At 37.8% G+C, this 144,179-nt stretch overlaps 6 protein-coding genes across 9 annotated transcripts; 4 read left to right on the top strand and 2 right to left on the bottom strand.

The window, feature by feature from the left end:
* Positions 1 to 80,455: 80,455 nt before the first annotated feature.
* On the top strand, positions 80,456 to 81,468 carry Rps17 (ribosomal protein S17). Its single transcript, XM_076326268.1, has 3 exons — positions 80,456 to 80,585; positions 80,870 to 81,021; positions 81,155 to 81,468. Exons 1-3 carry the CDS (start codon positions 80,583 to 80,585, stop codon positions 81,393 to 81,395), a joined length of 396 nt encoding a protein of 131 aa, XP_076182383.1. The 5' UTR covers positions 80,456 to 80,582; the 3' UTR covers positions 81,396 to 81,468.
* Positions 81,469 to 82,382: 914 nt separating this feature from the next.
* On the top strand, positions 82,383 to 94,182 carry LOC143154290 (ubiquitin carboxyl-terminal hydrolase 3). 2 transcript variants are annotated; one of them, XM_076326263.1, is made up of 6 exons: positions 82,383 to 82,984; positions 87,437 to 87,584; positions 89,534 to 90,326; positions 90,528 to 90,770; positions 90,885 to 91,078; positions 91,969 to 94,182. In XM_076326263.1, exons 1-6 carry the CDS (start codon positions 82,894 to 82,896, stop codon positions 92,129 to 92,131), a joined length of 1,632 nt encoding a protein of 543 aa, XP_076182378.1. In that variant the 5' UTR covers positions 82,383 to 82,893; the 3' UTR covers positions 92,132 to 94,182. The 2 variants fall into 2 exon arrangements, with proteins under 2 accessions (XP_076182378.1, XP_076182377.1); XM_076326262.1 differs by lacking the exon at positions 82,383 to 82,984 and adding an exon at positions 84,545 to 84,827.
* Positions 94,183 to 102,302: 8,120 nt separating this feature from the next.
* LOC143154297 (uncharacterized) lies at positions 102,303 to 108,937 on the top strand. Its single transcript, XM_076326278.1, has 13 exons — positions 102,303 to 102,348; positions 105,307 to 105,476; positions 105,587 to 105,865; positions 105,943 to 106,167; positions 106,251 to 106,442; positions 106,666 to 106,860; positions 106,960 to 107,093; positions 107,173 to 107,545; positions 107,639 to 107,860; positions 107,943 to 108,011; positions 108,128 to 108,180; positions 108,268 to 108,421; positions 108,752 to 108,937. Exons 1-13 carry the CDS (start codon positions 102,303 to 102,305, stop codon positions 108,935 to 108,937), a joined length of 2,298 nt encoding a protein of 765 aa, XP_076182393.1.
* An 835-nt stretch (positions 108,938 to 109,772) lies between these two features.
* On the bottom strand, positions 109,773 to 111,775 carry LOC143154293 (uncharacterized). 2 transcript variants are annotated; one of them, XM_076326267.1, is made up of 5 exons: positions 111,380 to 111,775; positions 111,176 to 111,275; positions 110,979 to 111,080; positions 110,359 to 110,514; positions 109,773 to 110,284 (listed from the first exon to the last, which is right to left on the bottom strand). In XM_076326267.1, exons 1-5 carry the CDS (start codon positions 111,769 to 111,771, stop codon positions 110,216 to 110,218), a joined length of 819 nt encoding a protein of 272 aa, XP_076182382.1. In that variant the 5' UTR covers positions 111,772 to 111,775; the 3' UTR covers positions 109,773 to 110,215. The 2 variants fall into 2 exon arrangements, with proteins under 2 accessions (XP_076182382.1, XP_076182381.1); XM_076326266.1 differs by having other exon boundaries at positions 109,773 to 110,514.
* A 2,883-nt stretch (positions 111,776 to 114,658) lies between these two features.
* Ostgamma (oligosaccharide transferase gamma subunit) lies at positions 114,659 to 116,849 on the bottom strand. 2 transcript variants are annotated; one of them, XM_076326193.1, is made up of 8 exons: positions 116,690 to 116,849; positions 116,273 to 116,451; positions 116,080 to 116,197; positions 115,867 to 116,007; positions 115,653 to 115,793; positions 115,435 to 115,585; positions 115,159 to 115,324; positions 114,659 to 114,969 (listed from the first exon to the last, which is right to left on the bottom strand). In XM_076326193.1, the coding sequence occupies exons 1-8, from the start codon at positions 116,768 to 116,770 to the stop codon at positions 114,960 to 114,962; spliced, it is 987 nt and encodes a 328-aa protein (XP_076182308.1). In that variant the 5' UTR covers positions 116,771 to 116,849; the 3' UTR covers positions 114,659 to 114,959. The 2 variants fall into 2 exon arrangements, with proteins under 2 accessions (XP_076182308.1, XP_076182307.1); XM_076326192.1 differs by having other exon boundaries at positions 114,659 to 114,945.
* Positions 116,850 to 120,928: 4,079 nt separating this feature from the next.
* LOC143154256 (uncharacterized) lies at positions 120,929 to 140,374 on the top strand. Its single transcript, XM_076326207.1, has 13 exons — positions 120,929 to 122,705; positions 123,213 to 123,401; positions 126,471 to 126,706; positions 129,494 to 129,705; positions 130,178 to 130,254; positions 131,490 to 131,686; positions 132,401 to 132,561; positions 133,249 to 133,417; positions 134,041 to 134,234; positions 134,324 to 134,453; positions 135,659 to 135,848; positions 136,254 to 136,396; positions 138,110 to 140,374. Exons 1-13 carry the CDS (start codon positions 121,223 to 121,225, stop codon positions 140,162 to 140,164), a joined length of 5,436 nt encoding a protein of 1,811 aa, XP_076182322.1. The 5' UTR covers positions 120,929 to 121,222; the 3' UTR covers positions 140,165 to 140,374.
* The last annotated feature ends 3,805 nt before the right edge of the window (positions 140,375 to 144,179 follow it).

The raw sequence follows: 144,179 nt of genomic DNA, 5'->3' as shown, positions 1-144,179 counted from the left end.
TAGGTAAGTGGCAAACTTTTCCGACACTTTAGACCCGGAGAGATCATATACATTATACGAGGACTGTTTTAAAAGTTTCCAATCTCCCGCGTGAAAAAAAAAAAAAAAAAAAAAAATGATTCTTTGCGTCTCGTTTTTCTCCTATTTTCCAATATACCCCGCTTCGAGATTAATGCATTTCGCCCAACGGTTGCCACTGCAACGTCATTGTGCCCACTTTATAATCCTATTCGTCGAGATCTGGAAAATAACCTTCCGATGAAGATTTATACCCGGTTGAGAATTTTTTCAATTTAAAGAACGGTTAAAGTACGACGCAACGAATGGTACAATTTCTCGAAGGGGTGATGTCAATTGGCCATCAATATCGTGCGATTTGACACGATCGTTTCACGTGTTTGGAAGATACATTATTCCGTTGTTAACTCCTAAGTTTGTACTTTTAAATAAAAAAAAAGTATCAAGATTACTCGAACCGTTTGAGTTTTATTCCGAAAGGAAATCGACCGGTGACGATTGGAACACTGGAATACATATTGGAGGAATAATTTCATAAATTTTGTCAAATGTATTGTTTAATTTTTATTGAATAAAATGTATTATGAATTGTTTCTGTTACAATTACCGATGTGTGCTCCAAAGAAACCACACTTTCTTCCTTGCCAGTGTTTGTATTTCTCAAACCAGTTATGAAACAAACAGATACTGGATCGTTTGAAAAAGAATGAATTTATTTTCACGAAACGGTTGAATATTTACACCGATCGTTGAATTTTCGATGATTCAAACGTTATTTCTGTGTGTGGACAGAAACTTTTCAAATACCTCGCAAGTGAGTTCACTTCTATGCTTTGTATATTGTGCGCAAATTGAAAAATGGTCGTTCAAGGTCACTGGTCCGATTCCGAACCTCGCGAAACATTGTTTCCTTTTATCGCCACGTGTCTCGATATTCGAGGAACAGAGGGCGCGAGCTCACAAGACGCGATAAACAAAGTTGTGGAGGCAGTGAAAGGCTATGAAAGGGTTAACCTTTCGGCGAGTTTTTTTTTTTCAAGCAACATAATTCTTACTTCGAAAGGAACTGACACACCGACCCATTATATATCGTTTGAAAGTTACCAGTCTCTCGAGATCGACTCGGTTAATAATGACCATCGATGACAGGATTCGTGTGGAAATTAAAAAGAGTAAAACAACATAGTTACGGTAACGTTGACTGTGTTAACGACAAGCCGTTTATTGCTTCTATCGAACGTTTGTTTCTATCGAAAATTAATTTCCAGAACTTAAACAGGTATACAATCCTGTAACAGGATTTTACACTGTAATACGTTTCAAGTATTATTTTACATCTACACTTTACATGTACACATTTTCCTTCACTTTCAATGACTATTGGTAATCTTGCTATACCATTTAATTTTCTTATGATTTCTAATGTATTATATAATACGTATTTCGTTTTTATCCATCGTACACTCGTGCATTCATTTAAAAGTTTTTACACAGGTATACACAATTGTCTTTATATTCGCAGGATTCTCGTTGGGCACTTTATATACTTTTCTTCTATCAATTTTAATATAACCGTAATTGGTAATTTTTGAAAGTGAAAAGTCGGTCGAAAATATTCGACGAAAATAATAAATAATTTACGATAACCGACATCGTCGTTAACGTATAGTGTTCTCAATTTTCACGAATAATAGAGACACAGAAATTGCTCCATTGTTCTCAATGGTATGCAAACGTCTTCGATGTTCTTTGACACTGTCTGCTTTGATCTGCAAACATAATACGGTTCCAAAGATTGTCGCAACAGCGGATGCATCCTAGACCTCGAAACCAAACAAAAAGAAAACACTGATGGTCGAAGCATTCGGGTTCTTGGGACACAACTATTTCAAATCGTTGAAATAAAAATGAATTTTATCACAAACGTTCGCTAGTGGGACCCATTAAATGCTACAAGCACGTCGATATCATTGCCCTCGAAACGCATTCGAACACTTACGGCTGATTTCTAATTCTATTACATGCACTGCCAAAGCGTTCCTGCAATTCCTGGAGAGTATGCACTAATTAGAAACGATCGGATAAGCTTATTGATACAATTACTTGGCGTTCTTCCTAACAGTTTCTGGTTTACTTGAAAACGGTTATAGCGTACTTGCGGTCGAGTAACTTTAATCGTATCCGTATTTGATAAACAAAAGTTACACGATCCCACGTTTTCGAAAACATAAAAGATATCTTGATAAACAGTGCTCCGTTTTCTCGTTTTCCTCTTCAAACTCCCTCTTCGAAGACTCGAGTTCTTCTTTTGTTCCATTTATAGAAAAAGTATTATTTTTTTTTAACAGACTTCAAACTATAGACACGAAAAGTAACCAATGAAAGGTAAGACTTGACGTTCTTCCTAATAGTTTCTGGTTTACTTGAAAACGGTTATAGCGTACTTGCGGTCGAGTAACTTTAATCGTATCCGTATTTGATAAACAAAAGTTTCACGATCCCACGTTTTCGAAAACATAAAAGATATCTTGATAAACAGTGCTCCGTTTTCTCGTTTTCCTCTTCAAACTCCCTCTTCGAAGACTCGAATTCTTCTTTTGTTCCATTTATAGAAAAAGTATTATTTTTTTTTAACAGACTTCAAACTATAGACACGAAAAGTAACCAATGAAAGGTAAGACTTGACGTTCTTCCTAATAGTTTCTGGTTTACTTGAAAACGGTTATAGCGTACTTGCGGTCGAGTAACTTTAATCGTATCCGTATTTGATAAACAAAAGTTTCACGATCCCACGTTTTCGAAAACATAAAAGACATCTTGATAAACAGTGCTCCGTTTTCTCGTTTTCCTCTTCAAACTCCCTCTTCGAAGACTCGAGCTCTTCTTTTGTTCCATTTATAGAAAAAGTATTATTTTTTTTCAACAAACTTTAGACTGTAATCATAGAAAATAACCAATGAAAGTTAAGACACAGAGTGCTGCGTTCGAATTGCAACGATGAGAATTTAACGCGAGAATCGTTGACTCGAAGTTGAATTTTTCGAAATTGAAATAACTCTGACACAATGTTACTTCCGCTTAGGCGAAAACCGTCGAGACCGTTTCGAAGCTTTCGATCGTACAACGGAAATGCAATATCGAACCGAGGGTTGCACTTTGATCCAACAGAATTTTCTAGACGGCTCAACGACCGAAAATATCGGAGCAAGCGATAAATATATTCGCGTGAAACGCTTCCAGTTAAATTTACGAACCAATTCGATGTGTATTTATTATTCTATTGAATTTTTGGAAAAGTAACATCGGTTTTAAACGGTAACGGGACAGATTTCGAATAGCCCGCTCGTAACTGTTTCTCGATGAATTCTATGTTTGTAGAAGACTGAACTTTCGGGAGGTTTAAAAAATTTAAGCACTGCAAAGAGCGTTTTCAGCGCACAGAGATCTCTCTCGATACGGATTTACAAAAGGAGCAACCCCGACTATTTGTGCGAAAAATATTTACGATGCATTTCGAACGAACGTTGCTACTGAACTTGGTGACAATTTTTACCGTAAAGGTAAATCTCGGTGCGGATAGACGTCAACAGTTTTGGATCGTTTACTCGAGCTTAAAATAGTTTCGAAGCTGTATATATAGCGCACCACCTGTCTCAAAAGAATTTCACGGATAGAATTACTGCGAACATTTCTTTGCTTTCTCGTCGTTTCAAATCGAATCGCGATCGAGGATGAAAAGTGGGTTTTATACGGTAATACAGCGCGGAAAAGATACCGGTTTGTCAAAGGTATAGTATCGATGACCATCGCGAAACCAATAACGTGCCAAAAGAAGATACGTTGTTGGTTATTATTTGTAGAATAATAATCGATGGTAAACTACACCAATATGAAACAATTACATGTTATTGATATTGCCAACGGTTGAAAAAAGTGAATACTTTGTGTCTTGAGAAACCATTGTGGACGATAGAAACAGTGACAGATATCGTATTAAATATGTAAAGAAAAATTGAAAGAATAGAAGATTGAAAGAATAAAAGATTGAAAGAATAGAAAATTCTTTCTTGGACCTTTGTGTTTTCTGTATACAGCACACGCTGTAAAATATTTTAAATAGAAATTTCTAGAGACACTCAACGAAGTGGAAAACATATCGAAGACCTTTTCAAACTTGCTATCTTTTTACATAAATATAATAGATGTATTACCAATAAGTTACCATTGTTTGACATATTAATACAGTTCTCTAACGTTAAAAGTAGATAAAATACGTTCTTTAGTACAAAAAAATGATTACCTATAAAAAGAGCACGAGATGCAATTTCAATTCTACATAATGCAGCTTATATGCAGCTAATACTGCACTATCGTAATACCCTTATGTACAACAGGGGAAGTGTGTTCTATCGTTAAAAAATGTTCAGAAGAACGATTCGATAGCGTTGAAATAACCATAGACATGGAAAGTAACGAAAAGTACCAAGGATTTATGTTACTTAGTATTCAAGAATAAATACTAAGTAAAAAAAAAGAATGCAGCATTGGAATTGCAACGATGAGAATTCAACGCGAGAATCGTTGACTCGAACTTGAATTTTTTCGAAATTGAAACAACTCTGATACGATGTTTGTTTCGTTTAAAACTAGGACTAGATTAATATGTCAAACAATGGTAACTTATTGATAATATATCTATTATATTTGTGTAAAAAGGTACCAAGTTTGAAAAGGTCTTCGATATGTTTTCCACTTGGTCGAATGTGTCTGGGAATTTCTATTTAAAATACTTTACAACGGTTATGGTTGCGCTGTAAGTTCTCAACGATGTTTTCTCGTAACTGGAATTTAATTTCTAGTGCACTACTCGCGTATAACGGCTCAATTAGTCATTACTCGAAAATCCTGGAACAAATTTCGGAGTACGCCACGAGTACCGCGTAACTCGATCTTTCGCGAACATAATAGTGGCGATGTTCGTGAAGTTTATAACAGCGGTGGCAGCGATTTACCAAATTCCATATTCGCATTTGTCCAACGTCGCAAGATCGCTCCGTTTCGGCTAAACTCCGTTACAAATTGTAATGCAGAACATCTCGAGAGTCGGATGTATGCCGCTCATTTAGCAGCGAGGTTTTAAGCACGAAGTAAATTTGACGCACCTGTCGTAATAACGACACTTGTTCCTACGATCTCGGAGATTTACGATCGTGTTGCAGGTAAACTACAAAGTCAAGGGCTCGCCGTTGTGCTTTATTACGAGACTTATTTAACGTCCGCCACCGCCGGAGCTACACGCCGGAATAAATCCTGGCAACAATTTAACTGCTGCTCTTGATTAATCGATCCGGATAAAAGAACCGCGTCGTCGGTGATGCGAAGTTTAGAGACTGCACGACGAGGCTATACCTTCGTATAATGGAACTCCATTCTCTCTCTCTCTCTCTCTCTCTCTCTCTCTCTCTCTCTCTCTCTTACTCGCCCTACTCCAACGACTTCTACAGGGTGTCCCAATCGTCGTCGGTCGATTTGAATCTCGCGTTATTTTTAAACCGTTCAAGCGATTTACCTGAAACTTGACAAGTGTCATCTGGACAGACGGGATTATTCATCGTGGAAAAATAGGTTCATCAGCGCCGAAGATTTCCCTTCTTTTCGTTCTTTCTTTCCTTCCATCGACGATGAAATATTTTTTTACATTTCGAAAAGGATTCACCTCGCTTTGTTCAATGGACTCGTAAATAGTCCTTTTTTGAAAGCACAGAATCATCGACCCTTGCTGCTACTTTTCAATTTTAAAACAGAAAACACCCCTCTGTATCGGAGCCAGTTTATTCACGGTGTCCCAATCGTCGTCGGTCGATTTGAATCTCGCGTTATTTTTAAACCGTTCAAGCGATTTACCTGAAACTTGACAAGTGTCATCTGGACAGACGGGATTATTCATCGTGGAAAAATAGGTTCATCAGCGCCGAAGATTTCCCTTCTTTTCGTTCTTTCTTTCCTTCCATCGACGATGAAATATTTTTTTACATTTCGAAAAGGATTCACCTCGCTTTGTTCAATGGACTCGTAAATAGTCCTTTTTTGAAAGCACAGAATCATCGACCCTTGCTGCTACTTTTCAATTTTAAAACAGAAAACACCCCTCTGTATCGGAGCCAGTTTATTCACGGTGTCTCAATCGTCACCGGTGGATTTGAATTTCGCGCTGTTTTTAAACCGTTCAAGCAATTTACCTGAAACTTGACACATGTCATCTAGACAGATGGGAAATTAATCATGGAAAAGTATAGGATGAAAGAACGCGTGTAAATTATTCAGGCGTATTACGAAAAATCGCCATCTTTAACGCTAACTTTTACAGACCATGCATTTTTAGAAAAGTTCGGGGGTCTGTAAAAAAGTCGAAGTAATCTTCATTTGGAAGATTTCTTATTCCGTTATTAACTCCCAAGTTTTTACTTTTAAATAAGAGAAAAAATACCAAGATTACTCACACCGATTGAGTTTTATTCAAAAAGTAAATCGACCGGTGACGAACGGGACACCCTATATCTAGAAGGTATTCGATACGATCGATTGACGCACGAGAATCGATCTACACGTGTTTCGATTGTCCTAAGTATTATATAATATATAGGGTGTCCCGATCATCACCGGTCGATTTGAATTTCGCGCTCTTTTTAAACCGTTCAACCAAATAACTTGAAACTTGACACATGTCATCTAGATATATGGGAAATTAATCGTGGAAAAGTACACGGTGAAAGAACGCGTGTAAATTATTCAGGCGTATTGCGAAAAATCGCCATCTTTAACGCTAACTTTTACAGACCATAAATTTTTAGAAAAGTTCGGTGGTCTGTAAAAAAGTCGAAATAATCTTCATTTGGAAGATTTATTATTTCACTATTAACTTCCAAGTTTGTACTTTTAAATAAAAGAAAAGATACCAAGATTACTTACACGGTTTAAATTTTATTCAAAAAGTAAATCGACCGGTGACGATTGGGACACCCTGTAAAGACTCGATGTTTTAAACTTGGGACTGTCTCGATAAACGTAAATCGTAAGGCTGGTTATTTACGATGCTGGTTATTGTGCGAAGGTGTACCTTGTGGTTTCGCTTGTACCTACTTTTAACGGTGTCAGTCGATCAAGACGTTTCCTTGAACTTTCACTGATAAATACGTACTGTGCACGGCAACGGATACACTGGTTATGATAATCGTGACATTCGAATATTAACTTTCGAAAGATTTCATTGATACGGACGTTTGGAACAAACGACATTGTCGCGGAATGTCGAGGTGGGTACGGTGTTTCGCGCAAACTCGAATTTACAACTTTGAAAATGAAAACAGTAAGTAACCGGGCTTTACAATTTACCCCGCGTTGTAAAAGTTTAGACGCAACTGCTCGTTTCATCGAATGAAAAGTGAAGACGTACACGCGTACAATTTGATAATATTGCGCAAACTTTCGTAACGCGTACGATCGATTTATATGCATATTTGTATTGCAGGATAATAATTATAGTATATTATAAATACAATTATAGTATATTATAAATATAATTATATTATATTATAAATATAATTATAGTGTATTATAAATATAATTATAGTATATTATAGCAATATTAATTATACGTTCGAAGATGTGGTGTATATTATTACGATCGAAGTGTTCAAAGAAAAATTCGAATATTAATTTCGATTATGTTTTTCATATCTGGATCGTAGGAAGAAAGTATAGAAGAAACTTCTTAAGAAAAGACACAATTGAAAATTATCCAGGTATTGGCGAGATTCGATGAAACAATCAAATTTCTGAAACGTCGTTTTTAATCAAATTTAAAAAAGGAACTCAAAAAATATGCGATATAACGTACGTGATACTATGGTAAAACACGTGAGGATAAAAATAACGAGTACAATTGTGTTATAATACCCATTACGATTCGATGAAGGAAAAATTGCAAAATTTTACCAAGGTTCACCAACACCGCAAAAGTAACCGCTTCCATTCGAACAGTTTCCAAACTTACGAAGATTTTGTCTATGGGTTCAGAGCTTAAACTAACAAAATTATACGTGAAATTATACCAGATGTTGATGTTTCCAGAGAGCTTTATTTCGAAAGCTGTTACAACAGCACGGAACGACGTACAGAATCGCTTAACAAGATTATCTTGGTTGTCCACCCATCGCTGATTTCATCATAAGAAAGCGCCGTCTGTTTCCAGGTCGCCAATCACAGATTTATGGAGCGGAGATGCAAAAAACTAACCAGAAGCAATGGTTTTCGCGTGGTTTTTTCGTGAAACTTGGCGCATTCCTTCAGCCCGTACACTCGAAGCAATCTCGAAGTTTGAATTGAAAAAAAATTCAAAAGATTCAAAAATTCAAACCTTTATCAGGTTTAAAATTCACTGACCGGAATCGCGTATCCAGAAATCATGAATCGTGTCCAAAAGTTAATTATTTCAGAGATACGCGTGATATGTTATAACATGTGCGACAGAACAAGTTGTAGAGAACAGTTTTAGAAATTAATTCTCCAATTCTGAGATTTTTAGAAGCACAACTTGATAATTATTTAAATTATAACATGTTCGACAGAACAAATTGTACAGAATACTTTTAGGATCAATTTTGCAATTCTGAGATTCGTAGAAGCATAACTTGATAATTATTTACATTACAACATGTGCGACAGAACAAGTTGTAGAGAACACTTTTAGAAATTAATTCTCCAATTCTGAGATTTGTAGGTTCACAACTTGATAATTATTTACATTATAACATGTGCGACAGAACAAGTTGTACAGAATACTTTTAGGATCAATTTTTCAATTCTGAGATTCGTAGAAGCATAACTTGATAATTATTTACATTACAACATGTGCGACAGAACAAGTTGTAGAGAACACTTTTAGAAATTAATTCTCCAATTCTGAGATTCCTAGAAGCATAACTTGATAATTATTTACATTACAACATGTGTGATAGATCAAGTTGTAGAGAACACATTTAGAAATTAATTCCCCAATTTTGAGATTCGTAGAAGCACAACTTGATAATTGTTTACATTACAACATGTGCAACAGAACAAGTTGTAGAGAACACTTTTAGAAATTAATTCTCCAATTCTGAGATTCCTAGAAGCATAACTTGATAATTATTTACATTACAACATGTGAACACTTTTAGAAATTAATTCTCCAATTCTGAGATTCCTAGAAGCATAACTTGATAATTATTTACATTACAACATGTGAACAGTTTTAGAAATTAATTCTCAAATTCTGAGATTTTTACAAGCATAACTTGATAATTATTTACATTACAGCATGTGCGACAGAACAAGTTGTAGAGAACACATTTAGAAATTAATTCTCCAATTCTGAAATTCGTAGAAGCACAACTTGATAATTATTTACATTACATGTGAACACTTTTAGAAATTAATTCTCCAATTCTGAGATTCCTAGAAGCACAACTTGATAATTATTTACATTACAACATGTGAACACTTTTAGAAATTAATTCTCCAATTCTGAGATTCGTAGAAGCACAACTCGATAATTATTTGGAAATTTCCTCAGTCTCGGTTAACTTGGAAGGATACGTGGAATTTTTGGTACGAGGAGGGGTATCGGGGAAAGTAATTTGAATTTTCTAGTCGATTGCGTAGACCGCGTTGATGACGATGCTGGAAAGTCGGGTCGACAGGTTGAAAAATATTTTTACTCCTACGTTATAAAAAAAGGTGACGGTTGGCGAGGAATCGTGCACCCTCGACTCGTGATACACCGTATAGGAGGGACCGTTGAATTTATGCCTTCTTCACAATTTCCGTGAGTCGTTTCACCAGACAGACCGAGAGAAATCAGTTTCCTTCCGCACCGTTCGCTCCTGTCTCAATGCTTTCGCGCGAAAATGGCTCCTTTCTTTCTTTCTTTCTGTCTTCTGTACTCTCGTTTCTGTATTCCTCGAATTAAACGCGTAACCTCTGAACATATCGTTAACCCTGTACCGATAAAACGAGATCCGATATAACGAAACGAATTTTGAATTGTCGCCGATCGAACCTGTTTGGTTTTCTTTATAAATTAATACAGAGCATTTGCAGTATAGGATTTCTTCTCTTAAAAATGGCTAGAGAGTATCTGAACAATTGTATGGGGGTTTCGAACACCTCACGATACCGTATACGTCACAAAAAATAATTCAAGTAGTATACTATATAGTATTGTTCGATAAGTTTCAAGTTTTTAAGTTCGATAAGTTTCTATTGAATAGTACAGACAATTTTTGTGTCGAAATAAATTATCTTCAATTATCTTAGATTCTTCGATTTCGTTCCGATCAACCTTGTATACTTCGATGTTCACGATTTGTTCATCTGTGACGAAGAATTGGCCAAAATTCCAATCGGAATTTCGGTAATGGAGTATTCTGTTCCATTCTCGATGGAGAATGCTCTTTATAAATTTACAAGGACTTGAAATTTCGGTCAAAGCCGAGCTACGTCATCGCGACACGATTTTCCCAAAATTTAGGACACGTGTACCTTGCTCCAGGTATAGGGTTCAACCAGGACCCGGAAAACTGAAAATTGGAGTAAAAAAATCCCGATTATCAAAATAGGGAGATTGAGACCTGTTTCGATGCCAAAATTTTATCAAGCTTGGAATAAAAAAAATAAACAATTCGATTAGTTTTCTCCTTTTACGTTTGATACCTTCACGGTTGAAACGTTTCGATATCAGAAAATTTTATCGAGCTTGGAATAGAAAAAAAAACAAGTTTAGTTTTTTCTTTTTATATTTGATGTAAATTTTCCCACAAGTGTCCCACAAATTTTCCACGTATTTCGATGAAATAGAATGAATTCTGAAGAAATTTGTTTAATAATACGTTTATATGTAGATTTTTGTACAAAATACAAGTATGGATGAAAATTGTCGTTACGGTGTTTGAATTTGATTGCTTTTCGGAGCAACGATTCACGTTGTATTCGCGAGAATTTATTTTTATAATAATGTGTCGGGGAAAGTATGAAATTGAGTAAGATTATAAAAGAATTTTGAAGAAAGTTTCATAAACCCGTGCCACGAAGAATGCAACGCGCGGACCGGTGAATAAATTTAATAAAACCTACTCCGTAACTGATGGAGCACATGTAAAAAAGTAATAATTAAAGTTTCCCGCCGCGTGCGTTATTTTCTCTCCGTTCGATATTTCTATTTTGTATAAAAATACAAGTATAATGTATAAACGTGACGTTAAGAAATTCGTTCGAAATTCGTCGTTCCTCGTCAAAATATTTTTAAATATTTACCGGATGTCCAACTTCGAAAACGAGTTGAAACATTTAACGACGTTGCGCCAGAAAAATTCACAAATATTTGTCGTGGTAGTCTGTGTTATATTTTGCTTTAAATTCATCGTGCATACTATCATGAATATGCATCTTACCTTCTCCGTTATTCTGACCGCCATCAGCGGGAAAACACTTCTTGCTTAATTATAAACACTGATATGTACAGCATGACGTTTGCACGTACAACAAGGTAAATTGATTCCTTCGAACGTATCTTAAAGGCTGATTCGTTAACTGACAACTCAAAATAACACACGATACGTGATGCACAAGTAATAACGAAGTATCAAATTACACGACGTTCGTCAGCTTTTTTGTTCACTTTATAAAAGAAAACTTTTGAAAATAATTAAAATCGAGAAATACGATACACGATTCGTTCCTTGGTTAGTTTACACGTGCATCGATTATTTCGATGAAACAACGTTGATCTGTAACATTTATAAACTAGTTGATTATCTAAAGTAAAAATGTAAAATGTTGTACCCTTCGACTACGTAAGTCGAACATGTAGAAATATTTATTTCATCGGAATAATGAAACGTATTTGTTCATATTTGAACAATAATAGGCAAAAAAATAAAATTTCCATACAGTTTAATTCCGTCTTCGAGTTTGCAAATTTTAAGAAAGCAGGGAGACCCGATAACAAGTTCATTTACCTCGATAAATTATTCGTAGTGTAACACTGCCTTACACGATAAGTTAATTCGTACGACACACTTTGTACGAACGTAATAAAAATAATAAATAATACAGACGAGTGTAAAATTTAATCGTTAGATACAGTTTCGTGAAAACCAAGATCTTTCGTGCGTGATATAAGCTTGAAAAGTGTTAATAATTTTAACCGTGGAACTGGTTCGATACGAATTACCAAATAGACACTTCTGCGAGTGAACAAATAATTTACGAACAACGAGACAACTTTCGTACGTAACACAAGCTTGAAAAGTGTTAATAATTTTAACCGTGGAACTGGTTCGATACGAATTATCAAATGGACACTTCTGCGAGTGAACAAATAATTTACAAACAACGACAAAACTTTCCTAGGTAACACAAGGTTAAAAAATGTTAATAATTTTAACCGTGGAACTGGTTCGATACGAATTACCAAGTGGACACTTCTGCGAGTGAACAAATAATTTACAAACAACGAGAAAACTTTCCTAGGTAACACAAGGTTAAAAAACGTTAATAATTTTAACCGTGGAACTGGTTCGAGACGAATTACCAAATAGACACTTCTGCGAGTGAACAAATAATTTACGAACAACGACAAAACTTTCCTAGGTAACACAAGGTTAAAAAATGTTAATAATTTTAACCGTGGAACTGGTTCGATACGGATTACCAAATGGACACTTCTGCGAGTGAACAAATAATTTACGAACAACGATAAAACGACGTTAACTGCGTAATTATATTATTCGTTGTTGCATAATTGATTTCCCACAAATAAGATTAAATTACGAGTCAACAAGACGACTCGACTGAAATAAGTTCAATTGAATATAAAAAACGATACTCGAACGTATCTCCATCGTACGTGGCGTTATCTTGGATCTTAATTTCCCGGGGAAGACCAAGAGGAAACGATTAACTATAATAATAACGTAAAACGTGGGAAATTACCGTGACTGTTTACAAAGTATTCCATTTGTCGCGAGAACCTTAAACATCTCCACTGTTGTCGAAGATACGAGAAAAGAATTAAGAGATTATTTCAAGATCGAGATGTCGTAGGTCGGTTGACGATGCGAAAAATGTTGATAACCTTTAACGTAAAATTTCAGAGCAATGTTACTCACGACCGTCGCTTTCCATCGTTCGAATCACGCGACTTTCCCTTTTATTAAGACGACCTAGAAAATATTGTGCACTTCAAACGCTTTGCTTCCTGGTTATTTTCAATCCGCGCACCGTAACATATATCGTGTACTAATAAATCGTCGAGAAGTTTCTTGTGCTCCGATTTCGAAAATATACGAATACCTTGCATTCGTTTGCTTTACTTTTCGATAAGTAACATTTGTATCATCTACGTTCACGATTTGCACAATCTACGATAAACATTTCGTGCTCCGTTCACACGACGAAAGAAGATTACATCGAGTAAACGTTTGTTATTTGTAAAACTTCCCCGAAATTGAAAACCAGATCCAGCGTTCCGAACATCTTTCACCGATATCGATACTTCCAGTCGAATTCAATCGTCTCTGACTCAAAACGAGACAAGCAAAATTCGTATCTCTACGAAAGTATCTCGCAACGAACAAAGAAGAAACAATTTTTGTCCGTTGTTCCACGTTGAACAAAAATTATAATCCGTAATCAAGAACGAAATATCCCGAAACGAGTGAACGTTTAACCGATCGAGTAATCACGTGGCGAATAAATCGGTAGACACCGGTATTGTTCCGAATCTTTTCTCCGAACGAGTTTCCCATTTGTGTTGAAAACTATCGCGGAGCAAAGGTACTTTTAACGAAAAATATGAAAGGCCTCGTTCGGTAAATGCCACAAACGTCGAACCAAAAATCCGTGGTGAACTCCAGGTCGGTGAAAATGGTTAATTTATTAATTCTCGTTAAAGAAAGTTAGATTGGTTCCTTTTCTTCCGGCGTTGAAAAAGATTGTCCACGTAAAATCGAGGCGAACGCTCGCGGAAATTGCGAAATTGGGTGAGAAACTAATTTAGCGTGGCATCCCCGGGAGCAGAGCGGGAAATTCAACAGCCGGCCGACACGGGATCGAGTTTTTCGTAGAGTTTCGGCACCGATATAGACATAAATATCGGTAAAAGGCCGTACTAACCTCGGAACGTCGTAACATCACGGTTAACGAGTGCCAGAACTTAATTGAGAATTTGCGGTCGATCACGCAACTCCACTTACAACCACCGAGGAATAAAAACGAACGTACGTGATGGGAGCGCCGAGCGAATTGCAAGAAAAGGCACTCGAGGTTTCAAACGTTTCGTCGGCGGATGGATATCCCGGCTCTCCTTTATTCCGGGTATTCGCGACTTGAATTATTTACCCAGCAGCTTCCTCGAGAGTACGCGCAAACAGCGGGAAGACGTGTTTCCACGATCGACTCACGATCCGACGTTTGGGAGAAAACAAAACGGATGTCCGTGAGAGACGTCCGCGTTCACCAGCGCGGAGGATTTCCCTTCTTTTCGTTCGTTCGTTCCTGCTTTCTTCCTTTCTTTACTTCCATCGGCGATGAAATATTTTTTTACATTTCGAAAAGGATTCACCACGCTTCGTTCAATGGACTCGTAAATGGTCCCCTTTTCGAGAGCTGAGAATCATCGTAATTGGTCCGAATTTTTCAAGAACACCTCTCTGTATCGGAGCCATTTTAACAGGGTGTCCCAATAGTAATCGGTGGATTTGAATTTCGCGGTATTTTTAAACCGTTCGACCGATTGACTTGAAACTTGACACGTGTCATCTAGATAGATGGGAAATTAATCATGACAAAGTAGGTTCATCAGCGCGAGGGATTTCCCTTCTTTTCGTTCCTGCTTTCTTCCTTTCTTTACTTCCATCGGCGATGAAATATTTTTTTACATTTCGAAAAGGATTCACCACGCTTCGTTCAATGGACTCGTAAATGGTCCCCTTTTCGAAAGCAGAGAATCATCGTAATTGGTCCGAATTTTTCAAGAAGCAGAAACATCGACCCTTGCTGCTACTTTTCAATTTTAAAGCAGAGAACACCTGTCTGTATCGGAGCCATTTTAACAGGGTGTCCCAATCGTCACCGGTGGATTTGAATTTCACGTTATTTTGAAACCATTCGACCGATCGACTTGAAACTTAACAAGTGTCATCTGGACAGATGGGAAATCAATCATGGAAAAGTATAGGGTGAAAGAACGGGTGTAAATTATTCAGGCGTATTGCGAAAAATCGCAATCTTTAACGCTAACTTTTACAGACCATACATTTTTAGAAAAGTTTGGTGGTCTGTAAAAAAACCAAAGTAATCTTCATTTGGAAGATTTCTTATTTCGCGATTAACTCCCAAGTTTGTACTTTTAAATAAAAGGAAAAATACCAAGATTACTTACACGGTTTAAATTTTATTCAAAAAGTAAATCGACCGGTGACCATTGGGACACTCTTTATAACTCTTCTTATAAGTATTCTTAAAAATCGATTGTATACTTTAATCGTTCGCAATTTTTAACGAACAAAATCGACACGTGGATGATTTATAATCGACCCAGACGAGAATACAACAAAATGACGATAAACACCGTTAACGGTGACTTTGAACCCTTACGAAAAATACATAAACGAGCAACGAAACTCCTGCTCCAGTTTCGCGGGCGAATAGTTAACCGAGTATTGAAAATCCGTGAATAGTTCACGAACGACCATTGCAATCGCGTATAGTGACAGTCTGTCGCAGAATTTCGGTAGGAAGTATCACTGGTGCGGATTTTATCGAAGACGATAATGGAAATTTGTTAACGGTCACTGGTGTACGTTATCGCGATACGTTGCGAAATTTCTTATCACGCGAAATAGTTGAATCGGGCTTGGAAAACATGTGGTTTCAACAGGACGGTGTCACGACTCGCGATACGATACGAGTTCCAAAAGACAAGTTTCCAGCCCGTTTCGTATCCAAAACCTGTGACATCGAAATACCCTTGCGTCGATTTCTTTTTTTTCTCTCCTTCGAGATATCTGAAAGAACCAAGGTCCACGCTAATTAACACCGAAGCGATTAAAGTCCAATACACGTCGTGTAATTAGAAACATTTTCCCGGAAATACACTCCAGAGATCTCGAATATCCACGGAGAACATTTAACAATACATATCGATATCGTTTTCCCCAAGTTTCGATAATCAAATCTACGTACACCGATCGAAACTCTCACGTATCTTCGAGAAATTATTCGCAAAGAAAATACGAGACTCTGGAGCATCCTGTACACAAACATACCGAAAGATACCTCGTGTAAAAGTTGCATCCTTTTGCAGTGTCTCGCGAACTACTGGGACAGAAACTGTTCGAAAGAAGAAACATCGACTGCTCGCGAACGCAACTCTCGTTCGTCTCTGATAACGACCAGGAGGAAAATTTTAGTTGCATAATCGTAAACCGTGTAAAGAAGAACAACGAAACTGTCGACGAACGAAAGGAAATATTACGAGAATAAATATCCGATGTAGGTCGTAAAACAAAAATAAAAAAACAAAGAAAAAACGAAATAAAAAGGGTTCTTCGTTCGATGAAAACAAAGCTGGCCGAGATTCGCTCGACGACGGGGATCTTTGTTCCGTTTTACTCCAATCTGCAGTTCCTGAGCCGTAAGACGCCGCGTCGCGACGCCCGTAGTCGGATGAAGGAAGTGAAAGTCATTTTCAGAAACTCGAGACCCACGTACGTTGTTACTATCGCGATCGAAACGGGGATACACATGGTAATAGAAACTACGTAGCGGGTACAGAAAACGCGCGGCACGGTGTTCAACAATTATTCAACTATGCGGCTCAAAGTCGATAATGGTGACCAAACTTTGGTTCGAGTAACGCCTGAATTATCGTCTAAAGTAATTTTCTCGGATAATTGATTTAAACTCGTGGTTCGGTCTACGTGTTAGCTACAAGTAAGCGTGTAGTTAAATTGCTCGAAATAATTATAGTTTACAGAACGTTACCGAAATGTTTCACCATATTTTGATAACGCGCTCCACCGATTACAAAGACGGAGAGTGTCGCGAGAACGTTGCACCGCGTTTCATTTTACAAGCGTCCGGTTCGTTGAAATTTCTGCAACGAGAGAAACGTTCGAGATGGTCAAGGATCATCGAATACTTCTTCAAGGATTCTGAACGGAGTAAATTGTTCAGAAGGCGGTTAAATAAATTTCGTATAATAGCAACCGATCTCCAAAGCGTCCAAGATGCGTTAATTATTGATAATTTAACAAGTAAATCGACCGGTGACGATTGGGACACCGTGTAATGTGCCCGGATCAAACGCGTAATTTCTCGAAGATGTCAATTTTCTACAAAAATCGTGCGATTTGACACTTTTGAATCTTTTTCTCTGTTCCGTTATTAACTCCCTTTATACTTTCGAAGAAAAACAAAAATACCAAGATTACTTACACCGTTTGAATTTTATTCAAAAAGTAAATCGACCGGTGACGATTGGGACACCGTGTAATGTGCCCGGATCAAACGCGTAATTTCTCGAAGATGTCAATTTTCTACAAAAATCGTGCGATTTGACACTTTTGAATCTTTTTCTCTGTTCCGTTATTAACTCCCTTTATACTTTCGAAGAAAAACAAAAATACCAAGATTACTTACACCGTTTGAATTTTATTCAAAAAGTAAATCGACCGGTGACGATTGGGACACCGTGTAATGTGCCCGGATCAAACGCGTAATTTCTCGAAGATGTCAATTTTCTACAAAAATCGTGCGATTTGACACTTTTGAATCTTTTTCTCTGTTCCGTTATTAACTCCCTTTATACTTTCGAAGAAAAACAAAAATACCAAGATTACTTACACCGTTTGAATTTTATTCAAAAAGTAAATCGACCGGTGACGATTGGGACACCGTGTAATGTGCCCGGATCAAACGCGTAATTTCTCGAAGATGTCAATTTTCTACAAAAATCGTGCGATTTGACACTTTTGAATCTTTTTCTCTGTTCCGTTATTAACTCCCTTTATACTTTCGAAGAAAAACAAAAATACCAAGATTACTTACACCGTTTGAATTTTATTCAAAAAGTAAATCGACCGGTGACGATTGGGACACCGTGTAATTTGCCCGGATCAAATGAGTAATTTCTCGAAGATGTCAATTTTCTACAAAAATCGTGCGATTTGACACTTTTGAATCTTTTTCTCTGTTCCGTTATTAACTCCCTTTATACTTTCGAAGAAAAACAAAAATACCAAGATTACTTACACCGTTTGAATTTTATTCAAAAAGTAAATCGACCGGTGACGATTGGGACACCGTGTAATTTGCCCGGATCAAATGAGTAATTTCTCGAAGATGTCAATTTTCTACAAAAATCGTGCGATTTGACACTTTTTAATCTTTTTCTCTGTTTCGTTATTAACTCCCTTTATACTTTCGAAGAAAAAAAAAATACCAAGATTAGGTACACCGTTTGAATTTTATTCAAAAAGTAAATCGACCGGTGACGATTGGGACACTCTGTATAACTCATCTTACAAGTATTCTTAAAAATCAATTGCATACTTTAATCGTTCGTCATCGTTTGCGTTTGCATTGACATACATTGATATACAATTTACGAATCCAATAGCCAGGATGAGGCCTCTATCGCGAGACTCGAAGCACAATTACACGTGTACCTAGTTTTCTTTTTTTTTTACACGTTTTCTTTATTATTCGTGTCTGCTCGAAGAAACAATATTTACAAATATCTATACGTCGATCGAGAGAATGTCTAATAAACTGCGCGTGTAATTGTAACTTTGATATTGATTTTGAAAAATCAATAAATGAATATAATTGTAATTTAATATTGATTTTGAAATTTGATATCGATAAGAACATCGAACCGAGTAAATAACAGTCACGATAAATTATAGACTATTTAAACGGACAAATATTCCCACCGATATGGAAATTCCACTATTCGCGAATCGAGTTGTACGAGTTAAAAATTGTAATCGCGATCTCTGTACCGTATATAATAATATACGGTTTACGTATATTATTTATAGAATAAAACAACCAAAGTTCGCGGAATGAACAAATTTTCATGGAATTAACTCCGAAAAAGCAAAAACGAAAGTACATCGAACGTACGCGTTACGTACGTTTTGTCCTGCGATAAATTTGAGAACGTCGATAACAATTCGTACGAGCATAAATTGTAAATAACGAAAGAGAATCACCGTTTGAAAGTAAACCGAACGCTTCCCGTGACAGGCGTTTTAATTTTAATAGGATACTATATACACTTAGCCGGCCGGTTGTATGCGTATAATTAAAAATGACCCCGATGAGAATAATTAATATTTTCAAGGCGCAACTCGATGTATTACGATTACAATATAAAATCCAGTGCACGTAATTTATCTGCCGGTAACTCGTTAAAAAGCGTTACGGAAGCAAATCTAAATGAGAAACTACTGAAATATAAAACTTCTCAAACGTTACGCTTGGGAACGGGAAGAAAACTCAAATACGAAACGAAAAAGAATTAATGCCGCGGTAGCGTTAATCCGGCCCATAAATTCTTTCCCTACGCACTTTATGTTAAAATTAATAGCGGTTGCATAATACCATCGAACGAACAAGTCGTTTTCTAGTATACGAACGAAATTCACAACCAAATACGGTGTGTTGCAACAGAGACAATTTACCCGGGATTTTGCAACAGATCTCGGAATCCTTCGAACGGTTACTCCAATTTTGCAATACGAACTTAATAACGTAGTCCAATTCGCGTTTGCATTGACATTCGTTCACGAACCATCGCCTGTTGCTCAACGCGAACGATTATTTACATTCACTTGGTATTCAAACGTTTCTTTTTGTTTCTATTTCGTGTCATCGCTAAAAACAACCATACTCGTTCCATCGAATAAAGAATAGTTTTTCCACGACTTACCTTCGAAGACACAACGTGTGTTCAACTATGCGAACGTAACTTCGAGGTTGAATTTAGCACGAAATAAATGTACGAAAATTAATTTATACGAACACGTGTCCTATAGGATTTCGAGTTGAATGTATTGTTGCATTTCGACAATTCGCGCAAAAATAATTTCAGTTGGCGAAGGAATTCTAACAGAGGCTTTTTTTGAAAACGAATGATCAAAATCACGTTGCAATGTAAAACGTAGAGACTTTAAACAAACTTGTGTGAAAATGCATTGAATTTAATAGGTACTGTTTGATAAATTTTCTTGGAACGACGAAACTTATCGAACAACCTAGTGTATACGATCTCGAGTACGAATTATGTATTAAATAATTTATTTGAATAATTTACAAATTTAGCATATACAAATATAATCGAATCAAGTTTTCTAAATGTATATCGTCTCGAGAAGTATTTATCTCCATAAATTAAACTTCTCCAGTTCTTATCTACAAAGAAGACCGAATTGATTCATTGAATGTTATGAAAGTGTTTACAAACAGTTACCAAGGTCATAGATTAGGCACAAAGAGTTGATAATAAACAGCTAAGTGAAATCAGTTACGACAGTAAACGGCCGAGTGGAATTAGTTACGCCAGCTTATTTTGTAACGAGAATAATTGAAACATAAAAATGTCTGTAACCGACTCTACAACCATAATAGCCTATAAACAAAGTTAAATGAAATTAGTGTTCGCCTTTTAATTCGCGCCTAAGAGTTACGCTAACGTATTTTGATACAATCTGTGTACATGTGTTCCAACTCGAAGCAAGTTTGAAGAGAACCGTTAAAAGTTTACTGTTCGATAATAACACCGTGCAATTTCTAGCTCGTGTTAACAAACGCGTGAGAGGAAAATTAGTAACTGTCATATTTTCCTATCACCGAGCGTTGTACGTTATCGATGCATAGCAGTGATTTCCAAAGTATACTATTTCGCCCCCTGGGAAGCGCTACGGTTATCGGTGGGTACGTTGTGATAACACTTTAATTTAAAAAAAAAAGAAAAAAAAAAGAAAGAAAGAAAGAAAAAATGGAAAACTGTACGCTATCGTATTCAGGAACAGGTTTCCAATATTATCTTTTTAACGAGTCGTAATATTATTTTTACTGATTCGGTTCTACTGGGAATCGGTTTATGAATCCGAGAAGATAGTGGATCAAAAAAGTATGGGAACCAGCGATGTCGAGGACCGAGATCGTTATCGGAGTTAGTCGGATTATTGGTGAAATGGCAATATCCCTGTGAAGTAATGTCCTCAGTACCGTTTCGATTATTGGTAAATATGATTCCTCGCTTCTTTCCAATATTATCTTTGTTCTACACGGAACGTTCGTTTCTAAAACGTTCGGCAGTATAGACCGGCATACTCTAGGAAGTTGAAAGAAACTTAATTGGCCGTTCAAGATCACTTCCGCCACTCTGATTCACGACAGTTACGACCTCCATTCTTGCGCCACGTTCGGCTGCCACGTTGTTCGAGGAACAAAGATTATACGCCTACAGATTTCCACGAAAAGATATACTGGCTTGTTCGATAAGTTTTCTCGTTTTTCCATTGTAAAAAAAATACTACGACACTTCGACGTTTGAAGAATTGAATATATACGAACGAGTTTTGATCTACATGAAACTTCGCAGATTGGAAGTTGAACAACGCGAACAATTATTCGGCAAAGAATACGTTACAACGCGTTACAACTGTAAATATACGAACGAGTTTTAATTTACATGAAACTTCGTGCATGTTCAACGAACAGTAGTACAATCTTTAGAAAAATAAAACGACGAATCTAATAGTGTGGTAATGCGTGAGAATGAAAGGGATTGCGTGTGGTCCGGAGCGAATCTGAAGTGTTTGGAATAGAGGAGCGAGTGAAGTGTGAAAGAAGAGCGATTGAGATAGCGCCATAATGGGAAATTTTCAACATAGATAACCAGACACATGAAGTGAGAGAGATTAAGAATTAGAATGAAAGGGAATGATTGCGTGTGAGGATATAAGGTGCGAGAGAAGAGTGTTTAGAAGAGGAGTCATTGTTGGAAAATTATCGAAGTGTATTGTGTCGTGTAAAATAAGAATGAGAAGAGAAGAGTGTTTAGGAGAGCAGTTATTGTTGGAAAATTTTCGTGGCGTGTTGTATCGCGTAAAATAAGAATAGTCAACGTAGTTAGCGTGGTCAGGCGTGGTCAGCGCGTGGTCAGCGCGGTCAGTGCGAAGTCAGGCGTGGTCAGCGTGCGGTCAGCGTGGTCACCGCGTAGTCAGGCGTAGTCAGGCGCGGTCAGCGTGATCAACGTAGTCACCGTAGTTAGCGTACTTATTAATTGTGCGCTTCGTTAATATTTTGTCCCTACTACTATCTCATTCGATACACGTATATCGTAGAACATTATTCACCCGTATTTTACAACCACCGGCACTAATAATTCCTACAACAGCTCCATTTCTTATCGAAGACAGATGTTTGTGAAAAATGTTTCCTTTCCAACGAGTGCCAAAAAATGTCCGTTTACAAACGTTATTCCCCAGCGATCGGACACGACCATCCCCATGGACTGTTTTCTACCCATGCGTTAACACGTCCGGTTGTTCCTCCGTTGTCGTAAACTTTCCGGTGACCACCGTAGACGTAAATTCAAGGACAGTGGTAGCACGTCAAGCCGGAATATACATCGACCGTTGGAGAAATTCGTATAGGTGTGTCGGCCGCCGTGTATTTCGATGGCCAATAAAATGTCAACCCGCTGGAAAATCCAGGGAACCGCGTACCAAGATGTACGTTACGGGAAGGAAATTTGCCATCTAACGGGACGATTGTGATACGGAATATCATGAATATAACTCGAACCTCGACTCGATTCCCAGAAATGGAGATCGTGGCTGTTTCTTGGTCGATTCGCGTCTCACGAACGGAACAACACTTTTCCGCGAACGACATAATGCCCGCGGAAATTTCGAGAGTTATTCTTTATCGGTGGAAAGCAATTTTAGCGAGAGAGAGAGAAAGAGAGAAAGAAAGAAAAAGAGAAAGAGAGAAAGAGAGAAAGAGAGAAAGAGAGAAAGAGAGAAAGATGTACGGTTGTAGAAAGAGGTCAAATTAAACTTTCTTTCTTAATGGTTGACTCGTAACACGAACACGACCCACGTTCCTTCGCGGTGACTTATCCGATTGGTTACTTCGATATACCATTTATTTTGATATTTCCTTAGCACGAGTGTGGTCGTTCATTTAGCGATATATGTAAACATAAATTGTACATTTCACGTTTGCCTTTTCCCATGGTCGAAGGAATCTTGCCAGCGTGGAAATGTATACAGGGTGTTCTCCGTGTAAGGTGTTCTTTCGGGTAACGTTCGAACTACCGATTTTACGAGACGACGAGTACGGTTGTTTAGTATGCGGTAAAGTCGTTTTATGGTCACGGTTGTAACGAGGTTATGCGTTTTTCATTCGGGACAAGCCTATCGGTGTATTGCTCATTGTATTTAAAGATAGAATCGTTGCTCTTAAATCGGGTAACGTTATAATAACTGAACGACGACGGTTGTTATTTTTAGCGCGCGTCATTACGCGTTGTTCGTGATGTCACGGTTCAATGTGTTGTTCCAGATGTCTAAACGGGATCTAACGCGTGGTTCGTGATGTGTAAACGTGAACCGATCTGTTCTGTGTAAACTTGTAACGTATTGCTTACAACTGTGCCAGTTATCGAGCACTGTGTCGATTATCGACAATTCGGTTCAGTGTTTTCGGAGGGTGTGTTCGATAATCTCGAGATTCCGAGACGACTCTTCGTTGCAACGATAAACTAATCGCCCAGGAATCTCGAGTGTTTCTATTTTTCAAGTACAGTGTTCGAACTGTTGGAAATAAAGTGCTTCGAGCATAATCTCGAGAAATAAATTATCCTTGTAACTATCGTTCGCTTAATGTATTTTCACGGATTTTCCGACTCGACGATTGGCGCGTCAACGATGATAGAAGGATTTGTTCCATTTCTCACGTAGATTTCAACGGAACGAAACTGGTATTTTTATTTTTGTTCGTTAAAGATCGTTTCAATATCAACTCGATTATACGTTTTCCTCGTTTCTGTTACGTAAAAGAGGAATTCAACGATACTTTATACCACAACGTACAAGGTTAGATAAGATCGAAGGAAAAATACATAATTCGCATCTTCTTTGTTCTGGAAAGGATAATTAACATTCTAGAATACTCTTGGAATCAAATACGAGGAAGATGCTCATTATATATTCCACTTCTGATCCCGTGCGACCTTGTCAGGCGCGTGGAATCATTCTCGTCACTGTTCTCGTTTCAAAAATTACAATTCATTCTCGAGACGTTACCAATGAACGTTTAAATTTGTACAGTTCCTGGTACGTATTCGTAAGAGTATTATGGATGAGGTTTCTATCGATGAAAATAAGACCTAGAATATTTCAAAGATGGCGTTTTTGATCAGGATACCTGGCAAGTGGTATTTTTTAGGTACACCTGTTGGAAATACTCGTTCATCTGTTGAACGATTAAACGAAGGATCAAGGCTCGAAAAATGTTCACCTTGTCACCAAATGTCCTCGGTTCTGAGGATCGTATGCACTTTTGAAGTTTTGCAACCTTGACCTCGATATTCTCAATAGTAATTGACGCATCGTAAACACACGGTACGGCTCTCTCGATCAATGTCACCATTGAATGCGCAAACCGTACAAGACTCCAATTTTCACGCGTAAAAAGACCGTTCTACGATGAACTTCTCCATCGCAGATTCGTTACTCGTATTAGCTGTTACCTGAAGAGACTTTGTACGTAATCTTATAGCGCATAATATGATCGAGAACATAATACAAGAAATACCAATTAGGATGATTAAAACACAATTCCTGTAGGTTGTCGACAAAATTTGACAAAATTCGACAAAATCGGACAAAATTTGAGAAAAATTGAGAAAAATTGAGAAAATTTAATAAAATTTGAGAAAATTCGATAAAATTTGACGAAATATTGACAAAATTTGACAAAATTCGATAAAATTTGCCGAAATATTGACAAAATTTGACTAAGTTTAACAGAATTCGACAAAATTTAATAAAATTCCATAAAATTTGACGAAATATTGACAAAATTTGACAAAATTCGTTCAAATTCAACGAAATATTGACAGAATTTGACAAAATTCGACAAAATTTGACTAAGTTTAACAGAATTCGACCAAATTCGACAAAATTTGACAAAATTTGATAAAATTTGATAAAATTTGATAAAATTTGATAAAATTTGACAAAATCTGACAAAATTTGACATAAGTCGACAAAATTCGACAAAATTTGACAATATCGGACAAAATTTGTCAAAATTCGACAAAATTCGACAAAATCGGACAAGATTTGAGAAAATTCGACAAAATTTGATAAAGTTTGACAAAACTTGATAAAATTCGACAAAATTTGACAAAATGCTACAAAATTTGCACACCATATTTTCGCTGAAGAGGATTACTTAACCGAACCGATACCGAGGGTATTTAAGTCGCCTGAGAAACCAATCGTCTATCGTTGGCGATACGAGACGTAATATAAAACGTATCGGAGTGAAAATAAATTCACGCTACGTGAAAAATTTACTTTCCGGTGGAACGTTACTGTCCATATCGTCCGCGTTTACAGTCGCGTTGAAAATTGCCCGGAGTCCCGGCAGGTTCGCAACTCCGTGTAAAGTTCCATCGGTAATCCGGTAATCGCGGAATCCATTCGTAATCGTGATTCCTCGGTTGGAACGAGGAATTCCCTCGAATACAATCCGCGCGATACTTCTCGAAATTACCACGCCTAACCTGAATAAGCGGGGACCTGAACTTCTTTCGTGGACTATACGCGAATGTTCCCAGTGGGACGAGCTCGTCTTGTTACGACACCGGTGCTGCGCGGCTCGCGCCAGAAAGACGACCAGTGGTTGTGGCCACCGATTAACGAGAGGGAAAGAGAACCGTCGAGATTGAAAACGCGACAGACGGAGAAACGAGAACCGAGAGAAACAAGAACCGAGAGTAACAAGAACCGTGAGTAACATAGGAAGAGAAGAGGGGGGTGGTTGGACGATGCTCGAGCGTTGCGAACGAAAGGAAAAAAAAACGAAAGAAAAAAGGTAAAAGAAGAATGGCAGAAAGCGAAGCGTGGAACAAGAACGAGGAAAGAGTAAAGGGAAATGGAACACGGTCGAACGGAGAGGGAAAAGTGGAACGAGAACACCGATGGGGACGGGAATAGGCGGGGGGAAAGAAACAGAAATCGAGAGTTGCGGTGAACGGGAGAGAAATAGAACGAAAGGAGAGAAAGTAGGGAAGAAGAATGGAAGGAGAAGTAGTGGACGGTAGTAGACGGTAGTAGAGACGGGTAAGTCCCCGGTGGCTTTTGTTTTTCATTCCGTGCGAGCAACGGAGCTCGAGCTGGATAGCGAGCGAGCACGGGCTGCATCTGTAGAGCACCGCAACGGTATATCGACGGTAAACGGGTTCTGTCGGTTCCGAAGTTACCGGTTTCCAGCACCAACGTATACGGGCCCCGTTCACGCAACCGAACGGGCCTCGTCGGTGTGCCACGTGACACGGTACGCTCTCGACGACTGTTCGTTACCGCGCGAGAGCGAACCGCGCGTATAGCCGATGTGCCTCGACGTAGAAATTTTTCCTCGAGAACTCCGAAGGTGATCTCGGACCGGGTAACGGGATTCGCTACTAGTCTCGTTTAGTCAACGACCGTACCGCGCAGGTAGGAACCCGCTGCTTCGAGAATCTCTGCTTTATATCAGTCTTGTTTACTTTCGTTTTATTGCTTCTCGATATACGTTACTATTACGAACGATCGTTGTAACGGGGGAGACACCGAACTGACCAATTGCAGATATTCAATTTTTATTTTTTTATTTTCTGGTAATTATTTACTTCTTTTAAGTATTGTTCTTCTAACGGGGGATTGTAGCGATATCTGACGAGAGGGAACGAAGAAAGAAGACACTTTCGGGAGTATCTACTGGTTAGGGGGGACACTGAATTGACCAATTGAAGAAATTGAATTTTTATTTTCTTATTTTCTGGTAATTATTTATTTCATTTTAAGTATTGTTCTTCTAACGGGGGATTGTAGCGATATCTGACGAGAGAGAACGAAGAAACAAGACACTTTCGGGAGTATCTACTGGTTAGGGGGGACACTGAATTGACCAATTGAAGAAATTGAATTTTTATTTTCTTATTTTATGATAATTATTTACTTCATTTTAAGTATAGTTCTTCTAACGGGGGATTGTAGCGATATCTGACGAGAGAGAACGAAGAAAGAAGAAACTTTCCAAAGTATTTACTGGTTAGGGGGGACACTGAATTGACCAATTGAAGAAATTGAATTTTTATTTTTTTATTTGCTGATCATTTTAAGTATAGTTCTTCTAACGGGGGATTGTAACGATATCTGACGAGAGGGAACGAAGAAAGAAGACACTTTGGAGAGTATCTACTGGTTAAGGGGGACACCGAACTGACAAATTGAAGAAATTGAATTCTTATTTTCTTATTTTCTGATAATTTTATGTATAGTTCTTCTAACCGGGGATTGTAGCGATATCTGACGAGAAACAACGAAGAAAGAAGACACTTTCGAAAGTATCTACGTTGCAATCATTGGTTAGGGGGGACACCGAACTGACAAATTGAAGAAATTGAATTCTTATTTTCTTATTTTCTGATAATTTTATGTATAGTTCTTCTAACCGGGGATTGTAGCGATATCTGACGAGAGAGAACGAAGAAAGAAGACACTTTTGGGAGTATCTACGTTGCAATCATTGGTTAGGGGGGACACCGAACTGACTAGTCGAAGATATTGAATTTTTATTTTCTTATTTTCTGATAATTATTTACTTCGTTTTAAGTATTGTTCTTCTAACGGGGACTGTAGCGATATCTGAAGAGAGAGAACGAAGAAAGAAGACACTTTCCAAAGTATCTACTGGTTAAGGGGGGACACCACCCTGACGAGTCGAAAAAATCCAATTTTTATTTTTTTCCTAAAAGTTTCAAGTGTGCAGAATATTACATCGAAAGGATTTTTCGACATTTAGCGAATTTGCAGCGATGAATAAACGGTTCGTTCAGTTTTCAACCGAAATCTCCCGAAGTACACATCCGATATTTAAAATTTTTTAAATTTTACATTTACATTTCGATTCTTTAAATTTTACGGAGATATTCCGCATAGAGTATTCTACAATGCAGCGTAGGATTTTTTTCATACGTCAATTATTTAATTCTTTATAAACGTTCAAAGTCGTTTTCGTTGGATAAAAGTGATTTTTTCTTCGAAATTCGACCATTTCTACGATTATTAAAATTTTTTAAAAATCCTACGCTACGTAAATTCGTAAAATTTACCAATTTTTTCACGTCTCGGAGTGGTGTCCCCCCGGGATATTTATGTTTTTATTCACAGTGTATCGTTCCGCTCTCTACGCGCGTGTACACCGCTATTGTGTATACAATAACGATTACGTCGGATCGTTCGATACATTGCAATTATTTCGTATAATACGATACATCGTTTCTTGTTTATTTTATTCTCCGTATTTGAAATATTCTTCCCCTCTTTCTCTTTATTGTTAATATCGCTTCGTATTATGTTACTTTACGCGGCTTGGTTATTTTCTAAACCCATGGTCATATTCTAACCGGTAATTATTTTAGTCGTTTGCATCCCATTTCCATCGCCCCATTTACGATACTTATAAGAAATTACACTCTCTAATTTAGTTTTTAACCAGTTTAACGTATTTACTATGTTTCTTCTTTAGCTGTTCCACATATTTCACCGGTAACTGCATACTGGTCTCGATCTAGATCTTAATAATTATATCTTATTTTTTTCTATCAGATTTCTTCCTTTCGTATTGAACATATTAACATTCTACGTTTAATTGTACGGTTAGTTGCGTTGAAACGATCTATAATAAAAAAAAAACGTATTTGGAGTGTCTTGCATTAGAATGTGGCAAACACTGACAAGATTTACCAAAATAATCATCGCAAATAGGTTTTATGGTACACTTTTTGCAACTCGAGTGTCGAACTTTAAAAAAATTTTTTTTTTACCACATTTGATATCTTCTCCGTACGATCAACAATTTACTTTATTTTATTCGTAGTTTACCACGCGTGCTTCTCGTATTGCAATCGAAGAAGATATTATTTCCACGCAAAGTACGAGCTATAGTTCGCAGATTATAGTATATAAATCAGTTCGATAGCTGTACGCCGCTAATGGATATTACTGCCCCGAATGGAAAAAAAAATCGCTCCATGGATCATAGCTAGATGCACGGTACGGCAATTGCACCAGATGCATTAATTATGTATCAGTAATTAAGTCCATTAACTATTCGATGATAATAGTGAAAACTGCATACAAATTAAACGCATAATTCATCATGAATTAAACATGACTCTTCGTTGAACGTACTCAATGAAGACTATGGCGAACAGTTCTTTATCTATCGTAAATTCGTAAACAAACTTGTAGAGAAACATTCGTGAGTAACGATTAACGATTTTTATACAGGTTTCGTGTAAAGTAGTTCCTTGAAAGATAACAAACGAGTGAAAACAGCTTTGAAAATTGGTGTTGCTGAATCTATTTTGTTCGACACTTGAAAAAGTGTTAATTGTACGAAGAAAGTTCGAATACGAGAATTGTATATTTTGTAAAACAAAGCTTCGAGTTACATAAGCTACCAATTTTACGTTAAGACAATATATCACGGATTAATACATGGAAATAAATTACAATATATTCTTAATAAATCGTGTTGAACGTCACGATACGTTGTTTGAAAATCTTATATATTCCTATCGAAATATTTACACAACGGAAAATTTCTTAGAAGTGCCTGTACCGTGTTATACAACTCCGTGTTATAAGAATCCTACAAAAATTTCACCAAAATCGACGATTATCATCACGGAGATGTTTTCTTATTACCATTACGTAACGCTGTATATATATTTTCAGTATATGTGCAAAGAACCGAACCAATACCGGTTCTGTTTTGATCATCGAATTTATACTGGACGTTGTCGGCGCTTGGATAGTTAACAACTTGAGAACTTCCGCGCGCTGTGGGGAATCGATAGTTGCGTATACACCAAAAACCGGTTTCAGACTAACGATCAACAGTAGTCGATGTTGCTCAGCACCAACAAAAATAATACCTTTTGATGCGAATAGTGCGAGGAAGTCCTATTAGATGTCACTAAATAGATATCTTGCAAGAAATAGCATACGTAAGTATCTTCCTTATTAATAATACTAACGATACTTTTAGTGTCGATACATTAGTGACATCTATTAGATGTCACTAAATAGATATCTTGCAAGAAATAGCATACGTAAGTATCTTTCTTATTAATAATACTAAGGATACTTTTGATACGAATAATGCGAAATCCTATTAAATGTCACTAAATATATATCTTGCAAGAGATAACATACGTAAGTATCTTCCTTATTAATTATACTAACGATACTTTTAATACAAATAGTGCGAAGAAATCCTATTAAATGTCACTAAATAAATATCATAAGAAATAACATACGTAAGTATCTTCCTTATTAATAATACTAGCGATACTTTTGGTTCGAATAGTGCTAAGAAATCCTATTAGATATCACTAAATAAATATCATAAGAAATAGCATACATAAGTATCTTCCTTATTCATAATACTAACGATACTTTTGATACGAATAGTGCTAAGAAATCCTATTAGATGTCACTAAATAAATATCATAAGAAATAACATACGTAAGTATCTTCCTTATTAATAATACTAACGATACTTTTAATACGAATAGTGTGAAATCCTATTAGATGTCACTAAATAAATATCATAAGAAATAGCATACGTAAGTATCTTCCTTATTAATAATACTAGCGATACTTTTGGTTCGAATAGTGCTAAGAAATCCTATTAGATATCACTAAATAAATATCATAAGAAATAGCATACGTAAGTATCTTCCTGATTAATAATACTAACGATACTTTTAATACAAATAGTGCGAAGAAATCCTATTAGATGTCACTAAATAAATATCATAAGAAATAGCATACGTAAGTATCTACCTTATTAATAATGTCAACGATACTCGTTTTTCACAAAGAAGTTGAATGCATTCGACTGAATGAACCGAACGTGAATAGATTTTTTGCAAACGTCATTTAAACGGAATTTCAAAGATTAGCGATATTTTTCATTCAACCAATGGAACTCTATGCTTTTTTTTTATATATCTATATAATTAGAGATTTGTAAATAAAGACTATAATTATGATGTATACATACATAACTTACCAAATAGTTGTTACTGTTATTGATTAGCAATTTAATATCGAGATATATTATTCGTAAGTTATTAGTTTGAAAGAATAACTCCTTGGCAAATTATGTTATAAATAGTTACATTTAAGAGAGAGTCTTACGATTGTAAGTTGTATTTTACCAAATAGTTGTTACTGTTATTGATTAGCAATTTAATATCGAGATATGTTATTCGTAAGTTATTAGTTTTAAAGAATAACTCCTTGGCAAATTATACGTTGTAAATAGTTGAATTTAAGAGATGGTAATACGATTGTAACTTATAGTAGAAAGTTACGTGTCGTATAATTATTATTTATAATAAATGTTTAAATTGAGAGCCATTACGAGCGACTTGTCCTTTTATTTTGTCCGCGATGGGTGTTAAAATTCGTGAATTATTATAAAACAAGGATGCTTCGCAAGTTACTAAACTCAAGATCTTAATTGTCCTAGAAAGAACGCCTTTTAAAAACAACTTGCCCCACAAAATCATTCAATTTATCCTCTCGGACGTTTTTTTTTTTTCCAATTTTTAACGCCCGAGGTGATGATTATTCCGTCGACCTTAATCGTTGAAATTACGTTATTATTTACGCACGCCGAATGAGAAAATTATACAAAGGTTCGAGCAAACAATTAATTACAAAAATTCCGTTCAATTGTCGTTAAAACGATAAGATGTTTACACTGCGGTTTAATCGGAAATTATTGTTCAAACGTTGCTACACGGGTAAAGTAATTATAAATGAAATTCTCGTATGAAAAATTACAAATGGAAAATGTTTGAACGAACTTTTCGAAAACGAATTAAATCGTGCGAAAAATGTAATATAAATATTCGTATAAACGTGTCCGTGGAAAATGGTACACGAATTAATGTCATTTAAAAGCAAAAATGAAATTCGTTCAACGGTTCTTACTGTCACGGTTCAAATTATTGGTTTAAAAAGTACTTTCACTCGTTGGAACCGCAAAACGCAGAAACCACGCGTTACTAACATTGATACCGATACAATCCGCAACCTACTCGGGAATTTTTGCTAATAAAATCGTGGCATAACGCGATACCATGATTTTGCACTGGAAAGCGTAACGACATTGCTTTTAACTATATCACGCGATTTCATGGTATGTTTATATGTGCACAAACTCGCGCACATACACACGCGCGCGCACACGTAAACGTTACACCTGATTTATAAACTTGCAAATCTATGTACATACTTTGTGATAGGCTTTCTAATTGTAAAGCATTTCTAATTCCGTCGTAATTAATTGAAAATAAGAAAATAATCACGAGATAAATTCCATGCTAACAAACAGGTCAGACTATAATCGCATTCAAGGATCCATCGATGTATTAACAATTACGTTGTCGAGGTGACAATTACGTTGTAAATATTCGTTGTAAATTCTCCTTATGAAATTCCACAATCGAAGATCTGGAAGCTTGTTTGATTTAGTAATTTCTTATTTATATTTCTTACCAGGAATTCCTATGGTATCCAGTACTCTCTGTTCCCTAAATCTTATTACAGGTGAAATGTTCGCGTTTAATTGGAGATATAGAGAAATGAGGTCCGAGAAGCAAGTAGGATGGAAGAAAGCAAATATTTAATATTTTCGCGCGAAAAAATCGAGACAGGAGCGTACGAGGCGGAAGGAAACTGATTTTCCTCGGTCTGTCTAGGTGAAACGAGCCGGGGAAATTGTGAAAAAGGCATAAATCCAACAATACCTCGTATACGGTGTATAGGTGTATATTACGAGCCAAGAGTGCAGGTTTCCTTGGTGACCCGCACCTTCTTACACCGTAAAAGTAACAAAAAAAAAATTTTTTCACACACAACCCAATCCTTTCACCTTACCGAAAATTCTACATATAGTTTGCAACTTACAGAGACAGTGGAAAGTTCAAAAAATGATCGAGTTACACTTGCTTTCTACAAATTTGAGAATTGCAAACTTAGTTCTATAAATTAGATTTCTCTAATTCGTTGTGCAGCTTACGACACACATTTCTAAATGATGATCATCGTCTGTGAGATTTGAGTTTTCGAATATTGTAAGCCTGACGAAATATCGATCGATTCAAGAAAGACCTAAGAAATCTTATCGTTTAAAATAGAATACGCAAAAATACTGATATTATCGGACCGTGATATCAGTCTACGAGTAACTGCAGTAACGACATCGAGTGTATCGAGGTTGTAGAATATCGTGCCCATTGATGGTCACCGCAATGGTAGCCCATGGACACGATGGTAGCCCCCTAGAGTCGTGGAAGTTTAAAGAAGCTGAGGATACGAGAAACTCGACGCGACAACATCAGGCCCCTAACGAACACAGACGAGTCAAACCGGAAGTAGACAATATAAACGACCCGAGACTCGATACAGGCGACTCTGAACTCGATATAGACAACTCTAAATCCATGGAACCCGGGACGGACGACTCTAGGCTAGCGGTACTCTATACGAACGACCTTGGCATCGAACCCATGGATCACTAGAGTGTTCCAATCGTAACCGGTCGATTTGAATTTCGCGCTACTTTTAAACCGGTCGACCGATTGACCCGAAACTTGACACATGTCATCTAGACAGATGGGAAATTAATCGTGGAAAAGCACACGGTGAAATAACGCGTGAAAATTATTTAAGCATATTACGAAAAATCGCGATCTTTAACTCTAACATTTGCAGTCCAAAAATTTTTAAAAAAGGTCTATCGTCTGTAAAAAAACCGAGGCGGCCATTTAGAAAATATCTCGTTCTATTATTAACTCCCAAGTTTGTACTTTTAAATAAAAAAAGAAATACCAAGATTACTCACACCGTTCGAGTTTCGTTCGAAAAGTAAATCGACCGGTTACGATTGGGACACCCTTTAAAACCGACACAAACGATGTCAAACTTGCAAAATCTCCGTACAGACGACGCTACTGCTGGACAACTCGATGCAAGTGACGCACAATTCGACGCGTATAACCAACTTCCAGAAACGTAGACACAGATGCAGGAATTTCGGGTCTCCGGAAGAGAAAAATGTAGGCCAGGTTTCAAAGATCAAATCTACTCGGGAGTCTCGTAATCGCCCGGAACCCCCCCAAGATCCCGACGACACGACGAAACCTCCACTCTCGAAATCCATAAGACGTTTCTCGACACCCTTGAGTCCCATGACCATCGATTTGCAACGCAATTCGTGGAACGAGAGCCGCACTTCACAAACCCAGAACAGTCTGTACGTACTCGCCGAAGGTCGATGTCCTCGGTACTATATTCTCTGTATCGGGTTGCACGACCTCGGGGTCGTTATTCGTATCAGGTTTCAAGAGTCCAGGATCCGGAGTATTGGGTTTTACAGATCCGATGTCGTCTACATTATCGTGGTTAAGTTAATAACGGTACATAAGTCGTACCTCGCCTTTGTACCATAACGTATACTTACGTTTAACTCCTATACCTTACGTTCCTTTTATCGCTTAATTTCGGATCGTTCCTTTGTGTTTCTATACAATCTCGAGGCGATAAAAATGTATCATTATCATCGTTATTACGATCTCACTTTCTTTATTTTTTCCCAATGACTTAAACCACCGTGACACGGAACGTTGGAAAGTATCGGTGTTTCCTACGGAGTTTACCTTGCTGAGAAACAGTCTCGTGTGACATACGAGGGCGATCCGATAATTACTTAGCTTCACCACCCGATGGTCACCACGATCGCAAGAAAAATTTACTACCGTGTAGTACATTCTTGTAGACAGCTACTGACAAAATTTCAGCCGAATCGGACTCGTAGTTTTGTTTTGACCGCGTGTGGAAGCGGAAGTGTCCGCGTATTTTAGAAAAATGGAAAAGGAGCAATATCGGTCGGTGATTCGATTCTTGTTTTTGGAAGGGAAATCGCGCAGCGAAATCAAAGAGCGGTTGGATGCTGTCTACGGTGACTCTTCTCCTTCGATGGCGACCGTCAAAAATTGGTTCAACGAGTTTTAACGTGGTCGTACGTCGGTTTTCGACGAGCCACGTCCAGGTGGCCCGAAAACGGCTACCGCGGAGGATAACGTGAAAAAAATTCACGATCTCGTATTGGCAGACCGCCGATCGAAAGTGCGCGAGATAGCTGAGACGGTAGGCATCTGAAAAGACCGCGTGGGTCGTATCCTGCATGAAATATTGGGCATGAGAAAGCTGTCGGCGCGATGGCTGCCGCGTTTGCTTACTCCGGACAACACGCGCAACCGTGAGACCACTTCGGAGCAGTGTTTGATGCTGTTAGGTGCAATTTGAAGGAGTTTCTGCGTCGTTTCGTGACCGTCGATGAAACATGGATCCACTGGTACACACCAGAAGCCAAGGAACAGTCGAAACAGTGGACTTCACCCGGCGAACGTGCTCCGAAGAAGGCGAAGTCTGTCCTATCGGCCGGAAAGCTGATGGCCACCGTTTTTTGGGATTCAAAAGGTGCGATCTACATCGACTACCTGGACAAGGGCGCAACGGTCACAGGGCTCTACTATGCCGGTTTATTGGGCCGATTCGACGCCGAATTGCAGGAAAAACGGCCCCACTTGGCGAAGAAAAAGTGCTCTTCCACCATGACAACGCACCAACTCACACCTCCGCCGTCACCTAGGCCAAACTGGTCGAATTAGGCTACGAACTGCTGCTCCATCCACCGTATTCTCCAGATTTGGCCCCGTGCGACTTCTTTTCGTTTCGAAACTTGAAAAAGTCACTCGCCGGGCAGAAATTTGAGTCGAACGAGGAGGTTATCGCCGCCATGGAGGCCTACTTTGCAGACCTCCGGAAAACGTATTTTTCAGACGGGCTAAAGAAGTTGGAGCATCGCTGGGTCAAGTGTATCGAGCTGAAAGGAGACTATATAGAGAAATAAATCGCTACTTTTCCAAGAATTTTCGTTTTTCTTTTGTAAGTTAAGTACTTATCGGAGCGCCCTCGTATATGCGATAGAAAAATCCGCGCTTCGTTTCGGTACAATGTGTTCAAACATCTTTAATCGTTCAATGGTCACATGTGGAACAACAATCACCGTAAACGATCACCACGTGTTCTCGATTCCGTTTCAACGAGGCTGGATATGTTTGTTTACGTTTGTCGCGTAGGCGTACCGTTGATTCGTTAAACTCGATTCACTGGTTGATTCTCATTCTTCGTCGTAAAATTACACGTTCGCGAGTAATTTTTCATCGACGCGTACTTCACGATTACCATACATTTAATCTGTTCGATTTCACGAAGTACTCGATCGAAAAGATCGATTTCGAGCACCTGTTGATCGAATTTTGCAACATCGTTGCGTTCTGCCACGTTGCTTGGATGAACCGATACAGTGTGTGGCGGCACTACCCACGCTTGCCACCAGAGGGAAACTCACCACCAATCGTTTCCCGCAAGTTCCCGTACCTGCTCCGATCGGTATATATACGATCTCTTACCGATCTTCCAATGTCCCGGCGTATAAGGCAGGGCCTGCTAGGATGCCTTACCGACGAGTCCACTAGCAGGCCCGGGATGAAACGCTTCTCCCCTTATCCTATTTCCGTTTTCCTTTCCTCGCATACATTCAAATTTATAACCGCCAAAAGTGAATCCAGTTATCGCGTATTCGATCGTTTCGAATACCCTACACCACTCTGTCCGTTACATTTATCGTTCACCATGTTTTCCTTCCGTGAGTGTTTCCGATAGTTTCTCGTTGCGGAACACCGTTTTCGATAAACGTTACAGGACCAGTTACCGTCATTGTTGTATCATATTCCAGTGAAAGTGTCCATATCGGATCTTACGAGCCGCGAACATTGGATTCTTCGTATTCGAGAACGCTTTTATTGTGTGTGTGTCGATGAATCGAGGGTGGTCCGTGTCGGACTTGGCGAGTTCGAAATCGTGACGTAACGAGTCGTATGGATCCGATATATCGGCGGTATCTCGTTGATCGGGAAAAAGGGGGTTGTCCGTATCAGGTTTTACAAGTCCAGAGTCGTGAGTAACGGGTTCAACGAGTCCGATATCGCCTGTATCGTGTTTCGATGAATCAGAGGTTGTCTATATCAGGTTTTACGAAACCACGGGGTCGTGGGTAACGGGTTCCGCGGATCCAATGTCGTCTATATCGTGTTCGATGAATCAGAAATTGTCTATATCAGGTTTTACGAGTACGGGGTCGTGAGTAACGGGTTTTCGGTGGATCCGGTGTCGTGTATACCAATGTTTTTCGAACCGCGGGTCACGACCCATCGAACGCTCGTAAAATCGATATAGCCGATCGTAGCAACAACAAGGAGGGATTTATTCGCTTTTCGAAAACCTGGCTCGAGAATCGCGAACTCGATATCAGAGGTTGAGTGCAAATTATCACGATCTTTACCGAAAGATTATTATTTGTTATTGGGAAAGTCGTTTCGTTCTCCGAAATGGAGAATTTTTAATTTAGTGAAATGTTTGTACGTTCTGAAAGAATCGTGTTTTATGTGCATCAAATAAAAGGAAATTTGAAAAACGAAAAAATTATATTTTGGACAAACCAATAATATTTGGTTTATTACAGGATGTCCTGATCATCACCGGTTGATTTGAATTTTGTATATATATATAATATTAGTAATTACATTAGATCACACTATACTAGATTGCAATTAAATAGCTTATCCTAATGAAATGTAATTAAAGTCCATTTCTTTCTCATTTTCAATCAAATGAAAGTTAAAAATGATTATGCAGATTGTAGAATCATAGGAATCGTTTATGAAAAAATACAGAAAGTGAAGCTTTATTTTAAATTAACGTACGGTGTTAAATTAACCTAACGTACGGTGTTGTTAAAAATTGAAGCTTCTTTAATCGTACTATATTAAATAAATCGATCTATAAACGATCCGTAACACAAATTATAAAATATCGACAAAATTGTTCTGTATCACTGTCCTCGTAAATTTTCTTTTTGAAAACATTACGTAAGGGTTTCTTTCAACATTTTCAAGAAAATATTGGCCTGTTCATAAAATGATTTCGTTTTCCAAAATGGAGAATATATAATTTAATAAAATGTTTATACACTCTAAAAGAATCGTGTTTCATTTTCACCAAAAAAAAAAAACGAAATGACTTTTCGAACAAACTAATATAAAATATTGATTTCGTCGTCGTTTTGTATCGAGATCGAAGATGCATTTTCGTTATCGAGCGAAAAGACCGACCAGAATTGTTAGCTTCGACACGATTAAGAACGAAGAAAACAAATAAATCGAACAGTGCACCAGATACGCGTCTATTATCATCGAGCTCGCGCGTTCCACGTTGGAATAGACTCACGAACGAGCAAACGCATCCAACGTGTTGCGTAAAGTTTTTAAAATTTTCGTTCATTGCATACTTTTTCGTCCATATTGTTTCACTCGATATTCCATTCCAACTCTGTTGCATTTCGTTTGCAAATATTGGCCTGTTCGAAAAGTCGTTTCGTATTTCTTTTTTTTTTTTTTTTTTTGGTGAAAATGAAATACGATTTTTTCAGTCAGAAACACAAACATTTTATTGAATTACATATTCTCCATTTTGGAAAACGAAATTACTTTACGAACAACCCGATAAGTCCAACGAGTCGCGATGTAAAACACCAGAGCTCGAGATATTGGGTTCTTTTTTCAGAGAGTATAAACATAACTTTCAATTTCGTATCACAATTTCGGGAATGTAAAAATTGTGGAAAATGGCGAAGTTATTTACTATTCCCAGAACCCTTCCTGGTGTAACGTTGTTTGTTGGTCACCACAGTTGAGAAAAACTGGTCAAAACATTTCTTTTTGACCAGAAAGAGACTTTGAACGTTTGTAAAAAATTAAATAGTCACCACAGTTGACAAGAAGTGATCCAAACGTTTCTTTTTGTCCAAAAAGAAACTTTGAACGTTCGTGAAAAATGAAATAACATATTAAAAAGACCGCACCCCACATCGTATTACATTGTTCGGAATGTTTCTTTTTCGGTGAGAATAAAACACGATTTTTCCAAAGTGTACAAACATTTTACTAAATTACATATTCTCCATTTTGGAAAACGAAATTACTTCACGAAAAACCCGATAAGTCCTACGAGTCGCGATGTAAAAGACGAGAGCTCTAGGAACATTGCGGTATACCCTGATAGATGAATCAGGGCTCGTTTGTATGAAATTCTACGGATCCAGGATCGATCGTCTCGGATTCCACAATCTGGTGAGGTCTGCACGGAATCTTACGACTCCAGAAATATCTGCGCCGTGTCTCACAATGCTGATATCGTTACCGTCACGTTCTGAAACTCTGGGGTCATCGACACCGCGTTCCATACCCCGAGGTCGTTGCTGCGGTCTCTCGAAACCCCGGGGTTGTCGTTACGGGGTCCCATGACCTCGCTCTTGTCGATACCGTACCCCACGAATCGGAAGTTATCGGTATCCGTGTCTCACGCGCGATTATATCGTTTCTGGAGAAGATCATGGAAAATGTGCGCGCGAACGTATCGAGTACTGCGATAAAAAGAAAAAAAAAAGAAGGATAAATTTTGGGAATTTTTTTCCGAGCAGTTACTAAACGAAAAACGTAGTATTTTTTAGACAACATAAATACAACTATCCACTGAATTTTACAATTTTTCGAAAGTCAAAACCGTACAAAATGGCGAAGTTATTCGCCATTCCCCGGAACCCCTCCCGGTGAAACGTTGTTTGTTGGATGTCACGGTTGACGAGAACTGGGAGGTTTGAAATAAAAAAATATTGTCGATTCGTAAACTAGAGACTATCGTCTAGAACCTAGCTTAGAATTTTTTGAAAATTTTAATAATTGTAGAAACGGTAGAAGTTTGAATTAAAAACGATCAGTTCTGTCCAAACGAACTGATACGTTTGCAAAAAATTGAACAATTAACTTAACATTCTTGTGACTTGATATTCTAGACGTTTCAAACTTTGGGAAGAAAAAGAATTCTAGTTCTTTGACTCGTAAGGGTGGTTTTCACCCTTGACCAATGACCGCAACGCGTGCATGTTCTCTCTGGACAGATATCGTTACTTTCCATCGTAACTCCGCGAAAAGCAAAAGAATACAAGTTCAAACGGAGAAAACAAGGTAAGAGGGAAGAAAGTTCAGTGAGTTTCCAGCCACTTCGCTGGCCAACCCTTTCGTGAACCTCGAATAATAATTTTTAACGAAAGAAATAATGTTTCGTTGCTAAGTGACTTTACACATCATCGCGAGAGTGCTCGCCGAGTGGAAGGAAAGCGAGGGAGCACGAAGGAAGTGGCAAGATTTCGCTGTCTACTTCGAAGACTGAAATAATTTCGTCAGTATTACAGGCGGATGTTTTACGATCGTCTCGGGGCCGAAGGTAAATGGCTTCTGCGCGCGTTTCTTGCGAAAAAGAGAGTAGAAAAAAGCGAGACAAGTTCTCTTCGTGGAGAAATATAGTAACTTTCCGTCGGTGTAGCCGTCGGTGAGTACATAGCTGCAAAATATAAAGTATGAGCCCCGCGCACGGAAATATAAACGTACAAGTATGCGCGGTGCATACCTGGCCGGCACCCACACCCAGCAACACGTGAGAAACACCCGCGAATCGTATGCGAAATCCTTTCTCCGCGAATGGCCTCGCCTTAATATTGCATCGAGCAAACTTTTTCGGAACGAATCAACGTGACGTAGACACCTGGATACATACCGGCCCGCCCTGTATACCTACGACAATCGAAACACGATTAGATCGATTCCCTTGCGTCGATCGATTATATCGAATAGCTTCTGGATATAGGGTGTCCCGATCGTCACCGGTCGACTTACTTTTTGAATAAAATACAAAAGGTTTAAGTAATTTTGGAATTCTTTTTTTTATTTAAAAGTACAATCTTGGGAGTTAAGAATAGAATAAAGTATATTTCAAATGACTGTCTTGGCTTTCTCTTACAGACCACCGATCCTTTCCCAAAATTTCTCACAAAGTTTTCGTACAATCTCGATTTTTCGTTATACACTAGAATAATTTTCACGCTTCTTCTCATTTTGTACTCTTCCATAATTAATTTCCCACCTGTCTAGATGACACACGTCAAATGTCAGTTCAATCGGTTAAACGGTTTAAAAATAGCGCGAAATTCAAATCGACCGATGACAATCGGGACACCCTGTACACCCAGTACAATCGAAACACATTCAGATCGATTCTTATGCGTCGATCGATTGCATCGAATACCTTCTAGATAGGTATCGTGGCCCGTTTGACGCCTTTGAATACGGACAAAGAACCGAGTAAGAGGCAAAACTCCACCGTTTATGATCTCAGTCGTTCGTTCTTTTGAACGTGCAACTTATGTCACGATATCGATACCGGTGAAAGAACCAATAAACGGACTTGGTACGGTGCATAGCGAGCCCGGATTCACGATTCGGGACATTCGAACGCTTCATCGACTAATAGCGTTACGACGTGTATTGTCGTGCTATTGTTGTCGTTATATAATGAACACGATCGCGGTTTACTTGGCCGGTCGTCGCTTAGGAGAAAGTGGAAACGTTGATACGCAAAAGGCCGATGTACAATGCGAACCAACGCGAACGAACACGCGCGAGTGCGGTACACTGCCGCTTAAAACTTTCGAAACGTCCCTTCGATTTTCACGGGAACAAAGCTTCTCGGCGAACCCGTGTTTTTTCCACGACACGCGATCAAAATTCCACGCTGCAATTGTTCTATGTAGAAGCACGAAAAAAAGAAAGAAAAATACCGATCTTTCCCCGGAAGACAGCTGTCGAATTCCATCGGTCGAATTCGTCCCATTCGACGATCAATTACAAGCTTTTTCCAACCTCGATACCATTTTTAAATCGAGCGACAACGATCACTCGTTATCCAGCGACAGTTTCTATCGAGGATTCTCAATTTTTCCAAACACAGACAAACAATTCACCGACCAAATTTCCAGCACGATTATCATTCTTTATTCGAATTGTACTCGAGAAGACACAAACAGGCTGAGAACAATTACTCGTATTAAATGATAAACTGTACTCGAATAATGCTCGAGTAACGAGAACAGTATATTTTTGCTGTGGAACGTGTATGTACGAAAAAGGGTTCGGTTTCAAAATCAAACGATGCTCCGAACTTTTAATGTATGTACAGGCTTTTGTGTCTAGTCGCGAAAGTTACGCTCGTTCCCGGTTCTTTATTTTTTACGACGCAACGAATGTAGAACTGTTTCTGAAGCAAACGAGTATCTACTTCGCTGGTATCACTGAGGTGGTTTTCGTGTGCACTCGGCGCGATACATTTAAATTTGGAGTTGCAACGATCGACGAGTAACACGCGGTATTTTATCGGCTTGTTCGGTAAGTCGTTTCGTTTTCCAAAATGGAGAATATATAATTGAATAAAATGTTCATACACTCTGAAAAAATCGTGTTTTGTATTCTCACAAAAAAAAAAAACCAAACGACCTTCTGAACAACCCAATGATACTTGGTGAATTTTATATTTGTCGGAAAATGAAAATTTCTCAAAAATATCGACTCGAGAGATCGCGCGACTCGTTACTCGAACTTGGACGAGCGATTTTAATAACAATTTTACGAAAATCGTTTTTCGAATCGCCAAACACGATGGAACGACCGAGTAAATAACGAATTCCGAACCATCGACGATGTGAAAAATTACCGAAACAAATCGCACCGATACGGCCAATATTCAACGATAGCCCCATAACGTAACAAAACCACGACGCAACGGTTAAAGAAACCCACATTTAACGCTTTCGCGTTAATTCTCAAATCCATTCACTACTTTTCGAACCGCAGCGACCAGAAACGACGCCGCCGCCGCGAACGCTCGAAAACTGCTTCTCTGTTGCCGATTTAGGCATTGAAGTCTCCGCTCGTGACAGTACCATCGATAATTCTCACCTATTGCTAGTTACGAGTTGTTCGGAGAAATAACTGTCGCGCACTGTATTTTACATTAGATTTTATTTCTCGAGAAGGTACATCCTTCTTGCTGGAACAAGTATAAAAGAAGTTATTAGACGTAGTTTTCCCGAGGGTTGTCGATAACGTTAAGAAGAATACACAGAGTGTCTCGATCATCACCGGTCGATTTGAATTTCCCGGTAATTTTCAAACGCTGAACCGATTGACTTGAAACTTGACGGGTGTCATCTAGATGGATGGGAAATTAATCGTGGTAAAGTTCACAGTGAAAGAACGCGAGGAAATTATTTAGGTGCGTTACGAATAATTGCCCTAAACATTGTTTTGGGAGTTATGGGTCATATTGAAAGAAATTTATTAAAAGAAATATCTATAACGTATTGTATTTTACTTTATATTTTATTTCTCGAGAAGGTATATCCTTCTTACTGGAACAAGTGTAAAAGAAGTTATTAGATATAGTTTTCCAGAGTCTCTAATTCTTTTCTACAACGTGAAGTAAACACTTCGAGTGTTCCAAAACCTCTTCGACCTAGTGTATATTTCTCCCAAGAGATGAATTTTTGTACATAAACACATATATGTACAACAAGATTTTTATTTTATTTTCAACAAGATTAACTTAATTTTTTCACCGTTCCAAAAACCTGCAAAATTTCGTCAAAATTGACGTTACGAGCATTTCACAGATGTTCCTTGCATCGAATAAAACAAATCGATTTCTCGCGTTGTACGTAACTTATTACGTACTAATTTTATACGTGAATACGTTCAGACGTATTTTATTTCAATAACTCCCATTGATCTAAATATCTAAAGATTCCGAAATATAGCACTGAGAACTATTATTGCTGCTCTATGATACATCATCTCGGATTCTTTACATAAAGACTTGAGCATACGTAATATCAAAGAACATAAAAAAATTCGTTACAGTGCACAATTAAATGAATATCAAAGCATCTCGACGAACAGATCGAGGATTTATTAGATTATTCGGAAAGTCATTTCGTTTTCTTTTTGGTGAAAATAAAAGACGATTTTTTCAGAGCGTATAAACATTTTATTAAATCATATATTCTCCATTTTGGAAAACGAAATTACTTTACGAACAACCCAATAAATCATACATCACGACACAAAAGACTGAAAAGGAATAAACCAATCAATTTTTCGAATTGAATTAAAGAAAGAACATCGCGTATAATATTAGCAACAACGTTACGAAGCGCGTGTTTTCACCGTGTGCAAACCGTATTTTTAATTCGTCAAATATGCTGGTTAGCTCAACGAAACTGATCTAGTATTAACATTATTTAGTATCAATATTAAAAAACAAAAACTCCCATTGATCGTGCAAGAAAATGAAGGAAAACAAAGGAGATAGAGGCGCGGGAAGAAAAAACTGCAGTAGGCGAACACGATTGCACGCGTAGCGTGGTTGCAACGATCGGTGTGCATCCGTTGTATTATACATCGGCGAGTAGCTGCATTTGCCAGAAACCAGTAATAAACTTTTATCTCGTGACATGTCTATGTTTTTTCCCGTTGCACGGCTCTCCCTTTCTCCGTTCTTCTCGGCCCTGTTTTCTCCCTTGTTTGCCGATTCCACGGTGCCCCCATCGTTGCGGCGAGGGCGCGGTCCGATGTAGAAAAGAATCGCGCCGATAAAACGCGCGTGTACGGTGAAAAGAGGAGAGAAAGAGAGTGAGAGAGAGATAGATAGATAGATAGATAGATAGAGATACAGAGAGAGAGAGAGAGAGAGAGAGAGAGAGAGATCGTACGTCATCCCTGCTAAGATAAAAACTTTAGCACTCGTTGCTGGAAAAATGTGGAGGACACGATGCGCGCAGCTTCCAGCCAAGGGGACGAAAGATACACGGAGAAATCGTTAAGCATACGAATGCACGAAACTACGCAGACGATTCGATTCTCGAAATTATTTTATCTTACGATCGGAGATGACTGGTTGCTCGATAAGTTTCGTCGTTCGATAAGAAATCGAGCTATTAGATTCGTTTGTATTTTTCTAAATATGGTAATTAGTAGAGTGTAACAGTGTTTGATGAACGTGTGTGAAGTTTTATTTGGATTCTGTCGACTCGGTGGTGTATTTACAGTTGAAAGTTAAGAAGTGTCGTAGTATTTTTTGACGATGGAAAAATGAGAAAATTTATCGAACAATCTAGTATTTTCTTTCTCAACGATCCTTTGTACCGAGAATATCCAGCTTAAGAGGAGATTGTTTCGTTTTCGATTAGAAATAGAGCTATTAGGTTCGTCGTTTGTAATTCTCTAAATATGGTAATTAGTACAGTGTAATAGTGTTTGATGAACGTGTGATGAATGTGTGAAGTTTCGTGTGTATCTGTCGACTCGGTGGTATATTTACAGTTGAAAGTTAAGAAGTGTCGTAGTATTTTTTGACGATGGAAAAATGAGAAAATTTATCGAACAATCTAATATTTTCTTTTTCACCGATCCTTTGTATCGAGAATATCCAGCTTAAGAGGAGATTGTTTCGTTTTCGATTAGAAATAGAGCTATTAGGTCCGTCGTTTTATTTTTCTAAAGATGATACTACTGTTATATGAACATGTGTAAAGTTTCATGTAGATGAAAACTCGTTCGAATATTTACAGTTTGTTTCAAAATTCATAGTATTTTTTTACAGTGGAAAAAACGAGAAAACTTATCGAACAACCTGGTATTTTCTTTCTCACCGATCCGTTGTACCGAGCACGAGAATATCCAGCTTAAGACGAGATTGTTTCGTTTTCGGATACCTACGTAAACTTTACAGCAAAGTACACACAACGATTAAGACAAGGATAACGTACACCTGTAACAACGATTAGGGAGTTCGTAAGAAAAACAACCCTCGTAAACAAATTCGCTTATCGAGTAAACAGCTCGTCTCATTGGCACGAAGTAATTTTCATAACGCGAATGGTCATCGGTTTATAATTGGAAATTATCCTAATTTTCTTCATCGAACTGATTCTGAGTACTTTTCAAAAGAAAATGATTGTTAAACTCGCGCTCCTAATTTTCTCGAGCGAACTTAACAGTAGGGCGAACTATTTCTCGGGTTGTTTGTTAAATCATTTCGTTTTTTTTAGTGAAAATGAAACACGATTTTTTTAGAGTGTATAAACATTTTACTAAATTATATATTCCTCATTTTGGAAAACAAAATTACTTTCCGAACAAGCCAATGATTTCTTGAACATGTTCGATTTCGATACAAAACGATAACGAACCCAATATTTTATATTAGGTTATTCGAAAAGTCATTTCATTTTTTCTTTTTTTGGTGAAAATGAAACACGATTCTTCTAGAGTGTATAAACATTTTCCATTGTAAAGAACTTCAATTTTGACACTTTTTTTTACTATGACACCTCAACTCTGAACAACTGTATATATATTGGGTTGTTCGGAAAGTCATTTCATTTTTTTTTTTGTGAAAATGAAACACGATTATTTTACAGTGTATAAACATTTTACTAAATTATATATTCTCCATTTTGGAAAACGAAATCACTTTCCAAACAGCCCGATAAATATATTCAAAAAGAAAATGATTTGAAATTTACATTCGGCGCTGAAAATTGCGCCAAAGTACTCGAAATTTGTTCCCTACACCCTCCTCGGAGACTCTGATCGACAAACGTGGAAAATATTCAGCAACGATAAACGTTCGATACAATACGCGGTAAACTTCCTCGCGGCGGTTTCGGAAGGGTTGGAAATTAGCAAGAGGAACGAGATAGCTACCGTGATAGCTGACGCGATGAAAATTTCGCGCACGCGACCGAACGAGGAGAGTGACCGTGCGAAACTGCAGCCATGAACGAATTAACAACGAACGATTCGACCGCGACGCTCGCAAAAACACGGGGTCGCGAATGCGCATCGTGGAACCACCGCGACAAAGACGTGATTTATGGGGGCACGATCACGAGACTTTTAGATGGCGATAACCGTTCGGAGGCGGGTGTCGTCGTTCGAAGAGTTGTAAAATTTTTTTCAACGCAAACATCATCGGTGTCTGCGAACGCGGAGGGCCGATGTAAAAAAAAAGAAAAAAGAAAAAAGAGTAGCAGGATCCAGTGCGCGTGACTATTACGGCTAGATGTAAAAATGTTATTGCTTCCCGCGTGGAGATGTATGTAATGCGTATAAAAGAAAAATAAAAAGGAAACTTTCCAGTCGGAATTTCAGTAGGCTCTACGCTCGCCATCGATCCGAGAATAACACACACGGGGATAGAATCTACGCGATATCGAGTTATTCCGGCCTTTAATGCGATGACTCGTGGATTCGTTCGCGGATTTACGAATGACCGGTCGCGAGGCGTACGGTTTTCTTTTCCTTTCTTCCTGCGCGAGAAATCAAAATTTATATCGGTTCGTTTCTATCGGACAGCACACCACTACCATCTCGAATAACTTTATAACGCGATACTTCGGGACGTACGCGAACTGTAATCTATAGGGTGTCCCAATCGTCACCGGTCGGTTTACTTTTTTAATCAAACTTGAATAGTGTAAGTGATCTTGATATTTTTTATTTCATTTAAAAATACAAACTTGGGAATTAATAATAGAACAAGATACCTTCCAAATTTCCGCCTCGACTTTTTTTACAAACGACAGATCTTTTTCCAAAATTTCTCGACTGCAAAAGTTAGCGTTAAAGATCGCGATTTCTCGTAATACGCGTGAACAATTTTCACGCGTTCTTTCACCCTATACTTTTCCACGATTAATTTCCAATATGTTTAGATGATACGTGTCAAGTTTCAAGTGAATCGGTTCGAAGTTTTGAAAATAGCGCGAAATTCAAATCGACCGGTGACGATCGGGACACCCTGTATAACCCCGGCTCAGAGCGTGGGTTTGCGCAAGTTTCCTCGTATACTTACACGCTCGTGCGTGGAACGTAATACGATTTTCAATCGTAAATCTACGGTGTATTTTCAATCTGCGTACCGATTTACGCACACGAACGTACCCGATCCTACGATATTTTCCAACAGCGTTCTATCACGTTGCGTACATTCACATTACATCGAAACGGTGTTCCCCGGTTAAATAATTTACGACAATCGTATAAAGAATCCGTAGCACGGAATTGAACAATACAATCACCGAATCCAAAATCGACGTTAATACCGTTATTAACGCGTTCGTATTAGCGCGTAGTTTCCAAACGATGAAATTTCAAACGATTCGAAGAACTTCGAAGTTTTCTAGGCCCTAGAAGTCATAACGAGAGAATACGCCGTTCGTACGATGTACGAATACAAATCTAAGGAACAACCGTTACGTTGTATCGCTTCATTATGCCAAGAGTCGAATAATTACTTCGAAAGACACATTCGGAAGCATTCGTCGATATGCAGCGGAATTTTTTACAATTTTACCAGTACGTGCACACGATTCTCTTGTTCCACCAGCTGAACGTAACAATATCTTCCAATCGTTTTGTTCCCCCGCAATTATAATTTTTCATTGTTTCGTGTTCTTTCAAAGAGCCAGGAAATGTCTGGTCAGGATCAAAATGGAAAGTTCTTGCAACAGGAGTGCAGTTTCCATCTGTTTTTCGATCCAATCGGAAATACACAGATGCACAGAGATCGTATTGTATAAATTGCAGCACGAAGGATATCGCTTTTAGAAAAATGACTCTGTTTTCTCGTTTCATAGAATTATATCATCGACGTCGAATATTTAAAAATTAGTGGCAATAAGTGAAAATATTCGAGACACTCTTCCATTGTGCATTTCGAAGCAAGTAGAATATTCAAGTGACTAAAATCGTTTCGTTTGTAATGTATATATTGCTGCAGGAAGGATATCACTTTTAGAAAAATGACTCTGTTTTCTCGTTTCATAGAATTGTATCATCGACGTCGAATATTTAAAAATTAGTGGCAATAAGTGAAAATATTCGAGACACTTCCATTGTGCATTTCGAAACTCGATTTTCGAGATATAAACGCAAGTAGAATATTCAAGTGACTAAAATTTTTTCGTTCGTAATGTATAAATTGCAGCACGAAGGATATAACTTTTAGAAAAATGACTCTCTTTTCTTGTTTCATAGAATTGTATCATCGACATCGAATATTTAAAAATTAGTGGTAATAAGTGAAAATATTCGAGACACTTTTACATTATGCATTTCGAAGCAAGTAGAATATCCAAGTGACTAAAATCTTTTCGTTTGTAATGTATAAATTGCAGCACGAAGGATATAACTTTTAGAAAAATGACTCTCTTTTCTTGTTTCATAGAATTATATCATCGACGTCGAATATTTAAAAATTAGTGACAATAAGTGAAAATATTCGAGACACTTTTACATTATACATTTCGAAGCAAGTAGAACATCCAAATGACTAAAATCTTTTCGTTCGTAATGTATAAATTGCAGCACGAAGGATATTGCTTTTAGAAAAATTACTGTTTTCTCGTTTCATAGAATTATATCATCGACGTCGAATATTTAAAAATTAGTGACAATAAGTGAAAATATTCGAGACACTCTTCCATTGTGCATTTCGAAGCTCGATTTTCGAGATACGAACGCAAGTAGAATATCCAAGTGTCGGGAATCTTTTCGTTCGCGTTGTACCTTTAACGGCGAACGTTCCAATACACGTTCGAAACATTATATACATTTTACTGCAGCACAATCTCGAACGGAAAAATCAACCCTAGAGAGTTGAGAGAGGAGCAGAACTCTCGCAGCTTCGCGAAAGAACACTTCGGTCTTCGTAATGGTCTTTAACCATTCAGAAACTTCGGACTCGGTGACGGCCATCAAACGGGCTTAGTACTTCGTATTCGGTACTTTGCACTACTTATTCGCTCGATAGTTTAACCTTCGTTACGGTCTGGTGACAAGTAACGGTTCAATCGAACTTTTTACGTATCGTTTGGAAGTTCGAATAAGCAGCGGGACTTTTTCAACAGCGTCGATGTCGCGCGAATGCTTGGAAACGGTTACGTAAAACGTCACCAATTTCAAGAAACGTGGAAAAAGTTTTTTCTTTCGTACGAGTCTGCAAAGAGATACTTTGACCGACGTATGAATGAATAGTGAGGATCGCGCGGAATATACTAAGTTGTTCGATAAGTTTTGACGTTCGGTAAAACTTATCGAACAGTACTGTTCAGTGTAGTTCAAATGTCCCAGAATGCTTTGAAAATACCAACACAGGAACATATAATAGATTGCTCGATAAGTTTTGACGTTCGGTAAAACTTATCGAACCGTACTGTTCAATGTAGTTCAAATGTTACAGAATGCTTTGAAAGTATCAACACAGGATGCTTTGAAAGTATCAACATAGGAACATATAATAGGTTGCACGATAAGTTTTGACATTTGATAAAACTTATTGAACAGTACTGTTCAGTGTAATTCAAATGTCCCAGAATGCTTTGAAAATATCAACACAGTAATATAATAGGTTATCGTTCGATAAAACTTATTGAACAGTACTGTTCAGTGTATTTTAAATGTTACAGAATGCTTTGAAAGTATCAACACAGAATGATTTGAAAATATCAACATAGGAACATATAATAGGTTGCTCGATAAGTTTTGACGTTCGATAAAACTTATTGAACAGTACTGTTCAGTGTAGTTCAAATGTTACAGAATGTTTTGAAAGTATCAACACAAGATGCTTTGAAACTATCAACACGGTAATATAATAGGTTGCTCGATAAGTTTTGACGTTCGGTAGAACTTATTGAACAGTACTGTTCAATATAGTTCAAATGTTACAGAATGTTTTGAAAGTATCAACACAGAATGCTTTGAAAATATCAACCCAGGAACATATAATAGATTGCTCGATAAGTTTTGACCTTCAGTAAAACTTATTGAACAGTACTGTTCAGTGTAGTTCAAATGTCCCAGAATGCTTTGAAAATATCAACACAGGAACATATAATAGGTTGCTCGATAAGTTTTGACGTTCGATAAAACTTATTGAACACTACTATTCAATGTAGTTCAAATGTTACAGAATGCTTTGAAAGTATCAACACAAGATGCTTTGGAACTATCAACACAGTAATATATAATAGGTTGCTCGATAAGTTTCGTCGTTCGATAAAACTTCTCGAACAACCTATTACTTACCGTTCAATAAGTATTATCGAACGACAAAGCTTATTGAACAACCTAGTATCGAATAATGAGCCATTGTAGCGAATAATTCGAGTAACGACGGTTGAAAGTAGTTTTCAAGACTGTCGATTATAAATTTCCAGCGATTCGCGAGACGAGACGCAACGATAACACGACGAGTTCAAACGCGAAATAGTATCTCGACAAGACCGCTTTTATCGAATCCGTATCGTGCCTGCGTAACTATTAAAAACACTTTCAACTGTGAAATGGCTACAATGTCCTGGAAGTTCCTGTAATACACGGTATCGCGATGGAGCGAACATTAAACTTGAATCACGCGAAAGTAAAACCGCGCCAAAACCCATTATCAAACTATGTCAATCCGAAGCGATCGCCGTAAAACTTTTATAATGAATTTGATTACCGCGATAAGACGATACAGAGAATTTAACGCGGCCGAGTACGGTGCTCCAATTGTGCGTTTAACTGCAAATTGTTAAGTTACAGCGACTTGGTGGTAATTCTAACGATACAACTCCTTGGAATGGTCAATCAATTGTAACACTTTCGGTTATCGCGATTGTATACACGTGCATTCTAGGAACGATGTGGCAATATTTGGATTTTCTGCTTCCCATTTGACAACTTTGTCGATTTATTTACAACGAGACACTCGTACGTGTTTGAACAAACGAGATCGTACATCGAAAACGTATCTACGTAAAAATTTACTTCGCTGGATTATTTCGAATCACGCTTACGACCGAATCGATGAAATACTCCGGTAAAAGAAATTTTTTAAATGTTTAATAAAGATATATTTTAAACGTTGCGAAATAATTTTGAACTGCTTTGAAAAACCAAAGTATATTCAATATTCTGAACGTCGCGAAATAATTTTGAACTGCTTTGAAAAACCAAAGTATATTTAATATTCTAAAGGTCGCGAAATAATTTTGAATGACTTTGAAAAACCAAAGTATTTTAGGTCGATGATTTCATCTCGGAATACACTACATATTTAGTTGAATGAAAATATACAGTTTCGTTTAAAACAGCAACGGTTACCTTGAAATCTCAAAGGTTAACTATTTTTACCTAAAGAAGACTAAAGAAAATTTGAGACAATTACTCGTAAAGATTCATAATTTTTAAATTTCTCTTTTCAATTTGAATAACTCGAGCTACCTAAAAAGCCTACCTAAGTAAGGAACCTAAAGTTGCTCTCACTTTTTTAAAAATATGTTTAGAATAAATTCGTATCGATTAAGAAATTGTCGAAAATTTTGAATTATCTTGAAACGCTTAATAGTTCGAACGAATTTCAATGTCCTTGGAAGTTCCAAGAGTGCAGAAAGTCTTAAATGTTTCAGCATATTTGTAAGTCTCAAAGTACTCAAACTCCTTAAGAACCTTTGGAATAAAATCGTTAATTATTACGAGCAGTTTTTCGTCCTGTATGTCATGGTCGCCTTGCGCAATGCTCAAGCTCGTTAAGTCTCGTTAAGTCTTTCGAGACTCTCCGATGCTTCTAAAAAACTTCTAATCTTGTACAATATTTAAATCTTTGAACGACCGGATCGCTTGGAAATTTTCGCGACAAAAAACAAAACGTTCCTTATTACAAATGTTCTATTAACCAAAGTGTCAAAAAATTTATCAAGTATCGTCGACAATTCCAAACAATTATCCTACACGTAACAATTCGATTCTAAAAAGAGTGAAACATGTAAAATATACCCCTAGGTTGTTTCAATTATGATAATCGATACAAATAGACAGTTACTCGGAATTTTTCGCGTTAAATATTTTTTCGACGCTCCTTTGCAAAGGATTGACAAATCGACCAGCGGAAATTTTCGTCGATTTTTATATAAAAGTTACCTACAATTTTCCACGGTAAACATTTTCTTCCCTTTTGCAAGGCATTCCCTCTTTGAGATACACTTACAACCCTGCTCAGCTTGCAACTCTGGTTGTTGTCACAGAGTTACAAAGGGTTAAGGGCGGGACAAGCTGAACGATGTCTTGTAACAAATCGACCAGTGGAAATTTTCGTCGATTTTTATATAAAAATTACTTACAATTTTCCACGATAAACATTTTCTTCCCTTTTGCAAGGCCCCTACTTTGAGATACACTTTTGCAAGGCCCCTACTTTGAGATACACTTACAACTCTGGTTGTTGTCACAGAGTTACAAAGGGTTAAGGGCGGGACAAGCTGGACGATGTCTTCTAACAAATCGACCAGTGGAAATTTTCGTTGATTTTTATATAAAAGTAACCTACAATTTTCTACATTAAACATTTTCTTTAATCTCCTTTTGCAAGGCACCCCTACTTCGAGGTACACTTACAACTCTGGTTGTTGTCACAGAGTTACAAAGGGTTAGGGGCAGGACACTTCGAACGATGTCTTCTAACAAATCAACCAGCAGAAATTTTCGTCTAGTTTTATATAAAAATTACCTACAATTTTCCACATTAAACACTTTTTCCCCTTTTGCAAGTCTTGAGATACCCTTACAACTCTGCTCAGTTTACAACTCTAGTTGTTGTCCCAGAGTTACAAAGGGTTAGGGGTAGGACACTTTGAACGATGTCTTCTAACAAATCAACCAGCCGAAATTTTCGTCTAGTTTTATATAAAAATTACCTACAATTTTCCACATTAAACACTTTTTCCCTTTTGCAAGTCTTGAGATACCCTTACAACCCTGAGATACACTTACAACTCCGCTCAGTTTACAACTCTAGTTGTTGTCACAGAGTTACAAAGGGTTAGGTGCGAGACACTTTTGAACGATGTCTTCTAACAAATCAACCAGCAGAAATTTTCGTCTAGTTTTATATAAAAATTACCTACAATTTTCCACATTAAACACTTTTTCCCCTTTTGCAAGTCTTGAGATACCCTTACAACCCTGAGATACACTTACAACTCCGCTCAGTTTACGACTCTAGTTGTTGTCCCAGAGTTACAAAGGGTTAGGGACAGGACAAGCTTTTTCCACATTAAACATTTCCTTCCCTCCTGCAAAGCACCCCTACTTTGAGATACACTTACAACTCCGATCAGCTCTCAACTCTGGTCATTGTCACAGAGTTACGAATGGTCAAGGGTTGGACAATCCGAACGATGTCTTCTAACAAATCGACCAACGGAAATCCGCGTCGAGTCGTGCATAGAAATCCACTCACCTGTCCATAGTTGTCGAATCCATATTTCGCGGCGATCTCGGCGGCAGCTTCCGGTCCGTCCGGCACGTGGACCGCGAATTGATTGGTGTAGATTGGCGTGGATCGCAGACGTGGTCCAGGTTCCGATTTCACGAGGGCACCGATCACCATCAGAACGCACAACAAGCTCGCTTTGACGATCATCTCGTCGACGGAAAATGACGAGGAATACTCTGCTGGTACACTGCTGTTCTACCGAACCTCGTTTGCGCGTGTTTGACGCGGTTCACGATTGAAATTTTTCCGATCGAAGGCTGAACGCGGCCCGATACGTCGTACGAAAATTAATCTCCCGTTAAATCCGGCCCGTCTGGTTAATTTTCATTCAATTTCCGTATACCATCGCCGCGAACGTACCAACGAGTCGATGACGACAAGAGGAGTAGGAAGAGGTGGTTGTGGAAAAGAAGATAGGACAATGGTCGAAGCTGAAAATGCGAATGCTAGAAACGGCACTGCGAGATTTCGATCACCCTGGTCGTCTTATCTGTAACAAAAGAATAACCACGAACGTTACTTGGCGTGCTACGACAGAAGGATGTCGCTGGAATCCTCGCGGTGTAGCGATGCTAATTATCGCCAAGAGGATTTTCCTCGTATTTGAATTTACGTTGGATACCGCGCAAACTCTCGCTAACAAGGTGCATTTCATCGTATACACCAACGAAACGAGAATCGTGGTACAATCGAAAACAAGATCACGTCGAACCGAATGGAAATTATATATTTTTTCAAGTATCGTGTACCGATTGCATGCAAGAGACGTGGATACGAGTTCTTGCAATTGTGAAAGAGAATAATACCATCTGAAATAACTTGTTATTTGTTGATGTTAGGAAACATCGGATCGTACGAGACACGCGTTCGGTGAAGTTCTGCGGTAAGAAATTTCAACGAAAAATCTCGAGTAGTTTAAACCGTGACAAATATTGTACTTGTCTGCGATTTCGTGCGAAAACTTGACAACGTCTGTAATAATAACGTTAACAGAATTTCGATTAACGAGTTGCCGAGTTTGATAAAACTTCGCGCGGAAGATTTATTTATTTTTTCTCGAAAATTCACGCTCCGTGAATTTGATTGCACCACGATTTTGCCCGGTGCATAAGAACGAAATGCACAAAGTATTTCAGTTGTGCTATAAAACGCATAACTATTAAAGATAATGACAAACGTTTTTCCTCGCACGTGTTAGGAAATTTCCCCCGGATGTACCGTTATGTATATTTTTCGTTTCGCATTGTTACAGACTGTACGAACAATTATGTAACATGTGACCCGACAGAATAACCTAAAACGCCCTTTCTCTTCTCAATGATTTTTTGTTATCGTTTAACGACTTTCGATAAATTCTTTGGTATCTTTGGTAGTTTCGCGTGCATATCAGTAAACAATCACCCAGAAACTTACTTTTTATCCCCTGTGCGGTACATTTATAAAAATATTACGAGTAAAAATCCACGTCCATTGATAATACCGTCGCGACGATACAATAAGAAATAAATAACAATTTTCCAAGCTCGAGATAAAGAAGACTCCTTCTCCGGATAAATCTAAACGAATTACCGTGTTCAAAGATACCGAATCTGTTTAATATATTATATAAACGTATACACAAAAATACGTATTCGAAACCAAATAGTATCGACGATGGTTGGAAAATAATCGTAGCAAACAATACAGAAGAGAATGCAATATTTTCAAAACTGGAATCGCAATGCCGCTACCTACCGCTGTATTATTTGCCCTTATTTTCACGTTGATACGTTTGTTGTATCGATCTGGAGAGTACATAATCCGTAAGGTTTAAAATTCACGCGTACGATATTTTATTCAGTCGCTCGTTCTGTAGGGAAACGAGACCATCGATAAGTCGAGGTTCATCGATGAGTTATCCACGACTTAAGGATAATCGGTCGTTGCATCTCTTACGAGTCGCGTTGGATGTTCGCCAAGCGAATGTCCAAAGAAGGGTATAAAAAAAAAAAGAAGAAGAGAGAGAGAAGGAATTTTAACCGAGCCTGCTCATCCTTTTGTTTCCGTTCAATTTCCTTCGGGAAACGATTGCCGGTGCATAATGCACATCAATATTGCTGCACCATTGAGTTATAACGGAGCAGAGACAATTACTCACCGAGCTGCGAGAAAACGCCGACTCAAAAATTGAAAACCGATAAAACCTTCCTTCGACGGTATTTTCTACCCCCGTGTCAAACCCTGAAAAACGTACACGGGAACTTTTAATAAAATCAAAAGCTTCCGCCGCGCCGGTCTTCGCCTCTCGTGCCACGTAAAAAGCGGGGACGGTGTTCGAAAGGATTTCGAAAATTGTATTAAACTCATCGATGGAATTCCGAAGACTCCAACAGGGGGAACTTGGCGAAATTGGAGGCGATGGGCACGCAAACATCGATCGAATTACCGAAAAAATTCGAACAACGAAACGTCGTTCGTAAGTGGTAAACGAAGAAGAATCCCTTGGAATTCTTTATTATTTTTTTTTGCAATTATTTATTTTTTTCTCTTCAATTAACGGTCATCGGATCAAAATTCAGTGTTTCGTTTTTCTGCGAATTACATTCTATCCTACCCGATCGAATTCAAGTGGTAAGCGAAGAAGAATCACTTGGAATTCTTTATTATTTTTTTGCAATTATTAATTATTTTCTTTTCATCGGATCAAAATTCAGTGTTTCGTGTTTCTGCGAATTACATTCTACCCTACCCGATCGAATTACCGAAAAAATTGAAACAACGAAACGTCGCTGTTCGTAAGTGGTAAACGAAGAAGAATCCCTTGGAATTCTTTATTTTTTTTTTTTTATGCAATTATTTATTTTTTTCTCTTCAATTAACGGTCATCGGATCAAAATTCAGTGTTTCGTTTTTCTGCGAATTACATTCTACCCTACCCGATCGAATTACCGAAAAAATTGAAACAACGAAACGTCGCTGTTCGTAAATGGTAAACGAAGAAGAATCCCTTGGAATTCTTTATTATTTTTTTTTGCAATTATTTATTTTTTTCTTTTTAATTAACGGTCATCGGATCAAAATTCAGTGTTTCATCTTTCTGAAAATTATTATACATTCTACCCTAACCCATCCCGAGCGAATGTAAGATCCATCACAACGAAAGATCTGATCCCGTTTGACGATTTTCACTTCTGGAAACTTGAACTCGGACCATCGCAGGAATAACTTTGTAGAAAATTGACGCTCGTTGTAAAAAGTTTCTCGTCGCGAGTGTGATTATTTCCAACTATTTCGAATTGTTTTAGATTAAATTTAACGGAATGGCGAATAATTTCGCCTTGTGGATAATTCAACGATAAACCGTGCGAAACCGATTCATCGAATAATACCGATGTATCGGTAAGAAGGATATTCTAGCAATTTGTCGACGGGAGTATCTTGTTTACGCTTATGTAATATTGTGATAATTGGCCTTGTGCAACGTTGAATATTCTCGCTGTAATTCACGTCAGGTGGTTAATTTGTATGGATCCGCAAACATGCGAGGATACGGTAAATAAAATATTTTTATTCCTTTCTGTACGCAAAACCTTGCTTTCCAACTCAATACGAATATATGGACCATAGAGATACAGATGGAATATGTTTATATTTTTTCGTTGAAACATTTACCGACACTCGTGTAATAGTCTTCCAAAACGTGTAACAAAGATAGGGGGTAGTTACCTGGTACTGATTAGGTGCAATTTCTAGTTTTTCGATTGAAATTTTTTATCTCTCGTCGAGTTTATAATTTTCGTTCGATCGTAGAAACCTTCGAGGAAGAAATTTAATAAAAGTGTTGATAATCATACGGGACACACCGCAATAAGAAATTGTTACGTTTCTTGGATAATTTTCAGGACGACCATCCGGCCACAACTCTAATTACACTTTTTTTTGCGTTTTCAGAAAATTATTAGTCACGATAAACACTTGTTAACCTGCTCCAAAAAGAGATTCACAAGCGCGAGAGCCGACAAGTAAGATAATAATAATAAAAATCTAATAAGCCCGATACAATAGTTTGAAAATTCCTCCTTAAATTGTTAACTTGAACATCGTTTTATCATCCAAGTAAGCTTCCTAAAGTATTACAATGTACCCATTAATTAAAATGAAATAATATTTCCAAAATGTATTAACGATTGCGTACTTCTTCTAGTGCTTACGCGAAATGGAGTAATGTAGTAACATTTGTACATTTGAATTACAGGTTACGTTTCTAGGATTCTATCGAAGTATTATTTTCAATTTATTCTCGAAACACGATTCAAAGTGTCAATTGTGTACACGTATGTACAATACTTGTCCAAAACGTATCACAGACACGAAGTTTATTTTACATTAAATTCGTCTCGAAATTCGTGCATCGGGATGTCTCTACTCTTCCAAGGAGAACATCATCGATCGATCTCGACAGTCTTTACCGAGTGTCGGACTTTAAATAATCTGAACGGCTATATTCGTGTACGGAGCTGTCAATTACTCGTCACGGTGATAAGGAACGAAAGCATTTCGTCGTAGTCTATTTTTATATGTACGTTATCACGCTGCGTGTACTCCAGCGGACAGAAATACAACGAGAATCTGTAGGTCTGTTTAAAGAAACATCGATGACCTTGATAACTCTGGAAAAAATGAAGTTTCGAGAAAAAAGAAGAGATTACGAAACGATTTCGTTCACCGAAGCGTATACATTAATTTTTAAACCGGTACCAGATATAACGCACCGCACCGAAGAATGAATTAAAGGTTAAAAAAAGACCACGCGTATATATGTGCATACATACATAATTATGAAGTTTAATCTGTTCGCTCAACCTTCCGGTTCCCGCATTTTAATTTCGTCGGTTCTCACAATCTTTAATAGACTTGCACACGCTATTCTTTACGTATCCATCGCTCATGCTCAGTTGGTTGTCCAACCGCAATTATTTATTTTTTTCTGTTTAATTACCGGTCATCGGATCAAAGTTTAGTGTTTCGTTTTTCTACAAATTACATTCCTTTCTATCCTACCCCAACCAATACCTATTTTAAAAAATATTGTGTTCTCTACGGAGCAATACTTTAATTCAAAATTTAAGTCACATACTGAAAGGTATGTTCGTCGACCAGATGAAACAAATGATGGCTAATTGTCAGTCTTGAACGAGCTAGTTGTCATTAACGTCTCGTTTTTTAATCATCTTTGGGACAATCCCCCACTCGATACCTATTTTAAAAAATACTGTGTTTTCTACGGAGCAATACTTTAATTCAAAATTTAAGTCACATACTGAAAGGTATGTTCGTCGACCAGATGAAACAAATGATGGCTAATTGTCAGTCTTGAACGAGCTAGTTGTCATTAACGTCTCGTTTTTGAATCATCTTTGTATCAATCCCCCACTCGATACCTATTTTAAAAAATACTGTGTTTTCTACGGAGCAATACTCTAATTCAAAATATAAGTCACACATTGAAAGGTATGTTCGTCGACCAGATGAAACAAATGATGGTTAATTGTCAGTCTTAAACGAGCTAGTTTTCGTTAATGTTTCGAGTAATGGGTTTTTGACTCATCTTTGGGACAATCGAAGATTATACGTTTGTGGTCATCGCCAAGTTATATAGATTATCACTACGATGTTATCGGATACCGACAATGCAATATCTCTAAGCTTCGGAGCTTGTATTTAACAGCTCTGTTATGAAGTGTTTAATACCTTACCAACAAGTGATAAATTTATTCGAATGGATAATCCGTCTACTTATTACTTCGAGCGTATTAGTTTTAGCTCGAAGAACCATTCGGTAAATGAGACACGTGATAAATGTAAACACAGAATACACATTCAACGAAGATTTTAATTACGGCGATTGACAGATACAGGTAAACGAAAAAATTGTATATAACTAAAGTAGAAACGTCTATTTCCGTTTAAGCCCGATATTGTGTTTCCTTTTCCAAACCGATTCATATCTATATACGTTTTCGTTTGATAAATATGTACAATCATGGCCACATACTAAAGGAGCTGTCACCTTTCTCCCATTCGTATATTTATACTGGAAACAACTTTCCATTGTCGAATCAAAACCATCACTACGACTTAAAACAACTTTCCATTGTCGAATTAAAACCATCACTACAACTTAAAACAACTTTCCATTGTCGAATCAAAACCATCACTACAACTGAAAACAACTTTCCATTGTCGAATCAAGACCATCACTACGACTTAAAACAACTTTCCATTGTCGAATCAAGACCATCATTATGACTTGAAACAACTTCCCATTGTCGAGTCAAAACCATCATTATGACTTAAAACAACTTTTCATTGTTGAATCAAGATCATCATTATGAGTTAAAACAACTTTCCATTGTCGAATCAAAACCATCACTACAACTTGAAACAACTTTCCATTGTCGAATCAAGACCATCACTACAACTTGAAACAACTTTCCATTGTCGAATCAAAACCATCACTATGACTAAAAACAACTTTCCCTTGTCGAATCAAAATCATCACTACAACTTAAAACAACTTTCCATTGTCGAGTCAAGATCATCACTACAACTTAAAACAACTTTCCATCGTCGAGTCAAAACCAACACTACAACTTAAAACAACTTTCCATTGTCGAATCAAAACCATCACTACAACTTAAAACAACTTTCCATTTTCGAATCAAGACCATCATTATGACTTAAAACAACTTTCCATTGTCGAATCAAGATCATCATTATGACTTAAAACAACTTTCCATTGTCGAATCAAAACAGTCACCATGACTGAAAACAACTTTCCATTGTCGAGTCAAAACCGTCACTATAACTGAAAACAACTTTCCATTGTCGAATCAAGATCATCATTATGACTAAAAACAACTTTCCCTTGTCGAATCAAAATCATCACTACAACTGAAAACAACTTTCCATTGTCGAGTCAAGATCATCACTACAACTTAAAACAACTTTCCATCGTCGAGTCAAAACCAACACTACAACTTAAAACAACTTTCCATTGTCGAATCAAAACCATCACTACAACTTAAAACAACTTTCCATTTTCGAATCAAGACCATCATTATGACTTAAAACAACTTTCCATTGTCGAATCAAGATCATCATTATGACTTAAAACAACTTTCCATTGTCGAATCAAAACAGTCACCATGACTGAAAACAACTTTCCATTGTCGAGTCAAAACCGTCACTATAACTGAAAACAACTTTCCATTGTCGAATCAAGATCATCATTATGACTAAAAACAACTTTCCCTTGTCGAATCAAAATCATCACTACAACTGAAAACAACTTTCCATTGTCGAGTCAAGATCATCACTACAACTTAAAACAACTTTCCATCGTCGAGTCAAAACCAACACTACAACTTAAAACAACTTTCCATTGTCGAATCAAAACCATCACTACAACTTAAAACAACTTTCCATTTTCGAATCAAAACCATCACTACAACTTAAAACAACTTTCCATTGTCGAATCAAGATCATCATTATGACTTAAAACAACTTTCCATTGTCGAATCAAAACAGTCACCATGACTGAAAACAACTTTCCATTGTCGAGTCAAAACCGTCACTATAACTGAAAACAACTTTTCATTGTCGAATCAAAACAGTCACCATGATTGAAAATAGTTTTCCATTGTCGAATCAAAACCGTCACCATGACTTAAAACAACTTTCCATTCTCGAATCAAAGCCATCACTACGACTGAAAACAACTTTCCATTGTCGACGATCTGTTCCGTATCTTCGATACCACCTTGAGAACCAACTGTCCGCGTAAACCGGACACACTGTACGGTTACGGTACCAAGGAACACGACGATCACGGAAACGGGAATGTCTCGTGGTATTGCGTAAGAAAAACCTCGAGTGCACGCAAACAAGTCACTCCCGATCATTATCGATTCACCGTGGAAGCGCGAGCAGAATCGGCCGGGATTGAGATTCCATCGGCGGAATTCAACGACGGTGTCCCCGAATTCGTATACCACGCAACGAAACGTTCCCCGTGAACCGATCGATGATCTAATTTCGATCGCGAAACTCCATCCGGGAGACCGTGTACTCGCGAAAGTTCAGCAAGTAGCTGGGAGTTCGTGGCAAAAGGAGAAGTCGACGCTGGCCGTATTGTCGATAGTTACCGCAAAACGAGGGAAAGGCCGATCGAGCTCTACGCGAAGCTTCGAGTTAACTGGATTCGCTCGCGAAATTGCTATTGCGCGCAACAGTTTAACAGGGAAATTGGAGCGACGCGTGAAAGATGTGTTTCCCGTCCCTCTTTTCCCTGTCGTGCCGTGAACAGAGGAACCGGTAATTTCATCTTTTTGGTCATTTACGGGACACCGGTTTTCCAAATCGGTAATCAAAGCGACGCGCGGATATTACGGGAAACGTCAGTTTACGGAGAACCTCGGAACGAAATTTCACCAATGATTTTTCACGAGCTTGTAAATATTCGGATTAGAATATTTGCTTTATCAACCTTTTGCGCTCGAAACGTTTTTGCTACCTGAAACTGGCGTCTCGATGAAATCTTTTAAATCGCAAAATTAATACGGATTGGAATATTTTTATTTCAATACTCGACGTACATATGTTTACATCTTAAAAGAGTGTAATACCTAATTTCCAATTTGAATTTCAAGTCACAAAATTTCCCCGAATTGAAGGAAGTACACTAAATCGAGTGGTGATCGAGGGTCTCCTCTCGAGTTCAAAGGGTTGAAGGGTGTACCGATCGAAGGAGGGGCACGATATATATGTGGAAGGTTATTCGATACGATCGATCGGCGCACGGAAATCGATCTAAACGTGTTTCGATTGTTATAGATTGTACAGGGTGTCCCGATCGTCACCGGTCGATTTGAATTTCGCGCTATTTTTTAAACCTCCAACCGATTAATCTGAAACTCGACCTGTGTCGTTTAGAGTGGTGGGAAATTAATCGAGGAAAAGTACACGGTGAAATAACGCGTGAAATTTGTTTAGGCGTATTAAGAAAAATCGCCATCTTTAACGCTAACTTCTGCGGACCAACAATTTTTGGAAAAGATCGGCTGTCTGTAAAAAAATCCGAGGCGCCAATTTGGAAAATATCTCGTTTCGTTATTAACTCCCAAGTTTGTACTTTTAAATAAAAAAGAAAATACCAAGATTACCTACACCGTTTGAGTTTTATCCGAAAAGTAAATCGACCGGTAACGATTGGGACATACTTTACAACACGCAAAGATCTCGCGTATCTAGTAATATAGTGATTTAAGATTATGCGAATGATCAAAACAGTGTCGTGTACTTTTCTCGACTCTCAGCTTGCGACTGACTGTAGAAAACTGAAAAAGAAAGTAATAAACGACCCTTTTGGCAAAACGAACAGTCCCCAAAACCTAACACCGTTTGTCATCATATAACACTACCTAAGTCACTGTTACACTTACTCCAACGCACGAATTTTTTCATTTTCAACGCCTAATCGAAACGTACGATAATTAATCGTAAATAAATCTAGAAGTTCCATTTTCCCGCGAGTTGAAAACCGTATCTTTAGAAATTGGAATTTGGTCCCGGATTGATAATGGATTCTTCGGTAAAGCAATCTCGCGACCCTACCTTTCGAGGAACATCGACCAATTGACAATCTCCGATTTCGATGAAACTCCACGGACGGATAGTGTTGAAAAACGAAATCGCGAACGAAACACCAATTTGGTCAACTTCGAAGATCGACCAAGACGAGGTGAAACGTTGAATACGAAAAGAAGCGTTGCTCGTTACGAGGAATAAACTATTGGTTCGTTATTGACCAGGGAATACACTTTTATATAAGATTATAATAATCTGTTGGAGCAATTATGCGGAAGCTTTCTAAAAAGAGAAACATCCAGGTCGCTAATAAAGAACATACTCGCTCCCTTAACTGTTCTTACATTGCTTTACGTAACAATGTTTTATTCAAATAGCACTTAAGCTACTTTTCCTCGTAATACTAACGACGAGAAAACACATTATTTCACACGGTTTGTAGATAACATTAAACACTTTACGATTACGGTTGCTAGTTACTAATGGTTTCGATAAGTGTGACCAATTTTACGTACACTTTGGTCAATATTTACAACAAACGCTTCACAGTGTAAGAAACAGAAAATATTTCAAGATCGTAGGTACTTACGAACTTGATCGATCGAGTATAAATTTTATACTGTGAACTTTCAAACTTCGAACAATAATTCGAGTTCATCGAGAAAGACTTCCGCTCCGTTTTGTGTAAAATGTATTTGTTCGTAATTTCGAAATAATCTGCGTAGAGAATACTAAACACTTTACGATTACGGTTGTTAGTTACTAATGGTTTCGATAAGTGTGACCAATTTTACGTACACTTTGGTCAATGTTTTCAACAAACGCTTCACAGTGTACGAGACAGAAAATATTTCAAGATCGTAGGTACTTACGAACTTAATCGATCGAGTATCAATTTTATACCGTGAACTTTCAAACTTCGAACAATAATTCAAGTTCATCGAGAAAGACTTCCGCTCCGTTTTGTGTAAAATGTATTTGTTCGTAATTTCGAAATAATCTGCGTAGATCGGCCGTGTCGCACGTAGTCGCAAAGACCGAAATTTGCAGATACATTCGATACGTATCGTCGTTCGAACGATAGGCGAAATTAATCGATGAAGCTTAATGAGCAACGTTAACGAGCAATCGGATCTGTAACAATCCCTCGAGTTATGTCCGGTAGCGGTGACATCGCGAAATATATTTTTAACTCGTGGAATGTCGATCCGTGGCACAAAGAGATATCCATTTGTCCGAAATTGTTACATAATTGTCCCGACAATGGTTGTGCATTCTGAACCTTTGTCGGAATGCAAGCAGATGTAACCCAGTTCTAGCTTTTCACGTTTGCATTTCGCCGGCTACTGACAAAGGCAGAGCTTGTACCAACCGTATTAATAGAGAAACAAGATCGCTCGGTTAAGAGAATTTTCGAACAATTTCGAAAGAAACTTTCCCTCTTTTCGAAACGTATATAATACGATATTAACCTGTCGAATTGAAATAATAGCTACGTGTCTAGTATCAACGCGGATTCTACCGTAAAATACCGGATTCTATCTAAAACTATTCGTTTTATTCGTTGTATAAAATTTCCTGAAATAAAAATTCCAAAATAACCATTTCTACGAAAAGATTGATCGGTTAAGAGACTTTTTGAACAATTTCAAAAGAAACTTTCCCTCTTTTCGAAACGTATATAATACGATATTAAAGTATCGAATTGAAGCAATAGCTATGTGTCTACTATTAACGAGGTAGAATAGTTTCATTCGTTGTATAAAATTTCTTGAAATAAAAATTCCAAAATAACCATTTCTACGAAAAGATTGATAGGTTAAGAGAATTTTTGAACAATTTCAAAAGAAACTCTCCCTCTTTTCGAAACGTATATAATACGATATTAAACTATCGAATTGAAGCAATAGCTACGTGTCTACTATTAACGAGGTAGAATAGTTTTATTCGTTGTACAAAATTTCCTGAAATAAAAATTCCAAAATAACCATTTCTACGAAAAGATTGATAGGTTAAGAGAATTTTCGAACAATTTCGAAAGAAACTTTCCCTCTTTTCGAAACGTATATAATACGATATTAAACTATCGAATTGAAGCAATAGCTATGTGTCTACTATTAACGAGGTGGAACAGTTTTATTCGTTGTATAAAATTTTCTGAAATAAAAATTCCAAAATAACCATTTCTACGAAAAGATTGATCAGTTAAGAGAATTTTCGAACAATTTCAAAAGATACTCTCAAGCTATGTGTCTATTATTAACGAGGTGGAATACTCTTATTCGTTGTATAAAATTTTCCTGAAATAAAAATTCCAAAATAACCATTTCTACGGAAATTTTATTAGAAAAATTCCGAAATACGAGAGTGGTTTTTATTAAAGTTTCCAACGATATGAATTTTGTACCGTAAAAATACTACAAGGACGGATATTGTTCTAAACAAAGAGTACAAGCTCTGAGATTATTTTTCGAAAAGAAGTTATTTTTATTTCCGATCCTTTTTGCGAGACGAATCTACCGTGTGAGAAATTTCATTGCATCGTTCGATTTAACCGGACAATCTTTGACGTTATCGCGTGAAAAGTAACGTCCGAATGAAAAATTCCCAACATCGTCCAAATTGGAAAGCCCCTGGCTGTGAATAAAAAAAAAAAGAAAAAATATATTGCAAGCATGCTGCGACCGAATAAAAACACCGAGTCGATTATAATTACGCGGGGAACATGCAAGAGTGTCGCGTGAAGTAAGTCACGAGGAACAGCTGCACGATATTTCTGTTCTAATTACGGAGAAACTTCGAGCAATTTAGCAAACGTCCATCCAGAAAAAAGTTCCCTCGATAAGACGTATCTAACCTGAACACTTACCGAGTCAAAGCTCGATACCGAAATTAACCACAAAATGCGATCGTAACGAAAATTTTCGCAAACGATTAAGATGAATCCTACTACTCTGAACATTTAAAGAAACTGATCTTTTTCTTTGTATTTTCGCAAAGTTTTAGGTGTTGAGAACATGTTTCTCAATTATTAGAACAGCTCAGAAATAAAGTCAGAAAGTTCAATGGATACACAGGTTAGATAAGACGTATTTAACCTGAACACTTACCGAATCAAAGCTCGATACTGAAATTAATAATAAAATGCGATCACAACGAAAATTTTCGCGAAAGATTGAAAGGAATCCTACTACTCTGAACATTTAAAGAAACTGATCTTTTTCTTTGTATTTTTGCAAAGTTTTAAGCATTGAAAACATGTTTCTCAATTATTAGAACAGCTCAGAAATAAAGTCAGAGAGCTCAATGGATACAGAGTTTTTGATGCGACACAAACGTGAATCGATTTATTTTTTCATATTTTTATTTGTATCTGCGGATGTAATTAAACTAATCACTGATTTATAAAAATGAACTCTGTCAGAGTATCAATAATTTACACGAATGGAAAGGTCACGTGTCGCGATGTACGAGACCGTTTTTCATAAAACTACTTTTTCCAGGTGTGTAAATAGTAAATGAATCTTAATGCACGATGCCTGAAATCGCTCGTTGTATATTTAAAACAATGTTTCGTTCTATTCTGTAAACTTGCAATATTTTTCTTCGAAGGTTCGTCGTTTAAAAAGTCCTCGATATATTTTTTCCTTAGTGGTCCTGATCATTGTGAACTGAACGCTCTTTGAAAAAATCGGTGAATTTGTTACAAAATATTTTTAATTTACATTTATTTTCAAAAATTGTTTACACGTGCCATAGACTCACCACCTATGGTTTATATCGTAAGCCGAGTCTCTGTACAGTTTTTCGATTAAAACTAAGCACAGTAATGAGCATGGAAAAATTGGAAAATTCATACGCGTAACAAAAAATAAACATTTCTCAATTTTTTAGTATACTTTCGTGGAAATATTATTAATAAATTGGCGAAGTTCGCTCGGTGAAAATGAGTTCAAACACGGCCTTATTCCGGCTACTTTCGATTGGATACACGTCATTGGAAGTGTTTCAAAATTGATTCGTGTAGCGTATAATTAAAAATAGTTTCACAATAAGCTCGTTTTTCGATCGATTTTCATCGGGAGAAATCTCGACAATTTATTAATGTCACTCGACCCAAGATACAATAACGTACACGTATAAAAATATTATTTTGCATCGGTGAATGAAATTTTATCCCTCTGACGTATCTTATCGCACTCGCTTGGGACAACAGTGACAAATATGACTCGTTTGCTTCTAACCGAGCAACATACAAACGAAGATTACACTTTTTTCTTTGGAAATGATATTTCTTCTATAGCAAGAGTCCTCCTCTGGAACCATAACTTTCTTCGCGTGTGACTATGTACCGTGAATTTAGTAAGGAGTACGTGGAAGGAATTTGATAAAGGTTGCAATAGTGCATACAGTGCATACAGTGCAGCGGTAATAAGATACGAAACGAACGAAAATTAAAAAACGCTTTTAATAATGCAATTTTTAATCATTCTACACTGTACATCGGTACGGAACAAATTTTTTTTAAATTGTTCTTTTTTAAATTGTTCTTCCTAGACCCTACGTACAAATTGGTTAGTTAAAATAAGCAGGAAATCGTCTACTGAAATAATTTTATCACTTAGACCAGAGACTAATTGCAGCTACGTTGCAGTAGCAGCAAAAATTATAATATACCCGCCTTACGTGTTGGCTAGAGAACGTTCTACAAAAACAATTATACGGTAAGTTACACACTCCGTCTTCGAGACTATTTCATTGATAACGTGACTCTTTTGTGATGTTAAACTTCCTTTATTGAATAAACTTAACAAGGAACGTATAGAAGACAATCGATAAATGTTTACTCAGATTTGTTCAGTTACACGGACAAATTCGTCAAGAATTTCATCCGAAATGGTAAAAGTATGATGTGTGTATCTCGAGATCGAGGTGTAAAAATCATAAAATTGAAAAAATTGTTCGGTTCGAAGCAACAAGTGTTATGGACGACAGGTAGGTAATTTCTTTCGAGATAGCAATTTTCGATATTTTCGCGGGGCGCCTAAGCTTTTTCGACCGGAGTCTGCAAAAGAAGGAAAAATACGAAAAAATACTGTTTTATAGAATATTTTTATAACTCAAACAGAGGATGCACTGAAGCGTGTTCAACTAAACTGTATGCCAGGTTATGTACCAACCCTTCTAACTAAATATTTTCTTTCCAACTCAACCTTTCCTTACGCCATCTGGACCCTACGTCACTGTATCCGGATTTATGTACTGAAACAGTGTCCTACACTTTGCCTCTCCTGGCCTCGATTTTACACAAAAGTCCTCGAAAATTCAAACATCCTACCGTTTAACTTCGTATCGTTTACAATTATACAATTTCGTTGGGGCATTTGAAGACGAAACGTATTCGAAAGAAACTTATTTCAAAAAGTGAGCAGATGAAAATGTTAATTATTATTATTGTAGGTTAAGAATAAATATAATTAAAAACAACTTGTTCTAACTAACCACTTGTTCTGGAATAGTACGATCTTCGTATAGTTTCCTCTGGAACGATAAACATTCGTCCCTTCGAGGTGAAGAATATTGATGTCACAGTTTAAAAATATTTAAGGACCTCATCGTGGAAAGCAACGGAAATATTTTGAGCACATCGTGCGAACCACTACTAACGAGCACACGTGCACATTGCATACCATGCATAATTCAGAAAATTATAATAAAGAAAAAAAAGAAAAAAAAAAAAGATAGGAGCAAGTGGGTGAAATATCTACATGCTAATTATTATACGTCATCTAATTAGAATGTATGTGTACTTTTTCATTGTAACCGTCTACACAATGAGAAATTATACAAAGAAGAAATTCCATAATTACGACATCAAACGCAGCGAAAAATTATACACGGAATTATAAACTTCGAAGGTTCACCAAGCCTGGTCGTCGTGTTGAAAAGCAAAGGGAAATTCCATTCGATAGAAATGTGTGATATTTCGATTCCACGACACCGTAACGAATCATACTCGGAAACAGAAATCGTGTAACGATCAAGCGAGATCTGAGATCGATACGCGTTTCGCGATTCTGTGAATATTGTCGTTAGATAGGGGACGATGGTGGTAATGTTGGAACAGAATCCTCCAATTTTCGAGCAATTAAACACCGGTAATGTTCTTCCCGTTTATGGCGGTAAGATGGAATTCTACGGAACGACCATCACCTGAAACCGAGTGGGGGCAAAATTCTTTGGGCGATAAAATTTAAATAGAGTGCAAAGAAAAAGAGGAGATAAGGAGACGAACGAGAAAGTGACAAAGTAGAAAGGAACATTATGAAAATATTAAATTGTCGAAATGCGGTTATCAGAGTGGGGGAACGATAAAATTTAAATAGAGTGCAAAGAAAAAGAGGAGATAAGGAGTCGAACGAGAAAAAAAGAAAGTAGAAAGGAACATTATGAAAATATTAAATTGTCGAAACATAATTATCAAACAGAGTGCGGGAACAATTTTTTAGACGATAAAATTTAAATAGAGTGCAAAAAAAAAAGAGATAAGGCGTCGAACGAGAAAAAAACAAAGTAGAAAGAAACATTATGAAAATATTAAATTGTCGAAACACAATTATGAAACAGAGTGCGGGAACAATTTTTTAGACGATAAAATTTAAATAGAGTGCAAAAAAAATAGAGATAAGGAGTCGAACGAGAAAAAAACAAAGTAGAAAGAAACATTATGAAAATATTATATTAAATTGTCGAAACACAATTATGAAACAGAGTGCGGGAACAATTTTTTAGACGATAAAATTTAAATAGAGTGCAAAGAAAAAGAAGAGATAAGGAGTCGAACGAGAAAGTGACAAAGTAGAAAGAAACATTATGAAAATATTAAATTGTCGAAACACAATTATGAAACAGAGTGCGGGAACAATTTTTTAGACGATAAAATTTAAATAGAGTGCAAAGAAAAAGAAGAGATAAGGAGTCGAACGAGAAAGTGACAAAGTAGAAAGGAATATTATAAAAATATTAAATTGTCGAAATGCAATTGTCAGAGTGGGGGAAAATTTTTTGAACGATAAAATTTAAATATAGTGCAAAGAAAAAAAAGAGATAAGGAGTCGAACGAGAAAAAGACAAACTAGAAAGGAATATTATAAAAATATAAAATTGTCGAAATGCAATTGTCAGAGTGGGGGAAAATTTTTTGAACGATAAAATTTAAATACAGTGCAAAGAAAAAAAAGAGATAAGTAGTCGAACAAGAAAAAGACAAACTAGAAAGGAATATTATAAAAATATAAAATTGTCGAAATGCAATTGTCAGAGTGAGGGAAAAACTTTTTGAACGATAAAATTTAAATACAGTGCCAAGAAAAAGAAGAGATAAGACCTATAAAACGAGAAAATGACGGTAGAAAGGAACATTACAAAAATATTGAATTATCGAAACACTTTTAGCACAATTATTTAATACAGGAAATAATTGCTTCAACTACTTCAGTTATTATGCTCAAGTATCCTCCATTAGCTATTACACATTCGTGCCAACGAATAATAAGCTTCCCGATTTATAGTTCAAAGAACTGCTATTTTCTTGAATTCGTAAATTTAACCCTTGCTTAATTTTCTCTGAAATTTGCTCGGCGACACAGAGCTTCTTCTTCTTGCTTATGGTCTAACAGACGCCAGCCAGGCGAATATAACGTTGAATTCACGATTGCAGCGAATTTTGTCCGCGGACCGATGTGACTGAAAGGCAGTGACTTTTAGTTGAAATTACTTCTGCGTTGACGATAAATGCAAAAGTCACTGGTCGAGAATTTTACAATTTGAGATAACAATTTTTGGCACACTTCTCAGAGTAAAATGTAACTTATCGAAGAACTTATCAACATGGAATCATATTGAATATGTATTCTAGAATCGGTTGCATTTCTCAAAATTCGATGCAACGATGCATTATTCGTTATACGTACGTACTTATAGAATACAAAAATGCAATAATATGCATTGTCTTTGGTTTCGTTTCACGAAATATCTATAAAAGATTGAATTCGAATCTATTCAAGAGCTACTGCTTTCATTTCTCAAAATACTAAGAGCAGCGCCATTCGATGTAAAAATATTTAATAGAAAATATCGCAAGAATACTCGATATCAATTTTCAATTCCAATAATTTTGCCATGAATATTTGATTCGTAGGACCGACATGATCAATGACCTCCAGCGAGCAGATAATTTGATCGTGATTGCAGGAATATCTGAATTTTAATTATCAGAAATATTGATCCGAAACACGAGGTACAGTATAGTACAGGTAAACTCGGAATATCCATTTAAGAAAATTTATAGAAAATTTCTTTTCCGGTCAACGTAACAATTTAATTCAGAAATCGTTTGTTAATAGCGTCGAGTATTCAATTTTGTTCGATTATGAAAACAAGTTATCGCGCTGATTGTAATTTTAAGAAAATCGTTTCTTTGCATTATTTCTCCATTAAATGGTTAACATTTGTGTTATTTTTACCGTAGGAAAGGATGATTAATGCTAGAAAAGCGTGTGTTCTATAACATTATCGAATTCTCGCATCTCCTGCGAGGTTGAATAATGAAACTTCCACTGTCACTTTCTGTTTCTGCTTTTTTGTTATCGAACCAATTTACAAAATTGATGAAGCGAGTAAGTATTTACGTAGTTAGTGTATAAAAGTAAATTGGAAACGAAGAAAATTCGAGCAGACTTGAAATTAATAAACGGAAAAAATTCGGTTCGTCTCGGTAATAAAGCGAATAACTCGAAACACTCGAGTAGTCGATTTACAATTAATTTAAATATTCGTAGCCGTGTGAAGCTCGACTCGTTTTTTTCGAGTGTTCGAACAGCTCCAGCCTCCACAAACCGCCATTCCGAAGAGCCCTTAACGAATTACATTTGTTGTTGAAAATTAAAACGATACGCGTCAAATATACACTGCTGGCATAAACATTTGAGAAGGTTAATTATAACCTCTCCCGGCCGATGGAAAAAGATTTTACCAATAAAGCTACTATTAAATCGAAGTATGTGCACAATTCTACTGGATTTCAATCTCAGGATATAACATTTCTTTGAAGGTAGATATAAAAAACACTTTACTTTGAGGTAAATATTTTACAACTCGATGGAATTCACATTGTAATCTGTGTTAACGTTCGATTTCACGATAATACCGTTTCCAATCTAGAATTATAAATATTTCTCTGTAAACTTTTTCTAGAAAATTTCTCTCCTAAAATAATATTCGAAATATTTGAAATATTTGAAGTATTATTTTATGAGATTTGAAGTAATATTTGAAATATTATTTTAGGAGATTTGAAGTAATATTTGAAATATTATTTTATGAGATTTGAAGTAATATTTGAAATATTTGAAATATTATTTTATGAGATTTGAAGTAATATTTGATATATTTGAAATATTTTTTTATGAGATTTGAAGTAATATTTGAAATATTTGAAATTAGGAGATTTGAAGTAATATTTGAAATATTTGAAATTAGGAGATTTGAAGTAATATTTGAAATATTTGAAATATTATTTTATGAGATTTGAAGTAATATTTGAAATATTATTTTATGAGATTTGAAGTAATATTTGAAATATTATTTTATGAGATTTGAAGTAATATTTGAAATATTACTTTATGAGATTTGAAGTAATATTTGAAATATTTGAAATATTATTTTATGAGATTTGAAGTAATATTTGATATATTTGAAATATTATTTTAGGAGATTTGAATTAATATTTGAAATATTATTTTATGAGTTTTGAAATATTATTTTACCGTTGTAATCCTCTGTCAAAGTAAAACTACCTAAAGTTGAAGTTCAAAGAAATTGGAGGACTATGTTTGCAAGCATACATCGTTCAACTTTACAAATGTGCAATCTCGTATCATCGTCCATAAAAGTACGATCTTTAACAGTAGATATTGGTACGAAATGGTCGCATAATACCTTTTCGTTTTTCAGATGATGGTCCAAAGGACATTTCGTATCTTTCATTCTTCGAACGATAACGAAATTCTACTATGAAGTATAATGTACGCGACGACGTAACGGGATAAGAGATAAATAAGTGAGATAAAATGCACAAGAATAAACCTGTCGCCGGTTCCACGATAAATTTCCTAACAACGAGACAGCTTAAAAATGCAACGAATACGAGAAACGTACACACAGCAGTACCCAAACGTTAAAATAAAACGATTACGTGGAAACAGATTATAAGTAAGGACGCATCAAAGAGCGTTATATCGTAGCATGCGCAACAAAAACGGGGGTAGGTGCGGCAAGGGGGAGGGGAAATTTTAAAGGGAGTTTTCGTTCAAAGACTGTTGAAACTAACGGACTTGTAATTCCACAGGCGCTGTTGCTTGTAAAATAAAAACTTCGCAGGACATAACCGTACTACAGTGGCACGTCTAGGTGGCACCACGCCACTGCATACAGAGTGTTCTAAAATATATATTGCGTTCTCTCGACGAAACAATTACAATAAATAACAAATGTGAAATTTTCCACGAGCCAGCTTTTCGTTTCTCGGGGAATCAAATACGAAAAAACACGAGTGAATTTCGACTGTAAAGATTGTTCACGTTCGTAAGTGTAATAAATGTTCTAGAATTGTATACAGAATTGTCGAATAGAATGCTCGAGTTTAGAATATGTTTAGAATATAGAGAATTTTATTTAAGATAAAATTGTACTTTTCGAGACACGTTTAATTCACGATATTGTTAATCTTTGTTGATCTCGCGCCACCTTTCGTTTCTCGGGGAATCAAATAGGAAAAAACACGAGTGAATTTCGACTATAAAGATTGTTCACGTTCGTACGTGTAATAAAGGTTCTAGAATTGTCAAATAGAATGCTCGAGTTTAGAATATGTTTAGAATATAGAGAATTTTATTTAAGATAAAATTGTACTTTTCGAGATACGTTTAATTCACGATATTGTTGATCTCTGTTGATCTCGCGCCACCTTTCGTTTCTCGGGGAATCAAATAGGAAAAAACACGAGTGAATTTCGACTATAAAGATTGTTCACGTTCGTAGGTGTAATAAACGTTCTAGAATTGTATACAGAATTGTCAAATAGAATGCTCTATTTTGAACTTGTTTGTAAGTGTAATAAATGTTCTAGAATTGTATACAGAATTGTCAAATAGAATGCTCGAGTTTAGAATATGGACGCTTTCAAGGAAGAGAATTTTATTTACAATAAAATTGTACTTTTCGAGACACGTTTAATTCACGATATTGTTAATCTCTGTATCGAAAACGAGGCAATTTCAACCAAAGAAAAAATCCTAACATAATACGATTGCATATATATTAGATTGTTCGGAAAGTCATTTCGTTTTTTTTTTTTTTTTCGATGAAAATGAAACACGATTTTAGCTAGAGTGTATAAACATTTTCCATTGTAAAAATGGAACTTCAACTTTGACACTTTTGTTACTATGATACTTCAACTTTGAACAACTGTAAATATATTGGGTTGTTCGGAAGTCATTTCTTTTTTTTTTTTTTAGTAAAAATGAAACACGATTTTTTTACAGTGTATACACATTTTATTAAATCATAAATTCTCCATTTTAGAAAACGAAACGACTTTACCAAAAATCCAATAAAATTTCTCTTCTAATTCTCATAATCCAATACGTAAATTCTATTTCTCCGGATACTCGACTCGGACCATTTTCACAATAACTGGCACATTTAATAAATGGAGTATTGTACCCTAGAAAGGGGTAGGTCTATCAGCCCTGGTCCTGTCACATATTTTGGCACGCCCTATATAACGCGTTTCAGCGTCACGTGCATCTGCGAACAACTGTCTTGCGCACTGAATTCAATTACCAATGACACGAGTACTCACCGGGAAGACGCTGATGACAACATCGAACAAACACACGTCTGGACGGCTTGGTGACAACTATACTAATGAATACGCGACCCACGAATAACGATCTACGTGTATACATCTCGTTCCCGTACGCGAACAATGAGGGAACAACTAGGTCGGTTTCTTGCAAATTTTCACCGTTCAACATTATAAAATCACCACGTTTCCCTTACGCATCGTAAACATCCGGATAAATTATCTAAATCGTGATCGTAAATTATCTATTACCTGCGAGCGAAAATATACCACGCGCGAATAATTGTTATTAACGAATCGAGGATTTTTTAAGAGATTTCCACGGATTGGAGAAAGAACTGTGAACATTTCGTGTGGGGATATTTTTAACGAATAAGATTCTCGTTATTTATAACGTAAAATTCTGTAGGGAATTATTCAACTATTTTACATTACATTGTAATGTGGTAGAGTAAGAAAATAGTAAGAAAAAGTTGGAATTATTGTTGTATTTTTTGGATGTATATTAAATACTTTGATATCTTTTAAGTTTGTAATACCTATTGCAACTATAATTTTTGATAATTATTTGGACACAAGAAACACTACTCCGTTATAGTTTTAGCGAATGGTACGTTTACGTTAAGTTGTATATATAATTTTGCAATTATTTAATATCTTATTAAAGCAAAACGTCATTTTAAAAAATACTAATCTAGAAGAGAAGTAAAACAAAATCATACTGAACTGAAAAATGAGCTGCACGTGGACGTACGTATGTACTCCATTATGCTCTATGCTCCATACTCCAAAAAGTGTAGACGATTCATTCGAACTAAAAATTTCAAATTTACTCTTATCTGTAAAGATGGCACGATTTGCATATAAACATATTTCTTTGTAAATTCGAATCTTTACTTCTTATTGATTTTATTTACGAAGCAATTTTTGCGAACTATTACCCTGTGATATTTACGTTACGCAATTGTATAATTTTTCGTTCTGCTTCTGTCGTTTTCGAATCTTTTCGACCTATTTCGAGACAATAACGATCAATTTTATACAGAACTAATTTTAACAGCGGCCTTTACATCCAAAGTCTTGTGCCGTCAATACGATAAATAATTTATTATAAAAATTTGTCTCGAGACTTCTACGAATATGTACATAATATTCTCTATTCGTTGAAACTAAATTCTACAATGTTTTCGATGTAATTAAGTACTGTACGAATACTTTTTCTATCGAGCTTACAGAAGTTTGTAACTCACCAATCGCATCCTTTCTTTGATTAAAAACGTCGATACTGTCCCTTACATGGCTCTCGATATTAAAAATTTTGATCAGGCAGGTTCAAATTCTTTCCATAAATTTCTAACGTATCTTGCAACAAAAAAATATTATCTTCAACGCTCACTTCGCGACACGAGGATCAATCTAATACGATACAAATTGTTTTATGAGTCACAAATCACGTGTGCACTTCCTTCAACCAACGGTGACAATATTGCTTTCCACGAATCACGTGCCTCCTTCAATCAAAAGTGTCGATACTGTCTCTCACGTGACTGCTAATATTGCACACCCTTGTTGGACTCATTTTGTTCAATCCATTTTGATAGAAATTGCCCGTGCACTTTAAAAGAATTAATAATTTCAACGTTCAATTAGCGAAACGAGAACCAAGTTAACATGACTCACGCTCCTTTATAAATCACAAATCATATATATGTCTTTCCTCCAATCAACGACTACCTTCTGTCCGTTGCGTTGTCCGTAACGATACTCTCTCGGAATTACCACACTACGAACACAAAATCACAGCCAATCGCGTTTGGTAATACGTATCGCGATTGCAAATTCAACCCCCAAAAAGAAAGAAGGAAAAAAAAGAACACAAAATATTGCACGAGCATTTCGATCGCGATGCATAAAAAAATCGTTGACAGGGGACGAAGAGGTATCTTTTCTTAAGAAAAATTACATCTGTTTGATGTATCGCGTGTTGTGTTCGCGAAAAGACAACGTTGCACGCGAACGCAGCAAGAGAAAAAATGGAGGGAATCATCACGAAACGCTGTGGCAACGTGTACCGTGAACGTAACGCGATACCGTAATTAGTTTCGGGACGGAGAAGAGCGTTAATCGTGGCTAAAAGGTTTTTCAAGCCCGCATGATTAAAGCGGCAACGCGACATTTCTTTGACGACGCTCCGTGCACACATATATCGATGATTTTTTGCACGTCACTCGGCTGGCCCAAATTATACGCGTGGCTACGTAAAACGCCAACGCCAGTCCTTGCTTTCACAGCCTTTTTTCTTCTACGCGGCGAGCAACACACTCGTGTACGATTCGTTCGCGGATCGTGGTCAGCGTGTATTTTCGATGAAAGTGAAAGAATGGAGTACAACGACCCCTCCTCGTTACGGAGAAATTCCCAACGAACGTTTCCGTTAAAATGGTTTAATAGCTAATGTTAAAGGTGGCCAACGTAGAAAGATACGTGCGAGCGATCGGGAAACGTGTAGAAGTTTTCACGAGGAGAAAGCCGCCAGGAACACGAGGACGCGATGTCAGCTGACAAAAACAAAGACCGCGAGAAAGAGTCGAGCAAACGGTTGTCGGGGTAGACAGACCGATACAGAGACACGACGAAGACACAACATCGATATAAAAGTGACAGGAGGTTATTCCCGTATAACCCGGCGTCGCGTTGTCCATGCCGATTCGGCGAATCACCGCGACGACTTTTCTCGTACAACCAAATAAACGGTCCTTACCTGTTAAGTATCGCGGCGGTGCTGGTTCCCACGTCGTTGGTGAAATTCCAGCGATCTTGCTTGGTAGGACACGAATGTCACCGACTTTGGCACACGATACACAGAACGACTATGTTTTGGCAGTGGTTCGCGGCATGTTCTTCCGGCACGAGGTCTTCGACGAAGTTAAACCGACGTTGACATGTGTACGACGGAGAACACGATGGCACCCGCGCACAACTATTCGAAGTAAATTGTCAAAAGAACAAAACCGAACTTACGAACCGAGCTACTACCGATCGTCCCAACCACTACAGGCCAAGTGTAGCACCGCACTGACTGCTCTCGCCGTTCACCAAGGCGATAAACAAACTCGTCGCCTCTCCCTCGCGAGTCTGCCCTCCTTCTCGCTACCCGTTATCCTTCTTCATCTCTGTATTGACTGTCTCTCTCGCACGGCCAAACACCGACTACCGTGCGCGTTGAACGAAATCTCGGTCTCTCTCGCACCGCGGCGTTGGCAATATGGTACGATCTCACTCTCATTGCCCCGTCTTCGTTGCTCCAGCGCCTCTACATCCTTGTCGGTTTCTCTCTCCCCCCTTCCTCTTTCTCTATTCACGGCACAGTGCTGCCGCCACACACTTTCAACCCACTATTGCATCGAAGACCACTTGCACCCTGTCACCTGGCGTTCTCGATTTTCTGACATTTTACGAATTGAACGATAGCTCATGATCGAAAGCATTCCCACTTTCAAAGAAACCGAATGTCACTCGCGGAACATAAAACGGAAACCTGTTTAAGCTTACTCCATCACACAGCAGCGCAACGCGCGACATGTTTTGAGTCACTGACGTTCCGTACTGCTTTGCGTTTGTATTCATGTCGCTAGTGCCACCTTCTGCAATCATTCGTAACAAAATTTTTTTACAGGTAATTGTATTTTAAATTTTTTAAATTAACATGTACCAATATTGTATAAATCTGACAATATTTAACACTATGGAAATCATTCAACATTATCCGTAGTTGTGATTAAACGCGTGTACCAACATTTGATTATATTCTGCCTTATCCGGGTAAACATCTATTCGATGATACAATTATATTGTTCTATATGACGATTGGTAAAAAAATTATTTTATACCTTACGAATCTAGCTTGAAATACAATGTACAAATTTTTATTTTCATTTTTATTCGTTTGCAGTTACCATCTGTATATAAATAAAGTTTTTGGGAAACATTGTGATGCAATTTATAGATGTCTCTAGTATCGCGACTCGACCCAAAGCAGTGTGTAATTCTCTATACGGCCGCTTCTGTTGATAGTTAGACGGCGGTAGTATCTCTCTTCCATTTTGCTTTATGTCTTTTCCGGTATACTAGGCATCATGGTGCGTATGTTTTGATATATTCTCGCAATAATCAGAAAAAATCATTGCAATCCGTTGTTAAATGTTGAAATAAATTATATAGCAAAATATTAACCGATATATTTTAATACGGAAATTGAAACATTTACTCCTCAAACGTGTTATAATAGTTGACTGTAATTTCAAAATTTGAGGTTATGTTTTGCTTGTGTTTTTAGAACATTAGTTTGCACATGTGTCTAAGTGAAAATTGAGTTTAATGTAAGGCATACGTAAGTGTAAAACATTATTATGTATGATTCCAGAGTCGTGTTAGGACCAAGACGGTCAAAAAGGCCGCAAAGCTAATCATCGAGAAATATTACACTCGATTGACTATGGATTTCCATACGAATAAGAGGATATGCGAGGAGATTGCTATTATTCCGAGTAAATCTTTGCGAAACAAAATCGCTGGGTATGTACTCTTCAAAAATATGTTTGAAAAGTTCACTGTTTTTGTGTAACAACGGTAACACAATACCATTAACAGAAAAGTGTAGAAATTTACGATTCCGTCTGATTTATTTGCTCTAATGTTTATTAAACAGATTTGTTACGCACTTGATGAAGCGTCTTCGACACAGTCAAGTCCGTGGTATTTCCATCAAACTGCAAGAAGAAGAGAGGGAACGCAGAGACAACTATGTTCCCGAAGTTTCTGCTTTGGAACACGACATCATCGAAGTTGATCCTGAAACCAAGGAAATGTTACAGATGCTTGGATTCAATAATATTCCTGGTCTCCAACTCACACAATCTCAAATACCTCCGTATAGCAGACGTTCTTAAAATATTCTTTGTATCAAATAAGATAGTTAGTGTTGCATTTTTCAATAAAACTGCAGGCTAACGTTCTAAATAATTCATAATCTTTATACGTTATTTTTACCATGTTGTTATTGTACCATGTTAATTTTAATTACAGACAGTTGAATTGATCTAAATCCTCAAAATATTTAATAAATGTACGCGTTCAAAATCCAATAACATCGAATAATATCGATATTACGCTTTAAGGTGTAATATTGGGGAATTCACGTACTACGTATAAGTTCGAAATCAAAGTACGCATGCGTAAATGTCGGCCATTTTAATCGAACTAAAGAAAAGTGACATTCGTTCTATACTTCTACGCATTGTTAGATATACTTTCCAGATAAAAATATCATTTGATTTTTTGATATCGTTGAGAAAGATATTTCGTGACACATCGCTGATTATTTTGTTAAATGCTTGTACAAAATACTTAAAGCCACTTATCGAGTTATCGACTTGGTGAATTTCTTCGAAATAACGGGATTAACAGCGAAATATAAAATAACTACGCTAAATTCGATATAATCTCGCTCTCGTTAATTCGAACGACGCGTTCACTATTATTCTATACGTAAAGTAACCGAGAGAACTGCTTTTTGCATTATTTTCAAAGACGTTACCGACTCGAAACATTCAAATACTGCAATATTATCCCGTGATAAAAAATTCATCGATGATACCTTTTCTTACGGCTGAAATGTCAAGATAATAGGACATCGTGTCGAATAGATTTTGCAAGAGACGACGCTCAATACGTTCGCGTCTGCATTATGGTGAAACGCGTCGCCCTTCCAAAGCGCCCACACGCTTGAGCCGGACCTGGCTAACTTGTTCAGAGGCTGCGCGACCTAGCATGATCCAAGACTAGGTAGCCTAGCACAACCTGAACGGTGGAGTGAGGTTCAGGAGAAAGAGTGAGAGAAACGAAGAGAGTAGTTGTAATCGCACGCCTGCGAATGTTGGAACTCTTGCGAGCAGGGAGGAGAGACTGTACAACCGGCGAGTCAGTCGACTATTAGTGGTCTGTGACTCTGGAGGTAGCCCGACCACCGCAGAACCGAGCCCGACGCAGCTCGGTTGCGTTCGGTCGGTAGTCGGGGCCAGTCGGGCGCTCCACTGCTCTTTTCGGTCTGCTCGTTTTCCTCAGTCCGTCGTCGTTGCGCATCGAGTTCAGTTGCATCCTTTCTTTTTCGTTAAGGACAACGAATAGTACCCTTTTCGCGCTATGTGACGGATATTACGGGGCACCGAGCGTACCCCGACTTCTGTATATCATTCCCACCCTATCCTTCTGCCTGCCACTACTCTCCTTTGCCCAAAGAGAGAGAGAGAGAGAGAGAAAGAGAGATAGATAGATAGATAGAGAGAGATAGAGAGAGAAAGAACACGTTGTAAACGCAGGCACGTACGTACGCAGGCACTCGCCGAAGAAGGGGCCACGAGGGCCCCGTGGAATCGTGCCTAGGAAAACATGGAGTGTCCACATCTTGCTCAAAGCGTCCAATTCGGTGGTACCGACGTAGAAGCAAGCTGTACAAAGGATCTACCGTTCGTCTGTGCAGGTAGGACCCCACAAAAACCCAAACCTTTATTCTTACAGCAGCTTCAAGGAGGAGCTTGTGTCCGAGGCTGAACCTGGGCCTCTATCTCTCTGTTCCCTGACCGATCCTTTCTTCGCAGGTTGAGTTCTATTTTGCACACCGTTCTCGCTCGGCTCGATCTCGATCTTTCCTTCACTCTATTGTCTCCCATTTTCTTTACTCCCTTTTCTTTTGCGTTCTTTATCCGTTCCTCCTTCTTCGTTCCTCTCGTTGCTCTTTCTCTCTTTACCTCTCGTGACCGAGGCCCCGGCCGTTCCTCTCGCGGCCTTGAGCCGTCGTAGCCGACAAGACGAAGCAAACCATTTCTATTTCCCTCTAAAAACTAACGCATATTTCGAAAAGGTACGTCGTACCGTTTATATTCGTTTTGTTTTCACAGTTGATACACGGTATCGATGATACTCGGCTGGACGCACGACTCTACGTGTCGTTCGTATGTATCGCGGATCGAACTCATCGTGCAATTATATACGTGTCTCTTCGCGATATAGGCGCAAATGTGTATGTGCCGTGTGTGCGAATACGAGCAAGTTTGCATGCGCGTGTGCGGGTGTACGTGAAAGTCCACTCCTTGACGCATACGTATATGTGCAATATAGTTGGTGTATATGTGTCTCCGTTCATGGGTGTTCTCTACGGACCGAACAAGAGCGTCGTGGACGTGCGCTGTGCATCGTCCTGCTGGGAGTTCTCAGTATGCGGCGCGGCCGTCATTGGAAAATCAATACCAGACGGCACTAATCAGCTGGCCTGAGATCTGTCATTAGAACTCGCCAGATAAACGTGTTCGTCGTTCTTGGACATTCCCGTTTCGCATTTTTTTTCTCAATTTTATCCACTTCCTACCGACGAAGTGTCTCGAGATAACTCAAGAAGTATCGGCCGGAAGACGCGTTCGAAAAATCAGTGAGAAAATGTCAGCCTTATAGGTAGTTTTTCCCTTATTTCCGATGTGCTTTCTCCTCCTTCGCGGATGCGTCTTTATCCTTTTTCTTTGCACAGCCTCTAGTACTATATTTATCCGAAATATGCGCAATACTTTTATTGCTCGTCTTGAAATCTCCCTTTTATTCTTGACCCATTCTCCGTTGGCGAACTTTGCGTATTTATCGATCGAAAATTTCCTAATCGAGGCTCGATTTCCATCGTTCGATAATCGGTGCCGGACTACAGCGCCTTTTCTCTTTTAACGGCCTCCTACGGTCGAACTGCCAACAAGAAGCGTTTTACAATCGACACGTTCCTCGATGTGTTTCGCGAAATCCAAAGATTCGTGTCGTTTAACCGTAGACAGATTCCGAGAAGAGCCGATCGTGTTACGTAAATAACAAACACGGTTTATTCTGCCTTCGTTCTTTAACGTTCGGATAGCCCTTAGAATAGAGTCGAACATAACGCGTTTCACGAAACATATCCATCTTACTCGATATGACGGCGTGGAGAGAGAAAGAGAAAAGGGTGGAGAGAGCGGGGTAGGGGTAACGGGGGCCTCGGAGGAACGAGACAAATAGTCAAGGAGAGAGTCGTAGAACATTTCAGAGGTGTACTCTAGCAGCGATGAGTCAGGCGGAAGATTTTTTTTCTCGCAGACGTTTGATTGCTCAACTCGTTCAGGTTATGCGCGATTTCCTGACTACTTGCTCGGGATGGTCCACGACGTGTACATACGTCCGAAACAATTCCGTCGGTGTTCGTCGCCCGCAGCCGTTACTCTCGAGAGATCGTTCACGCTCGACGAATCGCAACGTATCCAAGTTGCAAGATCAATTTAAATATCTCCGTGGTCTTGCGAATAGTGACGCTGGTAAGAATTACCAAGCGGCTCGCACGAGTCGCGCAGGAGAAAAATCGTCCCTCGTGGGCTATAAAAGAACCCCATGTTCCACACCTTCCCTCTCCCCCTCTTCTGGCTCTTTTCCTGCGCTGCAAGCTGGTTCGGGTACGACGTTGCAAAATCGATAACGGCGTCGTTGCTAATCGGATGCCTCGATACGAGTGACATCGCACGAACGAATTTTTTTCCCAACGTTCATTTTTTTTCACGATCGTGGACCTCTCTTCTGGTGTCGTTGCTCGCCTCGGTTTATCTAGTTCGTTGCGGGAACAATGCATCGCGAAATTCTTCGACGACGTAAAAGTGCAGTAGGCGTGGCGAATCGAATCGTTCGTTACCAAGGCGGAAAGAGATGGAACGACGAACCAAAGAGACGAGGGAGCGAACGAGAGATGCGTAGTTGTTTAACAGTCGTTAGTTACCCTTCGGGTTCTTTTCTCGCGTTTTACGATCTATTGACAGGATCTCGATCTCGACCGATCCGAGTCTTTCGGGGAATGTGAAATTCGAGACTCTTTTGTATGTGCATTGTAGATAAATTGACGAACGCTGGTATGGCTGTGGGCACCGAGCTACATCGATGCGAATCTTTCAAAAATACAGCGAGACATTTCGTTTGGTAGTCAAATTGAGAATTGTCGCAGAATTTTCAACCGTGCATGCACGATTCGAGCAAAAAAAATGTTCTTTCTATTCTTATCTACTGTAACAATCGAATGCATGCGGTGCGCGTTATAAGACTCGGATTTATCGTTCGCCGTGTGTAGACTCTGTCGTTTATGATCCAAACTTTGTTTTCCTTTTTCTTTTTTTTAATAATTTCTCCCAGAGAACAAATATTCGCTAAAAATGTAAGAATGGGCAAACATGCGGTTGTGTACAGCGCGTTAATAAATCGGAGCATTAGAATGCGTTTCGTGCATTGGAGAATTAATTCTTTAAGGATGCGTATCAAAATGTACATGTGTATTCGATGTGTATTGATTTTCAAGAATACATTGAAATGGTAATATTGTTCCATTGGTTTGTGTATTTTTTAACGTCGGTGTATCGGCATTTATTCGAGTATATACGACAATCGACGACATCTAAAGTTCTCGCCGTGTTCACGTGCAACGCAATGGCTGTTAATCTTATCGGAGCACTTTCACGATGTACACGCCACGTTCGATAGAAATTTCTTCGATTATCGTTCGCGGGTACTCGCAGGCCCGTAGACCGAAATATTTCACGTAGAATCTCGAACTGTACCAGTTTCTTACGCGCGATTGCGAAACAAACGCGTATCCAGCTCGATACGACCTTCCAGAAGATCGGATTACAGTTCGCACTTTTCGTGCGGGCAACCGACGTCTCAATTCACCGTGTGTGTAGTCGTACCATTTTCTCTACAACTTTTACATCGTTTTCTATCCGGCCGTACAACGTTTATACGCCGACTAAAAATAGTTTTACATCGCGCCGCGTAATATATAAACATTCGGTAGCATAATCGATTAAGAGTGTCCAATTTTTTCAAGTATACAATATTTCAAGGGATTTTAGCGAAATTTCATCACCGGATCGATGCGTTCCTTACACCGTGTCGTAATTCTTGAAACTCGTACCACCGTGATTAATTAACCTAACGCACAAACTCGAAGAATTCTCTGTTTGGATCCCTGCGAGCAACGGTGTGCCCGAAACGCGTGGAAAAATCGAGCATGCAAAAATCTGAAACCCGATAGAAGTGCGAGACATTTCGCGATCGATCGACTGCGAAGGGGGTGTGTCGAACAGCCTTCCATCCATTCACCCTGGTTTTACGCGCTCTCTTGAGAATTACGTAAGCCGAGACGAGCCAAAATGATGGTGCATCGTTACAGAACACGCGTTATTTCCTAACAATCGGACCTCTCGATGCGTTTCTTTGTCCAAGATTCGAAACTTTGCGTACGTTGCACCGCGTACGCGGACTTTATCGAAACAATGCCACGGGAAATATCGTAAGGCGTTTTCGCGAAAATTTTCGCACCACTATTATCAAAATATTCGAATATTCGAATATTCGAATTTCTGTCGAAGCGAACAGCTAGCAAATTTCACGATTCGTGTTTCAGACGCGTAGTGTGCAACGAACTAATTCGTTGCAAGCGATCCTTTTATTTCGACGACGTATTTTTTGATCGACCAGTCCCAACCGACACGGAACAAACTGTCCAACTCTGTTTCAGCTATACTTTGTGCGAGACGTACGCGTTCGTTCAGAGTTTCAAAGCTTTAATAGCACGAATAGGAAACATTTCGTCCCCTGAGGATCAGGGTGGTATTTAAGACGGTTTTACCATCGTTTGAGAAACGAACGGCGTGAATGCGATACGCTCCAGATAAGAAATAGAAACATAGAGACAGTTTCAGTTTAAACATTTCTTCTTTCTTTTTTTTTTTTCTACCTAGGGTCATTCTCATCTTGGGGACTCTGTACAGTTTTAGTCTTTGGTTTACCATTTTTTCTACCGATACAGTAGTCTAGAGATCCTTTTAAAGGCGGTGTGGTTAACAAATGCGATATTATTCGTTGTTTTTATTATTGTCAATAGTATGTGGCACCGAGAAGAGTACGTGGCTCTGTCTCTACTGCGGGGCCGTTCACTGCGGACGATACGTATCGGGCCATGCATTACAGCATCACGAACAAAATACTCAACACTGCGTATGCATCGACTGTGAGAACCTGGCAGTATTCTGGTAAGTGTTAACCCTTTGCTCGCGCTACGTAGCCCTAGTTGTTGGGTCGTTTAGAAAAATATTTCGTCTCTTTTTTTTCGGTGAAAATGAAATACGATTTTTGTAGAGTGTATAAATATTTTATTAAATTAACCTTGATACTTTTGTGCAGTCGATTAACCCTTTCCTTTGCAATATCGTAACTCTTGGTAAGGTACACTTGGTAAAGATGTTAGGAAAATCATTTCATTTTTTTTTTTGGTAATAATGAAACACGATTTTTTTTAGAGTGTATAAATATTTTATTAAATTAACTTTGATACTTTCGTTTGCAATATCGTAACTCTTGATAAGGTACACCGAACCTAAGAACCGAGGATGAATTTTGTCCACGTTTCTTTTTGGTGAAAATGAAACACGATTTTTTTTAGAACGTACAAACGTTTTATCAAATTATATATCCTCCATTTTGGAAAACGAAATGACTTTCCGAACGACCCAATATTTGTACTCGATACAATTTTCAACTTTAAAGATTTGTCTCTCTCGATTTATTCGTAGTCGTTCGCATTTCCTCGAGTATTAGAGAAATCTCGTTTACCTTCGTCGTTCTACCACCAATCAATGACAACCCACTGTCAACACTGTATCTTACAATGTTTGAAACGTTTCAATTTCGATCGCCAAGTTTAACCACTTTTTCTGAAATATTTTGTTGGAATGGATGCAATTTTTCATTTCGTACGTTTTACTAGGATTGAACGAAAAGTGACGCATTTACGTTTCGATAAGTGTTGTAAAGAAATAATCCTTGAAAAAGAATTATTTTCAGAACTTGGTCGATAAGACGAACCGTGAACTTTCGAGACAACTTTAAGAAATTTTTGACAAATAGTGGCTACTATATTGTGTACAAAAGCAAATACCGGCGATAAGAGATAGTTTTGAAGATTATTTTCCATTTTCCTTTATTAAAGTATCTTTCGTTAAGTTAAAACGATGAAATCGACGTTACCACAGTCGGATTTGTGAATATTTGTAGCATATACGCCAAAATGTTGAATATTTTTCGAACGTTGGTTCAATTTATCGAAAAAATTCGTTCGAGAAACCAAAGATTCGATTGTGCAATTTGCGATCGATTTTTTCGGCTCGTACAATTTTAACGAATTATTAGGTTATTCGGAAAGTCATTGCGTTTTTTTTCGGTGAGAATGAAACACGATTCTTTCAGAGTGTACAAACATTTTATTAAATTAACCTAACTTAATAATTCCGAAGCGTTCACGTTTCGTTTCCGCGTTGCTACGAATCGCAAGTCGCACGGCCGAGCCGTAGACGGCGGCCATTTTTTAAATATTGGGACTAGAAAGAACGGATCCATCGACTGGGTCGTCGAATCGATAAAACGTTCGAGGGTACGAACGTACAATGTTCGAAAGCTTGGTTATCTCTGGGTTTAATTTTCGTGTTATTCGAAACGTTCGAGCGTTAACCAGTGACTCCATTAATCGAGCAGCCCGAGCCGTAGAGGGCAGCCATTTTTTCGAACGTTGAGGGAACGTTCTGAATCTAATATGTACAACCGCAAGGATAGGCAGGTGGTTGACGATACATAAGAGTATTCATTGATCATTGTACGAAGTATATTTAAAGCCAATTGATAGCAATCCATCACGACTAACAATTATCGTGTCACAATTCTCACCAACCTTGTACAACTTTGCACGAACAACTGTAAATCCAAACCTACGACGCAAACACAGCTAGGATTGCCACGTATCCCATCTTCGATGAATGATCTTACAATTATACTCTGCACGACCAACTATAAATTTCTTCAAACGAAAAACCCTACACTTTCTATATCCCAGTATCTAGTAGAATTGTTCGAGGAACGATCGATTGTCTCTCAATCTTTCCTCGTTGCTCCGATACCGAATCATGCTTAACGAAAACTGTATTTTCAGTTACATGTGCGACGAGTACGTGGTTAACGACACGACGAACGGTCAAATCGAGAAGATACGTCGCGTTACCTTCCGCAAGGATGAACACAAAGAGAACGAGGAGAATTGGAACACGTCACCGTCTACGACGCCGTCCTCGAGGAGAGAGAACAGCGACAACGACAACGACGCGGATGCCCTATGGAAAGCGGAAGTGGTCGTGAGGAACCTTCGACCGAGAACGGCACGGAAGAGGCTACATTCACTGGACGGCACGAGTGGGGACAATCGGCCGGCGACCAAGCGTAGGAGCTCCAAGATAACCAAAGAGAAGAAGGTCGTCGGCCTAAGAAATCTCGGGAACACCTGTTTCATGAACGTCGTGTTGCAATCGTTCAACAACATCAGCCACTTTTGCGAGTACCTAACGCAGATGCCGTGCCTGGAGGGTATACCTTTCGACGAATCGCCCACTCACCGGGGACGTATCGTCACGCCTGGCCGTGCGAAAGAGTTGAGCATGAGCGACGCCCTACTCGCCGAGGAGCTCAGGAAGGTACTACTGGGCTTGAACCTTGGCGGCTCGAACGGCCAGGCGATCTCACCCGAATGTCTTTTCCTCGTCATCTGGAAAGTCGTGCCAAGATTTCGGGGTTACCAGCAACAGGACGCTCACGAGTTTCTTACCTACATGCTCGATAGACTGCACACGGAGCTGTTGCAATTGCTGCCCAGATTGGGACACGAGCCTCTCGGTTTGCGCGGCAAGCAAAGCATCGTCACGGCTGTGTTCGGAGGCACCCTTCTTAGCGTGGTAAGTCGACGAATCGTTCCCGGAGAGAAATTTTCTTTTCATGCGTTGACACGTTCGTCACCGGTTAACGTTTTATTATCATGATACGGAACGACGGCTGGGAGCGTCTTTTCCGAACGAACATTCTTTTGGAAAGTCATTTTATTCATTTTCTTCTTGGGAGAAGCGCGGACGAATTATGGATCGCGTTTCCTCGCGCAGGTCCATTGCATGAACTGCCGTACAGATTCCAAGACGCACGAGCCCTTCCAGGATCTCTCATTGGACATACCGGACAGACTGCAAAGACGAACGAAAGAACAGGAAGAGGTATGCAGCCTCACGTACAGTCTGACGAGATTCTTCAAAGTCGAAGAGTTGGCTGATAGCGAACTCTACTTTTGCGACAATTGCGTGGGAAAGCAAAGGTCCACCAAGAGGTTCTGGATACACAGGCTGCCTAATGTTAGTTGTAATTTAGTTTAACAGTAGACCCTAACGAACTTTTACACTGTCGCGAAATTACCGATGCTTTAAAACTAAGTTCGTATCAGGACTAACGGTTGAATTTCGTTTTAGGTGTTGTGCCTTCACATTAAAAGATTTAGGTGGTGCAATTCTTATCGCTCGAAGGTGGATACACAAGTGGATTTCCCAATGAAATCGCTCGACATGTCTGCATTTACGGTACGTGGCATGAGTGGAACAAAATTGGGTGCTTCGAACAGCCATCTGTACGACTTGGCTGCCGTTATCGTGCATCACGGTTCAGGGTATGTTTCATATATTTTTCACACTCACCCTTAAGTGGTACGGTGGGATCGACACGAACCACACTGTCCTCTCGATGCAATCTTTGACGTTAATTTTCCAATTTACAATACCGTAATGCGTTAATACGACACATCAACGTAAGCACAATCGTAGATTTAGTAAGATGGAGTACATTTTTCTTCGGTGGAAGAAAATTCACTCTGTCGGATCGATAATGTATATACTTGGTCCTAACGGTTAAGATTGTTCTACGAATTGAATCTAATATGTACAACCGCAAGGATAGACAGGTGGTTGACTATACATAAGAGAATTCATTGATCATTGTACAAAGTATATTTAAAGCTAATTGATAGCAATGCAGCACGACTAACTATAATCGTGTCACAATTCTCACCAACCTTGTACAACTCTGCACGAACAACTGTAAATCCAAACCTACGACGCAAATACACCTAGGGTTGCCACGTATCCCATCTTCGATGAGTGATTTCACAATTATACTTTTGTGTTCTATGTTCTAGATCGATAAGACAGTGTCCAACTTTAAGCAACGTAGCTCTAGAAAATTCAAATATAGAATTGTATATTTAAGTTTACGGCATTATGTCGCATATACGTTAACAATTTTGAAACACGGTAAAACATACCAATGAACAATTAAACGTAATCTAGGGCCTTAACGATAAGAAATATACGTGCAAACGAATGTTCATGATAATACATACACACGTGAATTCTTTTTGAAATTCACAATTATTGTTCTACTTCACAGTTCATAACAAGTGGCAACCCTGAACACGCTCTTGTATTGTAAACAATTTCTTTTCGTTATATTCTGCGTTAACGATACTTTTATTGACGGTGGATATTGAATTATTTATTTTAGTGCTGGAACTGGACATTACACTGCCTTCGCTGTTCACGATGGACAATGGTTTCACTTTAACGATAGCTCTGTACGACCAGCGACCACAGACGCGGTCGCTAAGTGTAAACCTTATATTCTGTTCTACGTGCGAAAAGAGTTTTCCATTCCACCCCCTTTGTGACGTTGTTTCCCCAGCCAGTCCCGTCCTGATGGTGCGAGCTTCGACGACGATGGCGATGAGCGAACGAATAAGAAGTAAGATAATTCGAATACGAAGCTGAATGGTGCATACAGCAAACGGCCAAACGGAAGAATCAGAAGACACGCTGTTTCGAGGTTTCTAAAAGAGGAAGGAAGAAAACTTTATCCATCTGTTCCGAACGAGTGACCGTTTAGCACGGTTACGTAGCATCGTATATAGGAATTATGTTTATTTACGATAAGCGTTAGAAACGAATTCTAAGGACGCAGCTAGTTACAGATACTTGCATTGACCGAAACCGGTAAATTGAAAAATAACGACTGATTTCCAATTTGCTCGACGTCGTACAGTAATTTGCCACATGTGTGCACGTGTGAGGGCAACTAGCACGATGTACGAGCACAAACCCGGAAATCGATTCGAGTTTGCCCTTTCCGTCGTTCGAAGCGAAACAAATATTAATTGTCCGCAAATGGACGACTACTTGGTTTCATTTTACTTGAACAAGGTGTCTTGCGTAATTGTATCGTCCGAAATATACCACCTTTACTTTCAATATTTAAAAAAGAATGTTTTCACCCGCAAATTATACAGTATTTCATTTTTGGTGCACGTGTCTTTCATATTGTCACAATTTTTTTCTATTAGTAATAAATACCGGCTCGAAAGTCAAATTCAAGTACCTATTTAAAAAGAAATCTTCCCCCCGTAAATTATACAGTATTTCATTTTGGGTGCACGTGTCTTTCATATTGTCACAATTTTTTCCCATCAGTATCAGATACCGGTTCGAAAGTTAAATTGAACTACCTATTTAAAAAGAAATCTTTCCCCCATAAATTATACAGTATTTCATTTTTGGTGCACGTGTCTTTCATATTGTCACAATTTTTTTCTACGAGTATCAGATACCGACTCGAAAGTCAAATTCAACTACCTACGATTCGAATTCGTTTACTAGTCTATAGTATTTCGATACAATTCTCGTTGAATCATAAATCATAACCGTGAATGATAAAATATAGTAACGAGCAAAAGCTTGAAAAGATTAATGGAATATTGTTCGACGAAAATCGACCGTTTGTACGTCCTTTTCGAATCTCAGCGACCATCTTAGAAATACAACAAAAAGCGAGAAAATTGTGTTGGAAAGGAACAGAGAGCTGCGACTTCTCTAAAAGCGAACAGTTATCAATTAATCGAGAAAATTAAGTAGACAGTTTCGTTGACGTGTAACCTAGAATGAAAACGTGTAAGTGGTACAACGATACGACTTTCGTGGAAAGTAGTTTTTAATAATACTAGTAATAGGAAAAGTATTTTGGACGATACGGTTAAGCGGGAGGTGTGAGTTCCGTTTCATTAATTTTAGTTTCTTCTCGGAAGCATCGTTTCGTAGAATCTCTGAACTTTGTTTCGCCCAGTTAGCGATTGTACGGTATTTAACCAAGCATTTGGATGTTAGCCCCGCTATGGTAGACAAAAATACCATTACGATGTACGACGTCACGCGTACCGATCGCCTCTCTCTATGTACGCGCGTGAACATGTAGGGGCATACCGCGGGACTGAGCTTCCTCTCCTTTTTCAGAAACATCGGGAAAAAAAAAAAGAGTACTCGAGGCAGATCGCGGAAACGCGTTGCCTTTAGCGTTGATTTTCTTTATGCTCGTTTTCGCCGGTGTCTCGGTGGTCGTTGACCACCTCCCTTCATCGAATCGATTAAAGCTCCTCCCGGCCGTGTAGCGGAATAACGCGTAATGCGTACCTCGTATAGTTTTAACGCGAAAACGACTGGTCTTCTCGGTAGATAGATTTTTTCTAGGCTTAGCGCGACATCGTTATTTCGAGGGAGCTGGTAAACGAAAATACCATATAGAGCCAACCACTCTGTTACTTCAGAAAACATGTTACCTTATTCCTTGGATACTTAACACACGACGACACACACGTATCACGAGAACACAATTTACATATACACGAATCGTTTACATGTGTGTGTTGACAAAATACACGTATGCATGCATGTATGTATACAAACACGTTCTCTCTTTTTCCCTTTCCCACGATTCTCAACGGCTCGGCGACTCTTATGTGATTATTTAAAGACTTATTTTTTCTATAATCGTAACGATAATAACGATAATAAGTTAAAGCGTAGCGAAGAAACGCTTTATTAAGGCGATAAAACTCGATAATGTGCATCTTCGGTAAAAGACTCACTCGTATGAAAAAAAAAAAAAGAAAGAAAGAAAAAAAATAAAAGAAGAAGAAGAAGAAGAAGAAGAAGAAGAAGAAGAAGGAGAAGAAAAAGAAAAAAGATGGAAGTAAGCGTGCAACACTATTATTGAGAATAAATGAGATATGTACGAACGACGTATAAATAAAGAATATGAACGACGACATACACTTTATTTATCACGACTCGAGTTGTTGATTTTGAATATAGATCTCACGTTGGCGAGTATCTCATGATTTTATTATATAAAATCAAAAAGGTAAGAACATTTTCAATCGTGCTAAAGTGTAACGCAATCGATGTTAGGAAATTCGTTGAAGAGTTCGTTGAAATAATTATTATCAAATACGTAATTCTACAAATGTATATATACAAATGGTGTAACCTTTGGACAAAGGTAAGGACAAAAACAACATTGTCACGATTTCGTTGATCGATCGTGTACACGAGACGTAGCGTGTCTCCGCCTCGATATTACAGCATTGAAACGAAAAATCTGTTGTATCGATGCACTATAAACGAGGAATCAACCTTTCCTTTTCTTCGACGATAAACAAGATTTCTTCTTTATCAACTTCGAGCCACCGCCACGATTTACCCGCGAACGATACTTCGAAACCGAGGTGAACGAAATGGGTATAATCATTCGATAAAATTGCAAACAAAGGCAGCCACTCTCCGTATTTTCACTAGACCTTGTATTCTCAAAATGTTTATTTCTCATCGTACTTTCGCGTACGTTTTTCTCAGCCACTTTCGTGACCAATGGACTCCGAAATTTCACCCGTCTTCCTTTTCGTTTCGTCCAGATACCTTGTTTCGGTCGATCCCGCGTTAGGGACAACTTGACGGACGTGTCTGGCGTTTCTCGCGGGCTCTTAACGAAGAACACCGAGTAAGGATCCCTGGGCGATTTGCATTTGTCCATTGTGCTCTTCGTTGCAGCTGTTGTCTCGTCCTGGTCGTGATTACCACCGAGTGACTCGTGTTCTTGAATCCATAGATCGTCGCGATCGTGTCGTCTGCAAAGATGTTTAGGATCCAACGTGGTCCTAGAGTGGTCGTTCTTGGTATACTTCTCATCGGTTATCGTCGATGAGTTCTCGTCCGGCGAATCGTCTCTCTCAGTGTTCGTTTCCAATGTATTCTCGTACACCTTGAACTCCTTCGTCGAAGAGGAGTCTGAGCAACTGTCCGCAACAGAGTCCACGCAATAATCTCGATTCTCGTAGATCACGTTCGCGGTGTTCGGATCCAGCTTGATCTCGTCGCGTTTTTTGGACTTCCTCAATCTGACGGAGACTCTCTTCACGAATCCTCGCATACCCGAGGATCGAGTTTGTCCTTCTTTCTCGTAACCGACGATACTCACCGCGGTATCCTCGAGTCCACGATCGGCGAGTCTGGTTATACTGGGGTGTATATCCAGCTTGTAGACCCTGTCCAGAGAGCTGGTATCCTCCGTGAGGCTATCGAATCGGCCGGGAACTTTGTACTTCATCGATGCAGCGCTCGTCTTCTCCGAAATCGTGAACGGAAATCGGTCTTGGCTCTTTTTCCCGAATCTCGGAGAGTCCCTTGTCGCGTCGTACGGATGTTGCAGCTTGGACATGGACGAAGAGTGAGACAACGAGTACGCAGGGCCCTCGTGGAACGTCTCTGTGACGTACGCGACAGTACCCGATTGTATGGTCTTCGTTTGTTCCGCGTAGATGTTCCTTCGAATCTGTTCAGCCGCCATCCTCTCCAAAGAAAATCGAACACGATTGTCGACCGTTTTACCGTTTCTCGAAGTCTTCTTCGTTTCTGGCGACGAAATCAAAGCTTCCTCCTCTGATTGCAACTTGTCCTCCTCGACGAAAACGTCCTGACAACAACCGTCTCCGATCCGATTCTGAAGATTCAAATTGGGCTCGACCGTCTCGGTTATCCTTTCGCATACGTCACCTTCGTAGCTAGGTTTCGAGTATTTCACTCGATAGCTGATCGTTCGATACGGATGCACCAACATCGTAGACTCGATAGACTTTATCCTCGATTCGAAGTGGTATTCTTGCTCCTTCGCTGATAAAAGTTCGCGACAATCTGGTGACGCGAGAGAGATCGTTTCGCTCTTCGTGAGAACGCTGTCCGTTCTGTCGCTGACTCTGTGATCCTTTCGATCCTCGGAGAAGTTGGACGATACGAAGGTGTCTTCTACGGTGAGTCTGTTGACGGAAGTAGGCTCGCTGACACCGAGATCACCGCTGTCTGTACGATTTCGCGTCTCTTCGCATCGATCGTCGCTGTTTGTTCGAACTTGAAACGAACTCTCGTTCCTCGAGAGAACGTCTCTCGAGATCGTTCTTTCGAAGCAGTCCGATTCGCTGCAATTCTGCGGTGAGTTCGATGCGTGTCTCGAATCGGAACGTTCGCACGGTTCCTTGGAATTGACATTCGTTGACGAAACAGTCGCTCGATTAACGTTCTCTTCGTAATTTACGCTCGAGTAACTTTCCAAAGAGGAGAGATCGTCGCCAGACTGTGCAACTCGGTCGTTCTTTTCCAGGTCGGATCGATACAACTCGGGCAATTGTCTGTTTCGAAACGTTTGTTCGTTCGAGTCGATCGAAACACTCGAATTAACCTCGATGAATTTCTTCACGTTCGGTGAGATTCTGTGCTTGTCGTTCGGGACTTTCACCGGTATCCTCGATGGCAGACTCGGTGACGATACGATGGACGGGTTACTTTTGATACGAGTCTCCTCGCGTTTCAGTGACATCGCTCTCGAACTTTTATCCAACGTCGCGTTAGTTACGGGGGACCCCACCCTCGAGACTGCACCGTGCAACTGACCGCGAGTACGCGCGTCGCTCGTCACTTGCTGCGCCAGAGAGACGTTCGAGAGCGCGACGATCAAATCGTCCGCGTTCAAACACCTCGTTTCACGATTCTTGGCGACCGGTGACGCGAAACAAGACGCTTCTCGCGAATTCAGAACAAGAGTGGGAACATTCGTGTACTCTTGACGGTTGGAAGTAGCCGCAAAGTCACGGTTGTCCGTTCCTACAAACAACTCGCGGTCATCTTTATTTCTCGCTCGTGTGGAAGTATTTTCTTTCCGTTTTTCTTGTAATTCGTCGATGAAATACTCTTCAGAGGAGAGCGCGGCACTGTGAACATCTCTCGTGGATGATTTTAATCGCGAACGACGTCTCGCTGTCGAAGACACGGACGACGAACGATCGTTAAAATTTAAAGGGTTTCTATTGGGGGATAATCCGGTGAGACGAACGGAAGTTGCAGCTGTAGCCGAACGATCGGTTTTCGGATCGAAATGGACTCCGCTCGAGGAATTCTCACGGCTGGAATCCAACTCGCTGCCGGAACTGAGATTTTTCAGATCGAGACCAACTTGAGTTCTATAACCACTGAACTTGGCAGGTTGAACGTTGCTCGAAGAAACCGGCGAGAGTGGTTGCAGCTCAATTTTATTTTTCGGTGAATTCTCGAGGGACAAACTGGAGTAAAGACGAAGCAACGACGGATTACTTCCTTGCGACCTGGACGAATCGTTGACGACACTGTGTCGATACGAACTGAGAGTGTTCGGTGTTCTTCCCGATAATGGCGAAAACCTTTGAGAGTAACTTTTCGGCGTTTCGATCATAGAAGGTGTTAACTGTTCGGATTTTCCTTCCAATGGCGTGCTTTCTATTACCGTACAGGTAGCCATCGTTCCGTTATTGTTGTTCAATCTGGAAGTATTGTCTTCGCTAGGTTGCGAGACGCCCATTATTTGATTCTTTACACTTTCGAGATGTAGTTTTCTTGCTCTTCTGCGTGCTCGAGCGTCTTTTGCTTTCGACTCGACGAAAGGTTTCCTCGACGATGTTTTTCGTTCCTCTTGTTCCTCCCTCTCTTCTCTCTCGACGTTCTCGTCGATACGATTCGTCGTGCTGTAAAAGTAGAGCTCCCGTTTCCGGGAAAGACGACGACTGATGTTGATCACACGATTCGCCAAACGTGTAGCTTCGTTCGGTGAGGGGAGACCCCGAAGACGTTTTCTCAAATCGGAAGGAGAACTTCCCTCAGAGCTGCTCCTGCTTCTCACGGGGCTGTCTTCTTCCTCTTCGTCGAACGAGTGATCTGCACCATCGAGGTTACGTCCACTGTTTGTTCGTCGAGCGTTCAAAGTTGGACGTTAGTGGTTAAAATTTATACGTCGAATTTAAATAAGCGTTACAGTGGAGTCGAACTCAACTGGTATCAGGAAGTCGATCATTTTGTCAATTAGCAATTTATTTACGATCGTGAAATCGACTTTGTACAACCAGTTGAATTTTATCCGATCGTAGCGTTTAACAGAGACACACATCGTGCCAGTTACGCATTATTTTCCATGTTTCGTTAATAACGATAATAAATACAAATGCAATTAGATTCTTTTAGCGAAAATTAAACAGCCATGTCCGTTTAGAAGATTTTACGTTGATACATTTCGAATTTCAAAGAAATTAAAAGATATTGTCCGTATAGTATACTTTTTATAAAAGTGAACAATTATATGAGAATACTAGTAAATTAGAATTATTATGGCTACCGAATATCCGTAAATGTGCTTTACCTTTAACGTATCTTTTAAATTTACCTCGATGTGGTAATTAATAAACTGACAGGATGTAAGAGGTTATAATGTAGATTAACACGGACTGAAAATTCGTTTATTTGTTACGTTCGATTATAAAATTGGTAATTAAACAGTCTTGAAAGTAGCTTACCTTTCGATTCCTATTCGAGCAATCTTTTTGCTTTTTCTTTACTCTATTCGAGAAACGTAACGAGACATTAACATCGTGTTACTTGTGACTATGTTGAATGCAACGATGAACCACGAGAGAGAAAAAAAGAAAAAAGACGACAGATCAAAGTTTTTGAAACGACGATACGTAGGTAAATATAGGTAAAAATGAAGTTCGTACCAGCGAGAGAGAATAAGGAACTAGGTGTCTTTATGTCGGTGTTCTCTAGAGGTTTGCCTTTGTTGTTCGACATGACGTGTCCATGGGAAACGTTCTAGAGTTCTATCGTTCGCAGATCTTTCTCAAAAGGTTAACGAAACATTTAGGTTGCGTTGCGTTTATCATTGTACGTATATAAAAAAACATAAGAACACGTCTTGCACAGCGAAACAACTAGATTACGAACGTTCACGTTCGAGTTGTAATTTTTCCATGGTTAAGGTCGCGTGCTGTTAACTCTGAATCCGAATACCTAAAATTGAACATACAGTATAAATTCTATTTACAACGTGTACACAATTTGGCTCTGAACTTGTCAAAAGTTTGTGTAAATTGTGCAATCTGTGTATCTGTGTATTTATTTGCTCACAATTATTCATTTGGTAATTATTTACACGTATTTGACAAAATTTACTGCAACAGTACAGTATCTAATTTTGTATATTAAAATATTGTTATTACTAAATTACTAACTAAGCGTAAAACGATCAATCTGGGTATACATATACGAAAGAATGCAATATTGGAACGAAAGGAAGGACAATGATGCACAATGACATCTAATCTTTAAATGTGACACGTATGAAGAAGTGTAGGAAGTGGGAGGTGGGTTAAAAGAAGATATGACTAAATTACTAAGTTTAAAACGATCAATTTGGGTATACATATACGAAAGAATGCAATATTGGAACGAAAGAAAGGACAATGATGCACAATGACATTTAATCTTTAAATGTGACACGTATGAAGAAGTGCAGGAAGTGTGAGGTGAGTTAAAAGAGGGCATAACTAAATTACTACCTAAGTGTAAAACGATCAATTTGGATATATATATACGAAAGAATGCAATATTGGAACGAAAGAAAGGACAAGGAAGGGCAATGACATCTAATCTTTAAATGTGACACGTATGAAGAAGTGCAGGAAGCGGGAGGTGAGTTAAAAGAGGGCATAACTAAATTACTACCTAAGTGTAAAACGATCAATTTGGATATATACATACGAAAGAATGCAATATTGGAACGAAAGAAAGGACAAGGAAGGGCAATGACATCTAATCTTTAAATGTGACACGTATGAAGAAGTGCAGAAAGCGGGAGGTGGGTTGAAAGAAGGTATAACTGAGGGACGATTTCGCTATGGGGACACGAAAAAAGGGGCAGTCAGTACGTTACAGGCTACACCTGGTAATGCTACATCCCCATAGAGACGTGTCGCTTGCATTTCGAAACAGCTGTTTCCCATTTGCGCCTACTCCTCGTGCATACAAACACCCGCCAAAACGGGAATCTTGCCGCCAATTCGTTATTTTTAACATGAAAAATCTACGAACTGTATTTCTATAGGTATAAACAAACTTGATTTTGCTTCGAAACAATGTTTACAGTTACTATAATGTATCGACAACTCTCGATTCGATCCCACGGAAAATAATACGCGGGAAAGCAATTTTCCTTCTTTTTTCGTCACGATTTAATTTATTACATTTGTACGTTCGTGTAATAGTCTGAAACTTGCCTTCTTTCTTTGTCACGACTTTATTTATTACATTTGTACGTTCGTGTAATAGTCTGAAACTTTCCTTTTTTCTTCGTCACGATTTAATTTATTATATTTGTACATTCGTGTAATAATCTGAAACTTTCCTTCTTTCTTCGTCACGATTTAATTTATTACATTTGTGTAATAGTTTGAAACTTGCCTTCTTTCTTCGTCACGATTTAATTTATTAAATTTGTACATTTGTGTAATAGTCTGAAACGAATGTTAGATCGGTTTGAAACCTTTATTTAAACGAAAACTTTTAGCGATAACTTATCTCCATTTGAAATTCGACTCTATTAGTTGGTGGTACCTTCAACAATAATACATTATTATGTAAAGAATTATTGGTTTAGAAATTTCAAATCTTAAATATGATAAGAAAGTTTAGTATACTTACTGAAATTATTTTATTCTTTTTTATGAGTTCTATGAAGGAAGTAATTTGTAGAAGTGTGTATGTATAACGTAAATAAAATAAACAAAAAAAGTGCAGTAGTTAACCAGCGTATATTTTAAATTACGTTTCGATCCTCTGTTTTCAGATTAAACGTATACACGACATAAGAAAATGTACGAAATTGTTCATAACTGTTAATACTACACTAATACGATATTCTCTTCTCCTATAACAGTATTAGACGTGAAAAGAATCGGAGGAGAAACAAGTTTTGTCAACTTGTCAACCTGCCAAATAAAAACAATTTACATAATACAGTAGTGACGAATAAAAGAATGCTAGAACAATTCCGGTACATGTTACTGGTTAACTTTTGTCATTTAATTATTCTTTAAAGAACTCTCAAGACGATTCGAAAGCAGAGGATTGGTATTTGAAATATACCCTTGTTCGAGTCTGTATTTCTCTTGTTTACTCTATTAATTAGTTACGTTTGGTTACATTTGATTAATACTATTAATCGTTTACCAATAATTTTGCAAACGTCATACGTACGTACGTGTATCCGTAAATATGTTAAAACTTGAAAGAAGTGGCGTCGGTGACCCTTATTACGGTACTGGCCTCATTCATCGATGTCTCCGTTACCGGATTGGTCTGTTGCGTAACGCAAGCCTTTTGATTCGCTCTTGCGCCCCATTGAACTTCTGTAACCGTCATTTTAAATGGGAAAACCGGTGCAGCTTTCCGAACGAAGAAACGTTGGCTAGTGCCTGGGAAGTAGAGGCAGCACAATCTTTGCCAACATTCGCGGTTTAGAGTTCAAAGGAAGAAGACGTTCAACGTACATGGATAAGTGTACATTTTTACAAATCAAGATCGGTTAAGTGTTAAATAGTAAATTACTGTTAACGTCGCTTCCACTGGTCGTGTATATTTCTTCGAATCTATTAAAAACACTTAACAATGTCGTTCTCGAAAGCCAGAATCCAAAGATTTAACGAATTTGAAAGTGAGTACACTCCTTTATGTTTCTTTAGTGCACACACGATACGTATATGCATCTTGAGTAAACGTGTTCGTCGTAATAATCAATTTACTATCTAATCGCTATTTTTATTATTTATTATTCTTAAATTATTATCTTAAACCATCGTAGAATGAACAATCTAATAAAAGTATTTATATTCTTTTTGTTTTGTGCATTGACGAACAATTTGAGATTAGTGCATGTTTGTTAGAACGTGTACGCATACTGTACTCCAAATTGAATAATAATCGATTAAAATTAGAAGATATTTCCAAAACTGAAATTTCATTTTATACGCAATAGTGTCTGAAAATAGTTCACGTTCTACATCAGCAATTTAATCATTAATTCAGTGTTAAACCAGGAATTTTACTTAATTGTAATTAATCATTTAGTTCTTGGTAGAGTGGCGCACGGTTAAATTTCCACGAGTTTCGGGGTCCACGTTGAAATTCTCACGTTACAGGTAGCGATTTTATTTCGGGCATGCACCCGAGAAAGAGAACAACTATAGCGAGAGGAAACGAGAGAGGTATAGTAGACCGAGCAGTAACGGTCGAAGCGGTATACTTCAAAAAGTAGGTACTTGTGCAGGTACATTGTACCGTGTAGGTACATTGTGACGAAACATTGAATTTTGAGAAACGTTAATTTCCATGATTTTCATTTTATCATTACGAAAATTACGCAAATAGATCGACAAACTTCTCCCAATAAAATAGAGTCTAAATATGCCATAAATAGAATTAGAATTTTGTTCGAGTTTAAATGTATTATAAAGGGTGATATTTTGAACAACTTTGTCTTTTGAAAAATTGTTTTACGTTTAATTTTACCCATATGTCGCTGCTACTTGTCTATTGTTTCTATAAACACGTCACGATAGTCGACAGTAAAGGCATAACGAACGAATTTAAAAATTTTGATCCACGTGGCTTCACAACGGTCAAGGAAAAAAGTGCATCCAAGGAACTGCGATTTTGTATGCATCGTACGTACGTATGTATATACGTTTAAAGATGCATTTGCTAAAATGTCGAAAATCATACGAGATCGAATGGATATACACTTTTTCCTGATGGTTAGGTGGCTAACCAGTTCGATGGTTTTACGTTCACCGTTTCTTTTTAACTTTATAGCAAACTTTTGGTAGATAAAGAAAATTTATCCGGAAATTTATTCGAAAAAAAAATACAATCGTTCGAAATATTGATTTTTACAACATATTTAAAAATGAAAAATATCCACGAACCAAAGACCTTTTCGACAGCTTTAAAAATTGAATAATTGATATTATTCGTGCAACATGTAAACTTGTGTTAGTATCTTTCAATTTTCAACACCTGGAGTACATATATTAAATATTGATTGCTAATGAAAATTCGTTCGATTTGTTGTCGTATTTGGACTCATTTTTATCGGGAGAACCATATCGATCTGTGTCATTTTTATAAAAATAGAATGAAAATTACGGAAATTTAAGTTCTTGAAATTGAATGTTTGTTGCAACGCATCCGGTATCGGTCGTTGCTCGATCTACTGTATCTTTCTCGTTTTATCTACGTCAGTGTCTTTGTCAATATGCTCAGATTATGTCGAACTCGAAATTTCAAACGTTGGGGATGAATCGTGGAAATTTAGGCGTGTTTTATATGTATATATGCTTGGCAAATTTTCATGCAAATTGCACCATCTAACGATTACGAAATCTTAAAATTATGCAGCGTCGAAAGTGATTAAAAGGCTGAGTTAGAACAATAATGTAAAAACACAAAGCAACGTCGGATTAAATCGCAAGGGAAGAATAATGCACAAGGATATTTAATTTTTAAATGCTGCACCAAAGTATGAAAGCAAGGGAGTAGGGATAAAAGAAAACGGAATGTAAGGGTCGGTTTCGTTGGGGAACTCTGTAAGAAGGGGCAGTCGTTACAACGTGCACCTGGTAATTCTATGACCCCATAGAGATGTAACCGCCTTGGTAGACTATGGAGGACCTCGAGTCAGAGAGGGACAAAAGTTGTTCTCAACTTTGATGATTCGTCGTTGAAACATAGTCGAATATTGGAATGAAATTAAATAAATCTTTATCCAGATTATCACCTAGACAAAATATATATTTATTCGAATAATTGTAATTCTTTGCTTGCATATCTAGATAAACTGGATAAAATTTTTATTTGGATGGAGGTTTATTTTTTATTTATAATTCGAATAACGAAGATAAACGAATAGGAATCGATTTGTTATCTAAACGATAAAACCATCCATTATACGCATATCTGATTTTTGTATGGATTGTAAGGATTTGGCCATATTTTGGGGGGCAGTTGATATACATGAAGCTTGTATAGTAATTCTACAGAATTTTCCTGTAGCTTATATGGTATTTTGCAATACATATTCTTGTACGACACAAAAATCACGTACAGCAGATAAACTATACATTCTATATAAAAATAGGACAAGTGGTACATAAAAAATTCCAAGGGTAATTGTTTAGAAGTTTGGCCTACTTACCGATTTCAATTATTTGTGGATATGTTGTAGAGGACAAGATTTGCAATCACTTTTTCCTTTGCGTGTACATGCGGTCTATCTTAGTTTCCGAGATACTTGCAAAATTTAAAAACCGGCCGGGCCAGAGTGGACGATTTCTCGAACTTTGTTAATCAATACCAAAACAAAGATTATATAATCACAGTATCTTTCGAAAAACAAGCTCCGCGTTGTACGAAATTAAACGTATGAAAATTTTCACGAATGTTCACGATGGAATGCAACTCTCTTCTTGAAAAATTTCTATAGAAATTTCTACAGAAAGTGATACCCATTATTCCTGTTAGAATTTTATGTAAAATTTGAATATTAGTATATTAGTAATAATCTAAAGGAGTTCAACATGTTTTTGAATTTCTATTTAAAAAGCAAATTTTACAGATAAAGTACCTCCACCGGGAGCGTACGATCCTAAGTTCGACATTAAGATAAAAGGTCTTGTTATTGAGAAATCGGACAGATTTCTCGATAACAAAAGCGTGGTGAGCGCCGAATGCAATCTGTCAGTTTCCACGAAAAGTACGGGTAACGTGTTTGCGAGTTTTAGGACGGTGAGTAACCAGAATTCAACCAAAAGGAAATCATATTGCTGAAATTAAAATAAATACCGAAATATTCTCAGAATGAATGTTAATTTCAATCGAATCGTGTTTATTCGTAGCCACAACTCCCGCGGAGAAAAGTGTCTCCAAGATCTTGTTCAAAAGCGAAGCCGCGTGCGCTCATACCGACCAGCACAAAGAAATTGAAGTACAAGTCTGAACATCAGCTGGCGGATCTTCACGTAGAATGTATAAACAAAGACAAAACCATACAGGAGCACGAAAAACACATCGAAGATATGAAGATAGAGACTCGAAAGTTAGAATTACAACTAGAGGAGATACTTGAGAAGCAAACAAACACTGAAGATCAACACAGAAAAGACATGGAAACAATGGTTGTAGAATATTTTACGTGACTGAAATATGTAATCTGATTGTCTCGGATTTTTTATTTGTATTTTTTATCATTCAGGCTAAATTGCAGCAAGATGTATTGAACGATCACGTCGAGAAACATCAATTCGAATTAGAGCACCTTCGTTGTCAATTGCTAGAAGTCTCGAAGGAGAAAGAACGTGAGATTGAAGCAAGAAATGCAATAGAGGAGGAGCTGAGAAGTCGCATCGCGAATTTTACGAATAGAATAGCCACGTTGGAATCCGAATCGATCAGTAAAAAACGCGCCAACGAAGAAAACGTAAGAACGAACGTTACGACGTTGAGAAATTGACTCTTGGAATTGTTGCATGTTGATTTCGATCGTTTGATTTTGCTTCGCAGATCAGTGCCCTTGAAACACAAGTTGAAGAACTGGTAATGAAATTGGAGGAGTTGACCGAAACACGGAAATGTGAAATCAGTTCATTGGAACAGGATAAATCTGAACTGAATTCTTTCATTACTCATTTAACCGATGAAATCGCCGATTACGAGGAAAGCCTGAAACGAACCATCGCGGAGAACGATGCCAAAGTAAGCTGTGTATTTGCATAAAATAAAATTCAAAACATCACTGAACACTGTTGCCTAATATTTAAATAAAAATTGAGTTTAATACATTGGAAAAGAATTAATCGTTAAATTTATACCGACGATGTTTCATCTTCGAAGTTCTTCTTGAATTTACATTTTATAATGGTTACCAGATAGTTGTTGGTATCTATTTTGAATTTTTAATATAAATTCGTTACTGTAGGTAAATTCTATGATCGAAGACACAAAGGCTGCTGTAAAGGAGGAAATGCGACTAACGGCGGAAAGTTACAAAGCATGTTTAGCACAAGTGGAAATGGAACGCGCCATTTTGAACGAAGAACTTGCGCAGAAAGACGTTGAAATCGCTAAACTTACCACGATTATCGAAGAGCTAAAGTCCACCGCGGAAACTCAGGTAATTAGTGTTAGACACCAACTTGTATACGTAAGTGCTGAAATACCGATAAATGAAATTAGCGACATTGTTACAAGTGATTAAATGTGGAAAAATTAGGAGAGTTTTAGTCAGAGTTTGCAAATGGAGCTAGATCGTGCCGAGACTGAATTGGCGGGAAAAAAGGAAGAATTGAGGGCTTTGAAAGATCAGATTCGATCCGAAGCAGCAGAAATGGTTTCTAGAAGAAAGAGGTACAATTTTTCATTCGTGTGCACCTATTTGTACGTAAACTGTATGTATATACATTGAAACTATTAAAATATTGTCCAGATTTGAACTAATAATGGCCGAAAATCAATCATCTGTTGCTGCATTGACGAAACGTTTAGCGCAAAGTAACGCCGAAGTAGAACGTCTGCAACGTGAATTGAAACGCGGTGAAGACTGTATAAACGAGCACCGTGATTTATTGAATATAATGCGCAACAATTCACAAATGGTGCACGTACAAGTGCACACGTTAATGGAACAATTAGACGCTAAGAAAGGGTTGCTCAATCAACTGGAAGCTGAAAGTTTGAACGAAGTGGAGTCGATCAGATCAATATTCGAAGCAAAAATCGAAGATATAAGGCAAATAGTAACGAACGAGATAACGAAATTACAAGACGATTGTAACGTGAAAGATGCTCAGAATGCCGAGGTTCGTTCGTTTCTTTTCTCGAGACGTGAATATTTTCGAGGATTATTATTCTGTCTAACGACTGATATTGTAATTATAAATTTAATATACCAGATGCAGAAGCAACTTCACGGAATGGCTAACAACCTCAGCGAAGCACAAGACATGCTACTTACGTTGGAAGAAAGGTACGATGCTCAAGAGTTGGAGATTTCTCAAATAGAATTGCTCAACAATAAGCTGAAAGAGCAACTGAAAGCCAGTAAAGCAGCTTTGGAGGACACTAACAAACTATTAGAGGCTCAATCAGCCAAACATAAAATTGCACTGGACGAGGTATACTTTTTAATATTGGTGTATTATCTATTCTTTCCACGATACGATATGCGACCATCGAATCTATTGTTGATGTTTTTAGACAATTGCTAAAATTCGAGAACTATCTGATCAAATTAGAGAACTCAAAGAAAAGGATCACGTTATGCAGGTAATTGGTACTTGGTACACGAACGCTTTTAACGTACGAAAAGAATAATGAAACCTTCGAGCAAGAATATTAACTGATTTTAATGAAACGTTTATCAAAGTGTTATTTCTTCGCAGGATAAGATCGGGGCGTTCGAAGAAAATAAAGTTTGTCGAGAATCAGCCGATGAGTAAGTTTTCTCACACGTGTGTGCTATCTGTTTTACAAATTCTACTCGTTGGACAATGATGTGACAAGTCTGGTTTTGTTCACCTAGGAAAATAACAAATCTTCTCGAATACAACAAGCGTCTCGCGAACGATTATCAAGAGATCAGCGAGAAGTATGCCGAGTTGATTGGTCATCAGAATCACAGACAAAGGATTAAGCATGTGTCTCAATTGAAAGACAAAATCAACCAATTAGAACAGGTGCATCTGATCCTCTTTCTTGGGCTTGCGAGCAGTTTGCATTGCATGTAGTGTTTTTTCTTGTAACGACGATTAGTATTTTGTTCTTTCGGTTAGGTGTAAAAAATATTTTCGTTAATTCGTGTATCGATTACATCTTGGTCAGTGTATACGGTTTATGAGTTTATACTTCTGCAAGTAATAGACGCATAAATAAATGTCCTGATCGAAGCGTGTGAATTTGTTTCTCGCTTAGATCGTTCGTTAATTAAGTTTTAACGCGTCGGTGTATCGGTGTGCTTGTTATAAATTTCAAGTGTTAAAATATATTATGTATTTGTATATTTTCAGGAGTTGTACGTCAAGATGAGGATAACGGAACAGCAGCAGAAAATAATCGAGAAATTGAAAGCAGAAGAGAAACGTGCGCATAGTAAAGGAAAGGAGAATATGTTAGGAATACCGAAGAATACTCATGTAACACCTGTTTCTTCTCCACGTAAATCATTGACCCCCCTTAGAAATCGAAACGATTAGTTATCATTATTATAGGTAGAACATTGCTTTATAATTATAATAAATGCATGTTTATTGAAACGATTCTAAAGGTAACTGTAATCCAACTATACATGCACCGATTCGTATGAATATATATACGAAAATTAGCATTAAAGTTCACAGCGTGTCCTGTTAGGAGTAAATTTTCAAATCAGTGTCTGGTGTACTATAGTATATATCTATATTAGTAACATATTAATCCTAACAAGCTTAATATCGAGTTTACGTATCCGAGCCATTTTACGTGAAATCAAATGTTCAGTTTGCTAGGTCCCGTTAAAAGTCTGTGATGATTACGTTTAGTTGTAAAGTTTATATTTTTAAGCAATATGGCCAATTTGTACATGCAATTTATAAGCTCAACGTTAAAAGAAAAAAGAAGAATATTATTTATATGATAAATTTATTTTCCAACCAATATTTCATTATATTTAATTTTATAGATAAACAAGTATTTCTTGCATCGAATCTTGGTGATCTATGATTTAACCTGTTAATCGTCTCATTGTTTTTTGTCTAGAAACACTTCCCTTTCCTCTAGTTACAAATGCGTGAAAACAAGTTCATTCAACCAGCGAATAACAAATGAGAACACGTCTTAATTTAATTCGTAATATAACATGTAACGATCGAATTAAAAACATGGACTCACGGATAAATAAATAATTTCCTCCGAAGACATTGTAATCGATGATACGAAGTTTTATTTAAATTATCCACTTGTGTTTTACAAAACGAGTTAGTGTTGTAACAGTTTAACTTGTACGCTTGCGATTCTGTTCGAATATTTATCAACATTGAGTTCACGGCGGGACAGGTGCAGCCCTTCGAGCAATAATTCCACCCCGTGTGCATAATTTATTGTTTTCACTTGGAGCTGTGAGGTTTGCAGCCAAGTATCGAAACGATTCTAATATGTTTCTAAAGGGAGGGTAATCGGTGCAACGGGAAGAACTGCAGTGTAATAATTCTCTTTTCGAATAAAATTCTAAGAAACATTAGCACACTGTTACGTAAAATCGACCCTTTGAAATCGTAGTTATTTAAGTTTCTATGTATATTTGCTTTTAACTTTCCACCATATTTGAAACAGAGAGGGTGAGTCGATCAATTTGTGTTTCTTGTTTAAAACGAGAAATTAAAACGAAACAGACGGTACAGACAGAGAAGATTCATCTCTAAATGACTCTGATAGATCGGTTTAATTGGTAATTGCTATAGTCAACTAATTTACACGGTATCGTTAGCTTTGCGCGATCAACTTTCATCTTCGTCGTTCATCATGAGCCGTAAAGCAGTAAACAAGGAAAATGCATTCGAGACGTACTGAAACATGACCAATTATCAATTGACATTGAAAACGAGATCGGTGAACGTTTGAAGAAAGTTTGTTTTCCTACCGAACAATAAAACTTTAACGACAGAATTGGAACGACGAACGCCATACCGATAGTTATTGGCTTTTGAGGTATTATAGTAAGGAGGACTAATTTCTGCGTTTTCGCAATCTGTGTGTACCATGTCGATTCGTATACGCTTCGAACAGTGTTTTCGCTCTGAAATATTAAAAAAAAAAAACACTCTTGATACGTGACAACAATTAAGAATTCATAAGAATACAAAGTGTCCCGATAATCACCGGTCGATTCGAATCTCGCGCTATTTTCAAATCGTCAAACCGATTGATCCGAAACTCGACCTGTGTTATCTAGAGTGTTGGGAAATTAATCGAGGAAAAGTACACGGTGAAATAACGCGTGAAATTTGTTAGGTGTATTACCAAAAATCGCCATCTTTAACGCTGACTTCTGCCGACCAACAATTTTTCGAAAAGATCGATTGTCTGTAAAAAAAAGCCAAGACAACCATTTAGAAGATATCTCGTTTGGTTATAAACTCCCAAATTTGCACTTTTAAATAAAAAAAGAAATATGAAGATTACCCGAACTGTTCGAGATTCCTTAAAAAAATAAATCGACCGGTGACGTTTGGGACACTTGAGTATAAAAAAACGCATTACCACATCCAATAAATTATCAGCCGGCCACGCGCACATGAAAACCTCCAACAAAGCAGTGCCAGCCATGAACAAGAATTGCACTTTGATCAAAAACGGTTGACGCTGTTTGTAGAAATATTTGAACGCGTTTGGTAAAATATTTCCACGATCTACGATTCTTGATTAGTATTAATACGATACGTTCGTAATATACTTACACCGATCACATTGATACCGCAAAGTACAAGCGGCAAAGTGGTCATAATTGTCGTGAAGATTGCCGTGTATTGAATAACACCGACCACTTCCTCCGCGTAACTGTAAATACATTATTGCCTCACGAACAATCTCATTTAACACGGTAACATAGTACACGAACAATATTTACTCGTCGATCGTTCTGATTCGAACTTGTCTGATACCTTCTCACGTGGTAATAGTTTTTCACACACCGTACCAACATTTCGGTGTTCTGGACGACGCGTAGCTCGTCCATCAGTATCTCGAATCGTGCCGCCGCGAAGAGCAACAACAGTGCAGCGAACACGTTGCTGCACACGATCGCTGCGCACTGCATGCACACGTAACCGTGGTGCAGGAATATGGTCGTTTTCAAAGGTTCGTAATCGACCGCGAACGGATACTCGGCATCAATCGGGAACGGTTGAGATATGAACAGTGTCCCAACCACGAAAATCGAGGCAGTCACGTAAAACCAATAAGCAGCCACGCAGTAAAATGTTGAAAACTTGTCCACGTATCGTTGCAGAACGTATCGTTCGTACGATTTCGCATTCGCGCAGTAATCGATCATTTGTTCGACCAACGCCTGCAACACGCGACATCCAATTTCAATCGTGTATCAAATACACGTGTAATCATAATTTACATCTCTTTACACGCGATGTAAGATAAATCAATACTTAAAATTCCTATTCTTTGATACAGATTTAATACACAATAATTTGTACACGTTCGAAATAATAATTAATCGTCGACGTTACCTGAATCCGATCGTAATGAACAATATTGAATGTGCACTGTCCGAACACGTGAACGACAGCAACGATGAAGCAAGCCACCTTGGTGAGTATGTACGCGTTGTCGTAATTAACGTACATCGAGTAGAACAATGGCAGAATGATCGTCCAAGCACTGAGAAACGTTACGAGCTTCAAGATCTTGAAACGAAACACCTGAAACTTCGTCGCGGTTGACGACAATGGCCAACCGCAATTTAGAGCTACGCTGAGACGTGTGAAGTTTATCGCTTTCTCCGGTGTTACTCTTTTGAACATAACGGAGCAGATATGATGAAAATAATGTATTCAACGAAAGTATCGTGATCGAGTTCGAGCCAAGAAACTAGACGTTTCACTTTTCGTAATCGAAATGATTCTTGAGTTTCGAAAGAAAATGGCAATCGGTGCAAGAGAACTGCAACGAATGCTGCTTGGAAATGAAACACCGAGCCACGTTGGTGTACACTGTTACCTGCAATCAACCGTTTGAAATTACAGTGGCATAGGTTCTGGTTATTAATATGTTATACATGGTATTCGCTGTAATGATAGGCTCTTGAGTTCCCCTCACTGTTGTTGCGTTCAGTTTATTTTTCACTCGCGATAATAATTACGACAGCTGGTGCACCTTGGCGTGCAAATAATTCCGGTGGTGTTGCTCTCCTTGTATCTAATGGGAACTTACATAGTACACGTTTACGGTTTCCCTTTGGTAACGATTCTTTTTTATTAACCCTTTGAACTCGAGAGGAGACCACACAATTCGGTGTACTTCTTCCAATTTGGGAAAATTTCGTTTGAAATTGAAATTGGAAATTAGGTATTACACTCTTTTAACCCTTTACGGACCGAACGCTCTTTACCGTTTCGTTCCAGCAGGACCGAGCTGGATTCGCAAGTGTGTACCATGTAAATTAGTGGGTATATAAAATAAAATTATAGCGATATTCTTTAGAAAATAAAATTTTCTTGTAAAAATGTTAGTTTTGAAAATGCTCGCTTCTGCTACGACTTCGAACTGTACACTGCGTTGTGTTCGAAAAGACCAAAGCGAAGGCGTGAAGTTCAAGATGCATGGCTCGTTTGAAATTTTCTGGCCCGTAGCTCTTATCTTGTCTTATTTGGTCTAAAATTTAGACACAGTAAAACTTAAATACGAGTAAAACTTGATACAGGACGCGACAGAACACAAAACTATGTCGAGCCACACGCGACATCGGACGCGTCAGAAGGAAAAGCGATGTCGAGTGTGACGCTAAAGGTTAGGATGTAAACATATGTACGTCGAGTATTGAAACAAAAATGTTCCATTGCGTATTAATTTTTCCCATTTAAAAGATTTCATCGAGGCGTCAGTTTCAGGTAGCAATAACCCTTCGAGTGCAAAGGGTTAATCCATCGAAGACCGTAAGAGTACCGTTACGCTCTTCGCGAGTGGCCATCAGAAGCTTTCAACGTGCAAGTACGATGTTTCGTGACTTGGATGTCATCACAGTCTTTGGAGCAAGTCAACATGGGGGATGAGTTATGGGGGATCGTCAATGGGTTAAGGGGAACATCCGTGACGTGGAAATATAGGTAAATTTTCCGAGTTTTTGTCATCGAGTACTCGTTAAATGAGTAATGTGGTCTTTTGCAGAGAATAGAAATACAAGTTTCAGTTTTGTCGAATGTGAGACTTTGTTGTTGGTCGTCACTGTTGACGAGAACTGGGAAGTTTGAAATTAGAAAATGTTTTTCATTTGTGAACTAGGGAATTTTTCGGAAATTTTAATAATTGTGGATATGGTCAAGGTTTGAAGAAGAAACAGATTTATTCGGAAAAATGATTTTAAACGTTTGTAAAAAATTAAATGATTAACATATGAAAAAAATCGTACGCTATATTGTAGAATATCTGTATAAAATTTCGTTGGAAAATATAGTTTTAGAAAAATGTAACACAAGTTTATTTGTCGCTGGAACTTCGCTGAATGTTTGAATTTCGAAATATCTTTTTAATATAACATTCTACGTATTTTAAACGCTACGAAAATAAGAAAAAGAGATTCGATTTTTTTGACTCGTCAATTAATCACTTTTCGAGATAGAAATATCGCGAAAAACACTTGTGAATAAAGGAAGAAAAAAATTTCTTTAGAATAAAGAATATTTCAACGAAATTATACTTTAAACCATTATTTATACTAGGATATTGTTAATAATTATTGAAACTGGTTTTGTATCGGTTGCTTATAATTATTTAAAAAAAAAATTATGATATCGCAAAATTTGTGAAGGCAATGGAACTATGGTTCCATCTATCTCCATTCGCAGCAACTTCTACGCGGTGATACCTGGTAATCGATATTACTCTATCGATTTATTTTAAGTAACTCGTGTAGGTTTCTTTTTCTCCCTTCTTTGATTACATTCTCTTTCTGTGATCCGAAATTATAAGTTGAAGAAATAATATAAATGTTAAAATATAGAAATTAGAGAGCTTTACTAAAGATAGGACTTGTTTTCTACATTTACCAACTTTACCGACTTTGGTGGTGTAGTTGAATATACCATTCCTTTTAAACGAAGAAATCACTCGATAATCACTAATATTTTAAGATGACTCTATTTCAGATCGTGTAGTATCGATAATAGTATGCTACTGCAATAAAACTTACTGCAAACCAATAATACTAATTGAAATTAAAAGTTTTTATCTTTTATTTTAGTACTGTACACATGTTTCAACAGTCTAAACAATCTGTATTAAAGAATAGGAATTTTAAGTATTAATTTATTTTACATCACATGTAAAGAAATGTAAATTATGATTATGATGCAACACTGATAATAGTAATTGGATCTAAAATATTACGCTCATCTTTCTTGTAGACAGCTTTATTTTTAACTTCGACAGGCAAGTTGAAAGTTCTCTTTGCATTATATACAAATACCTTCCTATATTCTTTTACTTCAAAAGTAAGCTGAAACAGATCAATTATTCATCACTGAGACACAAAATAATATTAATATTCCTGTAACAGTGAGACAGATTGGAGTATATTATCATATTCGTTCAAATTTTCAAATTTGATGTATACAAGCATTACGGACAGTAAATATTTTCAAGAATATATTAATATACTCCAATGTAACGGTATTATTTATATATGACACTATATTTTAAAACGATATACCTGTACGGATAACCTTGTGCTTTACTCCTAAATATTGATAATAGAAGGCTAAAGAAAATAGAGACTAATGCCACACCTATTGCAGCAAATATTCTTCGTTTGTTTACATCACCTTTGCGCGATGCTGCTTCGGTCATTAAAATCATACCTAATACCACCGCTCCATCTAATTACATTTCGTTAAAGAAAGTGCTGAATAATATAAGTGGATTCTTAATTTCAGAATCAGATTTAAAATAAGTCATTGTAGACTTTTTTGCAAAATACAAAGGATACTCAAAACCATGACAATATACGTTTCCAAAATAAATTGACCTTGAGAAGAAGCATGAATATAAGCTACATTTCCACTAGATGATTTATGTATGAATGGTGGTCCCCTGATATGATTCCACATTTGTCCAGATATCATTGTAAGGGTAAAGAACTATAAACAGTGACATTTTAAAGTAAATTGCAACGTAAATGATCAAATCTGTGAAATAATATATTACCAGTGCACCAAGTCCCCAAATTGTTTTATTATAAATAAAGTCCAAGTTATTACGTCTCAGGTATAAGAACCCTCCAATGAGTACCAAAAACATTGTTATTGCTACTGTTCCAGAATAATTTGGCGGTCTGAATACTCTGATCTGTAACGGATTTAAAAATAATACTACTAATTCTATCTTGTACTTATTAATTATATACAGTATATACAATTACCTGAATATCGGTACGTTCGGATATCCATTTTGCAATTGCTTCTGCTCCAAATCCAACTCTTTGAATGTCCATAGTATCTGCTGGCTTTGGTTTACCTTTTGGTGGAAAATGCATATATACTGGCGCAGTATTTAATCTCATCTGAAAAAAATTTATACAGAACATTTATACTATGTGTTTGTATATGTAAACATACAACAATATTTTACCTACCATTTGAAATACATCTGATCCTTCGTCAAAATCTACAGATGCAAAGAATAACTTTTTCGAGTGAGATTGTAAATATCTAAACGAATTTGCTACTATTACAAATTCATCTCTTGCATGCCTAAAGAAAGAAAAAGTATGTAATAAGTTATTTATGATTTTATCAATTTTGACGAATAGTTCAAATTAAATGTACCTGCATATTTGACACTGCCTTTGCGGTGTCATAGCGGTAAACATCATGACAACAGAATAATTTCTTGGCGTAGTCCTGACATATTCCTTAAACTTTGCACCATTGAATTTTATCACAGGCCTTGTGAGAGCTAGCTCTGTTAATTGTTGTACACGATCTGACAAAGAGGAGCCTTGAGTCTAAAAGATACAAAAGAGGTCAAATTCAAGTTTATACTGTTTTTAATATTTTAGGTTAGGTGAAGTAAATTTTTCTTGTATTAAAAAACTACATATTATGTGTAAAAGTAAACATTTATAAAAGCTACTTATTGAGATTTGTTAAATATTTTTTAAGTAAAACGAATAAACTAAGTAGCGAAATTGATTCGTCGTTTCAGCAAACACAACTGTCACAGAAAATTTAACAGTTTCTCACGTTTTTTGTCCTATATTGACAGCAAACGTAGTTTAAACTCAAAATAAGTCCCAAGAAAATAATATATTTTTTGTAATCCATTCTGAACAACTGTGAAGGGATTCACTACAAGAGTTCTACCGAGAACACGTTAGAATCGTACAATTAGTAGTGTGGAAAGCTTATTGGTCTATTTGATACAACGTGGCATTTGACGGGAGAACTTTCTGACAACCCTTTAAAATATTAAAATAACGGTAGAATATTCAAAGGAAACTTATTATTTCTTATTATTAGATATTTCCAAATAGAATAAGGTTTATTATTTCTCAATTAAATATAAAAAATATTTAATATCAAATATTATTCTGTTAATATTGGTGACATCTACTGGATTGTATTACAAAAATTTTATACTTTTCTGAACTCATTATTATAAGATAAAATGTTTGATTGATACTTGTTGTATTATACATTTTGCAATATATAAGATATTTTATAAATTATTGCCATTAAACAGAGTAAATTACTACCAGTTTTTTATTCAGGACAATATTTTAATTCATAAATATGTATACACATGTCAAAATAAGTAAAAATTGTGGAATATAATGTTGCCCAGAATTTATTTTTCGAGAAAATTGACTCTCTCGGATTGGACAAATTATACTCTTATACTTTCAACAAATTCCACTATAAACGGCATACAATGTATATTTCTGATCGCATTTATATTTCTAAATATGATCAACGAAAAGCAATTTGAAATTAAAACCGGCAAAATCTCCGCCTGCGTGCAATCGAATCGTATCTGCTTGTTTGCATACATAAGTATATATTCTTCTAAACAAACCAAGTATAAAAATCCAAAACCTTGTAAAACTCATCAATAATATGGTATTACAGTCTACATGCGCCATCTAGGGATGAAGAATTTAAAACATTTTTTTTATACAGTCTGAAATCAGTTCTGGTGGCACCATCTAGTAGTATAGTAGTCAAAACATTTTCGAAGTGTTATAACGTATAACGTATAACGTATATAGTATAACCTATATCGTATAATGTATAACATATAACGCTAATTTCTAAATTTGTGAAACTCGAATTCGAAACTCTTTAAGACGGAACCCTAACCTAAGTCCAAAGCTCTTAAATTTTTCGAAATTCTGGAAATTTCTGAATTGATTTACCTAACTTTTGAATCGTTCCACGGTAAATCGAACACTGTTATCGCATAGATAATTTTATCGATTATAGATATCGAATGAGAAGTACTGTTTTACCCGCTTTTAACTACGGTAAGCAAGTTACTTCCATGCGTAAGCTTAGTTTTAGATTCTCGTCGTATTTAGTTAGAATTTCTACATTCAATGAGCGCTAACATCGTATTCTAGTCTGAATCGATAACGTTGAAAGTTACACGTAATTGGTAAGGGCTATTATATATCGTTGATACATATTAAATAAGAAAAAACATTATCTGCAATATATATTTTAGATCTCTGTCTACGTTTGTACAACATTTGTGGTAGTAATATTTGGAAAACTAAATTTGTAAATAATCAAGGAATGATACGAACTACTTTACCATCTGCAGATCAGGTTGATGCTTGAAACGTTTCAGCTCTTTCACGCTACGTGGCTGGACACTCGAATCTAAAGTCTCCGCAATTATTATCGAAATGTTCTAAATTAGTAGAATTTACCACGTGTTATGCCATTAAGGTGCTTCATTTCCGAAATAGAAGAGTACCGTGTTTCTCGCGAATTAAATTAATTCATTCCACGGTATTCCTTATTTTTTTTTTCGAATCACTGAATTGCATTTTGCACAAAAGTACAATGATCAGTTATTTATTCGTGATACGGAAAATTTGTTTATAATACATTCTCTCTTTCGATCATTCACCATGGCTTTTTAGCTGGAAACTAAGACAAATAAATAAAATTATTATTGGTCGAATGGAAGTTTTAAAAATTGTTTTACACTACTTCCGTTTATTTGTTTACGTCTACGTATTACGTATTACGTATACGATTTAAAGAAGTGCACTTTAGTAACTTCTGCAGCGTATTTAATAATTATTTCTGCAACTATCAGGCGAAAGTTTAATCCCATTTACGAATTCGTTAAATAGCATATAATTTTTCGCAAAGTCAAATATATCGGTTATATAATATAACACGCAACTCGTGGCAGGAATTGCGAATTTATTACGAATATATTGTACAATAAATACAAATTTTCGAAAATGTTCGTTACATTAAAGTTTGGGATTTTATCGATCGACTGGGTTAACTTGTAGTCTCGTAGCTAAACGATCGACTCGTTTTAACAGAATGTTCTTTAAATAAAATGTGAGGTCAATTATGATACAGCAGTCTGTTTTAGTTCAGTTACCTTAGTGCTTAACATTCTCTCTATTACATAATTAGATAAGCAAATCTCAAATACACACGTATGAAAAAATACGATCAAAATTTCTTAACAGAACAGTATTTTCGACAATTAATAGATCGTTCGTTATTTATCCGGTGTATTAATCGGGTTATCGATGGACAAAATTAAATAAATCCATAAATACGTATTTACAAAATTCCTCAAAGTTTCGAGTTCCAATAAAGTTTTCTGAGTATCGAGTGTTGCGGAGACATACATTTTGAGAACCACTGAGGTCGATTGCGAAATTTTCGATCGAAATTAAAGAAACGGAGATCTCCTCGAAGAATAATCAATATTTTCCACGTATGCGATACAGAAGAGCACGTCGGTGCCAATTTGATGTTACGTTACAATATTAACATTAACTAATACGTTTAATCGGCAAAGTGGCCGGAATGCAAACAAACGAACAATCAACGATTATCGTTGCCGAGTAATCGATAATTGTATTCAACGATTACCAGAAATAATTAAAGCGAGCGTGATCATCGGGTCTCGTTAAGTTTATCGTATGTTATCGAAACTAGGGAATATCGTTTGGAAAATGTATATTTATCGATCGCGAAATTAATCGTCGAGTACAGAAATTATCTTCATCGCTTTCCATCTGCCATTCACCAACCACACCGTTACCACGCTGCAAAGATTCGAGTAGTTTTTGTTTCACGAATCGTTATCGCGATCGCACAATCGTGACAAACGTGATTCTCGATTACCGATTAATTTCAGCAACGATCGATCGATGAATCTTAACGTGGTTTCTCTCGATCGAAGAAGATCGGTTCGAAGAAAATCGGCACAAAGAAAATTGAATCGAAGAAAATCGGGTCGAAGAAAATCGATTTGAAGAAAATTGGGTCAAAGAAAATTGAATCGAAGAAAATTGGATAGAAGAAAATTGGGTAAAAAAAAATCGGATAGAAGAAAATTGGGTCAAAGAAAATTGAATCGAAGAAAATCGGATAGAAGAAAATTGGGTCAAAGAAAATTGAATCGAAGAAAATCAGGTCAAAGAAAATTGAATCGAAGAAAATCGACTCAAAGAAAATTAAATCGAAGAAAATCGGCTCAAAGAAAATTGAATCGAAGAAAATCGGCCCAAAGAAACTTGAATCAAAGAAAATCAGTTCGAAGAAAATCAGGTCATAGAAAATCGGTTCGAAGAAAATCGGTTCGTAGAAAATCGGCTCGAAGACGATCAGTCCGTAGAAAATCGGCTGGAAGACGATCGGTTCGAAGAAAATCGGCCCGTGGAAAACGATTCTCGGTGTAAAAATCGTTCAGAATGAAAATCGATGGTTGTTAGCGTTCGTTGTTCGTACGCGTGACGATGAAAGATTTCGATCGAAACGGTTCGGAACATCTGGATGTCTCCCAAGGGCTTGCATACCAGACGCACGGTACCGCGCTAGTTTAGCGTTGGCCAGAAACCCGAAGTGAAGCGCGAGAGACACACAGTAAGCGTTGGAGGGAGGTATCGCGATCGTGGGCGAGTCGAACTCGGCGCATTATTTTCGAGCTGTCTCTGGGAATCGGCGCGGTGCGGCGCGAGCGACGAGGACTCGGTGGTCCCGGTCGGGGTTAGGTGATTTCGGTGTGTATTGCGCAACGTATCGCGGGCTACCACATGGCGTACGCGGTTGCCGCGAGCAGCATATTACCGCGCATGCGCATGTTAGACACTCGCGGGCCGCCCGTTGTCGGCCGCCTCTGAAATGTTGATGCTAAATAAAACTCCTAGCTGCTTGGGACGATGCCATGCGTTCTAATTTTCACGAAGGCACGGCCGCTGGTGGACGGCGGTGGCCCGGGGTCTGCCGCGTCGTCGGAGGCGGATACGATAGTCTCTCGAGGATCTCCGGGTTACCTGTTCCTCGTTGCCGAGTAGAGAGGGAAAGTCCCGTGGAACGAGCGACCAGCGACCGTAACGTCCAGCCCGAGACGATTTCGACTCGTTCCCTAGCACCGACCCTCGTGATCATCGCTGTTGTTACTCGTGACGGCGGCTGATCGTGGCAACCGACTAAAACGGCCTGACGAACAGCCGATTGGACCGCTCGGGACCCAGTGCACCGTCAGCGGTACTTCCATGTGAACGACGCGGTGACATGGCTGCCGCCCTTCTGGGCAAGTGCATCGGTTTACTGGCGCTCGTCCTCGTCTGCTACACCTGCTGCTATGCCTTCAGAATACGGGACCACGGTGTGCAACTCGCGTCCACCGAGCAGCCGCAACGCGCCACTTGCAATCCCATCTTCGGTAGATGCCAGGAGAGGACCACCGCGAGCACGTCGACCAGCCGGAAGTGGCACGAGACGAACGCGGCACCGTCATCGCGGCTTGCCAGCCGTCGAAAACCACCTGTCGAGGTGACGTCGATGGTCGGTGACGTCAACACTGACCAACGAGAGTTCACCGAGCACGAAACTATCGGACACTCGTTGGAACAGATCGTGGACGATCGTCTTCGCGTCGACGATGACGACGACGATGAGATGGAGGTGATCGTCGAGGTCGAGGAGGACAGCGACGATGACGAAGAAGAACCGGACGAGGACGATGACGATGACGAGACGGTCGACGACCACGAGACGAGCGAGAAAGAACGGACAGTTGGGCAATCGGATGACGAATCGGACGAGGACCTACCGAAGAGCAAGAAGGACTTGAAGAGGAAAGTGGAGGGTATTAAATTGGCGGCTAGGAAGAACAAAATTACAAAAGTTGCCAAGGGAACGAGGAAAACCGTCGACGAAGAGGATGACGACGATGACGAGGAAGAGGTGTACGATTTGAGAAAGAGGCTGGCTCTGGAAGAAGATTCCGAAGAGATCGAGTTGTTCAAGGAACGAGAGTCCAAGTCGGTTAAGGACGAAGTTGACGAGGAAGAGGACGAGGACAAAGACGATGAGGACGAAGATGACGAAGATGACGAGGACGAAGATGAAGACGAGGACGAGGATGACGAGGATGAAGAAGAAGAAGAAGAAGAAGACGAAGACTCGAAAGAAGTAGCTTCCACTCCTCCCCCCAGGAAGCTGGAGAAAGTAAGATTCGCTGACAAGGATAAGGCAAAGTCCGGGGAAACGAAACCACCTGCACCGATCTTGGAAAAGACGAAAGTCGAAGGGAAGCTACCAGAACGCGCGAAGAAATCGGTGGAAATCACAAGGAAGGTAGTCGAGACAACGAAGAAACCGGTGGAGAGCTCGAAGAGAGTCGAATCGGTCAAAACGACGAAGCTCGAACCCGAATCGTCGAAACCTAAACTCGCTCCGAAACCGGATGAGAAAATTAAGGGAACCGTGAAGCCGGAGGATAAGTCGAAGGTCTCTGTGAAACTGGAGGATAAGTCGAAGGTCTTCGTGAAACCGGAGGATAAGTCGAAGGTCTCTGTGAAACTGGAGGATAAGTCGAAGGTCTCCGTGAAACTGGAGGATAAGTCGAAGACTCCCGTGAAACCGGAAGTGTCGAAGACACCGGCCCAGAGAACGAAGGAGCAACCCAGGCAACCCGAGAAGCCGAAAGTGGAAACGAAAGTGACTGTGAAAGCTACTCCGGCTAAGCAAGCGGAAGTTAAACGATTCGATAGTGAGTATCGTGGCTTGATAGAGGGTGATTCGATATCTCGTACACGCACGCGCGAATATTACGAACGATAACCGAACCTGAAGGGACGCGGATTCTTCGCGTACGTTTAGGAGTAGAGTGATCATTTTTTTTAATTAGTTGTGTTTTTACTTGGAACTAAAGCATGTTGACGATTGTTTGTAGAGGAAGACTCGAAAGCGAAAACATGAACGCGCGAATATTACGAGCGATAACCGAACCTGAAGAGACGCGGATTCTTTGCAAACGTTTACGAATAAAGTGATCATTTTTTTTAACTCGTCGTGTTTTCATTTGAAACTAAAGCATGTTGACGATTGTTTGTAGAGGAAGACTCAAAAGCTAAACGAGAACGCGCGAACATTACGAACGATAACCAAATCTGAAGGGACGTGGATTCTTCGCGTACGTTTAGGACCAAAGTGATTGATTTTTTTTTTTAACTTGTGTTTTCACTCGAAACTAAAGCATGTTGACGATTGTTTGTAGAGGAAGACTCGAAAGCGAAAACGAGAACGCACGTGGAGGCTACTTTCACATTGGCTCAATTGAACGACGCGTTACTACGCGTGCCGACCTTCGTGCCAAATTTCACGGCCGTCGAGGATTTCGAGTGTCAGCAACACGGCAAGATATTCCTGCGACAGTTGAGGGGTTACAAGTTGTGGGCGTTGCAAAGTAAGTCGACTACGACCCGAAATCGAAACCATCCGCTAACTGAAACGACGAAACGGATCCTTTGGGTATCCTACGTACAAAATGGACGATTCTCTCGATAGCTTATGATTGCGTTTTTGGACGAATAATAGAAGCTTTTGACGAAAGAAAAACGATACGGATTCTCCATAATGGAGAATGTATAATTTAATGAAATGTTTATAGACACTGAATACAATCGTGTTTCTTTCTCACCGAAAAGACGAAACGGATCCTTTGGGTGTCCTACGTACAAAATGGACGCTGTTTCTCTCGATAGCTTACCATATTCTTGGACGAATAATAGAAACTTTTGACGAAAGAGAAACGATACGGACAGAAATTTCCATGTATTAAGAAAGTGATTTCTTGCTCCATAATGGAGAATGTATAATTTAATGAAATGTTTATAGACATTGAAAACAATCGTGTTTCTTTCTCACCGAAAAGATGAAACGGATCCTTTGGGTGTCCTACGTACAAAATGGACGCTGTTTCTCTCGATAGCTTACCATAATCATGGACGAATAATAGAAATTTTTGACGAAAGAAAAACGATACGGATTCTCCATAATGGAGAATGTATAATTTAATGAAATGTTTATAGACACTGAAAACAATCGTGTTTCATTCGACATGACGAAACGACTTTCCGAACAACCTGATACAATTTAGGGTGCGATCTTTTTAATATGTTATTTAATTCTTTACAAACGTTCAAAGTCTCTTCTTGTCAACTTTTGTCGAAGTTCTTGTCAACTGTGGTGACCAACAAACAACGTTACACCGTGAAGTGTAATTTCTGGGAATAGCGAATAACTTCGCCATTTTCCATGGTTTTTACATTCGCGAAATTGTTACGCAAAACTAAAAATTGTGTTCATATTCTCTGAAAAGAGAATCCAATGTATCGATTTCCAGTCACATATCTTTTCATTTTTTTTTTTTTATATTTACACGCAGCTGTTACAAATAAGATTTTACCAATAATCTTCCTTCAATGTTTTTAAAATCGAATCCGTTCCTCGTAAATTAAATATCGAGATGAAAACTCGTTCCTGCATTGCGTTCGAGGGAGGTGGAACGTAAACTGGATTTATTATTTTTCTTGTACACGATACTCGCGTTTATTATTTTTCTTGTACACGATACTCGCGTTTATTATTTTTCTTGTACACGATACTCGCGTTTATTATTTTTCTTGTACACGATACTCGCGTTTATTATTTTTCTTGTACACGATACTCGCGTTTATTATTTTTCTTGTACACGATACTCGCGTTTATTATTTTTCTTGTACACGATACTCGGGTTTATTTAACTTTGCACGCATTTGATACGAAATTGGGGATATTTCTCGCGCTCGGAGATTTTTAACAAGGAGAGTCGTCGGCCGTTAAATGGAGAATTGTACTCCAAAGAGGAGCCATTTCTGGCCACTGTGCTCACGGCCCAAATGGCACAAAGACATCTTACATACATCCAAGGAACATCCGTTCCGGACGTTAGTAGGACATCCCGAAACGGTCCACGTGTTCCTTTTATGTTCTCGTTCGGCTCTTTGAATGTCGCAGGAAGGTTCAGTTTATAAATTGACTCGTTCCGAGGACCTTTCAGTTTACAAAGTGCGATTTTGATTGATCGAGGCTAGAGAAACTGTCACCATTCGACGTACATATAAAATATTAATAATTATATTAGATCGTACTATACTAAATTGCAATTAAATAGCTTATACATTTGACGTACATATACAATATTAATAATTATATTAGATTGTACTGTACTAAATTGCAAGTAAATAGCTTATCCATTCGACGTACATATAAAATATTAATAATTATATTAGATCGTACTGTACTAAATTGCAATTAAATAGCTTATCCATTCGACGTACATATAAAATATAAATAATTATATTAGATCGTACTATACTAAATTGCAATTAAATAGCTTATACATTTGACGTACATATACAATATTAATAATTATATTAGATTGTACTGTACTAAATTGCAAGTAAATAGCTTATCCATTCGACGTACATATAAAATATTAATAATTATATTAGATCGTACTGTACTAAATTGCAATTAAATAGCTTATCCATTCGACGTACATATAAAATATAAATAATTATATTAGATCGTACTGTACTAAATTGCAATTAAATAGCTTATCCATTCGACGTACATATAAAATATTAATAATTATATTAGATCGTACTGTACTAAATTGCAATTAAATAGCTTATCCATTCGGCGTACATATAAAATATTAATAATTATATTAGATCGTACTATACTAAATTGCAATTAAATAGCTTAATTTAATCAAATACAATTAAAATCCATTTCTTTTTCATTTTCAATCGAACGAAAGTTAGACATTAGAAATAATTACCCAGATTGTAGAATCGTAGGAATCGTTCATGAAAAATCATAGAGAGTGAAGCTTTATTTTAAACTAACGTACGGTGGTAAATTAACCTAAGGTACGGTGTTGTTAAAAATTCAAGCTTCTTTAACCGTATTATATTAAATAAATCGTTCTGTAAACGATCCGTAACACAAATCATAAAATATCGACAAAATTTTCTATATTAATTAACCCCTAATTAATGTTACAATCGACGTCAAGGTCGGTCACAACTCTCACTGCTCTCGTGAACGCTAAATTTTCTTCTTAAAAACATTACGTAAGGGTTTCTTTCTAAAATTTTCAAGAAAATATTGGCTTGTTCGTAAAGTCATTTCGTTTTCCAAAATGGAGAATATATAATTTATACGTTCTAAAATTAGTTCTAAATTTATACGTTTATAAACATAAAACGTTTATACGTTCTAAAAAAAATTGTGTTTCATTTTCACTAAAAAAAGAAAAAAAACGAAATGACTTTCCAAACCTAATATATCTAAACGTACAAACGTTCGGTGTACCTCAACCAAGATATTGTAGATAACTCACGATATTGTAAACGAAATAATTAATCGACTGCACGAGAGTATCGACGCACGATCTTAAAATTTTCTAATATTTTCGATATTTCAGTGTTGGATTCGAGTGCAAAAATCCCGTCGGGTTTGTTGCGGGGTAACGTGAACCAGCTCGGAGACTTCGACGAGTGTTTGGGCGTAATGGCGCACGTGAAGTTGAATAACAATACGTTAAAGGTGCAAGGGAAATATTGCTTGGCCAATATAGACTTGCACGCGTCTCACCCGGATACAAGGCTTCCAGTTAATATGATTCAGGCACGTGCTTTCATACGAGGAAGCATGCATGACGTAAGTCAACAATCTTATCTTTCGTTCTGTTTCGTAAACCGAGAATAATACGCATACGTTTGTAAATGTTCGCGATATTATGGATCAGGGTTACGCGACGAGTCTCGAGAACGCGTGTTTGTGTTTCAGACGAGTCGATCTACACGATTTAACGTATAATATAATTTTAAGAAAAATTACAATTCTAAAGTGCGTTACGTTTAACATCGAGAAAACGAAAATGATCTCGATATTCCGGATCACGTGTGACGCATGTCTTCGAGCGATGACGATGGAATGTTTTTCATCGAAGGTCGTAGCTACGAGATTAATATCGATATCAAAAAATCGATACACGTACGAGCTTATCTTTCGCTAATAAACAACGGAGCATTATCGTTGTATTAACGGACGATAGTAAATAACCTTCGATCGTTTTTATTCATTTAATATGTAGATTATCGGTATCGTTTCGTGCATAGATTCACAGTGTCACGTTCGATTGCAGTACGACACCGATCGAACTCGGATGAAAAAGCAATTGAAATTTCATTATTCCGTAATGTAGTGTCTAGCAATTAAGATACGATTCTTCGTGGAGAAATAAATAGAAAATGTACAGGGTAAAATGTTCTCGTGGCAGGTTTCGTTTTCGAGAAAATCGATTTTGAAGTCTCGGTTCAATACTCGTTGCGTCTACTTGGGTTGGGGTTGGTAAACAATGTCGGTGGTGGGGTATTGTCTGTTTTATATTTTTTCTCGATTTTACTATCGTTTAACCAGTTGGAACCTGTTAAAATGGATAATACAGTTTCTTTGATGTTTACAAACACCAACACAAGTAGAAATCACGAGTAATAGGTAGACACCTTGGCCAAGTTGCACTCAATCGTGTTTATTGGACGGGTGGTAACAAAGTTGTGTTTCTTGAAAACAAAGTCTCGTACGAGATAATTTTATTTCATATTTTCGATGCATTTTTTCACGTAGAATCATCACCCTTCAGTTTTACTACCACCAATTATAATTACATCCTGCATAAAGGAAAAGTTACTGTACATAAAAGTGAACTAGATATATACTACTGTATAATACACTACTGAACTAGACAGTGTCTTTGACACGATTGAGAATAAAGTAAAGACTTTTATTTTAATAAGTAAACGCACAATAGTCGTATAATAATACACTACTGAACCAGACAGTGTCTTTGAGAATAAAGACACTGAGAATAAAGTAAAGACTTTTATTTTAATAAGTAGAAGCACAATACTCGTATAATAATACACTACTGAACCAGACAGTGTCTTTGACACGATAGAGCATAAAGTAAACTTTTATTTTAATAAATAAACGCACAATAGTCCTATACGGAATATTTAAAACCACTTCAATTTCCTTCACGACCGTGCACAACTAATATCTATTATATTTCGTTCTCGTCTGTACAATTTATTCCTAAATGTATCAATTTTCCAGTTTAAACTATAAGGAATCTATAATAAACTAAAAGTACGTATCAACGCGCGTTGAAACGTATTTTAGCACCTGTTGAAATACGGTGTATGCTCGTTGGTCGTTCACATTGGTCAGTTTTATCGCAGAATCTCGTTTAAGTTGGAAGATTTATACTCGTATGAAAATCTTTCTTTATTGTAGCCTAGATTTACTTGTCTTCGCTTTCAAGGCTTTTATTTTACTGTAGTCTAGATCAGGGGTCGGCAAACCACGTCCCTCGGATCAGATTTGGCCCGTTGCCTGGTATTGTACAGACCGTGAGCTAAGGATGGTTTTTAAATGAATTTCATGACAGAATTACAAAATTACTGCCTCAGTCTCCATAGAATAGGGTTAATACCACGCAGTCGTGTCTATTAATTCGCGTATCGTCGTAGATGCATTTTATTAGATTAATTTCAATGTTTACGTCAATTTCAATGTATTCGAAGACAAAGTACTCGAAATCTCGTTACAGTTTAGTTTTAAACGATCGTATACAATACCCAATGTATAATACCTAGAATTCAATAACCTAAATTTTGATTCATACATAGACAAAGATCTGGATGATATTTATATATTTCGTTTATTAGATGTTGATAATCGAATAATTATTCCATCAAACATCCCAATTAAAATATTAACAATATCAAATGATGTTATTCATTCATGAACTGTACCTTCTTTAGGCCTAAAAATAGATTCAATTCTAGGCCGAATTAATCAAATAAATTTAATTACTAATCGCCCAGAAGTATTCTCTAGGCAATGTTCTGAAATTATACTGTGCAAAACATTGATTTATACCTATCGTAGTAGAAGGAACTAATTATTCAAATTTTATTAATTGAATTAATAAACCTATTAATAAATCTAAAACTATTTACAATCTATACACTGTGCAAATCATAGATTTATACCTATCGTAGTAGAAGGAACCAATTATTCAAATTTTATTAATTGAATTAATAATCAAATATAAACCTATCAATAAATCTAAAACTATTTACAATCTATACACTGTGCAAATCATAGATTTATACCTATCGTAGTAGATAGAACTAATTATTCAAATTCTATTAATTGAATTAATAATCAAGTATAAACCTATTAATAAATCTAAAACTATTTACATTCTATACACTGTGCAAATCATAAATTTATACCTATCGTAGTAGAAGGAACCAATTATTCAAATTTTATTAATTGAATTAATAATCAAATATAAATCTATCAATAAATCTAAAACTATTTACAATCTATACTCGATCGCGACGTCACGTCAATGATTGTTCACGTTTGTTACAGCCTGGTCATTTTGTTCCGAAATTTACAACGGTGAATTGGGCCTTGTGTCTTCCAGCAGTGTGTTCAGCCGAAGATGCTGAAAACGTATTGGAGCAAGCGTTGAACTATTACAATTCCACGATAGGGATAAAGTTCACAGTGGACGTTGAACCTAACATGTGTTATGTCAAACAGAAGTCAGGAAGTTACTCGAAAGAGACGATCGGCGTTCTGTACGTAATCGTTTCTTTGTATCATGCTGAACATTAAACACGATAAAACTTTAGGAGGAGTTTCTAGAATTTAGAACGCTAAATCGGTCATTTTAAGCTTATGTAAATAGAAGAAGGTGAAAACACAAATATAAATAGAACAGTATCGAAAAAATGTTCAATTCGTGAATTTCTATTTGATTATTTCGGTGGTACTATTATTATTGATTTAAACGTTATTATTATTCTTGCATTCCATAGTATCGTTTGAATACTGAAAAATTTGCGAAATTACCGTTTGATCGAGTACTTGTGCAAGCGAGAGACAATAAAATAATATTAAACCGAGATCTCGGTGTATTTAGGAAGAACGCTTTATTTTATCTGCTTTTTTCGTACGTTTCGCTCTAAAATTCCTCAGCAACAAAATATTTGGCGAATGTATTGTTTACACAGAGTTTTAAGTTTGTTTTTACTTTGCACGCTGTTGTAGGTATTTCTACGCCATGGTCGGTTGCCTTGTCCTCGTAGCCACGGTGAGAGACTACTTGGTGGTATCGCAAGGAAAAGGTAGAGTTTCTTAAAATTTTTTTTATCGAGATTCACTAAGAAGTAATATTTCCGTCTATAGAACTTTCTCTTAAATGAGAGATACACTGGTAAATGAAACAGACGAGTAATCCTTGGAACGAGCTCCTTTGTTATTTGTATTGACTTTGTTTCGTAAACATCACTGTTCACCAAGTGCTGCAACCAACAGTGGACGAGTTTATTGAAAATGCCACGTCCAAAGTTGGACACTTTGTCTTCTCAACCAGGTCTTGACAGTTCTTTCGTCTCATTCATTCCCAAACAATGATTAAGAAGAGCTTTGAAACGCAAGAAGAAAATTTCCCTGCGACGTTACAACGCTAGGTTTCACACTTAACGAAACTCCATCAAAGAGAAAATTCACTCCATCTCTTGTTCTATCTACAATATATTTCTTTTTTTCTCAAAATTAAAAGAATCGTGGATATCTCTTCGACTCGAATAAACAAATGGAAAGAACCAACTGGATCGACTGAGGTGTTGAGAAGACAAAAACTTGTGACTCGTCTGTCGTTGATGGAAGTCTGTGATAAATGTTGGTGTATTAAAAAAGTAAGTGCAGGTAACCATCTCGTGACACGGTACTTGGAGAACACTTGTGATTTTGGTACAAGAAGCTACAAAAATCATGGTAACAATACCATAAATTTATATGGTATAAATTTGTACACAATTAAATGTATAGATGAATGATCATTTTCAACGAGTGAGGATTAGATCGATGTCAAATCGAACTTTAAACGATACGAAAGTAGGAACAGTGGATTTAACGAGATAATTAAAAATTCATTTCCCTGAAATAGATCCTCCAGAATCGCGTAGCGAAAAGTTTCGCGGAAAATTGAAAAGTATCCTTATCGAGAAGTTTTGGAAGAATTACAAAATAAGAGCACCCCGTCCCAGCCAAGATTAATTCAATTAGACTACTTGTTGACGAAGAAATATTAAGCGTTGAAGAGTTTTCAGCAAGAGGGAACAAACGGAGGAAACAAAGTTGGGCCAACAGTATTTCTGGACGACAGTAACGATGATAATTAGTAAAGAATTTTGAAACCTTGTGTTTTATTTCTTCAAATATCCTTAGTGAAACTATGTCGACAGAGGTGGATGCATTCTCTTTGAAATTTTTTCTGTTTGATGCAATCGAGGAGTACGTTATTTAAACGCGATGTGTATTCGAAGCTTGATTTTCAATTTGATCTGTTTCTTTCTAGGGAACTATTCCGAGAGGATAATAATGTCCTTTTCGTTGCGGAGGACCGTCAGATCTTTATTGAAAAGAGGAACGAGTGAAATCGATATCGCGTGTATTCACGGAATAAGGACATTAGTCACGATTGTCCTTTATATCGCTCATCAGCTTATAGTGATATCGAGGTTACCTTTTGCCAATCGAATTGATCTTACAGAGGTACGTAAGTAAACGCAACAGGCTTTAGTTATTTATTTTACAGATTGGCCCATTTAAACGTACATTTACACTTGTGTGTCTTTGTTGCGTTTGGAGAATAATAACGGTGAAACATACCGGTAGTTAGCACGTAAGAAGAAATATCATTATTTCAAAATGATGTTCCTTGTGATCACCAATTTTGAGTTTTTAAAATCGTCTGTGTTTCTTTAAATAAAATCACGTTTACCGAATACTTCGATTTAAGGGAGGACAAAGACAAATTCAACGACAAATTTTACATACGATCACCTAATGCACGATATTAATAATTTTATTATTTCTTTAGAATCTGTAGCTTAGAAACGATTGCTTCTATTTTCTTAGAAATTCTATAACAAATACGTTGCAATGTTAATGAGTAAAGAAACGAATAAATATGTCATCTTTAAATTTGGTTCAAAATTCAACTTCCTTTCAGTTTAAGCGTTAAAAATTATACAATTTTTTTTAGAAAAGACCTGGTGTATTTGAAAATTCGAAAAAAAAACCATCTTGGGTAACATGATTTTTCTTTTACCGTATTTCGTGCTTCAGGGGCCGAATAATTTATTTTCTTGTTACTTCGTTATAAATTGAAACGCAACAGAGATATTCAAGTATACACTTTTAAATACTCGTACGTATATCTTGTGCATGGCTCGAGCTCATGTTTAATGTCTGCTGTTGAAATAGGTTGCGAACAATCCGCTCAGCTCGGTTCTGAGAGTATCGATGGTTTACACGGACGCGTTTCTATTACTCAGTGGTGTTTTAACTGCTTACAACATGGCGAACGAATTCACGGTGCGCGGTGAGATCCGTTGGTTTTGTCGATTTATCGCCAGGTATATCAGGTAAGTTGTTATTTACCGACGAGTTCTTTAGTAAAGAAGGTAACGTCTCTTTCGTGACATTTTTGTCTACGTGTCGCTCTCTTTTCACGATAATAATATTATATCACATTTTTTATTTTTGAAATTATGATTCTCTATTAGAATACATTGTGTACTATATCATTTTAAAATATTCAAACGACTATTTTAAAAAATCTGTATGAATTGATTACAATCCTTGAATTTATTATATCCTTTTTGATTATATTCCTAATTTACTTACTAGTAATTACGAATGGTTCTCCATTTAGTTACGATGGATTAAAATTTTACTTGGTAAGAATAAAATAAAATATATACCTAGAACCGTGTTTCTACAAATTTTATGGCTACAAATGCTTTTTCAAATGGAATTTAAATGATACTTTAAAGGTAATATTGTAACGAGTTGTTGAATCTCTCGTTACCATAACGAGATTTATGTTAGATAAACAAATATTTGTGCTTCGATTTAAGAAAACATTGATGACCTCGTGATTTCTAAATAGAAAATTACTTTGAGGAACTAATTTCTTTTATTAATTGGTATGTCTCGGTGAATAGTTACGTTGTTTAAACAAGAATACACTTTGTATATGAGAATTGTACGTCCTCAATGGGACAATTTGGAGCGAACTGAAAGTAAAAAATATAATCGTTGTGTTTTAGACTCACACCAGCGTTACTCGCAGTGGTGTTTTGGTACGCATTTGTAATGGAACACACGGGATCCGGTCCACAGTGGAACAGTGTTATAATGCCGAACGCTGAGCTTTGCAAGAACAACGCATGGACGAATTTGTTGTACATACAAAATTTCTTTCCCTTCGAAGAAATGGTATTTAAACGAAATATATACAGAGTGTCCCGATCACAACCGGTCGATTTGAATTTCGCGCCGGTTTTATAACGTCAAACCGATTCACCTGAAACTCGACATATATCATCTAGAGGGATGGGAAATTAATTGTGAAAAAGTACACGATTAATTAATCGTAAAGCACGCGTGTAAATTATTCAGGTGTATTATTCAGGCGTGTATAGGCGAAAAATGTCGTAATTTTTGGAAAAACTTGGTGGTCTGTAAAAAAACACAAAGACAACTATTTGGAGGATATGTTATTCCATTATTAACTTTCAAGTTTTTACTCTTAAATAAAAAAAGAAATATTAAGATTACTTAAACCGTTAGAGTTTTATTAAAAAAGTAAATCGACCGGTGATGATTGGGACACCATATAGATTGCTTACTATATCCACTATACAAAAAGAATATAGTACAAACAAAGTTTTACTTAATGCCTCGTTTAAATATTTCAACCCTTAAATGTTGGTACCAGGTTGATATTAACAAATTATTGTATCTATTAACAAGGAATTTATTATTCTAAAATACGCCATTACGTTTGATCTCGCGTGTAAATCGTTTTGGATGATCAGAAAGTTTTCTTCGATTCATAGTGCGCGACACATACCCATCAGCTGGCTTTGGACATGCAATTATCGCTGTTGGCCCCAATGTTCGTATTCTTCTTAGAGTGTAAGCCGATCATTGGAATTCTTTTACTATTCTTCTTCGTCCTGCTGTCGGCCACGTTACGATACATAGCAACGATGAATAATTACCTCTCTCTCGTTATTTTCCATGGAATGTCGTAAGTGAACCAGCTTCTTATCACGGATGTAACGCGTGAAGTTTATTCAATCACTTTCGATGGTCGTTGATGCAACTTTACATTTTCAGATTGAAGCATCTGTACAAGACTGCTAATCTATCTTACACGTTGCCACTGCACAGAGCTACACCGTACGTGTTCGGTCTAGGACTTGGCGTGCTACTACATAACACCGGAAGAGATGTCAGGATCCACAAGGTATCCTTTCATTTTCACGTACACTGTTGGTAAAAGTTCAATCTTACGATTAAACTTTGGTAAAAGTTACGACTAAACTCGTAAGACGAGTAATTCTCGTCGAAGTTTGTATTTAAATTTGTCATCATTTTCGAATGTACTTTCTGTTAGATTCTGTACACTCTATTCGAAATCAGTTTTTGAATATTTCGTCAAATTTTTCTTTCAAAGCACGTGCATTATTTTAGAATATGTTCAACTGATCTTTGTCTGTAAAATGTCTCTTTAATTGATTCTTGGCACACAGAAATAATATCAAATCACAGGGCGCAAGGAGTGGTGAATTTTCTAAAAAATCACCATTTTTAACATATACAATGCATCGTTCTGTAGTCTTAAAGGAAGATCAATTGTAATCAAATAGTTAAATACGTTTCATTATTTTTTAACAGTATCTCGATTTAAATGATAATTTCTTAATTTTATTCAATGACTATTTGCGCATGGTAAACAGAGGTACTTGAAATTTTTTTATTTAAGAATAATTTTTTTTTCGAACTAAAGATACTCTATGAATCTCTTTTCTGGTATAAGCGTAAAAATAAATTTTATCCAGCACTGTTATATTTTTTTATAATTTTACTATTGTCATTTACTAATTAATTAATTATTTACTTGAAATTTTTGTATATAAGAACAATTTTTCTTTCGAACTAAAGATACTCTATGAATCTCTTTTCTGGTATAAGCGTAAAAATAAATCTTATCCAGCACTATTATATTTTTTATAATTTTACTATTGTTATTTACTAATTAATTAATTATTTATTTGAAATTTGTGTATATAAGAACAATTTTTCTTTCGAGCTAAAGATACTCTATGAATCTCTTTTCTGGTATAAGCATAAAAACAAACTTTATCCAGCACTATTATATTTTTTATAATTTTACTATTGTTATTTACTAATTAATTAATTATTTACTTGAAATTTTTGTATATAAGAACAATTTTTCTTTCGAACTAAAGATACTCTATGCATCTCTTTTCTGGTTTCAGCGTAAAAACAAATTTTATCCAGCATTATTATATTTCTTATAATAGTACTATTGTTATTTACTAATTATTTAATTATTTACTAATTATATTTCGTATCTGCGACCTATAGGTCTATAGTTTGAATTGTAGTTCGTTACCCACCGAGGAATCGTTGACGTTCTACTTTCAGGTGTTGGTGATCTTGGGATGGTTAATCGCGATGGCCTTGGGATCGTGGTCGTTATTTTCACCCTGGCACCTAGCCAGAAGAGACTACGTGTACGATGCTGAAGAAGCGACCAATTACGCTGTGATCTGTCCACTCATGTGGGCCTTGGCTCTCTGCTGGGTCATATTTGCATGTCACACGAAGAACGGAGGTCTGTTGAATAAAACTCGTTTTATGGAAACGATTAATCGGAATATTGCGAAATTGTTAACACTTGAAGTCGGACAAACGCCTTCGTCAATATTGTCCCTGATATTAAAGGATAATTTTGAAAATGGCGCGCGTTTCGTATTATTTTTCGTAAGGGGTAGTAACAAAATTGTGGTAAAAAATCTTTTCTGCATCTCTAACAATTTTTACGACAACTTTCTAGGAAAGTTTTGTCTTTTAAATTCGATTTGCGTTGAAAAATCGCGTGTCATTTCCGGAATTTCGAAAAATTTGTAAAATTTACGAAAATTAACACCGAACACTTCTTTCTATGATATTTCTTATCGGTGAAAAAATTTCGTAAAATTTGTGCAGTTAACAACGTCTATGATTCTTATTTCCCCAGGTGTAATAAACAGATTCCTATCGAATCACTGGTTAGTGATTTTTAGTAGGATAACGTATGCGGTGTACTTGACGCAATTCGCAGTATTCTTCTACAACGTTGGGACCACAAGATACTCTTCCGAATTTCAACTTTATAGAGCAGTACGTAAGAACAGCAACGAACCTTTCGTATTTGGAAAATGTATTTCCTCGTATGGTATCGGAATTTTTTTTTTCCACTTGGAAAGACGCAGTAAGATGAGAGACTTGTAAAGTAGGAATTTTATTTAAGTAGTGGTGGTTTGAAAATAAGGGTGAATAAAGTTCTAGGATATACGTGTATTTCATGATGTAGTAGTAGGAACAAAATATTAACGAAACACACAATTAATAACTACGCTGACCACTCTGACCACGCTGACCACGCTGACTACGTTAACTACACTGACTACGCTGACTACATTAACTACACTGACTACGCTGACTACGTTAACTACACTGACTACGCTGACTACGCTGACCACGCTGACCACGCTGACCACGCTGACCACGCTGACCACGCTGACTACGTTAACTACACTGACCACGCTGACCACGCTGACTACGTTAACTACACTGACCACGCTGACCACGTTGACTACGCTGACCACGCTGACCACGCTGACTACACTGATTACACTGACCACGCTGACCATGCTGACCACGCTGACCACGCTGACCACGTTAACTACACTGAATACGCTGACCACGCTGACCACCCTGGCCACGCTGACCACGCTGACCACGCTGACCACGTTAACTACACTGACTACGCTGACTACGTTGACTACGCTGTTCTTTCGCGACACGACACGTTTCGACGATTTTCCAACGACTGCCAATAACTGCCCTAAACACTCTTCTTTCGCACCTTATATCCTCACACGCATTCATTCCCTTTAATTCCAATTCTTAATCTCTCTCACTTAATGCGTTTGGTCACGTATGTCGAAAATTTCCCAGTACGACGCTATCTCAATCGCTCTTCTTTCACACTTCGCTCACTTATCTATTCCAAACACTTCGGATTCCCTTTGAACAACGCCCAATCCCTTTCGTTCTCTCGCATTACCACAAGACGATAACAACGCACGCCGAGGACACTAAGACGATTAGTTCAGTTTTACATGTAATCGATCTACCTTTAGTGAAAAGAGAAATCTATTATAATACCACGTCTGATCTATAACGCTATAATACTATTGGGTTGTTTGGAAAGTCATTTCGTTCTTTTTAGTGAAAATGAAACACGATTTTTTAGAGTGTATAAACATTTTATTAAATTATATATTCTCCATTTTGGAAAACAAAATTATTTTACGAACAACGCAATAACACCACGTCTAATCTATAACGCCATAATACTATAATACTATCCATATATATCCATTATCAACAATGAAATTCGTCCATTTACAGATTGATTATACATATATATCCATAATCAACAACGACCACACTTGTAACAACGAAATTCGTCCATTTACAGATTGATTATATATATATATATATATCCATAATCAACAACGACACACTCGCAACGACGAAATTCGTCCATTTACCAATCAATTACATATATATCCATTATCAACAACAACCACACTCGTAACGACGAAATTCGTCCACTTACAGATGGATTACATATATATCCATAATCAACAACGACCACACTCGTAACGACGAAATTCGTCCACTTACAGATCGATTACATATATATCCATTATCAACAACAACTACACTCATAACGACGAAATTCGTCCATTTACCAATCGATTACATATATATCCATTATCAACAACAACCACACTTGTAACGACGAAATTCGTCCACTTACAGATCGATTTGATGGAAGCAGCCACGGTGGTTGCCGTGTCGATCGTCCTGACCCTGTTCTTCGACCTCCCGATGCAGGAGATCAAGAACGTGATAATGGAGAGCACGGACACTCTGACAGCGGATGTCCCCAGCGAAGAGAAATCGACGGATCAGGTAGCGGACGAGGCGCAGAAGTCCGTCGAGAGAGAACAACTTCGAGAAGCAGTCTTCGAAGACGACGAAGTAACCTCGACCGGATGGGACTGGCAAAAGGATATAGTGGAAGGTGGTGTGAGATCGGGGAACGAAATCGTTGAGGACGAGGAACAAGTTAACATGCCCATCTTGAAGAAATCCACCGGTAGGAGGAAATCGTTCATGTCTCGCGATTCGCCCGAACTCGAGCCGATTCCTACGTGGGACTGGATAAAGGAGCCGAACAAAAGGTTCACCAAGGAAGATGATGAGTACAGAAAACGTGGAAGGAGAGGTAGAAACGGTCAAAGGGATTATCGGGAGGCGGGAAACGAAGACACGCAACAGGAGCGGGATGAAGCCGTTAAGCGAAGTAGACGATCCAGCTCCAGGGGTCTCGACGGTAAGAGATCGTCGGGGCGAGAGGGCCAGAACGAGGACGAGTACTCGAGAAGCGGCAGGGAGGACGAAGAGAATCCGAGACGGTACAGGAGATCCGGGTCCAGAGGGAGATCTGTGATTAGGGAATCGGACGATTATCGTTCCTGGGAATTCGTCGGTAAGGAACGTTCATCCTCTCGAGGACCGGACTCCAAAAGGCTCTCCGTTAAATCGGAGGAGCACGATCCCGTGCAAAGACAAACAAGACCCCCGCTCACGAGATCCTCCGATGCAAGGGGTGGTTACTCCTCCGAAAGCGAGGACGAGATCCAGCAACGGATGAAACTTGAAAAAAGGCATCCGTCCGTCGAGCCGAGGATAAGCGACGAGGAGGATTGGGAGACCGAGCTAGGGATACGTAGGAAACAATTTATGGAGAAATTCGCGGCGCAACAACGGGACACCTTGGACGAACTGGACGATACCGTTTCGACGAGGAGGAGATCCTCCGCCGAAGGGAAGATAGCTTTACTGAAGGACCCTTCCGCGAACGATAACATGGATTCATGGACGGTCAGCGTTGGCTCGCGAGTCGCTCAACTAGGATCGTCCCAGGAGCCCAGCGAGCCCGAAGAGGATAACGCGTACACGCGACGAAGGGAGTACCGTGAACAAGCACCACCGCCCAGGGAGGATACTCAGAGCGAGGAGGATGTTATTTGGGACGCCACGAGGAGACGATCCTACACGAGCAGCAGCCAGGTCACCTCTGTCGAGGAGGACGAGGATACTGCCAGTTACAACTTCGTTCTCACGAAGGAGAGCAAGAGGAAATCTTTGCAAGATCTGACCAAACTGTCCCAAGAGGACGTCGATCTGTCCGACGCGGGATGGAACGTCGTGCAGACCGCGAGCGGAGAGACGTTACCCAGGTCCACGTCTCTTGGTTTGTTCAAACGCGAGTCTATCGTGAAGAGTCAGGCCAGCGAGGAGGACCCGGAGTATCTTCTACCCGAGAGGCCCAAGCTCGTTCAACAGGAACGAGAACATCCTTTCAAGAAGGCTTGGCAAATGCAAAAGTCCCGTTCGGAGGAGGATGGGTCCGCATACGCGGTGAAAGACGTGAAGGAATTAAAAACGGAGACCAGATCGAGAAACGACGATGCTCCGGAAGATTCGAAAAGGGATTCCGGTGGGGATCATTACGAGGACGTGGGGGTGTTTGCAGATGACGAATCCGAATCGGTCGCGTTGTCGCAGAGCAGGAGCAGCGACACTGAGGACAACAGAACCGAGTTGAAGTCCGAGGAGACCGAGTCCATGTCCACGGGGCACAGCGACACCACCAGCATCGAAGACAACAAAACCAATCCGAGATCGGACGTCGAGGAGGACTCTTTCAACTGGCCTACCGAGGAGGAACACGTCGGTGTATACAAAACGAGCCTGAGAAGCAAATCCGAAGAGACGGACTGGACCTGGGAGCACGAGGAAACCTGAAGTGATCGTAGAGGTTAAGTAACGTAATTCACAAGGTAAATTATTAACGTTGATGTTGACACCGATCGTCGAGAGCGAACGGTTAACGAATTTTTTTGGGGAACGGTCGCCATTCGGAACGGAGGACACGGGTGCTCGTACAGTCGACGATTGACGTTTATATGATGGTTATATTGTAAGTTAATAAATTACGAATGGATCGTTTTAAAATATACATTTTTTTACAATCCTCTTAGTTTACGTGTGTACTATGAGCTTATGGTCTCTGCGCAGCTTTTGAGCTGTTCATTCATCGAAGATTCGAAATTGTTTCAACGTTTGTACAGGGTGATTCTACGTCTCGGAGATTGTGAGTCTATTAATTTGTGTTTCTTGTTTAAAACGAGGAATTACAACGAAAGAGACAGTGTAGGCAGAGAAGATTTAACTGTCAATGGCTCTGGTAGATCAGTTTAGTTGGTAATTGCTATGATCGACTAATTTACACAGTATTGTTAGTTTTACGCGATCAACTTTCATCTTTGTCGTTCATCGTGAAGCAGTAAACAAGGAAATTGCATTCGAGATGTATTGAAACATGACCAATTATCAATTGACATTACAATGGGTTGTTTCATACCGTACAATAAAACTTTAACGACAGAATTGGAACGATGGACGCCATAATTATTGGTTTTTGAGGTATTATAGCAAGAAGGATTAATTTCTGCATTTTTGCTCTGAAATAGTAAAAAAAAACACTCTTGGTATGTAACACCAATTAAGAATTCCTACGAATACAGGGTGGCCCGATCATCACCGGTCGATTTGAATTTCGCGTTATTTTTCAAACGTCGAACCGATTAACCTGAAACTTGACACGTGTCATCTAGACAGATGGGAAATTAATTATACGAAAGTACATAGTGAAATTTATAAAAACGAATCAGAAGAAACACGACGAACACTTCTTAAACAAAGAATTTCGAATTTAAATCAAGATCCAAGTTCAATACTATTATTTAAGGAAAGGAACATCAATACCAATAAGAATAAATAAAATCGAATAGCTACGTAGAGATGGTAGTTCTATATAGGTAGTTTTATATCGTAGTTCCTACGATAAATGATAAATAATCCGCGAGAGACGATCTGGAATGCAAATACGAAACAGAAGAGATCGTCGATGAAGTAAACAATGGAGCAACCGTGTTGTCACGAACCGTGTAAAAAAACTTGTCGTTTACAATGATCGTAATAATTCGCGTAGCAGGTTACGTTGGATTCGATGCACAACTTCCTTTGCAATTTTTTCTTCCCAATGATAATGTCGTTAAAATAAAGTAGGTTATGCGAGCGTATTCTGTGTATCGATCTTGTCAATCGCATCGGTAGATGCACAATAACCAAGACCTTCTCGCTGTCGTAACATCGGGAACAAAACGGATAACTTTCTGTCAATATCATGCGCCACTTTAACGGAAAAATTCGAGAAATATTGCTTATTAAATTCACGTTATTCCGTGACGCATGCCACGGCTTCATCTTTCTTCTGTCGTGAACAACTTCGTCGATCTCATTACCGGTCGACAGCAGGCAATTGAGGGACGGAGCGGACTGACTTAAAGTACGTCATTAAAATTCAGTCGGAACCCTCGCGTCATTATCTTTGAATCCTATGGTCAAACGCCCTCGTTAACGCTAATTACCAATCTCGGCCGAGAATTTTGGAATCTCTCCGTGTATTAACCTTTTGAAGTTTGTTCGACGCACAAAAGATTCAACGGCTTAACAACCTCTATTTCACCGATAATGAGCTTAATGCGTTTAATGTACGCTTAATACCAATTATACGCTCTACAGTTGCTCTATCCGATCATCGAGATTTTGAACGCGACCATTGAAGAACCTGGTTCGATGCGCGGGAAAAATCGCGGAAAGAAACTATTTATTTCAACGTTCTTTTAGATTCACGCGACTGAAAATATATATAGATACATAAATAGAATCTAAATATTTATTTTATTCGACCTTCTCGAGATAGACACTTTTTCTCATTGTCGATTGCTTAGTGTAAACATTTTATACCTTACACGTGACCTTATTAATTATTCCTAAACACTTTCGCAATGTTTCTTGAGTAACGATACGAAAAAAGAATCTAAACATTTATTTTATTCGATCTCTTTCTCGAGGTATAGGCATTTTTTCTCATTGTCGATTGCTTAGTGTAAACATTTTATACCTTATACGCGACTTTATTAATTATTCCTAAACACTTTCGCAATGTTTCGTAAGTAACGATAGATAAAAAAAATCTAAACATTTATTTTATTCGACCTTCTCCTCGAGATAGATATTTTTTCTCATTCTCGATTGCTTACTGTAAACACTTTGTACCTTACACATGACCTTATTAATAATTCCCAAACACTTTCGCAAAGTTGCGTAAGTCGAATTCGTCGCGAAACATCCACAAAAACACTTTTCCAGTAAAAGAAGAAAAAAAAAAAAAAAAGAATTCCCGCCCAAGACGATAAGTGGAAAACGATGCGAGAGAAACATATTCCTCGTGGAAAGTTTTCTACGTTAAAAATTTTCTTTCGCGCTGGTGGTAGATGGCAAGACACTTTCCACCGGGATTTCGGGTTGCATCGGGGAACGCGTTGCATCTGGCGTTGCAGTTTTCGCTCATCCTTTCGCGTTCGATGATAAATTTCACCGAGTATCGTGATTATGCTACCGGGTGGAGCACGTTGCCACGCTCTCGGATAAATCTTTCGTCCTAGTCGCGAGTGATTTACTCGACGGCGCGTGACACGTGTGATACAATTTCCAGGCCGTGGTAACCAAACCGATATTAGCGAGTTAAAAAGAAGGAATCGGTTTCCTTCGCGTGCTTTACGACACGAAATCTCGTAAAGAGCTCACACGAGCGCGTAATGCCACCCGTTTGCTCGTGCGGTAGGAGGTGATTCTCGGCTGGACGTTATCCATGTCGGTGATGTACGCCTGCGTTTATAGTGCCAGGGGGATTACTTCCGTTCAACATAGGTACGATCCGCAGGAGACGGCCGCTTACGGCGGTTTTCATTGCATCGCTCGCTCGACCGCCGGTGGCTTGGCTCGTTTATGCTTGTCACACGGGACCCGCCACCGACCGAAGTCTTCATACCGTCAGACATCCCGCAAATGGGCGGAATACCCGCGTATACGCGCCACATAAATTGATGAAAAGGCAGATTATGGACGCCTCGTATTTCATGCTTAGCTTCTTTATCAGTTACCACCTTTCGCGGCCAGGTGAACACTCCACGCGTCGTTTTATATTCTATCTAGGAGACCGTTCGCTAAAAGAATTGTATCTTTTTATTTTACTTTCTCGTTTGCCCGCGAAATTCAAACCTGAACGAACGAACATTGAACATGGGACAATTCGAACATACCGGAAGGATTCTGGCGAAATTTGAGAAATTGGAAATGGTATTGGGTTGATCGGAATGTCGTTTCGTTTTACAAAATGGAGAATATAGAATTTAATAGAATGTTTATTCACTATAAAGAAATCGTGTGTCGTTTTTACCAAAGAAAGTAAAATGACTTTCCGAACAACCTATTCGTAAAAATTGTAGGAGGTGAAAATTGCAAATTGAATCTTTGGTTTATCGAACGAATTTTGTTTACGTGACCCAACATTTGGAAAATATTCAACATTTACAAATTCGATTGAGGTAACCTCAATTTCATCGTTTTAACTTAGGTAAAGATACTTTAATAAGGGAAACTGGAAAATAATTTTCCGAACAATTCAATAGAATTTTCAACCGAATTCTAGGTTAGGTTTGTACAAAGTTCCGATCGTCATAGGTCGATTTACTTTGTGAATGAAACGGTTTGAGTAATCTTGATATTTTTTTTTTATTAAAAGTACAAACTTGGAAATTAATAATGGAACGAGATATCTCAGAGACCAAGAAACGTTGTTTGTTGTCGACAACAATTGCGAAGTTTGAAATAAAAACATGTCGATTCGTAA

This window comes from Ptiloglossa arizonensis, chromosome 14 (genome assembly GCF_051014685.1).
Source record: "Ptiloglossa arizonensis isolate GNS036 chromosome 14, iyPtiAriz1_principal, whole genome shotgun sequence".
Taxonomy (NCBI): domain Eukaryota; kingdom Metazoa; phylum Arthropoda; class Insecta; order Hymenoptera; family Colletidae; genus Ptiloglossa; species Ptiloglossa arizonensis.
The sequence above is the reverse complement of the archived record's forward strand: the minus strand, read 5'-3'. Positions and strand labels throughout refer to the sequence as shown.

Coding starts and splice junctions, on each gene's coding strand:
- LOC143154290 (XM_076326262.1), top strand. CDS start 84,581: ATGAGTCAGGCGGAAGATTTTTTTTCTCGCAGACGTTTGATTGCTCAA. Junction 84,828..87,436: donor TCTTGCGAATAGTGACGCTG/GTAAGAATTACC, acceptor TATTGTCAATAG/TATGTGGCACCGAGAAGAGT. Junction 90,327..90,527: donor GAGGCACCCTTCTTAGCGTG/GTAAGTCGACGA, acceptor TTCCTCGCGCAG/GTCCATTGCATGAACTGCCG.
- Rps17 (XM_076326268.1), top strand. Junction 81,022..81,154: donor TTGCGAAACAAAATCGCTGG/GTATGTACTCTT, acceptor TTTATTAAACAG/ATTTGTTACGCACTTGATGA.
- LOC143154293 (XM_076326266.1), bottom strand. CDS start 111,771: ATGATCGATTACTGCGCGAATGCGAAATCGTACGAACGATACGTTCTG. Junction 111,276..111,379: donor AACTATTACCACGTGAGAAG/GTATCAGACAAG, acceptor ATGTATTTACAG/TTACGCGGAGGAAGTGGTCG. Junction 110,515..110,978: donor CTGATAATTTATTGGATGTG/GTAATGCGTTTT, acceptor TTAATATTTCAG/AGCGAAAACACTGTTCGAAG.
- LOC143154297 (XM_076326278.1), top strand. CDS start 102,303: ATGTCGTTCTCGAAAGCCAGAATCCAAAGATTTAACGAATTTGAAA. Junction 105,866..105,942: donor GAAAAGACATGGAAACAATG/GTTGTAGAATAT, acceptor TTTATCATTCAG/GCTAAATTGCAGCAAGATGT. Junction 106,443..106,665: donor TCGCGGAGAACGATGCCAAA/GTAAGCTGTGTA, acceptor TCGTTACTGTAG/GTAAATTCTATGATCGAAGA.
- Ostgamma (XM_076326192.1), bottom strand. CDS start 116,770: ATGGATTACAAAAAATATATTATTTTCTTGGGACTTATTTTGAGTTTA. Junction 116,452..116,689: donor GTCAATATAGGACAAAAAAC/GTGAGAAACTGT, acceptor TGTATCTTTTAG/ACTCAAGGCTCCTCTTTGTC. Junction 116,198..116,272: donor AGGCAGTGTCAAATATGCAG/GTACATTTAATT, acceptor TTCTTTCTTTAG/GCATGCAAGAGATGAATTTG.
- LOC143154256 (XM_076326207.1), top strand. CDS start 121,223: ATGGCTGCCGCCCTTCTGGGCAAGTGCATCGGTTTACTGGCGCTCGTC. Junction 130,255..131,489: donor GGTGGTATCGCAAGGAAAAG/GTAGAGTTTCTT, acceptor GTTTCTTTCTAG/GGAACTATTCCGAGAGGATA. Junction 132,562..133,248: donor TTTATCGCCAGGTATATCAG/GTAAGTTGTTAT, acceptor GTTGTGTTTTAG/ACTCACACCAGCGTTACTCG.